Below are 125,078 nucleotides of genomic sequence, written 5' to 3'. Positions count from 1 at the left end.
TCAAAGTTTAATTTGTTAATCTAACTTGAATTAATACTTACAAAACCTGTCCTATCATCTTCATACACAACAAATCTGTTTTAACAAGTTTACAGACTGTCAGTTAATCACAAAACACGTTTAGCCCTGAGGTATTCCTTCTATAGCCACATACTGCCAGCGCTGTCCTGACAACAAGTAGTTGATTTAATAGCACGCATGTACGAAGTATGGGAAACTTTACTGATGTCTTCTTACAACATCGGTTATGTCAAGGCCGTGTAATATATTTCCTGGTAGATGTTCGCGTTCTACTAACCACGGACGTTCATTGTGTTGTTACCAAATCCTACGATAACCAAATAAATTACAACACCAGTTAAGACAAAAAAAAACACGTTTTAACACTAGGTAGCGCAAACGATTATTTGTAATCCTGATCTTTAAGTAAAGAAACATACGTAATATCATCCAATCACCATTCAATACTCATCAAAACGTGCCAACCACAACCTGCGCTAAATTAAACAAAATTCTTGCTTATAATAACACAGACGTCAGTCGCCAAAAAGAACACGCAATAAGTTATTTTTTAAATAAAAATTATCTTTCGTTACTTGTTCGTACAAAATACTTAATAAATAATATTGATGCGCCAAATAGTTTTTGTACAGAAACGGATTTTATCATGGGGTAGTTTTTCTTAGTCAGTGGTCACCTGGTAGGGTAATTCTTTGACATACCTGATGCACCAGGTGTCTCTGTACAAAAATATAAAAGAAATAATTGTTGTTTTGAATTAAGCACAAAGCTACACAACGGACTATCTGTGTTCTGCCCACCACTGGTATCGAAACCCGGTTTTTAGCGTTGCAAGTCCGCAGACATACCGCTGAGCCACTGGGAGGATGAAAAAAAACATTTTTCTTATCTAACAACTTAGAAATAATGAAAACACTGAATACATGGTGAAACCTTAGTACACAGCGTGACAATGACCGCTGCGGAAATCGAAAACCGAGTTTTAACGTCATGAGTCCATTGACTTACCGCTGAGCTCGCGAGACACATGAGAATGAAAGACCATTAAAGTATCCCACGATGTTCCAAAACAAGCATGATCAACAAAAAAAGTTTGCTTCAGAAACGTAACTAATTAACCCAGGTTTATTATTTATAATAATTATTGACTCGACAGTGTAACACTAGGCTGTGAGATTAGAAACACATCATTCAATTTTGTAAGAATAAATCAACAGATAATACGAGAAGACATAATACTATTATACGAAGTTGTTAAACGAATGCTAATGCTGGGATAATTAACTCAATTTACCAACTTAGCACGGCCTAGCGGGTTGCCGGTTAGAATTAGATCGTGAACATGCTTGACCTTTAAACTGTAGGGAGGTTTTAAGGTTACATTCAGTCCCGGTTTCGTTAGTAAAGAGAAGCTTCAGAGTTGACTGTTGGTGATGCAGACTACCCAGGTTTCCTGTACCCTATTGTTTGTTTGTTTTGGAATTTCGCACAAAGCTACTCGAGGGCTATCTGTGCTAGCCGTCCCTAATTTTGCAGTGTAAGACTAGAGGGAAGGCAGCTAGTCATCACCACCCACCGCCAACTCTTGGGCTACTCTTTTACCAACGAATAGTGGGATTGACCGTCACATTATACGCCCCCACGGCTGGGAGGGCGAGCATGTTTAGCGCGACGCGGGCGCGAACCCGCGACCCTCGGATTACGAGTCGCACGCCTTACGCACTTGGCCATGCCGGGCCCCTGTACCCTATTATTTCTAAACTAGAAGCAGCTAACGCAGTATATTACTTTTAAACTAGAGACATTTAACGAAGTATATTATAAACTAGGAACATCTAGCATAGTATATTACTTCCAAACTAAGGATATCTAACGTGGTATATTAATTCTAAACTTGGAACAACTACCGTAGTATATTACTTATAAACTAGGAACATTTAGCATATTATCTCGGTTAGCACTGGTCACTAGTGAATTACACGAAATGAACATTTGTTTGAAATTTTAAAGTTTGCTATTATACAGTTATACTATCTACATATTCTATCACATTCAATTAAAATCAGGTTACTAAAGTACGTTACTAACTTATCAGTATTTAATTTATGAATCATTTCCGTAAGATGACCCCTTTCAAACCAAATAACTATATAAATAATATGCTTTCGTTTGTCTGTCTGAACTTTTCTTACAAATTTCGCGATAAATTTGTTTGTTTGTTTTGGAATTTCGCACAAAGCTACTCGAGGGCTATCTGTGCTAGCCGTCCCTAATTTAGCAGTGTAAGACTAGAGGGAAGGCAACTAGTCATCACCACCCACCGCCAACTCTTGGGCTACTCTTTTACCAACGAATAGTGGGATTGACGGTAACATTATACACCCCCACGGCTGGGAGGGCGAGCATGTTTAGCGCGACACGGGTGCGAACCCGCGGCCATCGGATTACGAGTCGCACGCCTTACGCCCTTGGCCATGCCAGGCCATTCGCGATCAAACATTATGCATTTCATGTCGTTAGAAAAACCTTTGTCTTAGAAGCAGGGGCGTAGATTTTTTACACCCGATGGTTGGGGATGATTTTTGCAACCACTTATGAGAACTGTTCAATTTGCAACTTGGTAATGATTGGTTCATGATTACATGAACCTGAAAGTTGTAAACATGCAGTCACAGAGTAATCTTGTTGCCACGATACTTGCATTATACTTAGGCCTACTGACTGATACTTACGAACTATCGCTTAGATCGAAAAGCTTAGAAGCACGCCTATATTAAAGATGTGGGCCCGGCATGGCCAAGCGTGTTAAGGCGTGCGACTCGTAATCTGAGGGTCACGGGTTCGCATCCCCTTCGCGCCTAACATGCTAGCCCTATCAGTCGAGGGGACGTTATAATGTGACGGTCAATCCCACTATTCGTTGGTAAAAGAGTAGCCCAAGAGTTGGCGGTGGGTGGTGATGACTAGCTGCCTTCCCTCTAGTCTTACACTGCTAAATTAGGGACGGCTAGCACAGATAGCCCTCGAGTAGCTTTGTGCGAAATACAAAACAGACAAACAAACAATTGTATATACTTTTAACCTACTTCTCTCTTCACTATAGTCTCATTCTTCCTTTCATATCCTAAAACCTTGTCATACACTACAGATTAATTACTAGACTTGTACAACAATATTATATATCTGTTAGCTACATAAAACAACCAAACTTAGTAATAGTTACCAGTGGCCTTGTACAACGAAATATTATATACCTGTTAGCTACGTAAAACAACCAAACTTAGTAATAGTTACCAGTGGCCTTGAACAACAATATTATATATCTGTTAGCTACATAAAGCAACCAAACTTAGTAATAGTTACCAGTGGCCTTGAACAACAATATTATATATCTGTTAGCTACATAAAGCAACCAAACTTAGTAATAGTTACCAGTGGCCTTGAACAACACTATTATATACTTGTTAGCTACATAAAGCAACCAAACTTAGTAATAGTTACCAGTGGCCTTGAACAACACTATTATATACTTGTTAGCTACATAAAGCAACCAAACTTAGTAATAGTTACCAGTGGCCTTGAACAACAATATTATATATCTGTTAGCTACATAAAACAACCAAACTTACTAATAGTTACCAGTGGCCTTGTACAACACTATTATATACCTGTAAGCTACTTCAAACAACAAAACTTAGTAAGAGTTACCAGTGGCCTTGTACAACAATATTATATACCGGTTAGCTACATAAAACAACCAAACTTAATAATAGTTAGCTTTGTACAACAATATTATATACTTGTTAGCTACTTCAAACAACAAAACTTAATAAGAGTTACCAGTGGCCTTGTACAACACTATTATATACCTGTTAGCTACATAAAACAACCAAACTTAGTAATAGTTACCAGTGGCCTTGTACTACAATATTATATACCTGTAAGCTACTTCAAACAACAAAACTTAGTAAGAGTTACCAGTGGCCTTGTACAACAATATTTTATACTTGTTAGCTACTTCAAACAACAAAACTTAGTAAGAGTTACCAGTGGCCTTGAACAACAATATTATATACCTGTAAGCTACATAAAACAACCAAACTTAGTAAGAGTTACCAGTGGCCTTGTACAACAATATTTTATACTTGTTAGCTACTTCAAACAACAAAACTTAGTAAGAGTTACCAGTGGCCTTGTACTACAATATTATATACTTCATAGCTTCATAGCTACTTATTATATACTTCATAGCTACTTCAAACAACAAAACTTAGTAATAGTTACCAGTGGCCTTGTACAACACTATTATATACCTGTTAGCTACATAAAACAACCAAACTTAGTAATAGATACCAGTGGCCTTGTACTACAATATTATATACCTGTAAGCTACTTCAAACAACAAAACTTAGTAAGAGTTACCAGTGGCCTTGTACAACAATATTTTATACTTGTTAGCTACTTCAAACAACAAAACTTAGAAAGAGTTACCAGTGGCCTTGAACAACAATATTATATACCTGTAAGCTACTTCAAACAACAAAACTTAGTAAGAGTTACCAGTGGCCTTGTACTACAATATTATATACTTCATAGCTACTTCAAACAACAAAACTTAGTAATAGTTACCAGTGGCTTTGTACAACAATATTATATACCGGTTAGCTACATAAAACAACCAAACTTAATAATAGTTAGCTTTGTACAACAATATTATATACTCGTTAGCTACTTCAAACAACAAAACTTAGTAAGAGTTACCAGTGGCCTTGTACAACACTATTATATACCTGTTAGCTACATAAAACAACCAAACTTTGTAATAGTTACCAGTGGCCTTGTACTACAATATTATATACCTGTAAGCTACTTCAAACAAAAAAACTTAGTAAGAGTTACCAGTGGCCTTGTACAACAATATTTTATACTTGTTAGCTACTTCAAACAACAAAACTTAGTAAGAGTTACCAGTGGCCTTGTACAACAATATTTTATACTTGTTAGCTACTTCAAACAACAAAACTTAGTAAGAGTTACCAGTGGCCTTGAACAACAATATTATATACCTGTAAGCTACTTCAAACAACAAAACTTAGTAAGAGTTACCAGTGGCCTTGTACTACAATATGATATACTTCATAGCTACTTCAAACAACAAAACTTAATAATAGTTACCAGTGGCCTTGTACAACACTATTATATACCTGTTAGCTACATAAAACAACCAAACTTAGTAATAGTTACCAGTGGCTTTGTACAACAATGTTATATATTTATTAACTGCTTAAAATAATCAAACTTAGTAGCAGTTATCAGTGGCCTTGTACAACAATATTATATACTTGTTAGCTACTTAACCAAACTTCGTAACAGTTACAAGTGGCCTGGTTGAACAATATTTATATACTTGTTAGCTACTTAAAAAACCAAAACTTAGTAACATTTACCAGAGTCCATGTACAATAATATTAGATACTTGTTAACTACTTAAAACAATGAAGCTTAGTAACAGTATTCGGAGGCCTTGACGAAAAATATTATATACTTATTAACTACCTAAAACAACCAAACTTAGTAACAGTTACCAGTCGTCTTCTACAACAACACTATGCACTTGTTAATTACGTAAAACAACAAAACTTAATAATAGTTACCAGTGGCCTTGTACAACAATATTATATACTTGTTAGCTACTTCAAACAACAAAACTTAGTAAGAGTTACCAGTCTTCTTGTACAACAAAATTTCATACCTATTAGCTACTTACAACAATCAAACTTAGTAAAAATTACCAGTGGCCTCTACAACAATATTTTATAGTTGATAGCTACTTAAAAACAAAACTAAGTAACAGTTACCAGTGTTCTTGTACAACAATATTATGCACTAGTTAGCTACGCAAAACAATGAAACCTAGTAATAGTTACCAGTGGTCTTGTACAACAATATTATATACTTGTTAGCTACTTAAAACAACCAAACTTAGTAACAGTTACCAGTGGCCTTGTAAAACAATACTATACTTGTTAACTACTTGAAACAACAAAACTTAGTAATAGTTACCAGTGGCTTTGTACAACAATGTTATATATTTATTAACTGCTTAAAATAATCAAACTTAGTAGCAGTTATCAGTGGCCTTGTACAACAATATTAGATACTTGTTAGCTACTTAACCAAACTTCGTAACAGTTACAAGTGGCCTGGTTGAACAATATTTATATACTTGTTAGCTACTTAAAAAACCAAAACTTAGTAACATTTACCAGAGTCCTTGTACAATAATATTAGATACTTGTTAACTACCTAAAACAACCAAACTTAGTAACAGTTACCAGTCGTCTTCTACAACAATACTATGCACTTGTTAATTACGTAAAACAACCAAACTTAGCAACTGTTACCAGTGGCCTTGTACAACAATATTATATACTTGTTAGCTACTTAACCAAACTTAGTAATAGTTACCAGTGGCCTTGTAAAACAATATTTATATACTTGTTAGCTACTTAAAAAACAAAACTTAGTAACAGTTACCAGAGGTCTTGTACAACAATATTTGATACTTGTTAATTACTTAAAAGAATGAAACTAAGTAACAGTTATCAAAGGCCTTGAACAAGAATATTATATACTTGTTAACTACTTAAAACAATCAAACTTAGCAATAGTTATCAGCGGCCTTGCACAACAATATTATATACTTGTTAACTATTTGAAACAACAAAACTTAGTAATAGTTACTAGTGGCTTTGTACAACAATATTATATATTTATTAACTGCTTAAAATAATCAAACATAGTAGCAGTTACCAGTGGCCTTGTACAACAATATTTTGTACTTGTTAGCTAATTAAAACAACCAAACGTAGTAATAGTTACCAGTGCCCTTGTACAATAATATCCTATACCTGTGAGATACTTTAAACAACAAAACTTAGTGACATTTACCAGTGCCTTGTGCGGCAATATTATATACTTGTTAGCTACTTAAAACAACCAAACTTAGTTATAGTTACCAGTGTCCTTGTAAAATAGTTTTACATACTTTAGCTATTATCAAAAATTAATCTTAGAAGTAGTTTCTACTGGTTTTGAAGTATAATATCATTTTCATGTTAAATTTTTACAGAAAGAAACTCACCCATCTGTCCCTTACAACATAGCATGACTGTTAGGTTAATTTCAAAAATCAATTTTTAGACGGCTATCGGAACAGCATCTGAAGCAGTAATCTTGATGGAGAGTAGTAGCCCAACGTGACAAACATTGTATTATAAGATGCGTTATCATTGAAGATACATTTAAATTAACATATTTATTTATTTTCTAGTTGTCTGTTTAAACAAAATATTTATAAAAGAAATTCCGTCGGAAAATTCTTTTCTAAACTTAGTTTTAGCTTGCAGTAAGACAAAACTGTAAATATGCACGAAACTGACGACATCTCAGGCGCCACCTATCGAGATCTTTAGGTTATCTTAAACTTGGAGCAGGGTCCCTCTAGATTAGTAACGATGCACCTGTAGTTGTCATAGTAACTCAGTTTTTCTCGTAGTGATACTGCTGGCTGAGATTCTGGAGAAGTGTTAAACTGTACACTTTAGCTCCATCTTTTGCTAAACTTGGTAATGAGAAGAAATATTTTGGCGTGCAAAGAGAAAATGTGACTGATCCGTACAGTTCTACAGAAATTTTAATAAGAGAAGGGGTGGGGTAGCTAAAGTAGTGATTTAAACAATTAAAATTTTATTGAGTAAACTTTATAGTCAAGGAACGTTTAACTTATTTAAACTGCTTTATACTTCTCCATTAGATCGGCACCAAGATAGTGGTTTGAGATTCAAGAGTTTGTTTGTTTTGGAATTTCGCACAAAGCTACTCGAGGGCTATCTGTGCTAGCCGTCCCTAATTTAACAGTGTAAGACTAGAGGAAAGGCAGCTAGTCATCACCACCCACCGCCAACTCTTGGGCTACTCTTTTACCAACGAATAGTGGGATTGACCGTCACATTATACACCCCCACGGCTGAGAGGGCGAGCATATTTAGCGCGACGCGGGCGCGAACCCGCGACCCTCGGATTACGAGTCGCACGCCTTACGCACTTGGCCATGCCACGCCAGATTCAAGAGAGCTTCAATAGTACGAAGCTTGAAACATCTTCATTAACTCAAGTTAAATGGTGGAAGTTCGTAATAAACAATCCACATATTCATGAATTGGTAAAAACGCACAAAAAGAAAGAAAAAAAAACGTTAAACAAGCCTTTTAAACCTCGACTTTGCTGGACGTTTGTGAAATAAACACATAAACTTTGCTCACATTTCTAATGGAATCATTCAGCTTACTAGATCGGTAGTTATTTCAATTTTATGTTTTTAGTAAATACTTTTTCCAAAGTTGAAAATATTATTATGGTATGTATGTTACAAAACTGCATAGTGGAATATTAGTGTTGTGTTTACCAAAGTGATCGAATTTCGAATTCTAGTGTTATAAGCCAACAAGGTTATACCATTTTATTAAGCCTCTTGCCTAAATACTCAATAAACACTATATTTGTTCGCATGTTAATATAATTGTGTTTCAAATGTTTACTTGGTTAATAACTCAATATCTGTTAAACACACAGACGGGTAGACCTAGTTGACTAAAGCATTTCTCCTGTGAGTAGAAGGGGGGATTGAATCCTATTCGAATCTCAGGTTTAATTTCTTAAGAAATATCCCAGTTTTCACAGAACTCAGGACCATAAAAGCATTTTTCAGCCAGATGTTTAAACTGGCGTTAAATGGTTTGTTAGTCGATTAGCAGTGATACGACTTTTACTACACAGATATTCCGGACACGGGAGTTAAAGTGACGAATATTCTTCGAATAAAGAAAACGACCCTATGTTGGCGTTTCATGCGTGTAAAGAAGTCGACATCCACTTCATGGACACAGTCTTGCTAAACCGTTTTCTGTTAACTTATGTGCCAGTTTCAACTGTTTCGTCAAAATGCACAAAACAGAACAAAATCTATAGAAACAACGATCTACAAGCGAGTTTCAGTGATGTCGAGAAACCCACTTGTTGAGAAATTTATATGCAAAAACGGCTCGTTTGGGTTGAGAAAATATTTTACATAGAAGAGCGAACAACGTTTCGACCTTCGGTCATCGTCAGGTTCACCTGAATGTATAAATTTTACAAGCGAGTTTAATTTTACAAAAAAAAAATAAAAAATCCCAGGGCTATCTGTACCCTAATTTAGAAGTTACAAACTAGACGGAAGATGTGTAATTAATTTCACTCACCACTAACTATTTACCAACGATAACGTCACCTCGACTGGAAAAAATCTAGTATGTTCGATAATGTGATTCGATCTATCGACTCGCAAATTGCAAGAAGAGTGCCTCAGAAAGCTCTATGGCGAAATAAGCAGCCTCCCAAACCACTTGGTTCTTTATAGGATGTGGTTAACATTTCGTCCAAGGATAAACATTTCCTTAGAATTTCAGGCCTAGCTATAAAAGAGTCAACTCACTGCCTAAACGTTCTTTGGGCGATTTTCGAAAACTGACAGCGAACCACGAGCCTCCGGATTCACACTTTCATCTACGCTAACCATTAGATCATATAAAATAAGACATGCAGACATAATTAATACCTGTCGTAAATTTCTGATAAATATGAGTTCTTAAAATTTAAAATAAAATAAATCAACAATCGTATCGGTAACTTAGACCTGATTTCTTTATTAAAACGTGACTCTGGCAACCGATTACTGATTTATTTAATAATAAATCACTTCGGGTGTGTGTGTGTGTGTGTGTTATTCTTTTACGAAAGCCACATCAGACTATCTGCTGAGCCCAACGAGGAAAACTGAACCCCTCATTTTCGCGTTGTAAATTCGTAGACCAACTGCTGTACTAGCGATGGGCCTGACTTCTGTAACTGAGTGCTAGTTTATTTATTATAAAATGACTTCGGAAATTGAGTACTGATTTATTTATTATAAAATTACTTCTGTAACTGAGTGCTGATTTACTTATTATAAAATGACTTCAATAACTGAGTACTGATTTATTGATTATAAAATGACTTCGGAAACTGAGTGCTGATATATTTATTATAAAATTACTTCTGTAACTCAGTACTGATTTATTTGTTAAAAAAGTGACTTCGGTAACTGAGTACTGATTTATTTATTAAAAAACGACTTCTGTAACGGAGAACTTATTTATTTATTGAAAATTACTTCCGGGGTGTGTGTGTGTTATTCTTTTACCAAAGCCACATCAGACTATCTGCTAGCCCAACGAAGAAAATCGAACCCCTGATTTTCGCGTTGTAAATCTGTAGACTTGCCGCTGTACTAACGATGGGCATGACTTTGATAACTGAGTACTGATTTATTGATTATAAAATAACTTCGGTAACTGAGAAATGATTTATTTATTATACAATTACTTCTGTAACAAAGTGCTGATTAACTTATTATAAAATGATTTCAATAACTGAGTGCTGATTTACTTATTATAAAATGACTTCGGTACTGATTACTGACTTATTTATTAAAAAATGACTTAGGTGATTGAGAACTGATTTGTTTATTATAAAATGACTTCGGTAACTGGGTGCTGATTTATTTATTAAAAATTACTTCGGTGATTGAGAACTGATTTGTTTATTATGTAATTACTTCAGTAACCGAGTGCTGATTTATTTATTATTAAATGACTTCAATAACTGAGTACTGACATATTTATCATAAAATGACTTCGGTAACTGAGAGCTGATTTATCTATTATAAAATGACTATGGTGAGTGCTGATTTATTTATTAATAATTAAATTTACTGAATGTTAAGTAGTGTCCCCTAGCGGTTAACAGAATAATGACGTCAACAGTTTTCAAGCTTTTTGTTGTTGCATCCTTTGTTGGTTGTAGCCGATAGATCCTTCCATTGGTCGGTTTTCAGTTATTGTTTATTTTATAGCCAGTATAACTTTCCATTTTAATCACTGAAAAATTAATACGATGAGGATTATTCTTCTATTATATCAAAATGGTACTTATAACCGTGGACTTATATTTACTAACACGTATAGCTAGGTCAGATTATCAAAGTGTTACTTCTAACTCTAGGCTTATCTTTACTAACACGTATAGCTGTGTCAGATTATCAAAGTGTTACTTCTAACTCTAGGCTTATCTTTACTAACACGTATAGCTATGTCAGATTATTAAAGTGCTTCTTCTAACTGTAGGGTTCTCTTCACTAATATGTATGGTTATCAGTGTGGTACTTCTAACCGTGGACTTATACTTATTAGCACGTATAGCTATGTTAGATTATCAAAGTGGTACTTCTAACTGTGGACTTATCTTCAGTAATATGTATAGTTATCAAAGTGGTACTTCTAACCGTGGACGTTTTTTACTAACACGTATAGCTAGGTCAGATTATCAAAGTGGTACTTCTAACTGTGGACTTATCTTCACTAATATGTATAGTTATCAAAGTGGTACTTCTAATCATGGACGTTTTTTACTAACACGTATAGCTAGGTCAGATTATCAAAGTGGTATTTTTAACTATGGGCTTATCTTTACTAACATGTGTAGCTAGGTCAGATTATCAAAGTGGTACTTCTAACTGGTTCAGACACAAAAATGATCTAATGTTTGTATCTAATGTTTAATAATGGAAGACAAACGTTTAACAGGAACAAGAGACAAAGGGTTCCACTAATCAGTGCAAGACTATAAAGAAGGCAGCTGGTCATCACCACCCACCGCCAACGTTTGGGCTACTCTTTTACCAACGAATAGTGGGATTGACTGTAACCCTATAACGGCCCCAACGGCTGATAGGGTGAGTATGTTTGGTGTAACGGGAATTCGAACCCGCGACCCTCATATTGCGAGTCGAGTGTCCTAATTATATGGCCGTGCGGAATAATAAAGGAGGATCATCGGCTGGACAGGTGACAAAAGTTCGTCGAACGACACAAGCATACGTCAATCAACTAGACAATGAAATAAATATTCATATTCAGATGCAGTATACCATTTGATTTATATGGAATCAGACTGTTAAGATGGGCATTGAGAAACAATCGTTACCAAACACAAGTAATGTATCGAAATACTGTTTCTAGCGTTTAAGTCCACAAACATACCGCTATGCCACTGGGGGACAGTATGAGTGGATATGTACCGTAACGACATGGTGAGGTTACAAAATTGATGGAATATTTGTATTCACTTACATTATAACTTAAAGACATAACATACTAATAATAATTAAATCGGCTAATATAATTAACAACGACTTAAGCAGTAGCTTTTAGCTTGTTTTTTATATCGGATAGAATAAAACTATAAGCGTTAATATTGGCAACTACTGAAACAACTGCACGTGTTATAAAGGAAAGAAAAATCGCTACATGGCCTTCAGAGATGTACAAATAAATTTTAATTTAATAGCTGTATGAAATAACACTAGAGTGTGGTAACGGTAAAGTGTAGCCTGGTAACAAGTGTGAAATAAAACAGAGGTAACGGTAAAGTTTATATTAGTAGGATGTATAAAATAAAACTAGAGTGTAGTAACGGTGAAGTGTAGCCTGGTAAGATGTATAAAATAAAACAGTGGTAACGGTAAAGATTATATTAGTAGGATGTATAAAATAAAACAGTGGTAACGGTAAAGTTTATATTAGTGTAATAAAATAAAACTAGAGCGTAGTAACGGTGAAGTGTAGTCTGGTAAGATGTATGAAATAAAACAGTGGTAACGGTAAAGTTTATATTAGTAGGATGTATGAAATAACACTAGAGTGTGGTAACGATAAAGTGCAGCCTGGTAACATGTATGAAATGAAACAGTGGTAACGGTAAAGTTTATATTAGTAGGATGTATAAAATAAAACAGTGGTAATGGTAAAGTTTATATTAGTGTAATGTATAAAATAAAACTAGAGCGTAGTAACGGTGAAGTGTAGCCTAGTAAGATGTATAAAATAAAGTGGTAGCAGTAAATTTTATATTAGTATGGTGTATGAAATAAAACGAGAGTGCAGTAATGGTAATGTGTAGCCTGGTAAGATATATAAAATAAAACAGTGGTAACGGTAAAGTTCTTATTAGTAGGATGTATGAAATAAAAGTAGAGTGTGGAAACAGTAAAGTGTAGCTTGGTAAAAAGGATGTATGAAATAAAAGTAGAATGTGGTAACGATAAAGTGTAGCTTGGTAAAAAGTATAAAAAAACAGTGGTAATGGTAAAGTGTAGCCTTGTAAGATGTATGAAATAAAACTATAGTGTGATAACGGTAAAGTGTAGTTTGATAAAATGTATAAAATATAATAGTGGTAATGGTAAAGTTTATATTAGTAGGATAAATGAAATAAAACTGCAGTGTGGTTACGGTAAAGTGTGGCATCGTAAGATATATAAAATAAAACATTAGTAACGGTGAAGTTTATATTAGTAGGATGTATGAAAGGAAACTAGAGTGTAGTAACAGCAAAGTTATATTAGTAGGATATATGAAATGAAACTAAACGGTGGTAACGGTAAAGTGTAGTTTGTTAAGATATATAAAATAAAACAGTGGTAACGGTAAAGTTTATATTAGTAGGATGTACGAAATAAAACTAGAGTGTGGTAATGCTAATGTGAAACCTGGTAAGATATATAAAATAAAACAGTGGTAACGGTAAAGTGTAGCCTGGTAAGATGTATAAAATAAAACAGTGGAAACGGTAAAGTGTATATTCGTAGGATGTATGAAATAAAACTAGACTGTTGTAACGGTAAAGTGTAGCCTGGTAAGATGTATAAAATAAAACAGTTGTAACGGTAACGTTTATATTAGTTGGATGTATGAAATAAAACTAGTGTGATAAAGGTAAAGTGTAGCCTGGTACGATGTAGTAAATAAAATAGTGGTTACGGTAAAGTTTATATTGGTAGGATGTATGAAATAAAAGTAGAGTGTGGTAACAGTAAAGTGTAGCCTGGTAAGATGTAGGAAGTTAAAGTAGAGTGTGGTAAAATTAAAGTGTAGCTTGGTAAAATGTATAAAATAAAACAGTGGTAAAGGTAAAGTTTATGTTAATAGGATGTATGAAATGAAACTAGAGTGCGATAAAGGTAAAGTGTAGTTGGGTAAGATGTATGAAATAAAACAGAGGTAATGGTAAAGTTTATATTAGTTGGATGTATCAAATAAAACTAGAGTGTGGTAACAGCAAAGTTATATTAGTAGGATGTATGAAATGAAAATAGACTGTGGTAACGGTAAAGTGTAGTTTGGTAAGATATATAAAATAAAACAGTGGTAAAGGTAAAGTTCATATAAGTAGGATGTATGAAATAAAACTAGAGTGTGGTAACGGTAAAGTGTAGTTTGGTAAGATATATAAAATAAAACAGTGGTAAAGGTAAAGTTCATATAAGTAGGATGTATGAAATAAAACTAGAGTGTGGTTACGGTAAAGTGTGGCATCGTAAGATATATAAAATAAAACATTAGTAACGGTGAAGTTTATATTAGTAGGATGTATGAAAGGAAACTAGAGTGTAGTAACAGCAAAGTTATATTAGTAGGATATATGAAATGAAACTAAACGGTGGTAACGGTAAAGTGTAGTTTGTTAAGATATATAAAATAAAACAGTGGTAACGGTAAAGTTTATATTAGTAGGATGTACGAAATAAAACTAGAGTGTGGTAATGCTAATGTGAAACCTGGTAAGATATATAAAATAAAACAGTGGTAACGGTAAAGTGTAGCCTGGTAAGATGTATAAAATAAAACAGTGGAAACGGTAAAGTGTATATTCGTAGGATGTATGAAATAAAACTAGACTGTTGTAACGGTAAAGTGTAGCCTGGTAAGATGTATAAAATAAAACAGTTGTAACGGTAACGTTTATATTAGTTGGATGTATGAAATAAAACTAGTGTGATAAAGGTAAAGTGTAGCCTGGTACGATGTAGTAAATAAAATAGTGGTTACGGTAAAGTTTATATTGGTAGGATGTATGAAATAAAAGTAGAGTGTGGTAACAGTAAAGTGTAGCCTGGTAAGATGTAGGAAGTTAAAGTAGAGTGTGGTAAAATTAAAGTGTAGCTTGGTAAAATGTATAAAATAAAACAGTGGTAAAGGTAAAGTTTATGTTAATAGGATGTATGAAATGAAACTAGAGTGCGATAAAGGTAAAGTGTAGTTGGGTAAGATGTATGAAATAAAACAGAGGTAATGGTAAAGTTTATATTAGTTGGATGTATCAAATAAAACTAGAGTGTGGTAACAGCAAAGTTATATTAGTAGGATGTATGAAATGAAAATAGACTGTGGTAACGGTAAAGTGTAGTTTGGTAAGATATATAAAATAAAACAGTGGTAAAGGTAAAGTTCATATAAGTAGGATGTATGAAATAAAACTAGAGTGTGGTAACGGTAAAGTGTAGTTTGGTAAGATATATAAAATAAAACAGTGGTAAAGGTAAAGTTCATATAAGTAGGATGTATGAAATAAAACTAGAGTGTGGTTACGGTAAAGTGTGGCATCGTAAGATATATAAAATAAAACATTAGTAACGGTAGAGTTTATATTAGTAGGATGTATGAAAGGAAACTAGAATGTAGTAACAGCAAAGTTATATTAGTAGGATGTATGAAATGAAACTAGACGGTGGTAACGGTAAAGTGTAGTTTGGTAAGATGTATAAAATAAAACAGTGGTAACGGTAAAGTGTAGCCTAGTAAGATATATAAAATAAAACAGTGGTAACAGTAAAGTGTAGCCTAGTAAGATATATAAAATAAAACAGTGGTAACGGTAAAGTGTAGCCTAGTAAGATATATAAAATAAAACAGTGGTAACAGTAAAGTGTAGCCTAGTAAGATATATAAAATAAAACAGTGGTAACAGTAAAGTTTATATTAGTAGGATGTATGAAATAAAACTAGAGTGTGGTAACGATAAAGTGTAGCCTAATAAGATGTAGGAAATTAAAGTAGAGTGTGGTAAAGGTAAAGTGTAGCGTTGTAAGATGTTCGAATTAAAAGTAGAGTGTGATAACGGTAAAGTGTAGCTTGGTAAAAAGTATAAAATAAAACAGTGGTAAAGGTGAAGTTTTTATTAATATGGTGTATGAAATAAAACTGCAGTGTGGTTAGGGTAAAGTTTATATTAGTCGGATGTATCAAATAAAACTAGACTGTTGTAACGTAAAGATGTATAAAATAAAACAGTGGTAACGGTAAAGTTTATATTAATATGGTGTATGAAATAAAACTAGAGTGCAGTAATGGTAATGTGTAGCCTGGTAATATGTTTGAAATGAAAGCGGAGTGTGGTAATGAAAACGTGTAGCTTGGTAAAATGTATAAAATAAAACAGAGGTAATGGTAAAGTTTATATTAGTAGGGTGTATAAAACCAAACAGTGGTTTGTAGTTTTAGGTTTAGCAACGTGAGATGATGTGTTTTAAAACATGATCGAGAATGATCTTGACAAGTGGCAGATTTTGAAAGATTTTCTAGATACTGTGGTTAAACATAGTTAACTGATTTTTCGTATACTTTATTGAAAAAAGGCACTAAAAGTCATTTCTCACTGTGTCACATCGAGTATGTCATATTGGAACGGGGGCGCAAATCCTGTGGGTGATTGTGGGATAGATCCCCCCTTCATTTTAGGTGGGGGGTATGGTGCATACAATCATCCCCCTATGCAGTTTGGTCTGTTGAATTGTTTTATTGCATCACAGGCCTACATATTGTGTGTTTGTTCTTGTGATTCTCGTTTTCTTACCAATCAACTTGCATAATTAGGCCTAGATGTAGGCTTTTTCAGTAGCCGAAATGTACATCTTTAACATAGACGTGCTTCTAAGCTTTTCGATCTAAGCGATAGTTCGTAAGTATCAGTCAGTAGGCCTAAGTATAATGCAAGGCTTGCAAGCACTATCACAGAATCTACCTACGTCTTGTACGTAGTGTAACATTAAGTAAAATTTTAATCACAACAGATTGAACAGAGAATGAAATTCGAAAATATTACTCTCAAGCGTAAACTCCTGTGATCTAGATCTGGCAGGCCATTTGCAGCTTGTAGCTGCATCAATCTTATGCGTATGTTGTGCAGTTTTCCTACGTCATTTGTTCTTATGCATACCTAGCTGGTTTTATTGTCGAACGCCTTACTCTTCTTAGTTGCCGAAGGCGCTGACCGTAGTGTACGTCTAGTGTACAGTTAACGACAGGTTCGGGCCCCTCGAATCCAGACGCGCCTTACATCACCCCCCTCTGCTCCCTTTAGTCTGAGCCTCGATTTTACAATAGGGCTCATTAGACCTGTGTTTGTGGTCCTCATTAATCCATGAAATCTCAGATTATTACTGCCCTCTTATAAAGTTCTGGTGCTTTATTGTAAAAGAACAATATATTCTCTTATCATAGATAGTAAAAATATTGTATTTTCTTGTATAATTAGAACACAAAAGGAGCTACTGTTGTCAACGGCCTGTAGCCTCTACTCTAATTGTATTGCTAGCTTTTGTTTAGGTGTTTTTATCTAATAGACGTGCTTATAGATATTATATCACAACGTGTTTACCTTTTGATGAACTTTAACAGGAATATAATATATTTGTGATTGTTTAAGTATTTTTCGAGAAACTTGTGTTGTAACTAGCACACATTATTGTCCCAGCGATGCCCAGGCGGTCAGTCGGCTTGGTCGTCACTGTGAGGTTCGCGTATTCGACTTAAATACATTGTACAGTTCAGTCCAACTTTCATTCTGTTCTATCTTCGTTCGTTGTACGTTAGAGTTTTTCAATAAAGACTGCATTTTAGCTTGTTGAGTCATCTGGGAAACGGATTCCAATTATGACAAGCAAGCATCTGAAACTTTCTGATATTAGACAGTTCTGCAAGTCAGTTACTAGTACTACAAGTGACATTGCAGATGTAGATGATCCAACAACCTCAACAAAGAAATAGAAATATATATGTAAAAACGGCTCGTTAGGGTTGAGATTTTTTTTTTTTTTTTTTTTTACGTAGAGGAGTGAACAACGTAAGATGACCTTCTTCGGTCATCGTCAGGTTCTCAAAGAAAGAGAGAGGTAACTGACCGGAAGCTGAACACATGTTTGAAAGGGGGTTGTGTAATGAGTGTCGGAATGTAGAGGGCGGGCTTAGATGTTTGAATATACAATTTTATATTATTTATTTATTTTTATTATTATTATTTATTATATTATATTTTAATATAGATATGAAGGTGTTCCTTTGTATTGGTTTATTTTGGGCTTAAGTTGTTGTATAAGTAAGGCTTCTTTAATTTTGCGTTTATGTTTGTTTCTTTATTTAGTATTTGAGTATTTTCTATGGTTATGTTGTGTTTATTTGACTTGCAGTGTTCGAAAACGTGTGAAGGTGACATTTTATGTTCTTTAAATCTGGTTTCCATTTTTCTACTTGTTTCTCCAATATAGAAGTCGTGGCAGTTATCACATTGTATTTTATAAATAATGTTGGTGTGATGTTTGTCAGTGTAGTTTTTACATAGTTTAGACCTCAGTTTTGTGTCTGGTTTTTGAATAAATTTGGTATTAACTGGAATGTCATATTTTGTTACTAGTTTTTGTCAAATGTTGGTTATTTTTCTGCTGATGTCGGGAATATATGGTATGCAGCAGTATATGGATTCGTGATTTTTTGATTCGTGAGATATATTTACTTTTGTTGGTTGATTTTGCTTTCTGTCTAGGTGTGTGCATATAATGTTTTCTACGGTTTGTGGAGGAAACTTATTGATGTTGGTGAAGTATTGTTTTATTTTGTCTAATTCATCGTTAATTTTATCTGGTGAGCATAGTTTTATGGCTGTGTTTATTTGGTTTCTTAGTATGTTGAGTTTTTGTTTTGTTTCATGTGTTTAGTCCCAAGGAATGTATAGTCCAGTATGGGTGGTTTGTCGGTGGATTTCTGTTTTAAATTGTGTGTCGGTTCTTGTAATTTTGAGGTTAAGATATGATATTTGATTGTTTCCTCTTGTTCACGTGTGAACCCACGTGTCTTTATTAATATTGTTATTGACTTCCATACTAACTCCAACGTTATGAATCACGTGACTTAACCCATGTGTCTTTAATATTGTTATTGACTTCCATACCCACGTGTTACTAACTCCAACGTTATGAATCACGTGACTTAACCCATGTGTCTTTACTAATATTGTTATTGACTTCCATATCCACGTGTTACTTACTCCAACGTTATGAATCACATGACTTAACTCGTGTTTTTATTAATATTGTTACTGATTTCCATACCCCTAACGGTTGATTCGGCTGGTGAGATCACAATTATTAAAGATAAGCCATATTCACTTTCCTATTTCAGTAAAACAGTATTATTTATTATGCCATAGACGTCAAGCACAGGCGAGGGTCTAAGGTTTACGTCCCACTGCTTCAAAGATTCGCTGGGAATGACTTATATGGATAGCGATAAAATAAAAACAAAGGTTGATTCTGTTGACGAGGAACGGCCAGCGCAGATAACCAGTCTTTACGTATCTTTGTATAAAAGAAACAAATCAGACATAATGTTTGAAGATGGAGTTAAATGATCATTCCATCAGAATCAGTGCTGTCTCTATTATCAAAAAAATTATAACAGCCATTAGCAATCTTAGAGTTCATCCATCAGCTCTTCGGTACATAATAACATGGAGTGTGTGTTTCGTACGTTCACAGGACCCTTACACATATCTTAGAAGCGGCCTTGACATTTTACATAAAATAAAACATATTGTCGTTCCCATGGCAACCGCCTCCGGAGAGCCAGGGAGAAAGTAATACGAGTAAGTGCTACATATTACATAGAACAGATAAAGAAGCTAGTTTTATAGACACTACATGTTATACAGAAGAGATAAAGAAGTTAGTTGCATAGACACTACATATTATACAGAAGAGATAAAGAAGTTAGTCGTATAGACACTATATGTTATATAGAACAGATTAGTAGTACAGACACTACAAGTTATATAGAACAGATAAACAAGTTAGTCATATAGACATTACATGTTATATAGAACAGATTGGTAGTATAGACACTACATGTTAAATAGAACAGCTAAAGAAGTTAGTTTTACAGACACTACATGTCATACAGAAGAGATAAAGAAGTTAGTCGTATAGACACTGCATGTTATATAGAACAGATAAACAAGTTAGTCGTACAGAAACTACAAGTTACATAGAACAGATAAACAAGTTAGTCATATAGACACTACATGTTATATAGAACAGATTAGTAGTACAGACACTACATATTAAATAGAACAGATAAAGAAGTTAGTTTTATAGACATTACATGTTATACAGAAGAGATAAAGAAGTTAGTCGTATAGACACTACATGTTAAATAGAACAGATAAACAAGTTAGTCGTACAGACACTACATGTTGGATAGTAAAATAATATTTGGTAATTATGTGTTGTGTATTTACTATAATTAACACTGATGAATATATATATTTCTCTATGGACAGACTAATCACATACCACGTCAGTCAACAACGAAGTTTTTTAAAACATGTTGAGAGCTCAGTCTGCTTGCCTATTAATTAACCATAATTTTAAAACTATCCCGACAGTCACCGGGAAACGTTACCCAATGCACGAGTAACTAACCTTCAATAGAATATCTGCGTTTAGTAAAATAATGATGTGGTTTTCATTACCTCAACAATATTATTAGGTGTTTTCTTATAGCAAAGCCACATCAGGCTATCTGCCGAGTCCACAGTTGTAAATCGGTAAACTTACTGCTGTCCCAGCGGGGGACCACTGACGTAGGAAAATGTAAATTAATTTTGTCTTTTTCAATCACGGGTTTTTGAACCAAATTAAGACAATGTAAGTTTTTGAAATATCAGTTGCGGCTCGGCATGGCCAGGTGGTTCAGGCACTCGACTCGAAATATGAGGGATGCGGGTTCGAGTCCCCGTCGCACCAAACATGCTCGTCCTTTCAGCTTTGGGGACGTTATAATGTTACGATCAATCACACTATTCGTTGGTAAAAGAGTAGCCCAAGAGTTGGGAATGAGTGGTGATGACTAGCTGCTTTCCCTCTAGTCTTACACTGCTAAATTAGGAACGGCTAGCGCAGATGGCCCTTGTGTAGCTTCGAGCGAAATTCAAAACAAACCATTGACTTTGGAAGTAATATTTGATTTATACGTTTAATAATTTAATATAACTAAAACCAGTACTCTACTGAAGACATCTAAAAATAGAAAACTTATTAAGTATAATACAAGGGTAAATGTTAAGGTAAAGTTTGTGTAAACTCAACCAACTTGTGTTTACCAACAAACAGTAGGGTTGATTGCACATTATAATGACCCTGAAAAATAGAACATGAGAGGTAATGGAACTCGGTCTTGTGACCCATAAAGGTCAAGTGAAACACTCTAACCAGCAGACCTTTAATTAGATGAAACATGAGTTTCTTTTCGGGATGACCAAGAGAGAAGAGAGAAAGTTATATTGTGAAATTAAATAGCACCCACTCAGTCAACACACAACACAATAAGGTATTATACATTGAACATACATCACATTAGCATCATAATTATCTCTCATACTTAGTTCCAAGGGTTCTACTATATTGGCACGTTATCTCTCGCCTACGGTTGTCATAACAACGACAAACCAATTATGTGAAAGAACGTTTTCACTTTATATATGTACACAGGACTACATCTTTGACAAAGAATCTAAAAATCTGTTTACAGTAGAAAACCACGGAAGATCATAATTCCACACGTATCCAGAGATATGATTTTGTCGACTGAGCTAAAGAAGTTGTGTTCTAAAGAAAAGTTCTCAAAACCAGCTAAAACCAAAAACATGTAATATTTACTTCTATTTATTTAACTGTATGTTTTAAAACGAAACAGAAACTATGTGGTCTAAGTATCACCATATAAGGGACTAGAATGACTTTTAGGTTATCATATGTGATACAAGTTCCTTTGGACATGACATTCAACGATACTGACACAAAGTAACACAATACAGCAACAATTTCCTCAATATGTAAATATAAATAACAAACTTCCTCACGAAACTCTGAATCACTTTACTTTCATTCACTACTGGAAACATTGGACGGAAGGTGTTATACAAATCACAGTTATATAAATTAAATAAACATCTCTTACAAATCTACGACTGTTTGTATTTTCTCAAATATACACACATACTTAAATGTACCCTGGGCTGGATAGAATAATACAAAATAAAACTATTCTTTATCAGTTACACTGTGTCAGGTACAATGATACACAGAGATACCATTCTTTGTTAACTACATTGTTTTAGGTAAAATGATACAAAGAGATACCATTATTTCTTAGTTACACTGTGCTAGGTACAATGATACAAAGAGATACCATTATTTCTTAGTTACACTGCTCTAGGTACAATGATACAAAGAGATACCATTATTTCTTAGTTACACGGTGTTAGTAACAAAGATACAAAGTGACACCATTCTTTGTTAATTTCATTGTCTTAGGTACAATGATACAAAGAGATACCATTCTTTGTTAATTACACTATCTTAGATACAATGATACAAAGTGACACCATTCTTTGTTAATTACGCTGTGTTAGGTACAATGATACAAAGAGATACCATTCTTTGTTAATTACACTATCTTAGATACAATGATACAAAGTGACACCATTCTTTGTTAATTACGCTGTGTTAGGTACAATGATACAAAGAGATACAAATATTTCTTAGTTACACTGTGTTAGGTACAATGATACAAACTGACACCATTTTTTGTTAATTACATTGTGTAGGAACAATAATACGAAGAGATACCATTATTTCTTAGTTATATTGTGTTAAATACAATGATACAAAGTGACGCCATTCTTTGTAAATTACACTGTGTTAGGTACAATGATACAAAGAGACATTATTCTTTCTTAAAGATACAAAGATATTCTTTGATACCAATTGACACCATTCTTTGATAATTACACTGTGTTAGGTACAATGATAAAAAGTGACACCATTCTTTGTCAGTTACACTGTGTTAAGTACAATGATACAAAGAGATTACACTATTTCTTAGTTACACTGTGTTAGGTACAATGATACAGAAAGGTACCATTGTTTCTAAGTTACACTGTGTTTGGTACAATGATACAAAGAGATACCATTGTTTCTTTCTTACACTGTGTTAAGTACCTTGATACAAAGTAACATCATTCTTTGATAATTACAATGTGTTAGGTACAATGATACAAAGTGATACCATTCTTACTTAGTTACATTGTGTTAGGTACATTGATGCAAAGATACACCATTCTTTGTTATTTACACTATCTTAGGTAGAATGAAAGAAAGTGACACCATTCTTTGTGAGTTACACTGTGTTAGGTATATTGATGCACAGAGACACCACTCTTTGTCAGTTACACTGTGTTAGGTACAATGATACAAAGAGACACTATTCTTTCTTAAAGATACAAAGATATTCTTTGATACAAATTGACACCATTCTTTAATAATTACACTGTGTTAGGTACAATGATACAAAGAGACACCATTCTTTGTTATTTACACTGTGTTAGGTACAATGACGCAAAGATACACCACTATTTATCAGTTACACTGTGTTAGGTACAATGATACAAAGAGACACTATTCTATCTTAGTTACAATGTGTAAGGTACAATGACACAAAAAGACACCATTGTTTCTTAGTTACACTGTGTTAAGTACAATGATACAAAGAGATTACATTATTTCTTAGTTACACTGTGTTAGGTACAATGATACAAAGAGACACCATTTTTTGTTATTTACACTGTGTTAGGTACAATGACGCAAAGATACACCATTGTTTCTTAGTTACACTGTGTTAAGTACAATGATACAAAGAGATACCATTATTTCTTAGTTACACTGCGCTAGGTACAATGATACAAAGAGACACCATTCTTTGTTATTTACACTGTGTTAGGTACAATGACGCAAAGATACACCACTATTTATCAGTTACACTGTGTTAGGTACAATGATACAAAGAGACACTATTCTATCTTAGTTACAATGTGTAAGGTACAATGACACAAAAAGACACCATTGTTTCTTAGTTACACTGTGTTAAGTACAATGATACAAAGAGATTACATTATTTCTTAGTTACACTGTGTTAGGTACAATGATATAAAGAGACACCATTCTTTCTTAGTTACTCTGTGTTAGGTACAATGATACAAAGTGACACCATTTCTTGTTAGATTTGCTGTGCTAGGTTCACTGATACAAAGTGACACCATTTTTTTCTAGTTACACAGTTAGTTAAAATATCACAACTTGAACAAACATATATTAACTCTGTATTTCTAGAATATGATGTATGAAACATGAACAAACATGTATTAACACACTATCTGTAGAATAACATTGGTGATTTTGAGCTCTGTGTTTGAAGAATATAAGTTGTGAAATTTGAAAAACGTGTATCAACTCTGTATTTGTAATAAAATAATATCACAACCAGTACTAACGTGTATCAACTCTGTATTTGTAATAAAATAATATCACAACCAGTACTAACGTGTATCAACTCTATATTTGTAAAAAAGAATATCACAACCTGTACTAACGTGTATCAACTCTATATTTGCAAAAAACGAATACCACAGCCTGTACTAAAGTGTATCAACTCTATATTTGTAAAAAAAGAATACCACAACCAGTACTAACGTGTATCAACTCTGTATTTGTAAAAAAAGAATATCACAACCAGTACTAACGTGTATCAACTCTATATTTGTAAAAAACGAATATCACAGCCTGTACTAAAGTGTATCAACTCTATATTTGTAAAAAAAGAATACCACAGCCTGTACTAACGTGTATCAACTCTGTATTTGTAAAAAAAGAATATCAGAACTAGAACATACGTGTATTAACTCTGTATTTGTAGAAAAAGAATATTACTACTAAAACAAACATGAACTACACTTGTTGAAATTTCGGGGCAAAGAACAACTTGAACTACAATTGTGAAAATATTCGGGTAAAGAACAATCTGAACCACGACTGTTGAAATATCAGGGTAAAGAACAACTTGAACTATTTTTGTTAAAATATTCGGATAAAGAACAGCTTGAACTATACTTGTTAAAATATTCGGGTAAAGAACAACTTGAACTATACTTGTTGAAATATCGGGGTAAAGAACAACTTGAACTATAACTGTTGAAATATCGAGGTGAAGAACAACTTGAACTACAACTGTTAAGAATACCGTTGCTGATAACTCACATATTATCATTAAATGTACATACAAGAATTTATACTAGGTACTTCTGTTGAAATAGCGAAACTTTGATGAATTAGGAAAGTTAAAAATATATCTAGGTTTGGTAATTATCGTGAATTTTTAACACTAGATAAAATCACACTAAATGACTTTTATCCTAATTACTTCGTTATCAAGGCCTGGCATGGCCAAGCGCGTAAGACGTGCGACTCGTAATCCGCGGGTTCGCGCCCGCGTCGCGCTAAACATGATCGCCCTCCCAGCCGTGGGGGCGTATAATGTTACGGTCAATCCCGCTATTCGTTGGTAAAAGAGTAGCCCAAGAGTTGGCGATGGGTGGTGATGACTAGCTGCCTTCCCTCTAGTCTTACACTGCTAAATTAGGGACGGCTAGCACAGATAGCCCTCGAGTAGCTTTGTGCGAAATTCCAAAACAAACAAACTTCGTTGTCAAGTTCGAAGTTGAACTTTAGTGATTTTACTGATATCCAATAGGCCATCGTCTCCTACTGGCGGCTAAGGTATGCCACAAAGCACAATTTACAGGCGCTAATATTTTATTTTTGGAAATAACTGAAATGTTATGAAGGCAACTTTTCGTTTAAGAAGCGGATGATGCAATATTTCATCTTCTTTCTCAACGAAAGTTTTACATCAATCAATAATAACAACAGTAACTGTTTGTACTATAGATATATTGTCGGGTTTAAACGGAATAAGCGTGTTATAAATCAATCTATCAAGATAAAACTTGACTGATTATGTAATGTGTTATAAATCAGACTAATAGATAAAACTTGACTGATTATGTCATGTGTTATAAATCAGACTAACAGATCATAGTTGACTGATATAATTTGAACTGGTCGTAATCAACTGCTTAAAATGAGATATTTTGAACTGACCCAAACTAAGTATTTCACTAGGTTTTGCTAATCGTGACGTATAACCGCAGCATCGGTTCCAATTCATTTTCAGATCGTGAGGAGCATTATACCAGAGGATTATATTAAAAGATGAGTGATAACATCAGGCTAGTTGTGATACAGATCTCACCAAAGCATCATATAGAAACCTACGTGTCAAAAAAAGAAACTTAAAACTATTTGACCCAGTTCAATGCCAACCGAATTAATCAGTTTATGCGACAAGGAACAATACACTTTGTCTATCTGTTACGCCCTCCTTAAAACCGTTGTGTATGTTTGCTAATAACAGATTTTAACTTTAGTGTGAGAATTATTGCGTCTGTCGATGGTAACGTATCTTGTTAGAGATTCCCAAAACTCGATGCTAGACTAGTATGTAATGACGTAAGCGTCCCTGATCTTGGACTAAACAAATCAACAACAGTTTTCATGTCAAAAATCCTGCTCCTGACACAAGCTACTGTGCACGAGCCAGAGCCAACGTGTGCTTCTGGGACTACCACGTGCATCGCAGCAGAGAATCCCCGCACTGGTGTGTCGATCGATAAATAGGAGCTAGTAGAGATAATGTAGGTTCCCTCACGCTATGAACCCATTAGCTGTCGGAGCTTTCTTACAGTAAGAATCAGTCACGTTTACTAAAGTAAGAGTTGTCTCTATCTTGGACGTAGTCTTATCGTCTCCTCTAAAGGACCTGTTTAGTCGATTATTCTATCTTGTAACATTTAATCCATTTTATGACTACGTAAGCCTGAATTATAAAATTCCGTGCGCGTGAGCTTTCCCAGGTTAGTAGCTGGCTTTCCCCAAAAACATGGAGACCGAACGAGAAGACCTTAAACATGAGACTCTCTGCTTTCCTTACTCATAAGAGCAACAAAAAATATGGCCGATCGAAGGAAAAGGTAGGAAACTCATTTCCGTATACGTAACTTATGTTTACTCAAAAGATAATTTAAAAACGTGTTGTAGGAAGTGTGGCAGAAGGAGTTTTATTTCTTGTCACACTGGAGTTAAACACGTTATTTCAAACTGAATTATAGGGCTATGTTTCATAGAATTCAAACCGGGTTCCAATCCCGGTCGCACCAAACATGCTCGCCCTTTCAGCCGTGGGGGCGTTATAATGTGACGTTCAATCTCACTATTCGTTAGTAAAAGAGTACGCCAAGAGTTGGCGGTGGGTGGTGATGATTAGCTTCCTTCCCTCTAGTCTTACACTTCCAAATTAGGGACAGCTAGCGGAGATAGCCCTTGTGTAGCTTTGTGCGAAATTAAAAAAACAAACAAGAATTCAAACACCTAATTCTAACGATAATTTACTTTAAAATTATTGAAATAATTACATGGTTCGTATTTTATAGTGACAAAAAATATTCGTGCTTCAAATCAGGATAATAACGTAAACTGTATTTTTGTGTATACACAACACCAGCATACGTTTAAAATACTGACACGAGGTAGGCAGTGTAAAACCATACTCTGTTTAGTAGGGTTATCTCAATACATTCATTGATACATAAGGACCAACAGCCTTGTTTTATACCAGAGCTTTATATAATATTCCCATTTCACACTACTATAACTTTAAATAATATCCACACTTTCACACTATCATAGCTTTAAATAATATTCACACTTTCACACTACCATAGCTTTAAATAATATTTACACTTTCACACTACCATAGCTTTAAATAATGTTCCTACTTACACTTTCATACTACTATAACTATAAATAATGTTCCCACTTACACTTTCAAGCACAATAACTATAATAATGTTCCCACTTACACTTTCATACTACTGTATCTATAAATAATGTTCCAACTTACACTTTCAAGCACAACACTATAATAATGTTCCCACTTACACTTTCAAGCACAATAACTATAATAATGTTCCCACTTACACTTTCATACTACTATAACTATAAATAATGTTCCAACTTACACTTTCATACTACTATAACTATAAATAATGTTTCCACTTACATTTTCAAGCACAATAACTATAATAATGTTCTCACTTACACTTTCACACTACTATAACTATAAATAATGTTTCTACTTACACTTTCATACTACTATAACTATAAATAATGTTCCCACTTACACTTTCAAGCACAATAACTATAATAATGTTCCCACTTACACTTTCAAGCACAACACCATAATAATGTTCCTACTTACACTTTCATACTACTATAAGTATAAATAATATTCCAACTTACACTTTCATACTACTATAACTATAAATAATGTTCCTACTTACACTTTCATACTACTATAACTATAAATAATATTCCAACTTACACTTTCATACTACTATAACTATAAATAATGTTCCAACTTACACTTTCAAGCACAATAACTATAATAATGTTCCCACTTACACTTTCATACTACTATAACTATAAATAATGTTCCAACTTACACTTTCATACTACTATAACTATAAATAATGTTCCAACTTACACTTTCATACTACTATAACTATAAATAATGTTCCCACTTACACTTTCAAGCACAACACTATAATAATGTTTCCACTTACACTTTCATACTATTATAACTATAAATAATGTTCCTACTTACACTTTCAAGCACAATAACTATAATAATGTTCCCACTTACACTTTCAAGCACAACACTATAATAATGTTCCCACTTACACTTTCATACTACTATAACTATAAATAATGTTCCCACTTACACTTTCATACTACTATAACTATAAATAATGTTCCTACTTACACTTTCATACTACTATAACTATAAATAATGTTCCCACTTACACTTTCATACTACTATATCTATAAATAATGTTCCCACTTACACTCAAGGCACAATAACTATAATAATGTTCCCACTTACATTTTTACACTACTATAATTATAAATAATGTTCCCACTTACACTTTCATACTACTATATCTATAAATAATGTTCCCACTTACACTTTCAAGCACAATAACTATAATAATGTTCCCACTTACATTTTTACACTACTATAATTATAAATAATGTTCCCACTTACATTTTTACACTACTATAATTATAAATAATGTTCCCACTTACACTTTCAAGCACAATAACTATAATAATGTTCCCACTTACATTTTTACACTACTATAATTATAAATAATGTTCCCACTTACACTTTCATACTACTATAACTATAAATAATGTTCCCACTTACACTTTCATACTACTATAACTATAAATAATGTTCCTACTTACACTTTCATACTACTATAACTATAAATAATGTTCCCACTTACACTTTCATACTACTATATCTATAAATAATGTTCCCACTTACACTTTCAAGCACAATAACTATAATAATGTTCCCACTTACATTTTTACACTACTATAATTATAAATAATGTTCCCACTTACACTTTCATACTACTATATCTATAAATAATGTTCCCACTTACACTTTCAAGCACAATAACTATAATAATGTTCCCACTTACATTTTTACACTACTATAATTATAAATAATGTTCCCACTTACATTTTTACACTACTATAATTATAAATAATGTTCCCACTTACACTTTCATACTACTATAACTATAAATACTGTTCCCACTTTTATAGCAATCAATATATAGAATTTTATCTCGAAATATTACACTGAGAGATAATGTAACATAAGATCTGGATCTATATTTATATAACATATAGGAACGTATCTCTAAATATGACACTGAGAAATGATGTAACATAAGATCTGGATCTATATGTATATAACATAGAATAATGTACTCTCTGTTTTCTCGTGGTTTACTAAAGTTGTTATGCGAAAAACAAGTACACAAACACATATAGCTAAGAATAAGAGACATCTTGAGAAAAGGTAACCCTTTCTGAGATGGAATAAATGGTTGTACCTGTACATTAAATAGGCATGTGGGCGACATGATATAAAACAGCACACCGCCAAGTTTCTATACAAACTGTATCGTTAAACTGCATATGCGTTGATGGAAACTTAGATACTTGTTGAATTAAAAAGTGTTTGGGGGAAATACGTGAATATGCTATAAATATCTCGTATTGCTGCTAACGGTTGAATGTACACTAAGCCTGAATTTTACAATAAAACAGTAATGGCTCTTCATTGTCACGGCTCTGACATTACAAACTTTTACGTGATCCAATTTACTGGTACAGAAGTTGAGTACTGCTGTGAAACGTGACAGTTAATATCACCATGGTGCTCTTTCTTTGTGATGATAATAGTTTCACAGCGTAATTGACATTGTAAAGGAAACCGTCGGAAAGCATTTATGCTTGAAACACACCAGCTGCCTCCAGCTTTCCATAATCCGTCTAGAGTACCACAATGATGGTCTCTCACCAATCGTACACACCAAATCCCTTTAGCTTTCCATAATCCGTCTAGTGTACCATAATGATGGTCTCTCACCAATCGTACACACCAAATCCCTTTAGCTTTCCATAATCCGTCTAGTGTATCACAATGATGGTCTCTCACCAATCGTACACACCAAATCCCTTTAGCTTTCCATAATCCGTCTAGTGTACCACAATGATGGTCTCTCACCAATCGTACACACCAAATCCCTTTAGCTTTCCATAATCCGTCTAGTGTACCACAATAATGGTCTCTCACCACTCGTATACACCACATTCCTTTAGCTTTCCATAATCCGTCTGGTGCACCACAATGGTGGTCTCTCACCACTCGTATACACCAGATTCCTTTAGCTCTCCATAATCCGTCTGGTGCATCACAATGATGATCTCTCACCACTTGTACACACCAAATCCCTTTAGCTTTCCATAATCCGTCTGGTGCACCACAATGGTGGTCTCTCACCACTCGTATACACCACATTCCTTTAGCTTTCCATAATCCGTCTGGTGCACCACAATGGTGGTCTCTCACCACTCGTATACACCAGATTCCTTTAGCTCTCCATAATCCGTCTGGTGTACCACAATGGTGATCTCTCACCACTCGTACACACCAAATCCCTTTAGCTTTCCATAATCCGTCTAGTGTACCACAATGGTGGTCTCTCACCACTCGTATACACCAGATTCATTTAGCTTTCCATAATCCGTCTAGTGTACCATAACAGTGGTCTTACTGCTCGTTTCAACCAGAAGGATTTGATATTTCCACATCTGATGATCCCATAATTTTCTGATTGAGTTTTGTTTTTGTTTATGTGAAACTTTAAGTGAGCCAAATTTCATTGTTAATTTTACAGCTTTTCTTAAAAATATACAATAATTTCACTTCAGCCTAATCCACGTATCTTCATCCACTGTGCCATCTGTGAACTAGTGGAATATCTGGAAAAGATAACTTGGAGAGTATTTCCACAAATTCAGAATATCCAGCTAGCATCTCGTTTTTCTTTTTCAGTATGCTGTGAAACTATTTTGGAATTATCCTTCAGAAATGACGTTTCAACTATCATAAAGCAGACATTAATGCCAGAAAGTTGTCAAATGGAAGGTTGCCTTTTGTTTTTAAGGGTGGTTCTTTTGAATGAGCAGCAAACCCAATGAAGAGCTTGTAGATTATTTCAAATTGAGAGTGACTCTTCTTTTTAGGTTTTGGTTTCTGTCTTTTTAACCGGTCTGTTAAATTCTGTAAGTTGATGATGTAGTTAAAAGAGTACAGAAAAGTCCCACATTCATTATGTCTCATAATAGTATTTGTAACATGTGCATACCAGATGTGTTCTCATATTTCATGGTTAAAGGTGTTTCAGATTAGAAATCTTTAGCGGATACACAAAGAACTGTGTAGCTGTTTTATACATAGAGGACTGTGCAGCTGTTTTACACAGAGAGAACTGTTAGCTGTTTTACACAGAGAGGACTGTGTAGTTGTTTTATACAGAGGACTGTGTTACTGTTTTATACAGAGGACTGTGTTACTGTTTTATACAGAGAGGCCTGTGTAGCTGTTTTATACAGAGAGGACTGTGTAGCTGTTTTATACAGAGAGGCCTGTGTAGCTGTTTTATAAAGAGAGGACTGTGTTATTGTTTCACACAGAGAGGACTGTGTTACTGTTTTACACAGAGAGGACTGTGTAGTTGTTTTATACAGAGGACTGTGTAGCTGTTTTACACAGAGAGGACTGTGTTACTGTTTTATAAAGAGAGGGCCGTGTTACTGTTTTACACAGAGAGGACTGTGTAGCTGTTTTATACATAGAGGACTGTGCAGCTGTTTTACACAGAGAGAACTGTTAGCTGTTTTACACAGAGAGGACTGTTAGCTGTTTTACACAGAGAGGACTGTGTTACTGTTTTATACAGAGGACTGTGTTACTGTTTTATACAGAGAGGACTGTGTTATTGTTTCACACAGAGAGGACTGTGTAGTTGTTTTATACAGAGGACTGTGTAGCTGTTTTACACAGAGAGGACTGTGTTACTGTTTTATAAAGAGAGGGCTGTGTTACTGTTTTACACAGAGAGGACTGTGTAGCTGTTTTATACATAGAGGACTGTGCAGCTGTTTTACACAGAGAGAACTGTTAGCTGTTTTACACAGAGAGGACTGTTAGCTGTTTTACACAGAGAGGACTGTGTAGTTGTTTTATACAGAGGACTGTGTTACTGTTTTATACAGAGGACTGTGTTACTGTTTTATACAGAGAGGCCTGTGTAGCTGTTTTATACAGAGATGACTGTGTAGCTGTTTTATACAGAGAGGCCTGTGTAGCTGTTTTATAAAGAGAGGACTGTGTTATTGTTTCACACAGAGAGGACTGTGTTACTGTTTTACACAGAGAGGACTGTGTAGTTGTTTTATACAGAGGACTGTGTAGCTGTTTTACACAGAGAGGACTGTGTTACTGTTTTATAAAGAGAGAACTGTGTTACTGTTTTACACAGAGAGGACTGTGTAGTTGTTTTATACAGAGGACTGTGTAGCTGTTTTACACAGAGAGGACTGTGTTACTGTTTTATAAAGAGAGGACTGTGTTACTGTTTTACACAGAGAGGACTGTGTAGCTGTTTTATACAGAGGACTGTGTTACTGTTTTATACAGAGAGGCCTGTGTAGCTGTTTTATACAGAGGACTGTGTTGCTGTTTTACACAGAGAGGACTGTGTTACTGTTTTACACAGAGAGGACTGTGTAGTTGTTTTATACAGAGAGGACTGTGTAGCTGTTTTATACAGAGAGGACTATGTAGCTGTTTTATACAGAGAGGCCTGTGTAGCTGTTTTATACAGAGGACTGTGTAGCTGTTTTATAAAGAAAGGTCTGTGTTATTGTTTTACACAGAGAGGACTGTGTTACTGTTTTACACAGAGAGGACTGTGTAGTTGTTTTATACAGAGGACTGTGTAGCTGTTTTACACAAAGAGGACTGTGTTACTGTTTTACACAGAGAGAACTGTGTTACTGTTTTATACAGAGAACTGTGTAGCCGTTTTATACAGAGGACTTCAATCCTGTTATACACATCTGTATTTAAACCTTGTTATAAACATCTGTATTTAAACCTTGTTATAAACATCTGTATTTCAACCTTATTACATACATCTGTATTTCAACCTTCTTTATCGGATGGCAAGTTTTAACGAATACTGCTATTCATTTACTCACATAATAACTTCTTCCGTTTCGCTACTATTTTGTTGAAACGCAAACTCAAAATTTACAAGACTGGTGTAACTGACTAGACCAATAATTAAATGGTCCTGCTTTGGGCAGTCTTTTTTAGGTATTGTTGAAGTAATTTCTCAAACATAAAAACAAAATAATTCATGCATTCATTACACCATACCCAAACTTCCCCCCAACGAACAATACAACAGTCTATGTTGAAAAATACAAAACACAGTCCTCAACACACACACATATATATACATACTATTACAAATGATATTACCGCTAGGAATCGATAACAGTCAGATACGGTAGCTTTGTTGCTTATGTTTCTCGATATGCGTTTACAATTATTGTGTTGTTCTGTTTCCTCAAAACTGTTTACAATGAACTGTTGTTAACCACAAACAGACTAAGCATTGCCAACAAAAGTAAGTGATAGTTAAGAAACGTTCAACTATGACAATATGTAAAAAAGATGTTAAAAAACAGAGGAAAAACGTACTAAAATTAGCTTTGAAAATGTAACTTATGTAACACAAAGATGTAATATGTATAGTATTAATTACATCAACTACCCGAGAACATTTTAAAATAATGTCAAACTTCAACAGATTTCTGATACCAAATGTTATCAATTCTCTCTCAAAGTAAATGTCGAGATAACCGTGGTCACGCGATAGCATATGGAATACAGCGCTTACACGTGGAAGTGCGGTCACTCGTTAAATAAGCTAAGTTTGGATTACAATAACCATAAAACTGCGAGACCAAGCAGGTCGCTTAACACCTGTCTTTGTTACTAGGTGCGTGCGAGGCATACGTTGTCCGTGTATTACTGAAGAATATTTAGGAAAAAAAAATATTGTGTAAAAATGACGGACATTTAACATGATGACAAGTGTTACACGAATTGTGTGCAAAAATTAATATGAATAGATGGAGCATCTGTGTGATTCAAGGTACAACACCGTGACTGCCAAGTCAAACTATTCACAGCCAAGTTCATGCACAAATACTTCAAGCAATGTTTTAATTTCTGGGTTTCTGAATTCAAAATAAATACTGTTAATTTTAACACTGGGAAGTAAGCATTAGTTTCAAACTTACATTGTTTTTATCCTGACATTTGGAAGTACCCAATAACTTTCAGATATTACTCCAAACAAGAGGGATAAATTCAATTTAAATACAATATTATTACTATTAAAAGTCTTAGCTACAAGGTCCAATAACAACTGAATCTTTTATTAAGAAAGACCTTTGTTAAACCACAAAACAGATGTACGGTTCTAATCACCATAGCTACCGACTCTTTATTAATAGTACAGAATGTTAAGTTGTACCTATGTACAACCCTACATCATACAGTGTTAATGGTTGTTAACTATGTATAACCCTACATCATACAGTGTTAATGGTTGTTAACTATGTATAACCCTACATCATACACTGTTAATGGTTGTTAACTATGTATAACCCTACATCATACAGTGTTAATGGTCGTTAACTATGTACAACCCTACATCATACAGTGTTAATGGTCGTTAACTATGTACAACCCTACATCATACAGTGTTAATGGTTGTTAACTATGTATAACCCTACATCATACAGTGTTAATGGTTGTTAACTATGTATAACCCTACATCATACACTGTTAATGGTTGTTAACTATGTATAACCCTACATCATACAGTGTTAATGGTCGTTAACTATGTACAACCCTACATCATACAGTGTTAATGGTCGTTAACTATGTACAACCCTACATCATACAGTGTTAATGGTTGTTAACTATGTATAACCCTACATCATACACTGTTAATGGTTGTTAACTATGTACAACCCTACATCATACAGTGTTAATGGTTGATAACTATGTACAACCCTACATCATACAGTGTTAATGGTTATTAACTATGTACAACCCTACATCATACAGTGTTAATGGTTGATAACTATGTACAACCCTACATCATACAGTGTTAATGGTTGTTAACTATGTATAACCCTACATCATACAGTGTTAATGGTTGTTAACTATGTACAACCCTACATCATACAGTGTTAATGGTTGTTAACTATGTATAACCCTACATCATACAGTGTTAATGGTTGTTAACTATGTATAACCCTACATCATACAGTGTTAATGGTTGTTAACTATGTACAACCCTACATCATACAGTGTTAATGGTTGTTAACTATGTATAACCCTACATCATACAGTGTTAATGGTTGATAACTATGTACAACCCTACATCATACAGTGTTAATGGTTGATAACTATGTATAACCCTACATCATACAGTGTTAATGGTTGTTAACTATGTATAACCCTACATCATAAAGTGTTAAGGTTGTTAACTAAGTAAAACTCTACATCATACAGTGTTAATGGTTGTTAACTCGGTAAAACTCTACATCATACAGTGTTAATGGTTGTTAACTATGTATAACCCTACATCATACAGTGTTAATGGTTGTTAACTATGTATAACCCTACATCATACAGTGTTAAGGTTGTTAACTATGTATAACCCTACATCATACAGTGTTAATGGTTGTTAACTATGTATAACCCTACATCATACAGTGTTAATGGTTGTTAACTATGTATAACCCTACATCATACAGTGTTAATGGTTGTTAACTATGTATAACCCTACATCATACAGTGTTAATGGTTGTTAACTCGGTAAAACTCTACATCATACAGTGTTAATGGTTGTTAACTATGTATAACCCTACATCATACATTGTTAATGGTTGTTAACTATGTATAACCCTACATCATAAAGTGTTAAGGTTGTTAACTAAGTAAAACTCTACATCATACAGTGTTAATGGTTGTTAACTATGTATAACCCTACATCACACAGTGTTAATGGTTGATAACTATGTAAAACTCTACATCATATTATGTTAATAGTTGATATCTGTGTACAACTCTACATCATATTATGTTAATAGTTGATACCTATGTAAAACTCTACATCATATTATGTTAATAGTTGATATGTATGTACAACTCTACATCATATTATGTTAATAGTTGATACCTATGTACAACTCTACATCATACAATGTTAATGGTTGATAACTATGTATAACAGTACATTATACAGTGTTAATGGTTGTTAACTATGTAAAACTCTACATCATATTATGTTAATAGTTGATACCTATGTACAACTCTACATCATATTATGTTAATAGTTGATAACTATGTACAACTCTACATCATACAGTGTTAATGGTGGGTAACTATGTATAACACTACATTATACAGTGTTAATGGTTGTTAACTATGTAAAACTCTATATCATATTATGTTAATAGTTGATACCTATGTACAACTCTACATCATATTATGTTAATAGTTGATACCTATGTACAACTCTACATCATACAGTGTTAATGGTTGATAACTATGTATAACACTACATTATACAGTGTTAATGGTTGATAACTATGTAAAACTCTACATCATATTATGTTAATAGTTGATACCTATGTACAACTCTACATCATACAATGTTAATGGTTGTTAACTATGTAAAACTCTACATCATATTATGGTAATAGTTGATACCTATGTATAACACTATATTATACAGTGTTAATGGTTGATAACTATGTACAACCTTAAATCATACAGTATTAATTATTGTTAACTAGATAAAACCCAACATCATACAGTGTAGTGAAGTGTTTCACTAAGTACATAATGTTATTCTAACTAGGGAGGTGAAGTGTTTCACTAAGTACATAAGGTTATTTTAACTAGGGAGGTAAAGTGTTTCACTAAGTACATAAGGTTATTGTAACTAGGGAGGTGAAGTGTTTCACTAAGTACATAAGGTTATTGTAACTAGGGAGGTGAAATGTTTCACTAAGTACATAAGGTTATTGTAACTAGGAAGGTGAAGTGTTTCACTAAGTACATAATGTTGTTTTAACTAGGGAGGTGAAGTGTTTCACTACATACATAAGGTTATTCTAACTAGGGAGGTGAAGTGTTTCACTACGTACATAAGGTTATTTTAACTAGGGAGGTAAAGTGTTTCACTAAGTACATAAGGTTATTTTAACTAGAGAGGTGAAGTGTTTCACTAAGTACATAAGGTTATTCTAACTAGGGAGGTGAAGTGTTTCACTACGTACATAAGGTTATTTTAACTAGGGAGGTAACATGTTTCACTAAGTACATAAGGTTATTTTAACTAGGGAGGTAAAGTGTTTCACTAAGTACATAAGGTTATTTTAACTAGGGAGGTGAAATGTTTCACTAAGTACATAAGGTTATTTTAACTAGGAAGGTGAAGTGTTTCACTAAGTACATAAGGTTATTGTAACTAGGGAGGTGAAGTGTTTCACTAAGTACATAAGGTTATTGTAACTAGGGAGGTGAAGTGTTTCACTAAGTACATAAGGTTATTTTAACTAGGGAGGTGAAGTGTTTCACTAAGTACATAAGGTTATTTTAACTAGGGAGGTAAAGTGTTTCACTAAGTACATAATGTTATTTTAACTATGGAGGTGAAGTGTTTCACTACATACATAAGGTTATTCTAACTAGGGAGGTGAAGTGTTTCACTAAGTACATAAGGTTATTGTAACTAGGGAGGTGAAGTGTTTCACTAAGTACATAAGGTTATTTTAACTAGGGAGGTGAAATGTTTCATTAAGTACATAAGATGACCATCAGAATAAGCCAGCTGTCTTAACATCAACTGATATTCTTTACAAAACAAATAGGAAAGGAAGTAAACTAAATTGGAAAAAAAATAAGGATGAGATAAGGATGGCAACAACAAAACATACAGATATAAGGTAAGGATGGCAACAACAAAACATACAGATATAAGGTAAGGATGGCAACAACAAAACATACAGATATGAGGTAAGGATGGCAACAACAAAACATACAGATATAAGGTAAGGATGGCAACAACAAACATACAGATATAAGGTAAGGATGGCAACAACAAAACATACATATATGAGGTAAGAATGGCAACAACAAAACATACAGATATAAGGTAGGGATGGCAACAATAAAACATACAGATATAGGGTAGGGATGGCAACAATAAAACATACAGATATAAGGTAGGGATGGCAACAACAAAACATACAGATATAAGGTAGGGATGATAACAATAAAAAATACAGATATAAGGAAGGATGGCAACAATAAAACGTACAGATATAAGGTAAGAATGGCAACAACAAAACATACAGAAACAAGGTATGGATGGCAACAACAAAACGTACAGAAACAAGATAAGTATGGCAACAATAAAACATACAGATATAAGGTATGGATGGCAACAACAAAATATACAGAAACAAGATAAGTATGGCAACAATAAAACATACAGATATAAGGTAAGCATGGCAACAACAAAATATACAGAAACAAGATAGGGATGGCAACAACAAAATATACAGATATAATGTAAGTATGGCAACAACAAAACATGCAGAAACAAGGTAGGGATGGCAACAATAAACCATACAGATGTAAGGTACGCATGGTAACAACGAAATATACAGAAACAAGGTGGGGATGGCAATAATAAAACATAGATATAATGTAGGGATGGCAACAATAAAACATACAGATATATGGTAGGGATGGCAACAATAAAACATACAGATATAAGGTAGGGATGGCAACAAGAAAACACACAAATATAAGGTAGGGATAGCAGCAATAAAACGTACAGATACAAGGTAGGGATGACAACAATAAAACATACAGGTGTAATGTAAGCATGACAACAACAAAATATACAGAAACAAGGCAGTAATGGCAACAACAAAACATTCAGAAAGAAGGTTGGGATGGCAACAACAAAACATACAGAAACAAGGTAGGGATGGCAACAACAAAACATACAGATGTAAAGTAAGGATGGCAACAACAAAACATACAGATATAAAGTAAGCATGGCAACAACAAAACATACAGATATAAGGTAGGGATGGCAAAAATAAAACGTACAGATATAAGATAGGGATGACAACAACAAAACATACAGACATAAGGTAGGGTTGGTAACAATAAAACATACAGATATAAGGTAGGGTTGGTAACAATAAAACGTACAGAAAAAAGGTAAGTATGGCAACAATAATATATACAGATATAAGGTAGGGATGGCAACAATAACACGTACAAATATAAGATAGGGATGGTAACAATAACACGTACAAATATAAAGGTAAGCATGGCAACAACTAAATATACAGAAACAAGGTAGGGATGGCAACAACAAAACATACAGATATAAAGTAAGGATGGCAAAAATAAAACGTACAGATATAAGGTAGGGATGGCAACAACAGAACATACAGATATAAGGTAAGCATGGCAAGAACAACATATAGAGAAACAAAATAAGTATGGCAACAGCAAAACATACAGAAACAATGTAAGGATGGCAACAACAAAATAGACAGAAAGAAGCTAGGTATGAATAAACAAAACGATACAAGTATGACTTGCTATCAAATCAATGTTACAACCTTATGGGAATTATTCATTATAAGACTTTGTAGCATTAGTTCAGTTTAAATGGTTTTATTGAAAGGTGAATTCACGCAGAAGTAAAGATATTCTACCTTTAATTGTAGATGAATGTATACTTGGAAGGCTGTGGTTATTTATGTAGGAATTTGTGTTTGATTTTATGTATTTCTGACATACTGTTCCTACAACTTAGTTATTTTCTTCTATACATTTATGTACAAAGAGGGAATGAGAGTTGTTACACCTAGTAAGAGTGTTTGTATCAGAATGAACCTCACACGGTGTACAAACAATGCTATGGAAACATACCCCTAATGGATCTAGCGTGTTGGTCTACAGTCAGGGTTAAAATACATTATTTCAACCAAGATATAATATATGTTATGCGTGAAAATGTAAACGTTAGTACATACCAGGAAATAAGAAACAAAAAGTTTGTTTTAATGAACTTTAAAACCATGGTTTAAGCCATGTGTTTGCTATGCCAGCTGGATAGAATGTTAAAATTTTGCAGGTTTGAAAGTTGAAATTTTCGCAAGTCTCATATGACAGCAACCACCTCGTGGGGCACAGCAGGCCTCTCACGCGGCTGAACAAAACAGCTGCCATGTAATCAATTTCATAAGGTCGAATTTTTCTTATGAACATAAAAAAAAGCGAGAAAACGTGCCCGGGAGAAGAAGGCCTCGTGCGAGCACGTGCTATGTCACCTGTCCCACTTAATACAAATAAGTGTATCCCAGGCGAGCTTGTTAACTGTTGAAACATCTCGTCACCAAGGTTGAAGAATTGGTACAAAACTTGTGACATACCCATTGTGATAGCACTGGGACCAGGCCAAGTAAAGAGTCCTCGTTATTGTAATGTGGGGACAAAAAAGAAACTTTTGTCCCCGTACTGTTACTGAACTATTTGATCTGTTCCTCGCAGCTTTGAGCTACTATCAATACAGGGCAGAAACAGGCCAAAGGCCTCGTCTCGTGCTCTGTGAATAGAAACCACGTGCAAGACCCAAGCAACCATCAACAGAGAATAAGTAAAAACCTGAGTGGGACATGAAGTTAACATTGCATCGCAAGACTTGAAATATAAGTTCCAAAAGTATTCCAATAATAAATCAATTTCAAAATGGGAAATATATATATGTATATATTACCTAATTAACACATGTGACAGCTAATAACTTATACAAAATTTATTGTCTCTCTATTAGAGGGCGTTACATTAATATAAAGTAATATAACGTACGCGTTGTACTAACAAAAACTAGTTGGGACGATAAGATGGACATATTATTCTTACAGTATGTAAAAACACTCTTTAAGTCAAGGCGTGTATAGTTTAGATCCAAATCATTCAGTTCTATAATATGTTCTCTGTAGATCCAACTGATGCAGTCCTATGATACGTTGTTTGTAGATCCAACTTATTCACTCCCATAATATGTTGTCCCTAGATTCAACTGTTTGTCTTGTAATATATTATTTGCACATCCAACTGATTCAGAACTATATGTTGTCTATAGATTCAACTGATTCAGACTTGTAATATGATATATGTAGATCCAACTACTTCAGTCCTATAATGCGTTGTCTGCAGATCGAAGTAATGCACTCTCATAATATGTTGTATGTAGATCCAATTGATTCAGGCCCATAATATGTTTTCTGTAGATCTAACTAAGTAATATAAAATGTTGCCTACAAATGTAACTGATTCAGTCCTATAATATGTAGTCTATAAATACAATAGATTGAGTCCCATAAATGTTGTCTATATATCCAACTGATTCAGTCCTATAATATGTTGTCTGTAGATCCAACTGATTCAGTTCTATAATTTGTAGTCTGTAAATCCAACTGATTCACTCCCATATGTTGTCTGTAGATGTAATTGATTAAGTAATATAATACGTTGTCTGTAGATCCAATTGATTCAGTCCTAGAATATGTTGTCTGTAAATGTAACTGATTCAGTCCTATATAATGTTGTCTCTAGATGTAACTGATTCAGTCCATATTTTTAAAGTAAAATTACTCAATTGAGGTTAATTTTAACTTCAGCAGTATATACATACGAGACAATAAGCGCTCTTTAGTTGTTTCTTATCGTAGGATTAGTTCAGACCTACTAAGTCTTTCTTCTCTATGTAAAAAGTGTTATTTTTCATAACTAAGCTTCAATGGTTTTCCAGCGCGAGTATGAATAAACACAGTGACAGTTGGAGTTCTCTCCCCAAGCATACAGAAATTGCTATTCGCTGACAAGAGACGGGCATTAAACCAAGGTCACGACCACGAACGCACCTTAGCCACGCGTCTGGCACGCTCGAGTGGTTTGCCTGGGCGCAGTACATGCCAGCTGGTGCAGAGAATTTAGAACACAGTAGTGCTAGAAACGACGATTGTAAACCTAGCTTGTGTAGCCTAAAATACAAAATAAATAAAGCATGAACTGAAAGGAAAGAAACTAGGTTTGTGAAAGTAAAAAGAAGCAGACGTTTTTAAAATTTGTCAAGATTATATATATATATCATGAGAACACAAATATACCATAACTCCAGTTTCAATACTTGGAGCGGGTTCCTGGGATACAATGTTCGATTGTAACTTGTCTTATATATATATACATATGGTAACTATTCATAGTAAAATATCGTAGTATATTAGAAACGTTGGTTTGTTTGTTTGTTTTGGACTTTCGCACAAAGCTACTCGAGGGCTATCTGTGCTAGCCGTCCCTAATTTAGCAGTGTAAGACTAGAGGGAAGGCAGCTAGTCATCACCACCCACCGCCAACTCTTGGGCTACTCTTTTACCAACGAATAGTGGGATTGACCGTCACTTATACACCCCCACGGCTGGGAGGGCGAGCATGTTTAGCGCGACGCGGGCGCGAACCCGCGACCCTCGGATTACGAGTCGTACGCCTTACGCGCTTGGCCATGCCAGGCCCATATTAGAAACGAGTGGAAGGTAGCAGTTTAATAATATAAGCTCTTTAGATAAAAATATACGAAACCAGGTCCAACACCTAGAATAATGCCTGATAAAACTAGATTATTTATCATGTGTCTTTACTAATGTCTTTCTTGACATATGTTTAAAGAATACTGCACTTTTGCCTGAACGAAACCAGCCAATTTGATCAGGTCGACATTCCAAGAAAAATCTACGATCATTTTTCTAACTTTCCACATAATGACACATAAAATGACAGCTCTTACAAAATCTGTATAAGCTAAGTAAATGCATTTTTTATTAAAAGATAGTCCTGTTATTGTTAATACTGGTTTGATTATCTCCAAATTGGAGTAAACAAGCTATTATACGACATATATTCATCTGGACATCTTTTCACGTTACCTGTTTTCGACCCTCCATCTGTCGCTACTTGCGAATGATCAATCACAGCCGATAGCGTCACGCGCTGAGGGCGGGTTTAGCTGATGGTCCATACCACAAGCTCTCTGTTGGTAAGAAGACGAGAGCACTGTAAAGGTAAAACTCCCTGTTCCAGTATGTGCAGGTTAGTAACAGTGATGTTTATACAGTTCCTAAGAATTTATGGTTGTAATATTTGAAATATTGTTGAGTTAATTTTGATTGTAAGGTTAAACATAATGTTGAGGAGGAAATCCCAGATAACTAAGTACACTGGAGGGATTTGTAATGTCAGTACAGTCAGAGAAAAAACAAACAAACGAACTTTACTTTTTAGACAGTAATTTAAAAAACATTTTATTTCTGAAAGTTTCGCCACTACTGGTTCATCAGTGCTATTTCTCGTACTTAGTACTACAAGGACTAGTAAATCTGCAACAGCGAAACGCTGGCGTAAACAAGAATTGTTATTAGTTGGAAGGCAAAGGTCGCTCTTAGTAAATTTACTGACAAGAGAAATTAACTAATTATCAAACTGATTACCTATTTATTTTACATAAACAAAAGCACCAATTTATTTACAAGAGGTCGAATTCGTCACAATATCAACATTCCGAATTGTTGGTAGCAAAATACTGATATATATATATGTATATATTAATTTTAGATATTCTTAATACAATATGAATTCTGAGGAATGACGTAACACGATTACTACACGGGTACCTTAAGTTAAAATTTAAACATTCTCCATAAAATACGGTGAAAGTTAATTATTATAAAGACAAACGTTGTTCAAAGTTTGTGTTATTAGTATGTTGTTATTTCTTCATGCGATGCGACACCGGGGAGATTTAATCTCGGATTTTACCATTGTAAGTTCCTAAATTTACCGCTACCCCACCTGAAAGAGTTGTTAAAACCTTTTATGAAAACGCATCAAGTATCTGGGATACTGACTGAAAGCTTATTATAAATCAACATATTTTATTTTTTTAATTAAGATTTTCAATTAATTCAACTAAATTTGCTTGGGACTTATTGAAAAAATACAAATCCTAAAAACCTAGCACGGATGCTTAATGTAGTCCTGTTTCAATACGTATACTTTTTTTGGTTTCATCTTTATTCTGTTTTTTTTTTGTTTTTTTTCAGACTATCTATAAAGTATGATAAGACGTACTGCTATATCCTTGTTTAAAGTTATTAAACGTCAGTGAACCAACAAGATACTCATTGGATAACCTGAAGCTATCAAGTTTTTAACCATAACTAAAGATACAACTATGTGTGCAGTCTTATGATATATGTTTTGGTAAGATAAAACCAACCATTTTTATCAACAGGTTCTACAGAAGTTTATCTACACCTCGACGTTGTTCAATCTGTCAAAAGATGGTGTATTTTACATCTTTCCGGTGTAAAGATTGTGGGTAGGTTACTGTTAAAACAGTTATCACTATCAGAAGATAATGTATTTTACATCCTTCTGGTGTAAAGAATGTGAGTAGGTTACCATTAAAACAGTTATCACTATCAGAAGATGACGTATTTTACATCCTTCCGGTGTAAAGATTGTGAGTAGGTTACTATTAAAACAGTTACCACTATCAGAAGATGATGTATTTTACATCCTTCCGGTGTAAAGAATGTGAGTAGGTTACTGTTAAAACAGTTATCACTATCAGAAGACGACGTATTTTACATCCTTCCGGTGTAAAGATTGTGAGTAGGTTACTATTAAAACAGTTACCACTATCAGAAGATGATGTATTTTACATCCTTCCGGTGTAAAGATTGTGAGTAGGTTACTGTTAAAACAGTTATCACTATCAGAAGACGACGTATTTTACATCCTTCCGGTGTAAAGAATGTGAGTAGGTTACTGTTAAAACAGTTATCACTATCAGAAGATGATGTATTTTACATCCTTCCGATGTAAAGATTGTAGGTAGGTTACTGTTAAAACAGTTATCACTATCAGAAGATGATGTATTTTACATCCTTCCGGTGTAAAGATTGTGAGTAGGTTACTGTTAAAACAGTTATCACTATCAGAAGATGACGTATTTTACATCCTTCCGGTGTAAAGAATGTGAGTACGTTACTATTAAAACAGTTACCACTATCAGAAGATGATGTATTTTACATCCTTCCGGTGTAAAGAATGTGAGTAGGTTACTTTTAAAAACAATTATCACTATCAGAATATGACGTATTTTACATCCTTCTGGTGTAAAGAATGTGAGTAGGTTACTGTTAAAACAGTTATCACTATCAGAAGATGATGTATTTTACATCCTTCCGGTGTAAAGATTGTGGGTAGGTTACTGTTAGAAGTTATTACCGTTGCTAGGCTGTCATTTTACCTAAGTGAAAATTGTCCAAACTTCTTTCTACTGAAGCTGTGATTTTATTACGAAAGAAAACAATTTATAATGTGGTTAGATATGCATGTTATTTCGTGCTTAGAAATATTATAATAAAACACACAAAGTTTCTCAGTTAATCAGAACCTGTTCTAACCATCTAATTCGCTTGGGTTCTATGTGAGCGATATTTACAAACCATTTCTTTTTTTGCAATTATATTATGTGTAAAAATCAGTGCATGTTTTATGATGTGGCTAGAAGATTTAATTATAACCTTTTCACAGTTTTTTATCTATGTGATATAAAACACGGTGGAAACTTTAAACAAAAAATATTGTAACAAATAATCACCAAAACGTAATGTTTTTATGTGTGAAATTCACGTTTTAATGTTATTGTACTATAATAACCTAATACTCCATGGCAGTTTTATTTCACTGTAAATTGGGCTTAAAGACGGTCACATATATTTTTATAGAAATGTCACGCACGACTCCTGCGAAGGCAAGAGAGAACCCTGTTGCTACAGCTACACAAGTAGTCACAGAAACGGTAATCAGAAGACCCTAGCTACAGGTAAGAGGAAATGTTCACCTAACGTTGTTGGTTAATGTCCCCTGTCGACAGAGTTACGAATATTGATTTCGTAACCAATGTATTTTTTCCACAAAAGATACATTTTGTTTCGTATCTATACATACAAACAGCATTATCTTTCATAGTGTGTTGCCGTGTAGTAAGCGAGATAGACTTAGTTTGAATATTTATAAATAACATAAATCAATGTCAATATTTGTTGTCCTTGCGATGACTTAATAGCAAACTTTGATAAAGTTTTAAGACAAAGTGATGTTACGAATTACTCATTTCATGTTTTGATTTACGAACATACATCTTACAACTAAGAACATTCTGAGATTTCTGTCATTTTAACTAATTCATCACTAGGTGGCTTAGAACATTATCAATGTTTTATAATAATGTTTCTAATAAGAAACACTAAAACTATTTAAAAAAAAAGAATCAGTTGTAAACATTACAAGGAAAACTGTTAGGTTAATAACTTTGGAATAACTTTCATGTATTTACATTGTATTATATGGCCGTATAATGGTTCCACATGAATACGTAATTCTGTTCCATACCTCGGGGTCCTTTACAACCCATCTTTTTAACGTTTGAAAATAACGTTTTACTTTTATCTTGAAACTATGTATATTTTACTAAAGAAATCATATTAGACATTATTTATAACACTGCCTTGAAGAAACAGATCTCGCTTATAGTTTGTCTACTACATACATTGTTTTCTTTGTTTACAGGTAAGAGCGGTGATGTAAAATGGTACCAGGACACCGATAAACATGAAGTCTTATCTTGGGTTACAACTGAAAACAACGAGCCACTTGTACCGACCAGTTGTACTTACAACATTAAGGTAAAATCAGCACCATCTAGCGGAAAAAACAATGGTTCTTTTGCTTTATCAAGCTTACTAAAAGTAGTGCACTGGCTTGCTCAGCGACGCAGAAATCGTGAAATAAGCAAAGCAAATGCTGCCGATAAACATGTAAAAGCTAAATATGGATTGAACCAAAGTGAAAAACAAGCCCGCAAAAGGTTAAAGGCACTCTTAAAAAACTCTCCGAGGTCTAACAGTGGTGTTTTAAGTTGCTCATCCAGAGCGTGTACCTGTGGGTGGAACCATCTGTCAATCACCTCAAGTCAATCAACTATTCACACATCCCTCATCTCTCCAAATGACAGTTTGTCTTCTAGTAGCTGTCTGTCGTCCACCTCTTCAGCTGCTCAAACTCCTTCCGATACGGAATCTGAGTATCGCATTAGGGTTAACGACAGAATTCCTCTTTGGTTGGACAAAACTGACCACGAAACCCAATCTTTCGGCGTCCTGTGTTCTCCTTCTATACCAACCTCCTTGCGACCCAACAGCAAACTTCTAGGTGCCAATTGTAATCACAACCAGTGTTTCAATCCACAAGGGCAAAGTGCTAAAAGGTGGTTTACTAAAGCAAGAACTCTTAGTCTAGAGAATAAAAGGTCACCGTCACACAGGCTTTGTGCTACGTGGCCCCCTGATGACATATGTGTCAGCTTACTGGGTAAGTTTATATTTTTGAAAGAGCCAATTTACCCCACCTACACGGTTCTTTTTTCCTAACCCTTTTCCTGCATCAAACCTCATTAACTTAAATACATATCTAATCTCCCCTTAAAACTCGTTCGCATTATTCATAACGATTTCATTGGAGTCTTGTAATAATGCAAGAGAACATCTCAAACTATAGTTTACTTACTTTCTATCCATAAGTATACTAATATTATGTTGGAATACTATCAAGAAATACGTTAAATATCATTACTGTCGACAAGAAATATTTTTTGTTTAAAAACAAAACAAATCAGACCTAACGTCCAGTGGTTAACGACTCTTTACGGTTTAATCAGAAGGTAATTAAACAAAAACGTTAAGGTATCAAGTACATTTATGTAACCATTAGGTCTGACCGTTTAATTATCCAACAGTGGTGTACCTCTATACGTATACACGCATCTCGACAGCTTATTAAATTTATAAACAGGCTTACAGATTAAGACTCCATTATTAGGTTCTTTAATATTTATACATAAAATATTGATTGTAAATGTGAGATATATGATTATATTAATCTCAAATTTTATTGCATTTGAATACTTTGTTTTTGGATATAAAAATCCATGTCATACGTCTTTGCATCTCAAATTCATTATAAACTATGAAAACCCTAAAGCTCCATCTTATGTCTTTGTTATTCTGATAATTTCAGTACTCTACCATCTGGCTCATTATATTAAACTATTATGGTAAATACAGTATCATTATGCCTACAAGAAATGTTAATACATTTTATAATATTAAAATGTTATTTAATTATTCTGTTCTCCTCTAACAAACTGTTAAAGAAAAAGTAGAAAAATGTAACAAAATACGATAAAAACTACGCTGTAAGACATCACAAACACCCTCGTGTCCAGTTGCACATTACAAGAGAGTGCGCTACACTTTATGTATGGATATCACAGACGCCCGTATCATAGCAATACAAAAGTCGTCTGGAGTTTCTTCTCTACAAGCTAGATATAAATAACTACCTGATATAGTCGTGTACATGCCGATTTTTATCCACCCAGACTGTCCAAAAGTGAAAACAGGCGAATAACCCAAATCGAGATTTCTTATCATATGTCTTCAACAGGCCTAGCACCTACCCGGTTCAAGCAGTAACTATAATTTTAACATTACTCGATACAGTAAAACAACCTTTATGATATTAGACCACTTATTTTTATTGTATCCAAAGGATATAAATCTTTAGAATTCACCCTATAACCTATTAACCCTCGTACGCAAGGTGGTTAAAACGCTTCGTTCGCAATCTGATTGTTGCGGGTTCTAATTCTAGTCTCCCCCTGCAAACAAGATCAAAGTTAAATTACTAACTAAAAATAAATCTATATATATATAGTAAGGATTGGCTACTGAACTTGAAAAAAGGAAGCCAAAGATGCTAAGGATGAAGTTGGATTTAATCCGACTAATGGTCACGTAGCAAACTAAGTTATTTTGACTTTTGATGGAGACTGAAACTTCTAGCAAAACAAACAGAATCAGAATTTCCAATAGCGACATATTACTCTCCTCTAAATATTTCATAAACTAGAATTATGCAGCTAATTATTTAAAGGAAAGTTTTTATGACAAAAACTGATGTTTTGTTCACACGCCAAATTTATGATAGACAAGCTGGGGAAGCTAACTGATGTAGGGCTTTTATTCTCCATCTACAGCTAAGACGGCTTACCCTGCTATGCAACATATCCATTTCCATTCTTATCTTGTTTGGTTTCTTTTTTAAAGTTAAGTATCGCGGCAACAACAACAACAATTTACATCGTTTATACAACACAAAGAAACTGTATTCAAGTTTATGATAAAAGATAATACATAACTTTACTTTCAGTTTTATAAATCCAGTATATTTACATTCCAAATAAGATGTTTCATGCATTATATTAAGCTTCGACCTAGAACTCACAAATGTTAGTTTGTTATGTTTATAAATCGATGTTTATCAAATCTCTATCAATACAAACTTACCTCTTTAAATGTTAGGCCTAATTTCTTTAAACGCTTCCCGCTAGTGTACTTGTAGTAAAAGCCAAGTATTTCTGTCATGTAATTACATGCAATACAGGATCTGCTTTTAATTAACTCATTTACCACGATTATTATATGCTGGAAAATATTTTTAATGTATTATTGAAATGTTGATAATTTCATATAGAACAACTCGTGTCCCCTTAACATCACAATAAAAACTGTCGTCTGTAACTATTTTCTCGAAAAGGTGAAAAACGTAGTTTCAACGGTAATACTACGAAAGGTGAAAATAACACAAAAGAAATATAAATAATTTACGTTTAAGTGATTTGTTCTATGACTAATCCAGAACAACAACAAAAAACATCAACCGCCTATACTTGAGCAAAAACTAAGCTAAAAGTCTTTCCGTTCTCTTTTGTGTGTATTTAAAAGCGGGAATATATGTTTAAATTAGCTTAGAAAACCAAAAAAATACTCTTATTTAATCTATGGCCTTCGGTTTAAGAGACGGCTATTCGAATTCCAGTCTGTCAGTCGGAAAGCCTAAATAACCTTTTCTTACTTCTTGAAAACATAAAAACACTAGCATCAATAAATATACAAATTACATTCATGTATATGCTTGAAAATGCACATTTGAGTTGAATTATTAAATAACCAAGTTTCAAATTAAAATTATTTGAAGTAATTTTAAAATATTATGTTTTTGTTTTCAGAGGACCTTGTTGATGACGACTCAGAATCCGGTATCGGAGATTGTGAAGACCGGGTGGAGAACTCATCTCAGTGAGTTTTTGTTGTATTACGTCGAATTTTATTTTAAGGGGTTTGTTTTCCATAAACATTCTAAAAATAATGTGCTCACGTATTAATAAAATTATGTACTTCGTATATTTGTTTCAGGTTAAATACTATATATGTTTGCTTCTTCGTAAACTAATGCTTAAAAACGTCACTCGTAACTTTTGATTGCAATAGCGCCATCTAAAATTATCTTTATTATTGCTAATCAAAACGTAGGTATAATTTAATTTGTATAAAAAAAAAGCACTGATCGTTTGAAATTAAGTACAAAGCTATACAATGATTATATGTGCTCTGTCCACCATGGCTATCGAAACTCGCTTCTTAACGGCGCAAGTCCACAGACAAGCCGCTGTTCCACTGGAGTGCAGCGTAAAACGTCATGGGTTACTGTTTAATTTGATATTTTTTCGTTGCATATGCATCTTATATGAATATACCTACAGAAATTATATAAGCTACAAAAACCGTTTTAGATAATAGAGTGATTTTTAAAAGCAAACATTAAAAAGAACAACTTCGTGAAGGGTAAGGATCCAGCTTGGTATTAAAATAGATACTTTGTTAGTTTCATGAGGATATTTTCATGTACATTTCACGAAACAACTTTTATTCGTGCCAGTTAATGTGTAATGCTTTAACGTCGGATTAGAAAACGTATTATCAATACATATAATAAATATAATTTGTTACAATATTAAGTAAATGCCGAAAGAAACTGTCACAATTTACAGGTTATTGATCATTTACATATTTTCAAAATTATAATACTTTTGACAATAATAAAACGTAAACAAATTATTTTGTATACAGAGCTCAGAGAACAGATGCAAGAGAAACATTAGGGGAATGGTGTATACCATTTAATGATCTTCAGTTCGACCAGCGACTTAGGCAAGGGCGTCAAGGCGACATCTTTCGGTAAGTTTTGTGAAATAAATTTTATTTCCACCAAATAATGTACAAATTTGTAACTGACAAATTATAGACAGTTGTTATTAAATCATAAAATAAATACCAGGTGAAGAAAAGCAAAAAATGGATTATTTTGTTTGTCTTGAATGTCGTACAAAGCTAGATAAAGGCTATTATTTGCGTTAGCTGTCCATAATTAAGCATGGATAGATTACAGGGAAGGCAGAAAGTCAACACTTCCAACCGTCCACTCTTGAGCAACCAGCGAATAGATGGGCTTGACCAGACATTATAATGCCCACACAGCTGAAAGAGCAAGGCATGAAGATGATCCAAATCCTCAACCTTCAGACTGTCACCTTAATGCTAGGCTAAAACACGATGAAATTATTGACATCCATTCTTTTATAAAAGTTAAGAAATACTCAAATTTCAAATTTTCGTTATCGTTGTCAACAATCTAAGTATTTGGATATTTTACACATTTTACTACTCACTGCAGGTCATAACTGGTAGTTCTCATGTTTACAAAAAATTATTGTTTACAGAGGACATTGGCATGGTGAAGTATTAATCTACACTTTCAGACAACAAAGACAAAATGAACTTCGTCTGTTTTTGGATGATGTCACGCAGCTGAGCATGATACGTCACGAAAATGTAGTTCTTTTTATGGGTGCATGTATAGACCCACCTCAACTCGCCGTTATCACAAGGTTGGTGAGATGGTTATGTCTAACGTATTTGCACATGAAGTGTTACATCGCTTTAGGCTCTCACGAAAAAATGCTTTTAATAATTTTTTTTCTAATCGTAACAAAATGTCGTACTGCTGCACTGCACTCTACTTAAGTTCTCTGGCTGCAGTTTTGTTAGGCCAAATGCGCGATTATTTATTGTTTTTCTATTCTCTATTAAGAGTTTTACGGGTATTTTAAAAATAAAAACAGCCCAAATTTTTGATGGACGTTTAGGGCAAACCCCCAGTAAAGCTAGTAAACACTTACCTGTTTCAACTGATATATCTAATCGATTTTATGTTTTACAAAAAATTGATATGAACATGAATCCGTTTTGTTTGTATGTGAGGACATTAGTCACAACTATTCAAATTGAGGTTAGCAGATTATATATAACCCGAATCAACCCGGATTAAGGCATGGGCTTACCGGGCTGAAGCCCAGGACCTCACACTGATTAGGGGTTTCAAGCTATGTCTAAAATATATTGCACGTAAAGGTTCTGTCTCTAAGAGGTCTCTATAAATTGGAAAGCCTAAGGCCAATAAAACCCTTAATCCGGCCTTGATCTGAATATACAGTGTAAATCTTACATTGAAGTGAAGAAAAAGTATTTATAGTTAAATCACAATGCAAATAATGCGTATTTTAACGTATATATAATACGTTAATTTCTAAGCTTGTTAAAACTCGATAATTCTGAAGTAATTACTAACTATTGTTATTCAAACAGAAATAATAATGTCTTAGAACAGATAAGTATAAATTAATTCATCAAAGGCCATTTCATAACAACTTATATAAAACATGCTACAGAAATACATCAGCAATTTGAGCAAATAAAATTTAATATTGTTTGACGCTTCAGTGTAATGTACAGGATCTATTAAACGTTAGGCTTAATTTCTTGGAAAAGTAATCGTTCCTGTTGATGTCAGATGTTAAATTGATGTGATGTTAAATGTAGAATATTTTTTATAAACCAGCCAGTAATTCTGAAAACAAAAAACTGAAAAGATTAAACATTAATATGTTAATTTCCTTAATTAATGTAGAATTTTTATTTTTAAGCCTAAAATTTGTATATATTTCCTTGTTAGTATGAGGAAAGGACCCCTACTGTTCGAACACATCCACATCAAACATCATAGGTTGTCATTCTCCACAAAAATCAGTATAGCCCGACAAATCGCCCAGGTGAGATACTAAGTTACACAACTTTATCACAGTAATTATAATAAATAATTGCAGAATATCTGGTAAAAATGTAAGAGTAATAACAAAATATCATCCGGAAAACAAAATGTTTGTCTACATTTTAAAAGTGTACAAAGACAAGGCTAACAACTTTCATTAATTATATTATCAGGACAATATGTCGCATTTCTTTTTTATTGTGATTTATAAATCATACAATGACAAACAGCGATATTATTTAATATCACAAAACGATTTGAGATAATTGATTATGGAGTACATTTGTGCAACTCAGGGATTGGGATATCTCCACGCCAAAGGAATAATTCACAAGAAACTGAATTCCAGAAACGTGATACTCGAGAGCCGCGTGAAATTGTGTCTCATGGATCAGGGAATGCCCGACTCCAGACTGGATAGGTAAGGCTCTAGAGCTATAAGAAAATAGGTTAACATTGTCAGTTGCACAGGTATTATTCTGGACTTAGGTAATAACATTATTATTTGGACAGGTATTATTTGGATCTAATAACACTTAACTATAAATAACTCAATATTTTACACACACCATGTTTAAATACTTTTCAACTAAAATAGTGTTGTAATACACACCGGGCATGGTGGGTTCCTAATCACTACTCCGAGGCAGATTAGGCTTAAAGTTAAGCACAAAGCTACAGAACAGGCTATTTGTGTTCTGCTTACTATGGATATCGAAATCCAGTTTCTAGCGTTGTAATTCCGTAAACATAACAGTTTTCCACTACATGTGTGTGTAGGTTCTGTAGAAAAGTGCCAGAGACATGCATCAGACTAGCTAAGCGTAGTGTTAAATATTTCCTTTATCCTATTGTAAAGGCAAGTGTGGTCATGTACCCAAGTAATAGTGTTAACTTGTATACTCGAAATTAACCACTTAAGTTTTCTTTCTCATATTTAAACAACTATAAATCCTTTTATCAACTCTTACAATTTTCTCCTTAAAACATCTTGTATACAAAAGGTATTAACATGGGTATCACTGAAAGCGGGGGATATATTAAGTTGCTGAAAACGTTATTTTCATATCATTTGACTCGTTCATTTACCAGTCAGTATGAGATGTGGGCTAATAGGTAACAATTACTTTCAGGGCAGAGTATGGCTGTATTCCACGTGGTCATCTTACTTACCTCAGCCCAGAAATAATCCAAAACTTGCAGGTTGAACCTCCTCAGGTTTATTCCACCACGCCCAACACCAAAGAAATGGATATATTTGCATTTGGGTGAGTATCTATCTTTAAAGGTATATCCATGAAAACCTGGAGGGTCAACGTTTTAAACAGCACTATAAAAGTTGCAATAAACACTGTACTATCAGTACCTTGTGGTTAACATGCACCTGTTGAATATTTTTACTAGGTCCATAGTGTATGAACTACTTGCTGAGTGCTTCCCCTTCAGTCAAATACCTCCCCATGCCATTATTTGGTTAATAGCCTCTGGAAGACGCCAATGTCTCAGTAACCTAAAATATACAAATGGATTAAAGGTAGGTTTTTGTTGTGTTGTTTTAACAATGCTAGTTAACACTCTTAGAGTGTTTCTTGTAAAGCAAACCTAACCGAATATGAAAACTTAACTTACCTACATTCAACATTTGTATCTAAACTATTTTTTCTTCTTGTAGAGTTTAATCCTCGAGTGCTGGTCTCATGCCTCTTCCGACAGACCAGATGTTACATATATCATTAAAGAACTACAAGAAAGTGTAAGCCATTATTCATCAAATTCTTCTAATGTTTAGTGTGAAAACATATTAATTCCACAGTAGAAACTTGGATGACTCAAAAATAAATTATTATAAAAATAACACATGCGTAAATTTTAAAAACTCAAAGAAAATAAAAGTTGAGTTCAATGACCCAGTTTATTTACATACGATCTGTAAGTTAGTATTACATCTTTATAATGGACATTTATTGTTTTTTCTTTATTTCTTCTCAGATTTCACTGCACAAACGCCACAGTAGTTCAGAGCCTGAACGTTTACACAGGTTGGGTCGTAGTTGGAAGATAACTTGACCACAAGTGATATTTCACAACAGGTGGATAGATTTGAATCTAAGACTGTCACTGCTGAACTCTCACACGGAATCAAGCTAGGGATATTTTTGTTTAAAGGTGGTGATAATAAAGTGAACTAAACTCGGCACGTTAAGGTGAAAACTAAAGCAGTACTCTATTCTGATAGTTTTGAGGAAACTTTCTAAAGTGATAGCAGAAATTAGTTAAGAAAAAATTAGTTTCAAATATTTTAAATACAATCAAAGTAAACACTATTACATTGAGTTTGCCCTGTCTGTGATTGTAGGGTGGACATCAAACTGTTGTAGTCAGTTTCAGAGGTCTTATATATCCAGTCAACATTCTCTTATCCTGAAAACAAGACCACTATTTCCCCAATAGTTCCTATTTAATGATGTTCCACAGTGTTAGAGTCAGATTTCTGCACCAGTTTACTTTACTAGATCTAATTGTAAATAAACATCAATCTTGTCCTGGGTTTGTAACAAGTGTTCACGCTGGTACGTAACTTTATTAGCTTCTTAAATTCCCATAAAATAACACTCTGGTCAAATCGTGTATGCCTTTTATCATTGTTTTTCACAGCTGTAATTATTTTGATGATTTAAGGAAAAGAAAGTATGTTATAGGGTATTTTCTGCAGCATGTGCTACTCAGTGAATCATTGAGTGATGTAAACATTGTATTAAGGAAAATAAATAACAACCTTTATTTCTACAATGTATCTTTATTAGCTGGATGTTTCACTATTACAGTTTTGTCAAGAGCTGTCGATATGCTGCAAATTCCAGTTCAGTTTAATTGGATTAATAAACTTGTCAGATACCGAGATCTTCTGATGAAGTTGTAATAGTGAAATATTCAGCTAATAAAGATATATTCTGGAAATAAAGGTTGTTATTTATTTCCCTTAATAGAAATGTCTCATAACTAACTCTAGTTTGTATTAAACTAAAGTTAAAACAAATTGTACTGATTAATCATTTGGTTACACATTTAGAAAACTGTATTAATTAAGGAGGACGTAGGTAAATTGTTTTCCACTTAAAAGTAACGTAAGACATGCAAGTGGTGGTAACAAGATAGGTCAGAACTAAAGTTTATGGTCAATTCTAACCAGGTTGTTAGCTTCGTGCACTATAATTTGGGATCTGACCCAAATGTTCCAGTAGCATATGAAATCTTATTAACTATCCATCCTATAACAAACCAATCCATATGAGAAAATGATTGCCAAACTTAAATGAACCACTATCTTTGAGTATAATTTTCCATACAAATGTACATTACATTTTGTTAATATTCCACTGAGGTATAAACCGTAAAGTTTAGCAGTGTAGATTTTTCTAGAATATTCAATGTGTTATAAACAAGCCACTACTGGGACAGCTGACAATAAAAATCTAAATCTGTCTTCTCAAATGGTAGAGTAAGTAATCGTAGTATCTACCAACAGTACCTTCTAAATGTTAGTGCCGAGTGTTATGTTTTATAGCTGGTGGCATGTTTGTAACAGAATATAATTTCTTTAAATAATTATTTCATACATAATAAATGTTAAGGCATATATTCATATCTATGGTTTAATGTACCCCAGATTAAATGTTTTCATCTTTTTTGATCATTAAACATAAAACAAATGATCTTCCATCTTCCTGTTTCACACTGTTCATCACTGCAAATAAGAACTGGAAAAGTTATACCTTACAAATTTATATTGTATTCTGTAAATAAACTTCCATTAAAACCAATTCTTGTTACTGACTCAATGCTTTATTTAAAATACTTATCACCCAGGAACCAATTTATAAAAACCACAAATAAACAAGGACAACTTCCAACTAAGTACCTATGTGATGTTGAATAATTTATATCTCTAGAGCATGTAGCCTAAACAGTGAAAAAAAAAAAAAACAGAACAAATGTAGTGAATAACTTGTCACCTTTGGTCCATTATTTCAAAACTAATGTTACACATAGAGCTATACTAAACATTGTTATTGCAACCTATCTTATCTGTCTATCCTTACTTTTAACTATACTCAAAAGAAGAAAGTTAGAACCTTTTTTTATCAAGTTAACTGTTCAGAGAACCCCAGAATGATTTAATTCGCTTGTACTGTTTTCCAGCTATACAAAAGTTTAATTTATTTCTCCTGTACTGTTTCCACCAATAGTAAAGTCTGGTTAAATTCCCCTGTACTGTCTTTACCAACAGTAAAGTCTGGTTTAATTCCCTCGCACTGTCTCTACTAACAGTAAAGTCTGGTTTAATTCCCTTGTACTGTCTCCACCAACAATAGAGTCTGGTTTAATTCCCTTGTACTGTCTCCACCAACAGTAAAGTCTGGTTTAATTCCCTTGTACCGTCTCTTCCAACAGTAAAGTCTAGTTTAATTCACTTGTACTCTGTTCACCAACAGTAAAGTCTAGTTTAATTCACTTGTACTCTCTTCACCAACAGTAAAGTATGGTTCAATTCACTTGTACTCTGTTAGCCAACAGTAAAGTATGGTTTAATTCACTTGTACTCTGTTCACCAACAGTAAAGTCTGGTTTAATTCACTTGTACTCTGTTCACCAACAGTAAAGTCTGGTTTAATTCCCTCGTACTGTCTCTACTAACAGTAAAGTCTGGTTTAATTCACTTTTACTGTCTCTACCAAAAGTAAATTATGGTTTAATTCTCTTGTACTGTCTATACCAATAATAAAGTCTGGTTTAATTCCATTGCACAGTCTCCACCAATAGTAAGGTCTGGTTTAATTCCCTTGTACTGTCTCCACCAATAGTAAAGTCTAGTTTAATTCCCTTGTACTGTCTCTACCAACAGTAAAGTCTGGTTTTATTCATTTGTACTGTCTCTACCAGCAGTAAAGTCTGGTTTTATTCACTTGTACTGTCTCTACCAACAGTAAAGTCTAGTTTAATTCCATTGTACTGTCTCTACCCACATTAAAGTCTCGTTTAATTGCTTTGTACTGTCTCCACCAATAGTAAAGTCTAGTTTTATTCATTTGTACTGTCTCTACCAACAGTAAAGTCTGGTTCAATTCACTTGTACTCTGTTCACCAACAGTAAAGTGTGGTTTAATCCACTTGTACTCATTTCACCAACAGTAAAGTGTAGTTTAATTCATTTATACTCATTTCACCAACAATAAAGTGTAGTTTAATTCACTTGTACTCTCTTCACCAACAGTAAAATGTGGTTTAATTCACTTGGACTCTGTTCACTAACAGTAAAGTCTGGTTTAATTCACTTATACTCTGTTCACCAACAGTAAAATCTGGTTCAATTCACTTGTACTCTGTTCACCAACAGTAAAGTCTGGTTTAATTCACTTGTACCCTCTTCACCAACAGTAAAGTCTGGTTTAATTCCCTTCTACTGTCGCTACTAAAAGTAAATTATGGTTTAATTCCCTTGTGCTGTCTCTACCAACAGTAAGGTCTGGTTTAATTCCCTTGCACAGTCTCCACAAATAGTAAAGTCTAGTTTAATTCCCTTGTACTCTCTTCATCAACAGTAAAGTGTGGTTTAATTCACTAGTACTCTCTTCACCAACAGTAAAGTCTGGTTTAATTCACTTGTACGCTCTTCACCAACAGTAAAGTCTGGTTTAATTCCCTTCTACTGTCTCTACCCACATTAAATGTCTGGTTTAATTGCTTTGTACTGTCTCCACCAATAGTAAAGTCTAGTTTTATTCACTTGTACTGTCTCTACCAGCAGTAAAGTCTGGTTTTATTCACTTGTACTGTCTCTACCAACAGTAAAGTCTAGTTTAATTCCCTTGTACTGTCTCCACCATTAGTAAAGTCTAGTTTTATTCACTTGTACGGTCTCTACCAGCAGTAAAGTCTGGTTTTATTCACTTGTACTGTCTCTACCAACAGTAAAGTCTAGTTTAATTCCCTTGTACTGTCTCCACCAATAGTAAAGTCTGGTTCAATTCACTTTTACTCTCTTCACCAACAGTAAAGTGTGGTTTAATTCACTTGTACTCTCTTCACCAAAAGTAAAGTGTGGTTTAATTCACTTGGACTCTGTTCACCAACAGTAAAGTCTGGTTTAATTTACTTATACTCTGTTCACCAACAGTAAAGTCTGGTTTTATTCACTTGTACTCTGTTCACCAACAGTAAAGTCTGGTTCAATCCACTTGTACTCTCTTCACCAACAGTAAAGTCTGGTTCAATTCACTTCTACTCTGTACACCAACAATAAAGTCTGGTTTATTTGCCTTGTACTGTCTCTACCAACAGTAAAATCTGGTTCAATTCACTTGTACTCTGTTCACCAACAGTAAAGTCTGGTTTAAATCACTTGTACTCTGTTCACCAACAGTAAAGTCTAGTTTAATTCACTTCTTCTCTCTTCACCAACAGTAAAGTCTGGTTTAATTCACTTGTACCCTGTTCACAAACAGTAAAGTCTAGTTTAATTCACTTGTACTCTCTTCACCAACAGTAAAGTCTGGTTTAATTCCCTTCTACTGTCTCTACTAAAAGTAAATTATGGTTTAATTCCCTTGGACAGTCTCCACCAATAGTAAGGTCTAGTTTAATTCCCTTGTACTGTTTCTATCAACAGTAAAGTCTGGTTTAATTCCCTTGTGCTGTCTCTACCAATAGTAAGGTCTGGTTTAATTCCCTTGCACAGTCTCCACCAATAGTAAAGTCTAGTTTAATTCCCTTGTACTCTCTCTACCAACAGTAGAGTCTGGTTTTATTCACTTGTACTGTCTCTACCAACAGTAAAGTCTAGTTTAATTCCATTGTACTGTCTCTACCCACATTAAAGTCTGGTTTAATTGCTTTGTACTGTCTCCACCAATAGTAAAGTCTGGTTTTATTCACTTGTACTGTCTCTACCAACAGTAAAGTCTGGTTTTATTCACTTGTACTCTCTTCACCAATAGTAAAGTCTGGTTTAATTGTCTTGTACTGTCTCTACCAACAGTAAAGTCTGGTTTATTTGCCTTGTACTGTCTCTACCAACAGTAAAGTCTGGTTTATTTGCCTTGTACTGTCTCTACCAACAGTAAAGTCTGTTTTATTTGCCTTGTACTGTCTCTACCAACAGTAAAGTCTGGTTCAATTCACTTTTACTCTCTTCACCAACAGTAAAGTGTGGTTTAATTCACTTGTACTCTCTTCACCAAAGTAAAGTGTGGTTTAATTCACTTGGACTCTGTTCACCAACAGTAAAGTCTGGTTCAATCCACTTGTACTCTCTTCACCAACAGTAAAGTCTGGTTCAATTCACTTCTACTCTGTACACCAACAATAAAGTATGGTTTATTTGCCTTGTACTGTCTCTACCTACAGTAAAATCTGGTTCAATTCACTTGTACTCTGTTCACCAACAGTAAAGTCTGGTTTAATTCCCTTCTACTGTCGCTACTAAAAGTAAATTATGGTTTAATTCCCTTGTGCTGTCTCTACCAATAGTAAGGTCTGGTTTAATTCCCTTGCACAGTCTCCACCAATAATAAAGTCTAGTTTAATTCCCTTGTACTCTGTTCACCAACAGTAAAGTGTGGTTTAATTCACTAGTACTCTCTTCACCAACAGTAAAGTGTGGTTTAATTCACTAGTACTCTCTTCACCAACAGTAAAGTGTGGTTTAATTCACTTGTACTCTCTTCACCAACAGTAAAGTGTGGTTTAATTCACTTGTACTCTCTTCACCAACAATAAAGTGTGGTTTAATTCACTTGTACTCTCTTCACCAACATTAAAGTCTGGTTTTATTCACTTGTACTCTGTTCACCAACAGTAAAGTCTGGTTCAATCCACTTGTACTCTCTTCACCAACAGTAAAGTGTGGTTTAATTCACTTGTACTCTCTTCACCAAAAGTAAAGTGTGGTTTAATTCACTTGGACTCTGTTCACCAACAGTAAAGTCTGGTTTAGTTTACTTATACTCTGTTCACCAACAGTAAAGTCTGGTTTTATTTACTTGTACTCTGTTCACCAACAGTAATGTCTGGTTCAATCCACTTGTACTCTCTTCACCAACAGTAAAGTCTGGTTCAATTCACTTCTACTCTGTACACCAACAATAAAGTCTGGTTTATTTGCCTTGTACTGTCTCTACCAACAGTAAAATCTGGTTCAATTCACTTGTACTCTGTTCACCAACAGTAAAGTCTGGTTTAATTCACTTGTACCCTCTTCACCAACAGTAAAGTCTGGTTTAATTCCCTTCTACTGTCGCTACTAAAAGTAAATTATGGTTTAATTCCCTTGTGCTGTCTCTACCAACAGTAAGGTCTGGTTTAATTCCCTTGCACAGTCTCCACAAATAGTAAAGTCTAGTTTAATTCCCTTGTACTCTCTTCATCAACAGTAAAGTGTGGTTTAATTCACTAGTACTCTCTTCACCAACAGTAAAGTGTGGTTTAATTCACTAGTACTCTCTTCACCAACAGTAAAGTGTGGTTTAATTCACTTGTACTCTCTTAACCAACAGTAAAGTGTGGTTTAATTCACTTGTACTCTCTTCACCAACAGTAAAGTCTGGTTTAATTCACTTGTACTCTGTTCCCCAACAGTAAAGTCTGGTTTAATTCCCTTGCACAGTCTCCACCAATAGTAAAGTCTGGTTTAATTCACTTGTACTCTGTTCACCAACAGTAAAGTCTGGTTTAATTCACTTGTACTCTCCTCACCAACAGTAAAGTCTGGTTTTATTCACTTGTACTCTGTTCACCAACAGTAAAGTCTTGTTTAATTCCCTTGCACAGTCTCCACCAATAGTAAAGTCTGGTTTAATCCACTTGTACTCTCTTCACCAACAGTAAAGTATGGTTCAATTCTCTTCTACTCTGGTCACCAACAATAAAGTCTGGTTTATTTGCCTTGTACTGTCTCTACGAACAGTAAAATCTGGTTCAATTCACTTGTACCCTCTTCACCAACAGTAAAGTCTGGTTTAATTCCCTTCTACTGTCGCTACTAAAAGTAAATTATGGTTTAATTCCCTTGTGCTGTCTCTACCAATAGTAAGGTCTGGTTTAATTCCCTTGTACTCTGTTCACCAACAGTAAAGTGTGGTTTAATTCACTAGTACTCTCTTCACCAACAGTAAAGTGTGGTTTAATTCACTAGTACTCTCTTCACCAACAGTAAAGTGTGGTTTAATTCACTTGTACTCTCTTCACCAACATTAAAGTCTGGTTTTATTCACTTGTACTCTGTTCACCAACAGTAAAGTCTGGTTCAATCCACTTGTACTCTCTTCACCAACAGTAAAGTCTGGTTCAATTCACTTGTACTCTGTTCACAAACAGTAAAGTCTGGTTTAATTCACTTGCACAGTCTCCACCAATAGTAAAGTCTAGTTTAATTCCTTTGTACTATTTCTACCAACAGTAAAGTCTGGTGTAATTCCCTTGTACTGTCTCTATCAACAGTAAAGTCTGGTTTAATTCCCTTGTGCTGTCTCTATCAACAGTAAAGTCTGGTTTAATTCCCTTGTGCTGTCTCTACCAATAGTAAGGTCTGGTTTAATTCCCTTGCACAGTCTCCACCAATAGTAAAGTCTAGTTTAATTCCTTTGTACTATTTCTATCAACAGTAAAGTCTGGTTTAATTCCCTTGTACTGTCTCTACCAACAGTAAAGTCTGGTTTTATTCACTTGTACTCTGTTCACCAACAGTAAAGTGTGGTTTAATTCACTAGTACTCTCTTCACCAACAGTAAAGTGTGGTTTAATTCACTTATTCTCTCTTCACCAACAGTAAAGTCTGGTTCAATTCACTTGTACTCTGTTCACCAGCAGTAAAGTCTGGTTTAATTCACTTGTACTCTGTTCACCAACAGTAAAGTCTAGTTTAATTCCCTTGTACTGTCCCCAGCAATAGTAAAGTCTGGTTTAATTCCCTTGTACTGTCTCTACCAATAGTAAAGTCTGGTTTAATTCCTTTGTACTATTTCTATCAAAAGTAAAGTCTGGTTTAATTCCCTTGTACTGTCTCTATCAACAGTAAAGTCTGGTTTAATTCCCTTGTGCTGTCTTTACCAATAGTAAGGTCTGGTTTAATTCCCTTGCACAGTCTCCACCAATAGTAAAGTCTAGTTTAATCAGTGATGACGAGAAACCCACTTGTTGAGAAATTTATATGCAAAAACGGCTCATTTGGGCTGAGAAAACACTTTACATAGAAGAGCGAACAACGTTTCGACCTTCTTCGGTCATCGTCAGGTTCACAAAGAAAGAGGTAACATCTAATACCGCCCTCTACATTTCGACACACAGTTACACAACCCCTTTCAAACATGTGGTCAGCTTCCGGTCAGTTACCTCTTTCTTTGTGAACCTGACGATGACCGAAGAAGGTCAAACGTTGTTCGCTTCTTCTATGTAAAGTGTTTTCAGCCCAAACGAGCCGCTTTTGCATATAAAAGTCTAGTTTAATTCCCTTGTACTGTCTATACCAACAGTAAAGTCTGGTTTTATTCACTTGTACTGTCTCTACCAACAGTAAAGTCTGGTTTTATTCACTTGTACTCTGTTCACCAACAGTAAAGTCTGGTTTAATTCACTTGTATTCTGTTCACCAACAGTAAAGTCTAGTTTAATTCCCTTGTACTGTCTTCACCAATAGTAAAGTCTGGTTTAACTCCCTTGTACTGTTTTCACCAACAGTAAAGTCTGGTTTATTTGCCTTGTACTGTCTCTACCAACAGTAAAGTCTGGTTTATTTGCCTTGTACTGTCTCTACCAATGGTAAAGTCTGGTTTAATTCACTTGTACTCTGTTCACCAACAGTAAAGTCTGGTTTAATTTAGTTTTACTGTCTTTACCAACAGTAAAGTGTGGTTTAATTCACTTGTACTCTGTTCACCAACAGTAAAGTTTAGTTTAATTCACTTGTACTCTGTTCACCAACAGTAAAGTCTAGTTTAATTCACTTGTTCTCTCTTCACCAACAGTAAAGTCTGGTTCAATTCACTTGTACTCTGTTCACCAACAGTAAAGTCTGGTTTAATTCACTTGTACTCTCTTCACCAACAGTAAAGTCTGGTTTAATTCCCTTCTACTGTCGCTACTAAAAGTAAATTATGGTTTAATTCCCTTGCACAGTCTCCACCAATAGTAAAGTCTAGTTTAATTCCCTTGTACTGTCTCTACCAACAGTAAAGTCTGGTTTTATTCACTTGTACTCTGTTCACCAACAGTAAAGTGTGGTTTAATTCACTAGTACTCTCTTCACCAACAGTAAAGTGTGGTTTAATTCACTTGTTCTCTCTTCACCAACAGTAAAGTCTGGTTCAATTCACTTGTACTCTGTTCACCAGCAGTAAAGTCTGGTTTAATTCCCTTGTACTGTCCCCAGCAATAGTAAAGTCTGGTTTAATTCCCTTGTACTGTCTCTACCAATAGTAAAGTCTGGTTTAATTCCCTTCTACTGTCTCTACTAAAAGTAAATTATGGGTTAATTCCCTTGCACAGTCTCCACCAATAGTAAAGTCTAGTTTAATTCCTTTGTACTATTTCTATCAAAAGTAAAGTCTGGTTTAATTCCCTTGTACTGTCTCTATCAACAGTAAAGTCTGGTTTAATTCCCTTGTGCTGTCTCTATCAACAGTAAAGTCTGGTTTAATTCCCTTGTGCTGTCTTTACCAATAGTAAGGTCTGGTTTAATTCCCTTGCACAGTCTCCACCAATAGTAAAGTCTAGTTTAATCAGTGATGACGAGAAACCCACTTGTTGAGAAATTTATATGCAAAAACGGTTCGTTTGGGCTGAGAAAACACTTTACATAGAAGAGCGAACAACGTTTCGACCTTCTTCGGTCATCGTCAGGTTCACAAAGAAAGAGGTAACATCTAATACCGCCCTCTACATTTCGACACACAGTTACACAACCCCTTCCAAAAAATGTGGTCAGCTTCCGGTCAGTTACCTCTTTCTTTGTGAACCTGACGATGACCGAAGAAGGTCGAAACGTTGTTCGCTCTTCTATGTAAAGTGTTTTCTCAGCCCAAACGAGCCGTTTTTGCATATAAAAGTCTAGTTTAATTCCCTTGTACTGTCTCTACCAACAGTAAAGTCTGGTTTTATTCACTTGTACTCTGTTCACCAACAGTAAAGTCTGGTTTAATTCACTTGTATTCTGTTCACCAACAGTAAAGTCTAGTTTAATTCCCTTGTACTGTCTTCACCAATAGTAAAGTCTGGTTTAACTCCCTTGTACTGTTTTCACCAACAGTAAAGTCTGGTTTATTTGCCTTGTACTGTCTCTACCAACAGTAAAGTCTGGTTTATTTGCCTTGTACTGTCTCTACCAATGGTAAAGTCTGGTTTAATTCACTTGTACTCTGTTCACCAACAGTAAAGTCTGGTTTAATTTAGTTTTACTGTCTTCACCAACAGTAAAGTGTGGTTTAATTCACTTGTACTCTCTTCACCAAAGTAAAGTGTGGTTTAATTCACTTGGACTCTGTTCACCAACAGTAAAGTCTGGTTCAATCCACTTGTACTCTCTTCACCAACAGTAAAGTCTGGTTCAATTCACTTCTACTCTGTACACCAACAATAAAGTATGGTTTATTTGCCTTGTACTGTCTCTACCTACAGTAAAATCTGGTTCAATTCACTTGTACTCTGTTCACCAACAGTAAAGTCTGGTTTAATTCACTTGTACCCTCTTCACCAACAGTAAAGTCTGGTTTAATTCCCTTCTACTGTCGCTACTAAAAGTAAATTATGGTTTAATTCCCTTGTGCTGTCTCTACCAATAGTAAGGTCTGGTTTAATTCCCTTGCACAGTCTCCACCAATAATAAAGTCTACTTTAATTCCCTTGTACTCTGTTCACCAACAGTAAAGTGTGGTTTAATTCACTAGTACTCTGTTCACCAACAGTAAAGTGTGGTTTAATTCACTAGTACTCTCTTCACCAACAGTAAAGTGTGGTTTAATTCACTTGTACTCTCTTCACCAACAGTAAAGTGTGGTTTAATTCACTTGTACTCTCTTCACCAACAAAAAAGTGTGGTTTAATTCACTTGTACTCTCTTCACCAACATTAAAGTCTGGTTTTATTCACTTGTACTCTGTTCACCAACAGTAAAGTCTGGTTCAATCCACTTGTACTCTCTTCACCAACAGTAAAGTGTGGTTTAATTCACTTGTACTCTCTTCACCAAAAGTAAAGTGTGGTTTAATTCACTTGGACTCTGTTCACCAACAGTAAAGTCTGGTTTAGTTTACTTATACTCTGTTCACCAACAGTAAAGTCTGGTTTTATTCACTTGTACTCTGTTCACCAACAGTAAAGTCTGGTTCAATCCACTTGTACTCTCTTCACCAACAGTAAAGTCTGGTTCAATTCACTTCTACTCTGTACACCAACAATAAAGTCTGGTTTATTTGCCTTGTACTGTCTCTACCAACAGTAAAATCTGGTTCAATTCACTTGTACTCTGTTCACCAACAGTAAAGTCTGGTTTAATTCACTTGTACCCTCTTCACCAACAGTAAAGTCTGGTTTAATTCCCTTCTACTGTCGCTACTAAAAGTAAATTATGGTTTAATTCCCTTGTGCTGTCTCTACCAACAGTTAGGTCTGGTTTAATTCCCTTGCACAGTCTCCACAAATAGTAAAGTCTAGTTTAATTCCCTTGTACTCTCTTCATCAACAGTAAAGTGTGGTTTAATTCACTAGTACTCTCTTCACCAACAGTAAAGTGTTGTTTAATTCACTTGTACTCTCTTAACCAACAGTAAAGTGTGGTTTAATTCACTTGTACTCTCTTCACCAACAGTAAAGTCTGGTTTAATTCACTTGTACTCTGTTCCCCAACAGTAAAGTCTGGTTTAATTCCCTTGCACAGTCTCCACCAATAGTAAAGTCTGGTTTAATTCACTTGTACTCTGTTCACCAACAGTAAAGTCTGGTTTAATTCACTTGTACTCTCCTCACCAACAGTAAAATCTGGTTTTATTCACTTGTACTCTGTTCACCAACAGTAAAGTCTTGTTTAATTCCCTTGCACAGTCTCCACCAATAGTAAAGTCTGGTTTAATCCACTTGTACTCTCTTCAACAACAGTAAAGTATGGTTCAATTCTCTTCTACTCTGGTCACCAACAATAAAGTCTGGTTTATTTGCCTTGTACTGTCTCTACGAACAGTAAAATCTGGTTCAATTCACTTGTACCCTCTTCACCAACAGTAAAGTCTGGTTTAATTCCCTTCTACTGTCGCTACTAAAAGTAAATTATGGTTTAATTCCCTTGTGCTGTCTCTACCAATAGTAAGGTCTGGTTTAATTCCCTTGTACTCTGTTCACCAACAGTAAAGTGTGGTTTAATTCACTAGTACTCTCTTCACCAACAGTAAAGTGTGGTTTAATTCACTAGTACTCTCTTCACCAACAGTAAAGTGTGGTTTAATTCACTTGTACTCTCTTCACCAACATTAAAGTCTGGTTTTATTCACTTGTACTCTGTTCACCAACAGTAAAGTCTGGTTCAATCCACTTGTACTCTCTTCACCAACAGTAAAGTCTGGTTCAATTCACTTGTACTCTGTTCACAAACAGTAAAGTCTGGTTTAATTCACTTGTACTCTGTTCACCAACAGTAAAGTCTGGTTTAATTCACTTGTACTCTGTTCACCAACAGTAAAGTCTGGTTTAATTCACTTGTACTGTATCCAGCAATAGTAAAGTCTCGTTTTATTCCCTTCTACAGTCTCTACTAAAAGTAAATTATGGTGTAATTCCCTTGCACAGTCTCCACCAATAGTAAAGTCTAGTTTAATTCCTTTGTACTATTTCTACCAACAGTAAAGTCTGGTGTAATTCCCTTGTACTGTCTCTATCAACAGTAAAGTCTGGTTTAATTCCCTTGTGCTGTCTCTATCAACAGTAAAGTCTGGTTTAATTCCCTTGTGCTGTCTCTACCAATAGTAAGGTCTGGTTTAATTCCCTTGCACAGTCTCCACCAATAGTAAAGTCTAGTTTAATTCCTTTGTACTATTTCTATCAACAGTAAAGTCTGGTTTAATTCCCTTGTACTGTCTCTACCAACAGTAAAGTCTGGTTTTATTCACTTGTACTCTGTTCACCAACAGTAAAGTGTGGTTTAATTCACTAGTACTCTCTTCACCAACAGTAAAGTGTGGTTTAATTCACTTGTTCTCTCTTCACCAACAGTAAAGTCTGGTTCAATTCACTTGTACTCTGTTCACCAGCAGTAAAGTGTGGTTTAATTCACTTGTACTCTGTTCACCAACAGTAAAGTCTAGTTTAATTCCCTTGTACTGTCCCCAGCAATAGTAAAGTCTGGTTTAATTCCCTTGTACTGTCTCTACCAATAGTAAAGTCTGGTTTAATTCCTTTGTACTATTTCTATCAAAAGTAAAGTCTGGTTTAATTCCCTTGTACTGTCTCTATCAACAGTAAAGTCTGGTTTAATTCCCTTGTGCTGTCTCTATCAACAGTAAAGTCTGGTTTAATTCCCTTGTGCTGTCTTTACCAATAGTAAGGTCTGGTTTAATTCCCTTGCACAGTCTCCACCAATAGTAAAGTCTAGTTTAATCAGTGATGACGAGAAACCCACTTGTTGAGAAATTTATATGCAAAAACGGCTCATTTGGGCTGAGAAAACACTTTACATAGAAGAGCGAACAACGTTTCGACCTTCTTCGGTCATAGTCAGGTTCACAAAGAAAGAGGTAACATCTAATACCGCCCTCTACATTTCGACACACAGTTACACAACCCCTTTCAAACATGTGGTCAGCTTCCGGTCAGTTACCTCTTTCTTTGTGAACCTGACGATGACCGAAGAAGGTCGAAACGTTGTTCGCTCTTCTATGTAAAGTGTTTTCTCAGCCCAAACGAGCCGTTTTTGCATATAAAAGTCTAGTTTAATTCCCTTGTACTGTCTATACCAACAGTAAAGTCTGGTTTTATTCACTTGTACTGTCTCTACCAACAGTAAAGTCTGGTTTTATTCACTTGTACTCTGTTCACCAACAGTAAAGTCTGGTTTAATTCACTTGTATTCTGTTCACCAACAGTAAAGTCTAGTTTAATTCCCTTGTACTGTCTTCACCAATAGTAAAGTCTGGTTTAACTCCCTTGTACTGTTTTCACCAACAGTAAAGTCTGGTTTATTTGCCTTGTACTGTCTCTACCAACAGTAAAGTCTGGTTTATTTGCCTTGTACTGTCTCTACCAATGGTAAAGTCTGGTTTAATTCACTTGTACTCTGTTCACCAACAGTAAAGTCTGGTTTAATTTAGTTTTACTGTCTTTACCAACAGTAAAGTGTGGTTTAATTCACTTGTACTCTGTTCACCAACAGTAAAGTTTAGTTTAATTCACTTGTACTCTGTTCACCAACAGTAAAGTCTAGTTTAATTCACTTGTTCTCTCTTCACCAACAGTAAAGTCTGGTTTAATTCACTTGTACTCTGTTCACCAACAGTAAAGTCTGGTTCAATTCACTTCTACTCTGTACACCAACAATAAAGTCTGGTTTATTTGCCTTGTACTGTCTCTACCAACAGTAAAGTCTGGTTCAATTCACTTGTACTCTGTTCACCAACAGTAAAGTCTGGTTTAATTCACTTGTACTCTCTTCACCAACAGTAAAGTCTGGTTTAATTCCCTTCTACTGTCGCTACTAAAAGTAAATTATGGTTTAATTCCCTTGCACAGTCTCCACCAATAGTAAAGTCTAGTTTAATTCCCTTGTACTGTCTCTACCAACAGTAAAGTCTGGTTTTATTCACTTGTACTCTGTTCACCAACAGTAAAGTGTGGTTTAATTCACTAGTACTCTCTTCACCAACAGTAAAGTGTGGTTTAATTCACTTGTTCTCTCTTCACCAACAGTAAAGTCTGGTTCAATTCACTTGTACTCTGTTCACCAGCAGTAAAGTCTGGTTTAATTCACTTGTACTTTGTTCACCAACAGTAAAGTCTAGTTTAATTCCCTTGTACTGTCCCCAGCAATAGTAAAGTCTGGTTTAATTCCCTTGTACTGTCTCTACCAATAGTAAAGTCTGGTTTAATTCCCTTCTACTGTCTCTACTAAAAGTAAATTATGGGTTAATTCCCTTGCACAGTCTCCACCAATAGTAAAGTCTAGTTTAATTCCTTTGTACTATTTCTATCAAAAGTAAAGTCTGGTTTAATTCCCTTGTACTGTCTCTATCAACAGTAAAGTCTGGTTTAATTCCCTTGTGCTGTCTCTATCAACAGTAAAGTCTGGTTTAATTCCCTTGTGCTGTCTTTACCAATAGTAAGGTCTGGTTTAATTCCCTTGCACAGTCTCCACCAATAGTAAAGTCTAGTTTAATCAGTGATGACGAGAAACCCACTTGTTGAGAAATTTATATGCAAAATCGGTTCGTTTGGGCTGAGAAAACACTTTACATAGAAGAGCGAACAACGTTTCGACCTTCTTCGGTCATTGTCAGGTTCACAAAGAAAGAGGTAACATCTAATACCGCCCTCTACATTTCGACACACAGTTACACAACCCCTTTCAAAAAATGTGGTCAGCTTCCGGTCAGTTACCTCTTTCTTTGTGAACCTGACGATGACCGAAGAAGGTCGAAACGTTGTTCGCTCTTCTATGTAAAGTGTTTTCTCAGCCCAAACGAGCCGTTTTTGCATATAAAAGTCTAGTTTAATTCCCTTGTACTGTCTATACCAACAGTAAAGTCTGGTTTTATTCACTTGTACTGTCTCTACCAACAGTAAAGTCTGGTTTTATTCACTTGTACTCTGTTCACCAACAGTAAAGTCTGGTTTTATTCACTTGTACTCTGTTCACCAACAGTAAAGTCTGGTTTAATTCACTTGTACTGTCTTCACCAATAGTAAAGTCTGGTTTAACTCCCTTGTACTGTTTTCACCAACAGTAAAGTCTGGTTTATTTGCCTTGTACTGTCTCTACCAACAGTAAAGTCTGGTTTATTTGCCTTGTACTGTCTCTACCAATGGTAAAGTCTGGTTTAATTCACTTGTACTCTGTTCACCAACAGTAAAGTCTGGTTTAATTTAGTTTTACTGTCTTTACCAACAGTAAAGTGTGGTTTAATTCACTTGTACTCTGTTCACCAACAGTAAAGTTTAGTTTAATTCACTTGTACTCTGTTCACCAACAGTAAAGTCTAGTTTAATTCACTTGTTCTCTCTTCACCAACAGTAAAGTCTGGTTTAATTCACTTGTACTGTGTTCACCAACAGTAAAGTCTAGTTTAATTCCCTTGGACAGTCTCCACCAATAGTAAAGTCTAGTTTAATTCCTTTGTACTATTTTATCAACAGTAAAGTCTGGTTTAATTCCCTTGTACTGTTTCTATCAACAGTAAAGTCTGGTTTAATTCCCTTGTGCTGTCTCTACCAATAGTAAGGTCTGGTTTAATTCCCTTGCACAGTCTCCACCAATAGTAAAGTCTAGTTTAATTCCCTTGTACTGTCTCTACCCACATTAAAGTCTGGTTTAATTGCTGTGTACTGTCTCTACCAATAGTAAAGTCTGGTTTAATTGCTGTGTACTGTCTCTACCAATAGTAAAGTCTAGTTTAACTCCTTTGTACTGTCTCTACCCACATTAAAGTCTGGTTTAATTGCCTTGTACTGTCTCTACCAACAGTAAAGTCTGGTTTTATTCATGTGTACTGTCTCTACCAACAGTAAAGTCTGGTTTTATTCACTTGTACTGTCTCTACCAACAGTAAAGTCTGGTTTTATTCACTTGTACTGTTTTCACCAACAGTAAAGTCTCATTTAATTGCCTTGTACTGTCTCTACCAACAGTAAAGTCTGGTTTATTTGCCTTTACTGTCTCTACCAACAGTAAAGTCTGGTTTATTTGCCTTGTACTGTCTCTACCAATAGTAAAGTCTGGTTTAATTCACTTGTACTCTGTTCACCAACAGGAAAGTCTGGTTTAATTCACTTGTACTCTGTTCACCAACAGTAAAGTCTGATTTAATTCACTTATACTCTCTTCACCAACAGTAAAGTGTGGTTTAATTCACTTGTACTCTCTTCACCAAGAGTAAAGTCTGGTTTTATTCACTTGTACTCTGTTCACCAACAGTAAAGTTTGGTTTAATTCACTTGTACTCTGTTCACCAATAGTAAAGTCTAGTTTAATTCCCTTGTACTGTCTCCACCAATAGTAAAGTCTGGTTTAATTCACTTGTACTGTCTTCACCAACAGTAAAGTGTGTTTTAATTCACTTGTACTCTCTTCAGCAACAGTAAAGTCTGGTTTATTTGCCTTTTACTGTCTCTACCAACAGTAAAGTCTGGTTTATTTGCCTTGTACCGTCTCTACCAACAGTAAAGTCTGGTGTATTTGCCTTGTACCGTCTCTACCAACAGTAAAGTCTGGTTTATTTGCCTTGTACTGTCTCTACCAACAGTAAAGTCTGGTTTAATTTCGTCGTACTGTCTCCACCAATAGTAAAGTGTAGTTTAATTCCCTTGTAATATATATAAATAAATGGAGTTGAGTGGCTTTGTGAGGTCATTTGATACTCGAGACAATCTTTAGCATATATTTCCACATACTGTTGTGTCTATTATTTCTAGTACAATATGGATAGTACTGAAAGGTTTGAGTAAAAACATGTTTGGAATATTTTATTTTAGAAATGGTTTTACAAAATAAGGAAAGAAATAAAATTATACTTAAGTGTTGAAGAAAAACAAAGATGACACCTGGTGGATGAATGAATAGAGAGACATTAAACCAATTAATTTAAACAAGTAACAGATATTTTTCTGACAGAGATGAAATCAATGATCAATTTCTTTTTTTCTCTCCAACAGTCTTAGTTTTCCCTCTTGTTTAGAATTCATGAATATCAATAAAACTTTCTGTCAAAATTCTATTGATTTTCTGGATAAAGAAATTTACACTATTATCACTTGTATACATCTGCACTGGAAGGAAAAGAACTACAAACATTAACAGAGAGAACTGTTACAGACCTTGTTAAAAGAACTACATACTTTTACAGAGAGAAGTGTCACGGTTGTTGTTAAAAGAACTACAAACATTTACAGAGAGAACTGTTACAAACCTTGTTAAAGAAGCTACAAACATTAACAGAGAGAACTGTTACAGACCTTGTTAAAGGAACTACAAACATTTACAGAGAGAACTGTTACAAACCTTGTTAAATAAACTACAAACATTAACAGAGAGAACTGTTACAGACCTTGTTAAAGGAACTACAAACATTTACAGAGAGAACTGTTACAAACCTTGTTAAAGAAACTACAAACATTAACAGAGAGAACTGTTACAAACCTTGTTAAAGAAACTACAAACATTAACAGAGAGAACTGTTACAAACCTTGTTAAATAAACTACAAACATTAACAGAGAGAACTGTTACAGACCTTGTTAAAAGAACTACAAACATTAACAGAGAGAACTGTTACAGACCTTGTTAAAGGAACTACAAAGATTAACAGAGAGAACTGTTACAGACCTTGTTAAAAGAACTACATACTTTTACAGAGAGAAGTGTCACGGTTGTTGTTAAAAGAACTACAAACATTTACAGAGAGAACTGTTACAAACCTTGTTAAAGAAGCTACAAACATTAACAGAGAGAACTGTTACAGACCTTGTTAAAGGAACTACAAACATTTACAGAGAGAACTGTTACAAACCTTGTTAAATAAACTACAAACATTAACAGAGAGAACTGTTACAGACCTTGTTAAAGGAACTATAAACATTAACAGAGAGAACTGTTACAGACCTTGATAAGGAACTACAAACATTTACAGAGAGAACTGTTACAGACCTTGTTAAAAGAACTACAAACATTTACAGAGAGAACTGTTACAAACCTTGTTAAAGAAACTACAAACATTAACAGAGAGAACTGTTACAGACCTTGTTAAAGAAACTATAAACATTAACAGAGAGAACTGTTACAGACTTGTTAAAAGAACTACAAACATTTACAGAGAGAACTGTTACAGATCTTGTTAAAAGAACTACATACTTTTACAGAGAGAAGCGTCACGGTTGTTGTTAAAAGAACTACAAACATTTACAGAGAGAACTGTTACAGATCTTGTTAAAGAAACTATAAACATTAACAGAGAGAACTGTTACAGACCTTGTTAAGGAACTACAAACATTTACAGAGAGAACTGTTACAGACCTTGTTAAAAGAACTACAAACATTAACAGAGAGAACTGTTACAGACCTTGTTAAAGAATCTATAAACATTAACAGAGAGAACTGTTACAGACTTGTTAAAAGAACTACAAACATTTACAGAGAGAACTGTTACAGACCTTGTTAAAAGAACTACATACTTTTACAGAGAGAAGTGTCACGGTTGTTGTTAAAAGAACTACAAACATTATCAGAGAGAACTGTTACAGTCCTTGTTAAAAGAACTACAATAAATTATCACATGATTCTACAACTCAGTTTCTTATGACCATAACTGATAAACTAAAAGAACTTTTCCAAAACAATAAAGTTAAGAAAGTAATCTTTCAGTATTTCATACCTGGACAAACCTTTCAGAGTAAATTTCATCTTTTACCTAAAATACACAAACCAAACCATCCTTGCTGACCCATAATTTCTAACATACAAATGGCAACTGAAAATCTGTTGGCTCACCATCACTTGAAATGTACTCCCTACGGTCTCAATTTGCTTGTGACATAAAGGATATTACTTGTTTTCTTACTATCATGAAGATTTTAATATTAACAGATAGCCTAACAGTCTTCATTAAACAATGGATATTCCTTCTCTATATTTCACATGATGGACTGGAAACTAAACGTCCATATTAAACCTTTTTAAATGATCAACTGATCTTGTAAGTCTGGTTTCAACTCTTAACAGCTTAGAATTTATAAGGAGTATTACGTTCAGGGTATAGGCTCTAGAATAGGCACCACAATGGCTTCCAATTATGCCTACACTTTTGTAGGTCATATTGAATAAATTATAGAACTAAGAGAAAATAAACATAAACATATCAAACTATATGTAGTTTAAAATACTGGGTGCATGTGTGTATAAACATGAATACATTATAGAACTAAGAAAAAATAAACAAACATGTCAAACTATATGTAGTTTAAAATACTGGATGCATGTGTGTATAAACATAAATAAATTATAGAACTAAGAGAAAATAAACAAACATATCAAACTATATGTAGTTTAAAATACTGGGTGCATGTGTGTATAGATATGAATAAATTATAGAACTAAGAGAAAATAAACATAAATATGTCAAACTATATGTAGTTTAAAATACTGTGTGTGTGTGTGTATAAACATAAATAAATTATAAAACTGAGAGAAAATAAATATAAACATGTCAAACTATATGTAGTTTAAAATACTGGGTGTGTGCATGTATAAACATGAATATATTATAGAACTAAGAGAAAATAAACAAACATGTCAAACTATATGTAGTTTAAAATACTGTGTGTGCATGTGTGTGTGTATAAACATGAATAAATTATACAACAGAGAAAATAAACACAAACATGTCAAACTATATGTAGTTTAAAATACTGTGTATAAATATAAATAAATTATACAACTGAAAAATAAATCTAAGATGTGAAACTATTTGCAGTTTAAAATACTGAGTGTGTGTGTATGTGTATAAATATAAATAAATTATACAGCTTTTAGAAAAATAAACATAAGATTTGAAACTACATGTAGTTTAAAATATTGATTGTGTGTGTGTATAAGGATGAATAAATTATAGAACTGTCTGGTTTAAACTGTCATAGGCTAAGATGAATAACATTAGTCAATATTTTAGAATAAAACAACAACAATTGGTATCTTTAACACTCAAAATGTTAACCTTTTGTCTGGTTTAAACTGTCATAGGCTAAGGTGAATAACATTAGTCTATATTTTAATTTTATAAAACAACAACAATTGGTATCTTTAACACTCAAAATGTTATCCTTTTGTCTGGTTTAAACTGTCATAGATTAAGGTGAATAACATTAGTCTATATTTTAATATTATAAAACAACAACAATTGGTATCTTTAACACTCAAAATGTTAACCTTTTGTCTGGCTTAACCCTACTGCTACAGGTCATTTGTCAAAGACCAGGTCATTGTGTTTGTTGACTTGGATGCAAAATATTATTGAACTACTCTTTAATGAATATATGTTTGGTATCAAACTGCAGTGTATAATTTATGTTTTTAGTAATATGCATTGTCCAATTTTTTAACTGAAAAGAAAATATTACAATAACACTTAAATATCAATGCATGTTAAATGCAGCACTGGTTTAAACTAGATGATATCAATGCATGTTAAATGCAGCACTGGTTTAAACTAGATGCTTGTGACGTCAAAATACCAAGTCCGTGGTTTTATACAAATTAGGAACTGAAATTACCAATACTGACATGCTATAATATAAAACAAAAACCTCGTATATTTTTATATTGCTAAAATATGGCTTGTATACTGAATCAAAACACAATGGCCCCATTAATCTCTTTCCATGTTTGGAAATGTTCCCTTATATATACTTACTTTAATGTATGACATATTAATACCCAAACAACAGCTGGAAATGCCCTCCTAGTGGTTCTCTCAGGCGTTTTAATGAGTCAGAAGGTCACCTCGATCTATCTTTCAAACCAACTTTCAAAAAAGTTAGGTTGTATCTTTAGCTCATTAAAAATTACATATTCCCTTTAGACCCAAACAGAACATAGTTACTAAGCTTAGTTATTAATAGTGAAATTTTAAGGTATCAATATAGATATTTAGGATTTTTTGGTTATTTAACTCTGTGCATAAAACCAAAAAAAATGGAAGAGATATATAGTGTCAGTGTGCTGTAATGAATTAAACACACATAACAATTAAATAGCGTCAATGTGCTGTAATGAATTAAACACACATAACAGTTAAATAGTGTCAACGTGTTGTAATGAATTAAACACACATAACAAGTAAATAGCGTCAACGTGTTGTAATGAATTAAACACACATAACAATTAAATAGCGTCAATGTGCTGTAATGAATTAAACACACATAACAGTTAAATAGTGTCAACGTGTTGTAATGAATTAAACACAACAGTTAAATAGTATCAACGTGTTGTAATGAATTAAACACACATAACAGTTAAATAGTGTCAACGTGTTGTAATGAATTAAACACACATAACAGTTAAATAGTGTCAACGTGTTGTAATGAATTAAACACACATAACAGTTAAATAGTGTCAACGTGTTGTAATGAATTAAACACACATAACAGTTAAATAGTGTCAACGTGTTGTAATGAATTAAACACACATAACAGTTAAATAGTGTCAACGTGTTGTAATGAATTAAACACACTTAACAGTTAAAGTGTCAACGTGTTGTAATGAATTAAACACACTTAACAGTTAAATAGTGTCAACGTGTTGTAATGAAATAAACACACTTAACAGTTAAATAGTGTCAACGTGTTGTAATGAATTAAACACACATAACAGTTAACTGGTGTCAATGTGCTGTAATGAATTAAAAAGATGTAACAGTTAAATAGTGTGAATGTGCTGTAATGAATTGAACAGATGTAACAGTTAACTAGTGTCAAGGCGCTGTGATGAATTAAACAGATGTAACAGTTAACTAGTGTCAAGGTGCTGTGATGAATTAAACAGATGTAACAGTTAAATAATGTCAAGGTGCTGTGATGAATTAAACAGATGTAACAGTTAAATAGTGTCAATGTGCTGTGATGAATTAAACAGATGTAACAGTTAAATAGTGTCAATGTGCTGTGATGAATTAAACAGATGTAACAGTTAAATAGTGTCAATGTGCTGTGATGAATTAAACAGATGTAACAGTTAAATAGTGTCAATGTGCTGTAATGAATTAAATAGATGTAACAGTTAACTAATGTCAAGGTGCTGTGATGAATTAAACAGATGTAACAGTTAAATAGTGTCAATGTGCTGTAATCAATTAAACACACATAACAGTTAGTGTCAATGTGCTGTAATGAATTAAACAGAAGTAGCAGTTAACTAGTGTCAATGTGCTGTTTTGAATTAAATACATGTAGCAGTTAAATAGTGTCAATGTGCTGTTTTGAATTGAACAGAAGTAGCATTGACTGCTGTTAACTAATAAACAAATAACAAAGAGTACTGATCACAGTTAACTGGTAAACAAATAACAAATAACATTGACCACTGTTAACTTATAAACAAATAACAAATAACATTGACCACTGTTAACTAATAAACAAATAACAAAGAGCACTGACCACTATTAACTAGTAAACAAATAACATTGACCACTTTTAACTAGTAAATATAAACAAAGATATTGACCAATAGTTATGAACAAGCAAGTTGATATTATGATTAAATCACTGTCATCAAAATAAATAAAATCAGCATTACTGAATGTTCCAACTGTCCAAGAAATACAAATATTGTAATTATGATTTCTCATTGTCTTTGATTAGTTCAGACTTTTTCAGCTAAATCAATTACGGCCAGTATTTATATTAATGATAACTAATTATAAATATTTCTTGTTTGTTTCTTCTAAACATTAAAGTTAAATCCTGTTTTTTATCCATTAACTGATAAATTAGATGATGTAGTCATTATGAAGGTTTTTTTCTAAGTTAATTTAACACATTTTACCTCCCAAATCATGTATAAGTGATTTTACACAATCAGTTGTATAGTGTCCCTGACAAATCCAAACTAGTTTGAATGATCTTGTGCCCAGATTACATGAACACCATTGAAACTTAAGCCAAAAAATATTCTGTTGGCACATGACAAAAGCTTAACTGTGTGCAGTGACAATAATTGTAGAATATTTTGAATACCTCTTTTGTAAGGAATATGTGTTACATAATTTCTCTCCATCTTATGGAACTAAGCATGGTTACTACATTTCAATGCTGTACACAATCTATTTAAAGTAACACTTTTGCAAAATAAAAATGTACACTTTGTCCATAACTTCATCATACATGATAACATGTATGCTGAACAACTAATGATGTTCAAATCTTTTGAACTGGTCAACAAATCAATAAGAGCTCAGAATAATTTGTCCTTACCTCCAATGTCATATTATGAGGCACTATTAGATTGTCCTTACTTCAATTCATTACCGTAGTAAGAGTAACTCCACATATATTGTATGTATTTAAGTCCCTGTATTTTAGGGTTAAGTCCATCTGGTGCTTTGGATCCTTCTGTAGAAGGTTTTACATTCTGAGATTGTGGTATCTTGGGTTTGTCTCTAATAGCCCATGCTCTTGGTGGGCTAGTTGTACTCATTATACAGAAAACACAGAATATACAACACCTAGAAAGAAAACAATAATATAACTATTTCAATAGTATTATAACACAAAATGCATTGCACAAATTACCCTTACTTAATTACCAAGGAAAACCTAAGAAACAATTATTACTGATTCACACGTCAGTACCCTATATATATCCTTAAGACACTTGTACAAATTACCCTTACTTAATTACCAAGAAGAGCCTAAGAAACAATTATTACTGATTCACACGTCAGTGCCTTGTATATATCCTTAAAACACATTGCACAAATTACCCTTACTTAATTACCAAGGAGAACAAATTACCCTTACTTAATTACCATGAAGAGCCTAAGAAACAATTATTACTGATTCACACGTCAGTACCCTATATATATCCTTAAGACACTTGTACAAATTACCCTTACTTAATTACCAAGAAGAGCCTAAGAAACAATTATTACTGATTCACACGTCAGTGCCTTGTATATATCCTTAAAACACATTGCACAAATTACCCTTACTTAATTACCAAGGAGAACCAAAAAAACAATAACTGCTGATTCACACATGTCAGTACCTTATATATATCCTTAAAACACATTGCACAAATTACCAAGGAGAACCTAAGAAACAATAACTGCTGATTCACACATGTCAGTACCTTATATATATATCCTTAAAACACTTGCACAAATTACCAAGGAGAACCCAAGAAACAATTGTTACTGATTCACACATGTCAGTACTTTGTATATATCCTTAAAGATCCACGTGCAAAGATTCACACATACACCAAAACACCTGAGAAGTTTATCACAGAAAATACAGCTTTGTCTATGAAAATTAAATATTTAGGCTTATCACATTTAATGTCAGAATGTGAAACCTTATTTAGGGGTTTCAGTAATTATATAAATGACCATTTTAACTTTTTTAACTTGTTTCAAAACACACTGTACATTGGATATTTATGACAAGAGGGTGTCAAGTTTTATATGGTCAAGCCTACCATTCTCACCACAGTGCTTGTAATAGTTAGCACTGTAACCTAGCAACAAGCAGGGTTAAACCATTTAACTTCAACAATGACTAAAAAGTTTTAATAACATCAAAGCAGACCACATTTCTGGCAGTCTACAAACCAGCATGCAAGACATACTTCAGGTAGATCATATCACACAATTACAAGGAAGGGTGCTGGTGTCATTCACAGCAATGCTGGAAATAGCTTTGGGAAAAGGCAACTAGATGGAACAACTTATTCTGATGATTCTTTGTAGAATGTCCCTTCACAACCTAAACTTGTAGCCTTTAATTTGATTCCAATACAGTGGAACCCCTTTAAACCAGCCACCTTCGAGACTGAGACAAACTGGCCTGATTAGAGGGGTTCCACTGTATTTCCATTTCAACCAATGAAACAGCTACAAACACAACAGTATTTAACATCACACTGAAAGACAACAAACAACCTTTTGGTTCATCTAGGTATTAAATTAAATACTAAAAGACTCAAAGTTTACTGTTACCAGACAATCATTTATCAAGCTTTTCCTTAAATTACTGCCTCTACTACATCTGAAGGCAACCATCCCAATATTCGACAGCCCTGTTTCTTAATTTCAGAGAAAAACTTCTTTTGGCTATAAATAACTCCTACTCTGCAAATATACAGTATCTTTTAGTTCTACCATTCTCAACATTAAAAATGATGTATCAACATTACCAAATCCCTTTACAATCTTAAACAGTTCAATCAGAAACCCTTTCAAGAGAAAACAATTCCAGAGATCTTATCATCATATGGCAGCATCTATCATCCTTGAAGTAACCCTCTTCTGAACTTTCCAACAGTTTATTGCCCAGAGCTAACACCAAGACTGACCACACAATTCCAGATGCAGTTTAACTAATGACCTATACAATATTACATTTATAACCTTTTTAAACATGTAGTCGACATTTGACACATCTACTGCAATATTCATGTGATTCTATGCTCCTATAATCTTCAACAACAAAGCTGATATTAAAAATAAATATTTTTATGCACAAAAATTCATATATAGTATTTTGAGATATAATAATTACAAGTTTGTTTTAAAACATTAATATTGACCACCAATGTTCATAACTTTGAAATATAATGCTTTGTAATACTAGAAGTTAGAAATTAGTAATAACTTCATAAATGAATCTTCAAGTTTCAACAGGACAGTTTTATATAAACAACCTGGTTCTGTTAATTTTAGTTGTATTGTCTTGTTTAGTGTCGTTTATCAAACTATAGCTGTTACTGTTACGAATGTAAATCAATTTAAGCAAATGAAAAAACTGCTTGTTTATGTGTATAAACTTCAGGCTTAGCAATAAGAGATGAAATTATTTTCTTACTGTTAGGCTTAATACAAGTATTAAGCACGCGGTAGGATTGTTGCCTGTCGATATACTATCTGCCTCAGTAACTCTCCTAACAGTGATAACATACGATATTAAATTCATAACATAAGGTGTAACTGGTGGTGTTAAACACAAAATTCCAAACAAAGAACACTACTTCATATTACTAAATTTATTTTAAAACACATAATTTCCAATCGGCATAAAAATAAATAATAAAACAATATAAAGTACAAGTGAAAAGTGTATACAGAATTAAAAGATACAATTAACCTTAAAAATAAACTTAGTTACTTCATAGCTGAAACACTCTCTTCTCAATTTACTCGAAACTGTCGCACACATACACACACACACACAAACTAGTCACGTCATTCAGTCGTTATGCATTTTATCATGGCTGACATATGGTTAATTATTTCGTATATTTCAATTATAACATTGTTGTCAAATTTTCAATTTTTTCATTAAAGCATGAACGATTTTATAGTGTATATGATTCATATGTTTCCACATATGCATTATTCTTTTAAAAAGTTTGAGAAACTATTTGAATGTTTAAGAAAATAATCACCAAGCGAAATTTTTGATATTGTGAAAAAAATCATACTAATGTGAGTAAACTGTATACGCACATACAATTATTTATATTTCTCCGTATTATTATGTCAAACATTATCAATTACATTGGATAGTTTTCCATATTTTGAAATATATATGGTATTTTCTAAATGCAAATGTTGTAAGTAAAATTAACTTAAACAGTAAGAAATAAAAAGTCAATGTATGAAACAATCATGTACCTTTTATGAGTATAAAAGATGAAGAAATTTATAGTGTGCTGTGAAGTTTCAAAACTCATAAATGACAACTTTCTAATCTAACCGTCCCTACTTTAACAGTGTAAGATTAGAGAGAAGGCAGATAGTCATCACCACCTACCACCAATTTTTGGGATGCTCTTTTACCAACGAATAGTGAGGTTGACTGTACATCACAACTCTCCCACTGCTAAAAGGGCAAGCATATTTGATGTAACGAATCCGCGACCCTCAGATTACAAGTCAGGCGCTCTAACCACCTTCCCATGGCGGGCCTAGAACTCGTAAAGGAAAAGTGATAAGACAATAAATAGGTTAATATATATATATTAATAGGTTTCAATTAACTAAATAGCTTGTAATGATAGTCATTTCAGCATAAGTATGTATATTTGACATTCACATCCGTCTCTTTTACACTGACACATTATTTAAATCCATCTATTTTACACTGACACATTATTTCTGTGCTTTAGTCTAAAATTATTCGGGTTCTCCACATAAACTACCTTCTTTTAAAGTCAAACTTAAACCTTTTTGATAACTAACGCCTTTACATCAAGCGTATTTATGATTATTTGCAATTTGCCAAACTAGAGATACTTTTTTATTTTAAGTAGCTCAGTGTTTTTAGTTTTGATTTTTATTGTATTTAATACGTAGTTTACACAATGTGAAATAGGATAATACACTGATGGCAAGATGGTGATGTGTATATTTTTAAAGACGACACTAATTTAATTGCCCCCTAGTGGCACAGTGGTATGTCTGCGGACTTTCACTAAAAACCGGGTTTCGATACACGTGGTGGACAGAGCATAGAAAGCCCATTGTTTAGCTTTGTGCTTAATTCAAAACAAACAAACAAACCTAATTTAATTATTTATAAACTATAAGAGATAATTTCAAAAAGAGGTTTAACCTCTTATGATGCGAAAGAAAAGATAAAAAAAGAGAGAATTATCAAATAAATATCTTCAAATTTTCCATTGCTATTTCTTAAGAAATGTAGATGACACAACCGTAGCACTAAAGATGGCTGATATGAGTATGTGTGTATTTGTGTTTTCTTTACAACAAAGCCACATTGGGATATCTGCTGAGTCCACCTGACTTCAATTAAAACGAAGTACAGAGCAACGTTTCGCCCTTCTTAGGTCATCTTCAGGTTAACAACAGTTTTAGTTCAAGTGGGTTTCTCGCTATCATGAAGAATAAATTGTATATATCTCATAAAATTTCTCACTTTTTTGATTAATAAGATGAAAATTAGGTGAAATATTCAATTTAAAATAAACTTTTAGTACGTATTGTATGATAATACTGCAATATAAATCGTATCATACTTTAGTTTGTTTTGAAAATGACGTGCCTGAATCTTATTAATTAGTATTTTTATAAAGTGACAAAAATTGACCAAAACGTTTGAACATTCTTCTTTCAACAAAGTCCATAGAAAGAAAACAGACCATAAAAATATGGGAATTTTGTTTAATTAATTTTTGTGTTGTGTGAGATTAAATAAATCGTACTTAATAAACTAGTGATCTAATTTAGAGAGAATTTATAAAATACGTTAAAGAAAGGAAGCAACTGCTGTTCCAGATGCTAGTTAAGCCTAAGTCAGGAAAATCTTGTATCAAATGTTTACTTGATATATTCATATTTAGCATACAATTCTCTTCATGCTATATCTTCATATACAAATATTTTATATGCTTGCGGTTTGACAATATCTGGCAATTATATGAAGTTGACAAAGAATCACCTTATAATCAAACTTTCTTCTTGGTTTTGTGTTTTAAACATCTCATCTTCAGTTGTTACATGGAACTGTGTTTCCCCGTTTATTTATCGTTTTCTTATACATAAGTCCATATTGATTAATTAATTTTATACCACAACTTCGTCTACGATACCTTAAATTTTCTCAGTTAATAAATTAATTTTTTTCAGCTAAAAAGCTGCGTGAAATAGTTTAGGTAAAACGGATTCGCGTGATTTGTTTAAATTGAGAAAATGTTGACTATGCAGGTGATTTTTCAATACAATGCAACTACATTTACAGTTTTTATTAAGAATTATACTCGAATTTTTATTAAAGTTTTCCCAGTATCATACTCACAAGAGTTCAATTATAGTATGCTGTGAAGTGTTAACTTTTAATTAAATACGTAAAAAGCAAACCAAATTTCTATATTTTGTATATAGACAGTACGATCTGGATATAGAAATAGTTAATTCTAAGTATTCTCCATCAGGATATAAGAAATAATTAATTACCTTTTGAAATAATAGAAAACTAGCAATTTCTGTAATGGGTATACTAGAAAATAGAATATTTTTGTGCACAAACAAACTTTTCGTTTGTTCATCTTGCAATGAATGTTATAAATATGTACAGTCTAACTGTCACAGCTGTTAGGTGAATGTTAATGGAAATACATCTTTCTGAGTTTTAATAAAGTAGGAAGATCTTTTGGAGAAATTTCTATTTTTATTGATAAAACAAATTATTTATGCTGTATCTAATGGTTTATTTTTCTTAAAAAGTCATTGAATCTGTAACATGTTAGTTAAAAGTAAAGCAGTGAATTTTCAAAATAAAAAAAAAACAAGTAGAAGGTTCGAATCCTATGTTTGCCGAATTTATTTTCCATAGAGATCTTCGTAAAACTTTGTACATAACTTACTGACAAATGTCAGTAACTGTCTATGATAGCATCATAGACATCTCGCGTCAATCGTCTTTGCTAGAAAACAGTTTGATACGTGTGATACTGAATAAGACATCTACACGCATTAAATGGACAATTCACGTCAGTTCTCTTTACCTAAAACATATTGTTTGATACTTGTAGATGTCTTATTCAGTATCACAGACAACTCACGTCAGTTTACTCTATCTAAAACACTGATACGTGTAGATATCTTATTTAGTATCAAAGACAACTCACGTCTGTCTCCATCTAAAACACACTGATTGATTCCTGTAGATGTCTTATTTAGTATCAAAGACAACTCACGTCTGTTGTCTCCATCTAAAACACACTGTTTGATAGGTTTTAGGAGTTTAACCTCGTTTGATATTTTACTTTTTATCACAACTTCCTTACTGAATTACACGTTTTACAATTGTTCAGCTAAATGAGTAAAGAAATCTTTGTCTCTAAATAGTTTTTCATAATTTTAAACCAAAGTTTGATGAATACTGAAAAGTTTGGATTTTGCATTATAACCGTAAAATTTAAATTTAAAATTAAAGTAAAATAGGTTGAATTGTCGGAAATAAGTAGATAACCTTCTTAAGGTATTTAGTTTATTTATAATCAAATTTGATATCTCTGCATTTTCGATTGATTTTCACAGGTCACTCCAAGTTAATATATTTGATAAAGTTATTTTTTGTGTTTAAATGAATGCCGTTTTCAGCATTATAAAAATGATTTCAACTTTGAAAACGTTCTGATTAATTGTTGTGGATATGTGAAAATTAACAACAATTACATGTTTTTGTTAATTGGGTATCGTTTTTTCATAAGGTAAATATAAGTCAATATTTAATTGTCATGATATTTACATATATTGTCGTTTAGGTGGTGTTCAGTATTGTTGAATTTGAGTATTAATTATTGTTGAAAAATAGGTTTACATTATTAGGCCTAGCAACTTGCTAAGATAAATATAAGTTTTCAAATTAATAGAAAGAAAAGTTGGAACAGTTAAAGCGAGAAGTTATCTCTCTGTTTTCATACGAAAATGTCTCTTGTTTTTTATATAATTCTTCATCTTAGTATGTTAAATTAAACACAGGATATCTATTTTCTGAAATGTATTTAGATTCAGTAGCCAAGTAACTTTAAAAAAGCATAATTTATTACCATCTTTGAGCTTTACAGTAATATAGCGCTGTGCAATGAACACAAGGTTTGACCAACACAAATCATACAATAACATAGTTGGAGTACGTGTCACTAAAATAAAATAGCAAAAGCAAAACCTCAAGGAAACCATTATATCTGATATTTCACAGACTTTCTCTTTCACTTAGCAAAGTCTCGGCCTCTGGTGTTATACATTAAAATTTAAATTTAATATACTTTTTTTTCTGGCTTTTTGAGGACCAGTTGTAACACCCCACAGGTATAACTGATACGGTGCTAACAATATATTTTAAAGATTGATGTGATGCGAAATGGAACTTCTGGTACATAATAATGACATGTGGAAGTTGAATTTGCTAGCATTAGCACAGAAACCGGAAAAATCGCATTTGGAAGGTTCGTCGACCTTTTGTAGTGGTCCTCTACGAAGCGATGGACAAGACATGAAAGAATCGAAGAAAGGTGAGACCTAAATGTGTGATTGTCTTTATAAACTGTATGCAAGTTAAATCTATGTAAAATCCTCGCTGAAGCAACCTACGTATTTCACCTCTTCGGAGACTACTTATAATTAAGGCAATTCTATTTCTACAGCTGGACTTCTACCCAACAGAGGCGTTACAAGAGCATATGGGTTGTCCAAGTCGCTCTGCTGCCGTCTAATTCAAGATAAAAATAAAACTGGCATATTGCATGTTATATCATTCAAGAGTCAAGCACACAGAAAATATTTTTTGTTACTTTACAAGCAATTTGCACTTCTTTCCAATACACTCCATCTTTGATTTTTGAATCAATAACGTTAAATTTATTAGTCGTTTTTATTAGTCACAGGAAACCGACGAGTTTACTACAAACTGACGAATTTTTTTCTTTTCCAAAAATCAGTTTTGTTTTACGTTACGATAGATAACGTGACTTAACTTTCAGGGTAAACAAAATGTATTTCATCTTAAATATAAGTAGGTTCGTTGACGTTGTGAGCGAAAGTATAACAGGTTGTTGTTTTACCCTACAATCAACTGTTTGGCGACGAGTCGACAGTGCGGTAGCATGTGAGATCGATAATGGCGTAGAGTGATTCTACGCTAAATAACTTTCCTAAGGGTTAGTTTTGTAGGTTGTGTACCGAAACGAGACGATTCAATAAGAACTTAGTATCTTTTAGCTTCTGAAAGGAAAATTTAAAATATAAATCAGCTCCAGATGTACTAGGATTAGGGACTTGAAACTGAATTGCTTTTCGTACTAACAGCTATTTGAAGCAAGTACAACTAAGAACCAGAAGTATAAAGCCTCATTAAGAAGCAAAAAATTATACGCTAATGGAAGACAAAAACAGGAGTGTATTGGTTTCACTGTTTAAAGTTTTTAAACAACCAAAACTGTAAAATGTTTACAACAAAGGCTTAAGTTTTTGGTGTCCAAATTGTTAAAACCTGAAATGACAACCAAGAGAATAATATATATATATATTCAAACAGAAGGAAGCACGAATGTTTAGTTCAATAAAGGACGATTTTCATGGATTTATTACCTTGGGCAACATGGTTTACCTACTTATTACCTTGGGTAACATGGTTAATCTATTTATTACCTTGGGTAATATACTTAATTTATTTATTATCTTGGATGACATGGATAATCTATTTATTAATTTGGGTAACATGGTTAATCTATTTATTACTTTGGATGACATGGTCTATCTATTCATTATCTTGGGTAACATGGGTAACCTATTTATTACCTTGGGTAACATGGTTAATCTATTTATTATCTTGGATAACATGGTTAATCTATTTTGATTACAATAACAAGAAAAATTCGTCATTTGAGCAAGGCTAGTCAATGGCACTAAATATCATTTTGTTTATTTTTCCCTATTAGCACACAATAAGCTATTAAACTTACCCATTGAAAGTCCTTAACTTTCATTTACAATTCTCACACTTTAGTTTGGCTTTTCTATATTACACTCTTTCTATGAAAAGTATACCTCAGTTATTATTTACAAAATATGATAAAATATTTATTACATTGCCCTCATAACAATAACGATAACAACGCTGTGTTGTTCCTTGTTCAACACAATATTACCATGTTCACTAACAAAGGAACAAGTACATTAATATATACATACATATACATAGTAACATATTGTAATAACAACTACACATTCTAGACAAATCAGAAATGGCATAAATCAGGTAGGAAGCCACGGTAAGTTTTCGTTTATACCCTGGTATTTCATATACACACAAACAATAACCTTCTTGGTATTATACAAGGCTTTCTATCATTAAATTGTAAACTTCTACGTCACAGCTACTAAAACAAGCAAACAAACAAAAAGCACAAAGAACCAGGAAACTTCTTAACAGAACTGTTTAATATTTGACAAAACTACCAGAATGATGCTAACAAACAAAAACTATATTAAACGTTTCTATTCCCCCTTCCATAAAGTTGTTCCTGGAAGAACTTGTTATTTCTGTGTGATGTAAGTAAGACCTTTTCATCATACGACAAGCCTAAAGCTTCTTTACTACATTTCATTCAATCTTATATTTGCATCCGTTCAAAATTATTATTTATTTCAACTATTTTTACAACAGATAACTGGAATTCTCTTAATTACCTTGACAAATACTCTGTCCTTCATATTTTTTTAAAACGCTTTAAATTACGATAAACCAATCAAAATTTCGTGCCTCGTATCTTTGAGTTTCTTTTCATCATAACAGTAAGATGATGTTACCAAAAGTTAAAAAATGAACAAGATACGAGTCATCAAATTTCTATATTAAACTGGACAGTGCTTGTTAAATCACGGAAAAAGTGTGTTGAGATTAAATGTTTTCTATCTACGGTATATATGGACGTGACAAGGCATGATACTTATTATCCTTCGAAATATCGGAACTATAGAAGGAGAAAAAATTTAACAACTGACAATAGGTAGCGCTAAGTACTAAAACCTATCAGTTGTTAGTGGCGATTTTTGTTATAAGATCACAGTGACGTAGTTATTAGTAAAGATATTCATAATTCAAGATATAAGACAATTGGTAGTAACATTCAAGTCCAAACACACGATGAAGCGTGTCAAACAGTTTACTTTAAATATTTTTGCATATTTAATAAAGTTCAATTATCTATAGAGGTGTTCGAAAAAAAAATCAAGGTAATTATATCAACTCGTTCCTTCTGTAGTTTATGTTTTGTTTTTAAGTACACAGGTTCATCTTTAATTCACATTTTATATGTGTATACACATCTGTTAGCTGTTTTTGTGTATTTACCAAAGTATAGGACTATTCTTAAGAATAAACACAATGAAGAGCGACTTTTCTAATTATATGAACTACAACTAACCGTATTGAACGAACAATGGCGATATGTTAGAATACAAGTACTTTATCGTTGGAACAAATTAAGAGCATAGATGAGAGAAAATAAAAGATCTCAGGAACTAAGAAAACACATCGGGAAAGTTTAAAACTCCAAACGATAGGCTGCGCACGAGGTATCGTGATCTTGAAGGCTAATGGTACACCTGCTAGCAGATGGCGCTACTTCAATATTGTTTGCCGCCAGAACTTGTTGGTTGAGGGCAATCCAATAACCTAAAGTGTCTGTTTCATAGGTTGGAATAATAGTAACCTCTGCTTCCCTATCGTCCCACGTCTTCTTAGCTTCCAGTAAGGCAGTAAACGCTTCCTTGCTAGGATTTGTACCACTAAACACATAATAACGTGCTCGTACCTTCTTAAAAAAGTCCACGTCACAGTACTGAGGATCACCATGGTTTGGGACATACGCCATGTCCAGAAACACTGGTTCCGGTAACACTTCACTGTTCTCTACTTTGGATTTTCCCACACCCATCGTCTTCTCACTTTTTGGAGAATGTGTGGTCTTAAAAGTGACGTTAGGAGATCTCCTTCCATTTTCTAAAATCTTCTTTGATGTTGAAGTCCTCACAGTACCAGAGCTCTTCCCAGACGTCTTTGATACCGTCCTTGTAGCAACTTCTATTGGATCCGGTGGTGTTGGAAGACCCATTGGTTTATCCCAAGATTCTAATCTAAATTCTTTTGATAATTCGGCACGGGAGGACACTGTGTGAACGATAGTTGTAGTTGCAGTATGTGAGGTGCAACTAACTAACTGAATTGGTTCTGTTGAAGATTTCTCTTTTGAAACTTTCAATACTTCAAGTTTTTCCTCGTCTGCCAAAGGTAGGGACGTTTTCTGTTTGATTACAAAACTTTCATACTTTCTTCGCTGGGCAACGTCTTCTTCTGTTGGCATTTCTTTATAAATTTTATCAGTTTTCAAACTCAAACACGGATCAACAGTCAGACCAGCAAAAGATGATTTTACTTCGTCAGTTGATTTAGACTTGTCAAATGTATAATGTATTGCAAATTTTGAACTGTCTTTTTTAGTGGAACTTTTAAACATTTGTGGAAGTTCTTCAGTTTTAAATCTTTTGGTAACCACACGTAGTTCAGAAGGTTTAATATCATCTGTAAAATATGACATGCTTGTAGTTTTTCCAGACAAACTATCAACTACAAATGGGCTTTCCATAACTTTTCCTTCTACTACAAAGCTCCTAGTTGCTGTGAAACCTTTCTGATCTTCTCCTTCTGAGGAAGGCACTTCAATATCACTGCACAGTGAAAATATGTCCTTGTCTGCAGCTTTGTGAAACAGAACATCTCCCGAAATTGCCCCAATGTCTTGTTCTTCTGGCACACTGCCAGCCTTTGGCTCTAGAAAACTATCTGTTCTACAGTGTTCTAGAGATCTGGATGACAAGCTGTCCTCTGGTAGAATATTGTCACGAACTGCATTCAAGCTTTCAGTTATAAATTCTGATGTGTATGGGTCAGGTGTTTTTTTAAGATGACGGATGCTGGACTTTAACGAACCTTTATTTAGGTCAATACTAACCACTTCCTCCATACGGTCAATGCATTCGTCATCATACTGTTTCATCATTTCCTTACTAACAGTGCCTTCAAATATCTCTTGAAATTCGCATTTTTCAGACAAAGCTTTATTCCAAATAAGAGGGCTTGTTGAACTTGGAAGACCTTCAGAAACTGAGCTAATTTTCTGAGAAATACCACTTTTAACTGTGGTTCTCACGCATATTTCAGTTGGAAATGAAAAATTTTGATCATCATCAGAAGAATCTTTGTCTGGTGGAGGGTGTATGCGATATCCCAATTTTTCGTTGTCAGAAATCATTGAAAATTGTCCTGGTTCGTCTAGTCTAAGATCAACAGACTCGCATGTTTCTTTCTCTGGTTCTAGAGCTTGAATTGATTCCTTTAATGCTACATGAGATACTGATTGGGAACTCTTTACTATCTGTTTTATTTCACGGTGATCATAGGTTACTTGTACAATATCTTTTGGATATTCAACACAGTACTTAGATGTTATCCAAGTATCACCAGTCTGGCTATCTTGTCTTGTAATGTCTTCAATAGTTTTGGCTGCTCCTTCTCTTTCATATAGCTCAATACTCTTGGATTTTTCTTTAATTCTCGATTCAACAAGATAAGATAACTCTGATGACTTGTCTGAAGAAACACCTACCATCGTCTTTTGTTCAAATAAAATATCTCCTTCAGATGATTTTTTTGCACCTTTTGTTTCATCATCAGTTTTCTCAGCTCTAAAAATAGGATCTTCAGGAACTTCTTTAAGATCTGTTGTGTGTCTTATATCTTTAAATGATTGCAAATATTCAACTTTTATTTGTTTCTTTTCATCTTCCAAAGTTTTTTCTTTAATGGGCATTAGTTTTGTATCGGAATCTTCCTGTACTGACTTGCCTTTTTTAATATCTGATACTGATTCTCTTGGTTTCTGGATAACTTCTGCACGTCTTTTATCAGCTACGCTTACTATATGTGGTTTATCCTCCTTTATAGTTAAAGTTACCATAGTTTCAAGTTCATCTTCTCTTTTAGGTAAAGCTTCTTCTGTTTTTTCTTTGTCTTTTGTTAGAGCTATCTTCTTATCAGGTTTTGTTTTAAGAGTTTCTAACATCATATCTGTTTTTAATACTTCTTTACTTATAGACTCTACTTTTTTTTGCTCTTCCTCTTTACTGGAGGTAGGTATGATTTGTTTAATCTTTTTGATGACGTACACTGTGTCAGTAGGGATCTCATCTTCTTTAGAAAATAGTAATGTATCAAGTCTGTCTTCTTTCTTTATATGTACAGAGCCAGGTTTATCTTTTGAAAGAATCATTAATTTCTTTAGTTCTTCTTTGGTTGACATTGATGATTTTTCAGCTAGTTCATCTCCTTTAGTAGCAGGTAATGTTTCCGGTTTATCTACTTTACGTACAAATACTACTTTTTCAGGTTCTCCTAGAACCTTGGATGTAAATAACAAATGTTCAGGTTTCTCCTCCTTTTTAACAGAAGACATTACTTTTGATTTTTCATCTTCCTTTGTTACAAAAACTCTTCCTTTGATTTCTTTAACAGAAGGTGTTATTTCCAGTTTTTCAACTTCTTTCGTAAAAGGAATTTCTTTTTTATATTTATCCAGCTCTGTGAATAAATGTATACTGTCATGAGGTATTTCCACTTTTCTAACGACAGGCATCATTTCTGCTGTTTCTTTTCCCTCAATTATATGCACTCTCTCTTCTTGTAATTCCTTAGTTATAAAAATTGTTCCTTCACGTTTTACCTCTTCTCTATATTCTACTTCTGGTAATGTTTCTTCTTTGGTTATTAGTACTCTTTTTATAGGTTCTCCTTCAACAGAAGGTTTGATTCCTCCTTCTTTCGTTATATGTGTTCCTGATTTAGACTCCTTTTCTTCGATAGCATGCGTTATTTCTATTTTCTCCTTCATTTCTTTTATAGATGACTTTCCATTATGTTTATCATGATCCTCAAGAACAATTACTACTTTGGGTTTTTCTTCTTTCTGGATTGGTGTTATTTCTGGTTTTTCTTCTTTACCAAAGGGAACTATTTCTTCACGATCCACCATTTCTTCATGAGTGGGAATAATTTCTAATTTTTCTCTTTCACCAATAAGAATTCTTTCTTCATCTGTTTCCTTCATAATAAATGGTATTATTTCTGGAATTTCTTCAGGTTCTTCTTTCTCTTTTTCACGGGAAATTATTCCTGGTTTTTCTATATCACTAGTAATAACGACTTTTTCATGCTTTTCTTCGATAATAATAGGTGCTATTTCTGGCTTTTCTTCTTTAGCAAAAATAACTGTTTCCTCGCGACCATCTTTTTCTTTATGAGTAGGGATTAATTCTGTTTTCTCGACTTTAATACGAAGATAACTTCCTTCAAATCTTCCTTCTTTAACACTAGGTGTTATTTCTCTTTCTTTCTTACCAAAGAAAGCTTTTTCTTTACATTCTCCCTTTTCTTTTCGAGAGTGAATAATTTCTGGTTTTTCAGCTTCAGCAACAAGAACTTGTTCTTCTGGCTCTTTTTCTTTAGGAAAATATATTATTCCTGGTATTTCTTTTTCTAGAGAGGTAGGGAATATTTCTCGTTTTCCTTCCTCAACTTCTTTTGAGATAGTGATTATTCTTAAAACTTCCTCCTTCTTTGTTATTGGAATTATTTCTTTAGTTTCTTTTACTTCACGAACAGAAATAATTTCTGATTCTTTTTCTTTAGTGATAAAAACTTCTTTTTCAGGTTCTTTCTCTTCTTTAGGAGAGGCAGTAATCTCTGGTTTTTCACTTTCAGCAACAATAACAATTTCCTCAGGCTTTTCTTCTTTAGGAATAGGTGTTGTTTCTAGTATTTCCTTTCCCAGAGAGGAAGAAAATATTTCTGGTTTTTCTTTCTCAACCTCCCTAACATCTTTTGAAATAGTTATTTTTCTTGAAATTTTTTCCTCCTTAGTAATTGCAATTATTTCTTCAGTTTCTTTTACCTTAGGAATGGGAATAATTTCTGCATGTTTTTCTTTAGTAATAGGAACTTCTTCTAAAAGTTCTTTCTTTTCTTTAGGAGTGGGAATTATTTCTAGTTTTTCAGCTTCAGCAACAAAAACTCGTTTTTCTGGCTCTTTCTCTTTAGGAATAGGTGTTAATTCTGGTAGTTCCTTTTCGAGAGAGGCAGGGAATGTTTCCGGTTTCTCTTCCTGAACTTTTTTTGAGATAGTGATTATTCTTGAAACTTCCTCCTCCTTAGTAATTGGAATTATTTCTTCAGTTTCTTTTACTTCAGCAGAGGGAATAATTTCTGGTTCTTTTTCTTTAGTTATAGGAACTTCTTTTTCAGGTTCTTTCTCTATTTTAGGAATGAGAATAATCTCTGGTTTTTCAGCTTCAGCAACAAGAACTATTTCTTCAGGCTTTTCTTCTTCAACTTCCCTAACATCTTTCGAAATAGTTATTTTTCTTGAAATTTCTTCCTCCTTAGTAATTGCAATTATTTCTTCAGTTTCTTTTACTTTAGAAATGGGAATAATTTCTGGTTCTTTTTCTTTAGTGATAGGAACTTCTTCTAAAAGTTCTTTCTTTTCTTTCGGAGTGGGAATTATTTCTGGTTTTTCAGTTTCAGCAACAAAAACTCGTTCTTCTGGCTCTTTCTTTTTAGGAATAGGTGTTATTTCTGGTATTTTCTTTTCGGGAGAGGTAGGGAATATTTCCGGTTTTTCTTCCTCAACTTCTTTTGAGACAGTGATTATTCTTAAAACTTCCTCCTCCTTAGTGATTGGAATTATTTCTTCAGTTTTTTTTACTTCAGCAGAGGGAATAATTTCTGGTTCTTTTTCTTTAGTGATAGGAACTTCTTTTTCAGGTTCTTTCTCATCTTTAGGAATGGGAATAATCTCTGGTTTTTCAGCTTCAGCAACTTGAACTACTTCTTCAGGCTTTTCTTCTTTAGGAATATGTGTTATTTCTGTTATTTTCCTTTCTTCAGGGGAAGGGATTATTTTTGGTTTTTCTTCTTCAACTTCTCTAACATCTTTTGAAATAGTTATTTTTCTTGAAATTTCTTCCTCCTTAGTAATTGCAATTATTTCTTCAGTTTCTTTTACTTTAGGAATGGGAATAATTTCTGGTTCTTTTTCTTTAGCAACAGGAACTTCTTCTAAAAGTTCTTTCTTTTCTTTCGGAGTGGGAATTATTTTTAGTTTTTCAGCTTCAGCAACAAAAACTCGTTCTTCTGGCTCTTTCTCTTTAGGAATAGGTGTTATTTCTGGTATTTCCTTTTCGAGAGAAGTAGGGAATGTTTCCGGTTTTTCTTCCTCAACTTCTTTTGAGATAGTGATTATTCTTGAAACTTCCTCCTCCTTAGTAATTGTAATTATTTCTTCAGTTTTTTTTACTTCAGCAGAGGGAATAATTTCTGGTTCTTTTTCTTTAGTGATAGGAACTTCTTTTTCTGGTTCTTTATCTTCTTTAGGAATAAGAATAATCTCTGGTTTTTCAGCTTCAGCAACAAGAAGTATTTCTTCAGGCTTTTCTTCTTTAGGAATAGGTGTTATTTCTGTTATTTTCCTTTCTTCAGGGGAAGGGATTATTTTTGGTTTTTCTTCTTCAACTTCTCTAACATCTTTCGAAATAGTTATTTTTCTTGAAATTTCTTCCTCCTTAGTAATTGCAGTTATTTCTTCAGTTTCTTTTACTTTAGGAATGGGAATAATTTCTGGTTCTTTTTCTTTAGTAATAGGAACTTCTTCTAAAAGTTCTTTCTTTTCTTTTGGAGTGGGAATTATTTCTGGTTTTTCAGCTTCAGCAACAAAAACTCGTTCTTCTGGCTCTTTCTCTTTAGGAATAGGTGTTAATTCTGGTATTTCCTTTTCGAGAGAGGTAGGGAATATTTCCGGTTTTTCTTCCTGAACTTCTTTTGAGATAGTGATTATTCTTGAAACTTCCTCCTCCTTAGTAATTGGAATTATTTCTTCAGTTTCATTTATTTCAGCAGAGGGAATAATTTCTGGTTCTTTTTCTTTAGTGATAGGAACTTCTTTCTCAGGTTCTTTCTCTTTTTTAGGAATGAGAATAATCTCTGGTTTTTCAGCTTCAGCAACAAGAACTATTTCTTCAGGCTTTTCTTCTTTAGGAATAGGTGTTATTTCTGTTATTTTCCTTTCTTCAGGGGAAGGGATTATTTTTGGTTTTTCTTCTTCAACTTCCCTAACATCTTTTGAAATAGTTATTTTTCTTGAAATTTCTTCCTCCTTAGTAATTGCAATTATTTCTTCAGTATCTTTTCCTTTAGGAATGTGAATAATTTCTGGTTCTTTTTCTTTAGTGATAGGAACTTCTTCTAAAAGTTCTTTCTTTTCTATCGGAGTGGGAATTATTTCTGGTTTTTCAGTTTCAGCAACAAAAACTCGTTCTTCTGGCTCTTTCTTTTTAGGAATAGGTGTTATTTCTGGTATTTTCTTTTCGGGAGAGGTAGGGAATATTTCCGGTTTTTCTTCCTCAACTTCTTTTGAGACAGTGATTATTCTTGAAACTTCCTCCTCCTTAGTAATTGGAATTATTTCTTCAGTTTCTTTTATTTCAGCAGAGGGAATAATTTCTGGTTCTTTTTCTTTAGTGATAGGAACTTCTTTCTCAGGTTCTTTCTCTTTTTTAGGAATGAGAATAATCTCTGGTTTTTCAGCTTTAGCAACAAGAACTATTTCTTCAGGCTTTTCTTCTTTAGGAATAGGTGTTATTTCTGTTATTTTCCTTTCTTCAGGGGAAGGGATTATTTTTGGTTTTTCTTCTTCAACTTCTCTAACATCTTTCGAAATAGTTATTTTTCTTGAAATTTCTTCCTCCTTAGTAATTGCAGTTATTTCTTCAGTTTTTTTTTTTTTAGGAATGGGAATAATTTCTGGTTCTTTTTCTTTAGCAACAGGAACTTCTTCTAAAAGTTCTTTCTTTTCTTTCGGAGTGGGAATTATTTCTAGTTTTTCAGCTTCAGCAACAAAAACTCGTTCTTCTGGCTCTTTCTCTTTAGGAATAGGTGTTATTTCTGGTATTTCCTTTTCGAGAGAAGTAGGGAATGTTTCCGGTTTTTCTTCCTCAACTTCTTTTGAGATAGTGATTATTCTTGAAACTTCCTCCTCCTTAGTAATTCTAATTATTTTTTCAGTTTCTTTTACTTCAGCAGAGGGAATAATTTCTGGTTCTTTTTCTTTAGTGATAGGAACTTCTTTTTCTGGTTCTTTATCTTCTTTAGGAATAAGAATAATCTCTGGTTTTTCAGCTTCAGCAACAAGAAGTATTTCTTCAGGCTTTTCTTCTTTAGGAATAGGTGTTATTTCTGTTATTTTCCTTTCTTCAGGGGAAGGGATTATTTTTGGTTTTTCTTCTTCAACTTTTCTAACATCTTTCGAAATAGTTATTTTTCTTGAAATTTCTTCCTCCTTAGTAATTGCAATTATTTCTTCAGTTTCTTTTCCTTTAGGAATGTGAATAATTTCTGGTTCTTTTTCTTTAGTGATAGGAACTTCTTCTAAAAGTTCTTTCTTTTCTTTCGGAGTGGGAATTATTTCTGGTTTTTCAGTTTCAGCAACAAAAACTCGTTCTTCTAGCTCTTTCTTTTTAGGAATAGGTGTTATTTCTGGTATTTTCTTTTCGGGAGAGGTAGGGAATATTTCCGGTTTTTCTTCCTCAACTTCTTTTGAGACAGTGATTATTCTTGAAACTTCCTCCTCCTTAGTGATTGGAATTATTTCTTCAGTTTCTTTTACTTCAGCAGAGGGAATAATTTCAGGTTCTTTTTCTTTAGTGATAGGAACTTCTTTTTCAGGTTCTTTCTCATCTTTAGGAATGGGAATAATCTCTGGTTTTTCAGCTTCAGCAACTTGAACTATTTCTTCAGGCTTTTCTTCTTTGGGAATATGTGTTATTTCTGTTATTTTCCTTTCTTCAGGGGAAGGCATTATTTTTGGTTTTTCTTCTTCAACCTCCCTAACATCTTTTGAAATAGTTATTTTTCTTGAAATTTCTTCTTCCTTACTTATTGCAATTATTTCTTCAGTTTCTTTTACTTTAGGAATGAGAATAATTTCTGGTTCTTTTTCTTTAGTGATAGGAATTTCTTTTAAAAGTTCTTTCTTTTCTTTCGGAGTGGGAATTATTTCTAGTTTTTCAGCTTCAGCAACAAAAACTCGTTCTTCTGGCTCTTTCTCTTTAGGAATAGGTGTTATTTCTGGTATTTCCTTTTCGAGAGAAGTAGGGAATGTTTCCGGTTTTTCTTCCTCAACTTCTTTTGAGATAGTGATTATTCTTGAAACTTCCTCCTTCTCAGTAATTGGAATTATTTCTTCAGTTTCTTTTACTTTAGGAATGGGAATAATTTCTGGTTCTTTTTCTTTAGTGATAGGAACTTCTTTTTCAGGTTCTTTCTCTTTTTTAGGAATGAGAATAATCTCTGGTTTTTCAGCTTCAGCAACAAGAACTATTTCTTCAGGCTTTTCTTCTTTAGGAATAGGTGTTATTTCTGTTATTTTCGTTTCTTCAGGGGAAGGTATTATTTTTGGTTTTTCTTCTTCATCCTCCCTAACATCTTTTGAAATAGTTATTTTTCTTGAAATTTCTTCCTCCTTAGTAATTGCAATTATTTCTTCAGTTTCTTTTACTTTAGGAATGGGAATAATTTCTGGTTCTTTTTCTTTAGTGATAGGAACTTCTTTTTCAGGTTCTTTCTCTTCTTTAGGAATGGGAATTATCTCTGGTTTTTCAGCTTCAGCAACAAGAACTATTTCTTCAGGCTTTTCTTCTTTAGGAATAGGTGTTATTTCTGTTATTTTCCTTTCTTCAGGGGAAGGGATTATTGTTGGTTTTTCTTCTTCAACTTCCCTAACATTTTTTGAAATAGTTATTTTTCTTGAAATTTCTTCCTCCTTACTAATTGCAATTATTTCTTCAGTTTCTTTTACTTTAGGAATGAGAATAATTTCTGGTTCTTTTTCTTTAGTGATAGGAATTTCTTCTAAAAGTTCTTTCTTTTCTTTCGGAGTGGGAATTATTTCTAGTTTTTCAGCTTCATCAACAAAAACTCGTTCTTCTGGATCTTTCTCTTTAGGAATAGGTGTTATTTCTGGTATTTCCTTTTCGAGAGAAGTAGGGAATGTTTCCGGTTTTTCTTCCTCAACGTCTTTTGAGATAGTGATTATTCTTGAAACTTCCTTTTCCTCAGTAATTGGAATTATTTCTTCAGTTTCTTTTACTTCAGCAGAGGGAATAATTTCTGGTTCTTTTTCTTTAGTGATAGGAACTTCTTTTTCAGGTTCTTTCTCTTCTTTAGGAATGGGAATAATCTCTGGTTTTTCAGCTTCAGCAACAAGAACTATTTCTTCAGTCTTTTCTTCTTTAGGAATAGGTGTTATTTCTGTTATTTTCCTTTCTTCAGGGGAAGGCATTATTTTTGGTTTTTCTTCTTCAACCTCCCTAACATCTTTTGAAATAGTTATTTTTCTTGAAATTTCTTCCTCCTTAGTAATTGCAATTATTTCTTCAGTTTCTTTTACTTTAGGAATGGGAATAATTTCTGGTTCTTTTTCTTTAGTGATAGGAACTTCTTTTTCAGGTTCTTTCTCTTCTTTAGGAATGGGAATAATCTCTGGTTTTTCAGCTTCAGCAACAAGAACTATTTCTTCAGGCTTTTCTTCTTTAGGAATAGGTGTTATTTCTCTTATTTTCCTTTCTTCAGGGGAAGGGATTATTTTTGGTTTTTCTTCTTTAACTTCCCTAACATCTTTTGAAATAGTTATTTTTCTTGAAATTTCTTCCTCCTTAGTAATTGCAATTATTTCTTCAGTTTCTTTTACTTTAGGAATGAGAATAATTTCCGGTTCTTTTTCTTTAGTGATAGGAATTTCTTCTAAAAGTTCTTTCTTTTCTTTAGGAGTGGGAATGATTTCTGGTTTTTCAGCTTCACCAACAAAAATTCGTTCTTCTGGCTCTTTCTTTTTAGGAATAGGTGTTAATTCTGGTTTTCCCTTTTCGAGAGAGGTAGGGAATGTTTCCGGTTTTTCTTCCTCAACTTCTTTTGAGATAGTGATTATTCTTGAAACTTCCTCCTTCTCAGTAATTGGAATTATTTCTTCAGTTTCTTTTACTTTAGGAATGGGAATAATTTCTGGTTCTTTTTCTTTAGTGATAGGAACTTCTTTTTCAGGTTCTTTCTCTTTTTGAGGAATGAGAATAATCTCTGGTTTTTCAGCTTCAGCAACAAGAACTATTTCTTCAGGCTTTTCTTCTTTAGGAATAGGTGTTATTTCTGTTATTTTCGTTTCTTCAGGGGAAGGTATTATTTTTGGTTTTTCTTCTTCATCGTCCCTAACATCTTTTGAAATAGATATTTTTCTTGAAATTTCTTCCTCCTTAGTAATTGCAATTATTTCTTCAGTTTCTTTAACTTCAGGAATGGGAATAATTTGTGGTTCTTTTTCTTTAGTGATTGGAACTTCTTTTTCAGGTTGTTTCACTTCTTTAGGAATGGGAATAATCTCTGTTTTTTTAGCTTCAGCAACAAAAACTATTTCTTCAGGCTTTTCTTCTTTAGGAATAGGTGTTATTTCTGTTATTTTCCTTTCTTCAGGTGAAGGGATTATTTTTGGTTTTTCTTCTTCAACTTCCCTAACATCTTTTGAAATAGTTATTTTTCTTGAAATTTCTTCCTCCTTAGTAATTGCAATTATTTCTTCAGTTTCTTTTACTTTAGGAATGAGAATAATTTCTGGTTCTTTTTCTTTAGTGATAGGAACTTCTTTTTCAGCTTCTTTCTCTTCTTTAGGAATGGGAATAATCTCTTGTTTTTCAGCTTCAGCAACAAGAACTATTTCTTCAGGCTTTTCTTCTTTAGGAATAGGTGTTATTTCTGTTATTTTCCTTTCTTCAGGTGAAGGGATTATTTTTGGTTTTTCTTCTTCAACTTCCCTAACATCTTTTGAAATAGTTATTTTTCTTGAAATTTCTTCCTCCTTAGTAATTGCAATTATTTCTTCAGTTTCTTTTACTTTAGGAATGGGAATAATTTCTGGTTCTTTTTCTTTAGTGATAGGAATTTCTTCTAAAAGTTCTTTCTTTTCTTTCGGAGTGGGAATTATTTCTAGTTTTCAGCTTCAGCAACAAAAACTCGTTCTTCTGGCTCTTTCTCTTTAGGAATATGTGTTATTTCTGGTATTTCCTTTTTGAGAGAAGTAGGGAATGTTTCCGGTTTTTCTTCCTCAACTTCTTTTGAGATAGTGATTATTCTTGAAACTTCCTCCTCCTCAGTAATTGTAATTATTTCTTCAGTTTCTTTCACTTCAGCAGAGGGAATAATTTCTGGTTCTTTTTCTTTAGTGATAGGAACTTCTTTTCAGGTTCTTTCTCTTCTTTAGGAATGAGAATAATCTCTGGTTTTCAGCTTCAGCAACAAGAACTATTTCTTCAGGCTTTTCTTCTTTAGGAATAGGTGTTATTTCTGTTATTTTCCTTTCTTCAGGGGAAGGCATTATTTTTGGTTTTTCTTCTTCAACCTCCCTAACATCTTTTGAAATAGTTATTTTTCTTGAAATTTCTTCCTCCTTAGTAATTGCAATTATTTCTTCAGTTTCTTTTACTTTAGAAATGGGAATAATTTCTGGTTCTTTTTCTTTAGTGATAGGAACTTCTTTTTCAGGTTCTTTCTCTTCTTTAGGAATGGGAATAATCTCTGGTTTTTCAGCTTCAGCAACAAGAACTATTTCTTCAGGCTTTTCTTCTTTAGGAATAGGTGTTATTTCTGTTATTTTCCTTTCTTCAGGGGAAGGGATTATTTTTGGTTTTTCTTCTTCAACTTCTCTAACATCTTTCGAAATAGTTATTTTTCTTGAAATTTCTTCCTCCTTAGTAATTGCAGTTATTTCTTCAGTTTCTTTTACTTTAGGAATGAGAATAATTTCTGGTTCTTTTTCTTTAGTGATAGGAATTTCTTCTAAAAGTTCTTTCTTTTCTTTAGGAGTGGGAATGATTTCTGGTTTTTCAGCTTCACCAACAAAAACTCGTTCTTCTGGCTCTTTCTTTTTAGGAATAGGTGTTAATTCTGGTTTTTCCTTTTCGAGAGAGGTAGGGAATGTTTCCGGTTTTTCTTCCTGAACTTCTTTTGAGATAGTGATTATTCTTGAAACTTCCTCCTCTTTAGTAATTGCAATTATTTCTTCAGTTTCTTTTACTTTAGGAATGGGAATAATTTCTGGTTCTGTTTCTTTAGTAATATGAACTTCTTCTAAAACTTCTTTCTTTTCTTTCGGAGTGGGAATTATTTCAAGTTTTTCAGCTTCAGCAACAAAAACTCGTTCTTGTGGCTCTTTCTCTTTAGGAATAGGTGTTATTTCTGGTATTTCCTTTTCGAGAGAAGTAGGGAATGTTTCCGGTTTTTCTTCCTCAACTTCTTTTGAGATAGTGATTATTCTTGAAACTTCCTCCTTCTCAGTAATTGGAATTATTTCTTCAGTTTCTTTCACTTTAGGAATGGGAATAATTTCTAGTTCTTTTTCTTTAGTGATAGGAACTTTTTTTTCAGGTTCTTTCTCTTCTTTAGGAATGGGAATAATCTCTGGTTTTTCAGCTTCAGCAACAAGAACTATTTCTTCAGGCTTTTCTTCTTTAGGAATAGGTGTTATTTCTGTTATTTTCCTTTCTTCAGGGAAGGCATTATTTTTGGTTTTCTTCTTCAACCTCCTAACATCTTTTGAAATAGTTATTTTTCTTGAAATTTCTTCCTCCTTAGTAATTGCAATTATTTCTTCAGTTTCTTTTACTTTAGAAATGGGAATAATTTCTGGTTCTTTTTCTTTAGTGATAGGAACTTCTTTTTCAGGTTCTTTCTCTTCTTTAGGAATGGGAATAATCTCTGGTTTTTCAGCTTCAGCAACAAGAACTATTTCTTCAGGCTTTTCTTCTTTAGGAATAGGTGTTATTTCTGTTATTTTCCTTTCTTCAGGGGAAGGGATTATTTTTGGTTTTTCTTCTTCAACTTCTCTAACATCTTTCGAAATAGTTATTTTTCTTGAAATTTCTTCCTCCTTAGTAATTGCAGTTATTTCTTCAGTTTCTTTTACTTTAGGAATGGGAATAATTTCTGGTTCTTTTTCTTTAGTGATAGTAATGTCTTCTAAAAGTTCTTTCTTTTCTTTCGGAGTGGGAATAATTTCTAGTTTTTCAGCTTCAGCAACAAAAACTCGTTCTTGTGGCTCTTTCTCTTTAGGAATAGGTGTTATTTCTGGTATTTCCTTTTCGAGAGAAGTAGGGAATGTTTCCGGTTTTTCTTCCTCAACTTCTTTTGAGATAGTGATTATTCTTGAAACTTCCTCCTTCTCAGTAATTGGAATTATTTCTTCAGTTTCTTTCACTTTAGGAATGGGAATACTTTCTAGTTCTTTTTCTTTAGTGATAGGAACTTTTTTTTCAGGTTCTTTCTCTTCTTTAGGAATGGGAATAATCTCTGGTTTTTCAGCTTCAGCAACAAGAACTATTTCTTCAGGCTTTTCTTCTTTAGGAATAGGTGTTATTTCTGTTATTTTCCTTTCTTCAGGGGAAGGCATTATTTTTGGTTTTTCTTCTTCAACCTCCCTAACATCTTTTGAAATAGTTATTTTTCTTGAAATTTCTTCCTCCTTAGTAATTGCAATTATTTCTTCAGTTTCTTTTACTTTAGAAATGGGAATAATTTCTGGTTCTTTTTCTTTAGTGATAGGAACTTCTTTTTCAGGTTCTTTCTCTTCTTTAGGAATGGGAATAATCTCTGGTTTTTCAGCTTCAGCAACAAGAACTATTTCTTCAGGCTTTTCTTCTTTAGGAATAGGTGTTATTTCTGTTATTTTCCTTTCTTCAGGGGAAGGGATTATTTTTGGTTTTTCTTCTTCAACTTCTCTAACATCTTTCGAAATAGTTATTTTTCTTGAAATTTCTTCCTCCTTAGTAATTGCAGTTATTTCTTCAGTTTCTTTTACTTTAGGAATGGGAATAATTTCTGGTTCTTTTTCTTTAGTGATAGTAATGTCTTTTAAAAGTTCTTTCTTTTCTTTCGGAGTGGGAATTATTTCTAGTTTTTCAGCTTCATCAACAAAAACTCGTTCTTCTGGCTCTTTGTTTTTAGGAATAGGTGTTATTTCTGGTATTTCCTTTTCGAGAGAAGTAGGGAATGTTTCCGGTTTTTCTTCCTCCACTTTTTTTGAGATAGTGATTATTCTTGAAACTTCCTCCTCCTCAGTAATTGGAATTATTTCTTCAGTTTCTTTTACTTCAGCAGAGGGAATAATTTCTGGTTCTTTTTCTTTAGTGATAGGAACTTCTTTTTCAGGTTCTTTCTCTTCTTTAGCAATGGGAATAATCTCTGGTTTTTCAGCTTCAGCAACAAGAACTATTTCTTCAGGCTTTTCTTCTTTAGGAATAGGTGTTTTTTCTGTTATTTTCCTTTCTTCAGGGGAAGGGATTATTTTTGGTTTTTCTTCTTTAACTTCCCTAACATCTTTTGAAATAGTTATTTTTCTTGAAATTTCTTCCTCCTTAGTAATTGCAATTATTTCTTCAGTTTCTTTTACTTTAGGAATGAGAATAATTTCTGGTTCTTTTTCTTTAGTGATAGGAATTTCTTTTAAAAGTTCTTTCTTTTCTTTAGGAGTGGGAATGATTTCTGGTTTTTCAGCTTCACCAACAAAAACTCGTTCTTCTGGCTCTTTCTTTTTAGGAATAGGTGTTAATTCTGGTTTTTCCTTTTCGAGAGAGGTAGGGAATGTTTCCGGTTTTTTTTCCTGAACTTCTTTTGAGATAGTGATTATTCTTGAGACTTCCTCCTCTTTAGTAATTGCAATTATTTCTTCAGTTTCTTTTACTTTAGGAATGGGAATCATTTCTGGTTCTGTTTCTTTAGTAATAGGAACTTCTGCTAAAAGTTCTTTCTTTTCTTTCGGAGTGGGAATTATTTCTAGTTTTTCAGCTTCAGCAACAAAAACTCGTTCTTGTGGCTCTTTCTCTTTAGGAATAGGTGTTATTTCTGGTATTTTCTTTTCGAGAGAAGTAAGGAATGTTTCCGGTTTTTCTTCCTCAACTTCTTTTGAGATAGTGATTATTCTTGAAACTTCCTCCTTCTCAGTAATTGGAATTATTTCTTCAGTTTCTTTTACTTTAGGAATGGGAATAATTTCTGGTTCTTTTTCTTTAGTGATAGGAACTTCTTTTTCAGGTTGCTTCTCTTTTTTAGGAATGAGAATAATCTCTGGTTTTTCAGCTTCAGCAAGAAAAACTATTTCTTCAGGCTTTTCTTCTTTAGGAATAGGTGTTATTTCTGTTATTTTCGTTTCTTCAGGGGAAGGTATTATTTTTGGTTTTTCTTCTTCATCCTCCCTAACATCTTTTGAAATAGATATTTTTCTTGAAATTTCTTCCTCCTTAGTAATTGCAATTATTTCTTCAGTTTCTTTTACTTCAGGAATGGGAATAATTTCTGGTTCTTTTTCTTTAGTGATAGGAACTTCTTTTTCAGGTTCTTTATCTTCTTTAGGAATGGGAATAATCTCTGGTTTTTCAGCTTCAGCAACAAGAACTATTTCTTCAGTCTTTTCTTCTTTAGGAATAGGTGTTATTTCTGTTATTTTCCTTTCTTCAGGGGAAGGGATTATTTTTGGTTTTTCTTCTTCAACTTTTCTAACATCTTTCGAAATAGTTATTTTTATTGAAATTTCTTCCTCCTTAGTAATTGCAATTATTTCTTCAGTTTCTTTTACTTTAGGAATGGGAATAATTTCTGGTTCTTTTTTTTTAGCAACAGGAACTTCTTCTAAAAGTTCTTTCTTTTCTTTCGAGGTGGGAATTATTTCTAGTTTTCAGCTTCAGCAACAAAACCGTTTTTCTGGCTTTTTCTCTTTAGGAATAGGTGTTATTTCTGGTATTTCCTTTTCGAGAGAAGTAGGGAATGTTTCCGGTTTTTCTTCCTCAACTTCTTTTGAGATAGTGATTATTCTTGAAACATCCTCCTTCTCAGTAATTGGAATTATTTCTTCAGTTTCTTTTACTTCAGCAGAGGGAATAATTTCTGCTTCTTTTTCTTTAGTGATAGGAACTTCTTTTTCAGGTTTTTTCTCTTCTTTAGGAATGGGAATAATCTCTGGTTTTTCAGCTCCAGCAACAAGAACTATTTCTTCATGCTTTTCTTCTTTAGGAATAAGTGTTATTTCTGTTATTTTCCTTTCTTCAAGGGAAGGAATTATTTTTGGTTTTTCTTCTTCAACTTCCTAACATCTTTGAAATAGTTATTTTTCTTGAAATTTCTTCCTCCTTAGTAATAGCAATTAATTCTTTAGTTTCTTTTTCTTTAGGAATGGGAATAATTTCTAGTTTTTCAGCTTCAGGAACAAAAACTCGTTCTTCTGGCTCTTTCTCTTTAGGAATAGGTGTTATTTCTGGAATTTCCTTTTCGAGAGAAGTAGGGAGTGTTTCCGGTTTTTCTTCCTCAACTTCTTTTGAGATAGTGATTATTCTTGAAACTTCCTCCTCTTCAGTAATTGGAATTATTTCTTCAGTTTGTTTTACTTTAGGAATGGGAATAATTTCTGGTTCTTTCTCTTCTTTAGGAATGGGAATAATCTCTGGTTTTTCAGCTTCAGCAACAAGAACTATTTCTTCAGGCTTTTCTTCTTTAGGAATAGGTGTTATTTCTGTTATTTTCCTTTCTTCAGAGGAAGGCATTATTTTTGGTTTTTCTTCTTCAACCTCCCTAACATCTTTTGAAATAGTTATTTTTCTTGAAATTTCTTCCTCCTTAGTAATTGCAATTATTTCTTCAGTTTCTTTTACTTTAGGAATGGGAATGATTTCTTGTTCTTTTTCTTTAGTGATAGGAACTTCTTTTTCAGGTTCTTTCTCTTCTTTATGAATGGGAATAATCTCTGGTTTTTCAGCTCCAGCAACAAGAACTATTTCTTCAGGCTTTTTTTCTTTAGGAATAGGTGTTATTTCTGTTATTTTCCTTTCTTCAGGGGAAGGGATTATTTTTGGTTTTTCTTCTTCAACTTCCCTAACATCTTTTGAAATAGTTATTTTTCTTGAAATTTCTTCCTCCTTAGTAATTGCAATTATTTCTTCAGTTTCTTTTACTTTAGGAATGAGAATAATTTCTGGTTCTTTTTCTTTAGTGATAGGAATTTCTTCTAAAAGTTCTTTCTTTTCTTTCGGAGTGGGAATTATTTCTAGTTTTTCAGCTTCAGCAACAAAAACTCGTTCTTCTGGCTCTTTCTCTCTAGGAATAGGTGATAATTCTGGTATTTCCTTTTCGAGAGAGGTAGGGAATGTTTCCGGTTTTTCTTCCTGAATTTTTTTTGAGATAGTGATTATTCTTGAAACTTCCTCCTCCTTAGTAATTGGAATTATTTCTTCAGTTTCTTTTATTTCAGCAGAGGGAATAATTTCTTGTTCTTTTTCTTTAGTGATAGGAACTTCTTTTTCAGGTTCTTTCTCTTTTTTAGGAATGGGAATAATCTCTGGTTTTTCAGCTCCAGCAACAAGAACTATTTCTTCAGGCTTTTCTTCTTTAGGAATAGGTGTTATTTCTGTTATTTTCCTTTCTTCAGGGGAAGGAATTATTTTTGGTTTTTCTTCTTCAACTTCCCTAACATCTTTTGAAATAGTAATTTTTTTTGAAATTTCTTCCTCCTTAGTAATTGCAATTATTTCTTCAGTTTCTTTTTCTTTAGGAATGGGAATAATTTCTAGTTTTTCAGCTTCAGCAACAAAAACTCGTTCTTGTGGCTCTTTCTCTTTAGGAATAGGTGTTATTTCTGGTATTTCCTTTTCGAGAGAGGTAGGGAATGTTTCCGGTTTTTCTTCCTGAATTTTTTTTGAGATAGTGATTATTCTTGAAACTTCCTCCTCCTTAGTAATTGGAATTATTTCTTCAGTTTCTTTTATTTCAGCAGAGGGAATAATTTCTTGTTCTTTTTCTTTAGTGATAGGAACTTCTTTTTCAGGTTCTTTCTCTTCTTTAGCAATGGGAATAATCTCTGGTTTTTCAGCTTCAGCAACAAGAACTATTTCTTCAGGCTTTTCTTCTTTAGGAATAGGTGTTATTTCTGTTATTTTCCTTTCTTCAGGGAAGGGATTATTTTGGTTTTCTTCTTCAACTCCCTAACATCTTTGAAATAGTTATTTTTCTTGAAATTTCTTCCTCCTTAGTAATTGCAATTATTTCTTCAGTTTCTTTTACTTTAGGAATGAGAATAATTTCTGGTTCTTTTTCTTTAGTGATAGGAATTTCTTTTAAAAGTTCTTTCTTTTCTTTAGGAGTGGGAATGATTTCTGGTTTTTCAGCTTCACCAACAAAAACTCGTTCTTCTGGCTCTTTCTTTTTAGGAATAGGTGTTAATTTCTGGTTTTCCTTTTCGAGAGAGGTAGGGAATGTTTCCGGTTTTTTTTTTCCTGAACTTCTTTGAGATAGTGATTATTCTTGAGACTTCCTCCTCTTTAGTAATTGCAATTATTTCTTCAGTTTCTTTTACTTTAGGAATGGGAATAATTTCTGGTTCTTTTTCTTTAGTAATAGGAACTTCTTCTAAAAGTTCTTTCTTTTCTTTCGGAGTGGGAATTATTTCTAGTTTTTCAGCTTCAGCAACAAAAACTCGTTCTTCTGGCTCTTTCTCTTTAGGAATAGGTGTTATTTCTGGTATTTTCTTTTCGAGAGAAGTAAGGAATGTTTCCGGTTTTTCTTCCTCAACTTCTTTTGAGATAGTGATTATTCTTGAAACTTCCTCCTTCTCAGTAATTGGAATTATTTCTTCAGTTTCTTTTACTTTAGGAATGGGAATAATTTCTGGTTCTTTTTCTTTAGTGATAGGAACTTCTTTTTCAGGTTGCTTCTCTTTTTTAGGAATGAGAATAATCTCTGGTTTTTCAGCTTCAGCAAGAAAAACTATTTCTTCAGGCTTTTCTTCTTTAGGAATAGGTGTTATTTCTGTTATTTTCGTTTCTTCAGGGGAAGGTATTATTTTTGGTTTTTCTTCTTCATCCTCCCTAACATCTTTTGAAATAGATATTTTTCTTGAAATTTCTTCCTCCTTAGTAATTGCAATTATTTCTTCAGTTTCTTTTACTTTAGGAATGGGAATAATTTCTGGTTCTTTTTCTTTAGTGATAGGAACTTCTTTTTCAGGTTCTTTATCTTCTTTAGGAATGGGAATAATCTCTGGTTTTTCAGCTTCAGCAACAAGAACTATTTCTTCAGTCTTTTCTTCTTTAGGAATAGGTGTTATTTCTGTTATTTTCCTTTCTTCAGGGGAAGGGATTATTTTTGGTTTTTCTTCTTCAACTTTTCTAACATCTTTCGAAATAGTTATTTTTATTGAAATTTCTTCCTCCTTAGTAATTGCAATTATTTCTTCAGTTTCTTTTACTTTAGGAATGGGAATAATTTCTGGTTCTTTTTTTTTAGCAACAGGAACTTCTTCTAAAAGTTCTTTCTTTTCTTTCGGAGTGGGAATTATTTCTAGTTTTTCAGCTTCAGCACCAAAAACTCGTTTTTCTGGCTTTTTCTCTTTAGGAATAGGTGTTATTTCTGGTATTTCCTTTTCGAGAGAAGTAGGGAATGTTTCCGGTTTTTCTTCCTCAACTTCTTTTGAGATAGTGATTATTCTTGAAACATCCTCCTTCTCAGTAATTGGAATTATTTCTTCAGTTTCTTTTACTTCAGCAGAGGGAATAATTTCTGCTTCTTTTCTTTAGTGATAGGAACTTCTTTTCAGGTTTTTTCTCTTCTTTAGGAATGGGAATAATCTCTGGTTTTTCAGCTCCAGCAACAAGAACTATTTCTTCATGCTTTTCTTCTTTAGGAATAAGTGTTATTTCTGTTATTTTCCTTTCTTCAAGGGAAGGAATTATTTTTGGTTTTTCTTCTTCAACTTCCCTAACATCTTTTGAAATAGTTATTTTTCTTGAAATTTCTTCCTCCTTAGTAATAGCAATTAATTCTTTAGTTTCTTTTTCTTTAGGAATGGGAATAATTTCTAGTTTTTCAGCTTCAGGAACAAAAACTCGTTCTTCTGGCTCTTTCTCTTTAGGAATAGGTGTTATTTCTGGAATTTCCTTTTCGAGAGAAGTAGGGAGTGTTTCCGGTTTTTCTTCCTCAACTTCTTTTGAGATAGTGATTATTCTTGAAACTTCCTCCTCTTCAGTAATTGGAATTATTTCTTCAGTTTGTTTTACTTTAGGAATGGGAATAATTTCTGGTTCTTTCTCTTCTTTAGGAATGGGAATAATCTCTGGTTTTTCAGCTTCAGCAACAAGAACTATTTCTTCAGGCTTTTCTTCTTTAGGAATAGGTGTTATTTCTGTTATTTTCCTTTCTTCAGAGGAAGGCATTATTTTTGGTTTTTCTTCTTCAACCTCCCTAACATCTTTTGAAATAGTTATTTTTCTTGAAATTTCTTCCTCCTTAGTAATTGCAATTATTTCTTCAGTTTCTTTTACTTTAGGAATGGGAATAATTTCTTGTTCTTTTTCTTTAGTGATAGGAACTCCTTTTTCAGGTTCTTTCTCTTCTTTATGAATGGGAATAATCTCTGGTTTTTCAGCTCCAGCAACAAGAACTATTTCTTCAGGCTTTTTTTCTTTAGGAATAGGTGTTATTTCTGTTATTTTCCTTTCTTCAGGGGAAGGGATTATTTTTGGTTTTTCTTCTTCAACTTCCCTAACATCTTTTGAAATAGTTATTTTTCTTGAAATTTCTTCCTCCTTAGTAATTGCAATTATTTCTTCAGTTTCTTTTACTTTAGGAATGAGAATAATTTCTGGTTCTTTTTCTTTAGTGATAGGAATTTCTTCTAAAAGTTCTTTCTTTTCTTTCGGAGTGGGAATTATTTCTAGTTTTTCAGCTTCAGCAACAAAAACTCGTTCTTCTGGCTCTTTCTCTCTAGGAATAGGTGTTAATTCTGGTATTTCCTTTTCGAGAGAGGTAGGGAATGTTTCCGGTTTTTCTTCCTGAATTTTTTTTGAGATAGTGATTATTCTTGAAACTTCCTCCTCCTTAGTAATTGGAATTATTTCTTCAGTTTCTTTTATTTCAGCAGAGGGAATAATTTCTTGTTCTTTTTCTTTAGTGATAGGAACTTCTTTTTCAGGTTCTTTCTCTTTTTTAGGAATGGGAATAATCTCTGGTTTTTCAGCTCCAGCAACAAGAACTATTTCTTCAGGCTTTTCTTCTTTAGGAATAGGTGTTATTTCTGTTATTTTCCTTTCTTCAGGGGAAGGAATTATTTTTGGTTTTTCTTCTTCAACTTCCCTAACATCTTTTGAAATAGTAATTTTTTTTGAAATTTCTTCCTCCTTAGTAATTGCAATTATTTCTTCAGTTTCTTTTTCTTTAGGAATGGGAATAATTTCTAGTTTTTCAGCTTCAGCAACAAAAACTCGTTCTTCTGGCTCTTTCTCTTTAGGAATAGGTGTTATTTCTGGTATTTCCTTTTCGAGAGAAGTAGGTAATGTTTCCGGTTTTTCTTCCTCAACTTCTTTGAGATAGTGATTATTCTTGAAACTTCCTCCTTCTCAGTAATTGAATTATTTCTTCAGTTTCTTTCACTTTAGGAATGGGAATAATTTCTGGTTCTTTTCTTTAGTGATAGGAACTTTTTCAGGTTCTTTCTCTTCTTTAGGAATGGGAATAATCTCTGGTTTTCAGCTTCAGCAACAAGAACTATTTCTTCAGGCTTTTCTTCTTTAGGAATAGGTGTTATTTCTGTTATTTTCCTTTCTTCAGGGAAGGCATTATTTTGGTTTTCTTCTTCAACCTCCCTAACATCTTTGAAATAGTTATTTTTCTTGAAATTTCTTCCTCCTTAGTAATTGCAATTATTTCTTCAGTTTCTTTTACTTTAGGAATGGGAATAATTTCTGGTTCTTTTCTTTAGTGATAGGAACTTCTTTTCAGGTTCTTTCTCTTCTTTAGGAATGGGAATAATCTCTGGTTTTTCAGCTTCAGCAACAAGAACTATTTCTTCAGGCTTTTCTTCTTTAGGAATAGGTGTTATTTCTGTTATTTTCCTTTCTTCAGGGAAGGGATTATTTTGGTTTTTCTTCTTCAACTCCTCTAACATCTTTGAAATAGTTATTTTTCTTGAAATTTCTTCCTCCTTAGTAATTGCAATTATTTCTTCAGTTTCTTTTACTTTAGGAATGGGAATAATTTCTGGTTCTTTTTAGGAATTCTTTAGTGATAGGAATGTCTTCTAAAGTTCTTTCTTTTCTTTCGGAGTGGGAATTATTTCTAGTTTTTCAGCTTCAGCAACAAAACTCGTTCTTCTGGCTCTTTCTTTTTTAGGAATAGGTGTTATTTCTGGTATTTCCTTTTCGAGAGAAGTAGGGAATGTTTCTGGTTTTTCTTCCTCCACTTTTTTTTCGAGATAGTGATTATTCTTGAAACTTCCTCCTCCTCAGTAATTGAATTATTTCTTCAGTTTCTTTTACTTTAGCAGAGGGAATAATTTCTGGTTCTTTTCTTTAGTGATAGGAACTTCTTTTCAGGTTCTTTCTCTCTTTAGGAATGGGAATAATCTCTGGTTTTTCAGCTTCAGCAACAAGAACTATTTCTTCAGGCTTTTCTTCTTTAGGAATAGGTGTTATTTCTGTTATTTTCCTTTCTTCAGGGAAGGGATTATTTTGGTTTTCTTCTTCAACTTCCCTAACATCTTTTGAAATAGTTATTTTTCTTGAAATTTCTTCCTCCTTAGTAATTGCAATTATTTCTTCAGTTTCTTTTACTTTAGGAATGGGAATAATTTCTGGTTCTTTTCTTTAGTGATAGGAACTTCTTCTAAAGTTCTTTCTTTTCTTTCGGAGTGGGAATTATTTCTAGTTTTTCAGCTTCAGCAACAAAACTCGTTCTTCTGGCTCTTTCTCTCTAGGAATAGGTGTTATTTCTGGTATTTCCTTTTCGAGAGAGGTAGGGAATGTTTCCTGGTTTTTCTTCCTCAACTTTTTTTGAGATAGTGATTATTCTTGAAACTTCCTCCTCCTTAGTAATTGAATTATTTCTTCAGTTTCTTTTACTTCAGCAGAGGGAATAATTTCTGGTTCTTTTCTTTAGTGATAGGAACTTCTTTTCAGGTTCTTTCTTTTTAGGAATGGGAATAATCTCTGGTTTTTCAGCTCCAGCAACAAGAACTATTTCTTCAGGCTTTTCTTCTTTAGGAATAGGTGTTATTTCTGTTATTTTCCTTTCTTCAGGGGAAGGAATTATTTTTGGTTTTTCTTCTTCAACTTCCCTAACATCTTTGAAATAGTTATTTTTTTTGAAATTTCTTCCTCCTTAGTAATTGCAATTATTTCTTCAGTTTCTTTTCTTTAGGAATGGGAATAATTTCTAGTTTTTCAGCTTCAGCAACAAAACTCTTTCTTTAGTGGCTCTTTCTCTTTAGGAATAGGTGTTATTTCTGGTATTTCCTTTATCGAGAGAAGTAGGAATGTTTCCGGTTTTCTTCCTCAACTCTTTTGAGATAGTGATTATTCTTGAAACTTCCTCCTTCCTCAGTAATTGAATTATTTCTTCAGTTTCTTTTACTTTAGGAATGGGAATAATTTCTGGTTCTTTTCTTTAGTGATAGGAACTTTTTTTCAGGTTCTTTCTCTTCTTTAGGAATGGGAATAATCTCTGGTTTTTCAGCTTCAGCAACAAGAACTATTTCTTCAGGCTTTTCTTCTTTAGGAATAGGTGTTATTTCTGTTATTTTCCTTTCTTCAGGGGAAGGGATTATTTTTGGTTTTTCTTCTTCAACCTCCCTAACATCTTTTGAAATAGTTATTTTTCTTGAAATTTCTTCCTCCTTAGTAATTGCAATTATTTCTTCAGTTTCTTTTACTTTAGAAATGGGAATAATTTCTGGTTCTTTTCTTTAGTGATAGGAACTTCTTTTTCAGGTTCTTTCTCTTCTTTAGGAATGGGAATAATCTCTGGTTTTTCAGCTTCAGCAACAAGAACTATTTCTTCAGGCTTTTCTTCTTTAGGAATAGGTGTTATTTCTGTTATTTTCCTTTCTTCAGGGAAGGGATTATTTTGGTTTTTCTTCTTCAACTTCTCTAACATCTTTGAAATAGTTATTTTTCTTGAAATTTCTTCCTCCTTAGTAATTGCAATTATTTCTTCAGTTTCTTTTACTTTAGGAATGGGAATAATTTCTGGTTCTTTTCTTTAGTGATAGGAACTTCTTCTAAAAGTTCTTTCTTTTCTTTCTGAGTGGGAATTATTTCTAGTTTTCAGCTTCAGCAACAAAAACTCGTTCTTCTGGCTCTTTCTTTTAGGAATAGGTGTTATTTCTGGTATTTCCTTTCGAGAGAAGTAGGAATGTTTCCGGTTTTTCTTCCTCCACTTTTTTTGAGATAGTGATTATTCTTGAAACTTCCTCCTCCTCAGTAATTGAATTATTTCTTCAGTTTCTTTTACTTCAGCAGAGGGAATAATTTCTGGTTCTTTTCTTTAGTGATAGGAACTTCTTTTCAGGTTCTTTCTCTTCTTTAGGAATGGGAATAATCTCTGGTTTTCAGCTTCAGCAACAAGAACTATTTCTTCAGGCTTTTCTTCTTTAGGAATAGGTGTTATTTCTGTTATTTTCCTTTCTTCAGGGAAGGGATTATTTTGGTTTTTCTTCTTTAACTTCCCTAACATCTTTGAAATAGTTATTTTTCTTGAAATTTCTTCCTCCTTAGTAATTGCAATTATTTCTTCAGTTTCTTTTACTTTAGGAATGAGAATAATTTCTGGTTCTTTTCTTTAGTGATAGGAACTTCTTTTAAGTTCTCTTTCTTTTCTTTAGGAGTGGGAATGATTTCTGGTTTTTCAGCTTCAGCAACAAAAACTCGTTCTTCTGGCTCTTTCTTTTTTAGGAATAGGTGTTATTTCTGGTATTTTCCTTTTCGAGAGAAGGTAGGGAATGTTTCCGGTTTTTCTTCCTCAACTTCTTTTTGAGATAGTGATTATTCTTGAAACTTCCTCCTCCTCAGTAATTGAATTATTTCTTCAGTTTCTTTTACTTTAGGAATGGGAATAATTTCTGGTTCTTTTCTTTAGTGATAGGAACTTCTTTTCAGGTTCTTCTCTTTTTTAGGAATGAGAATAATCTCTGGTTTTTCAGCTTCAGCAAGAAAAACTATTTCTTCAGGCTTTTCTTCTTTAGGAATAGGTGTTATTTCTGTTATTTTCCTTTCTTCAGGGAAGGTATTATTTTTGGTTTTCTTCTTCATCCTCCCTAACATCTTTGAAATAGATATTTTTCTTGAAATTTCTTCCTCCTTAGTAATTGCAATTATTTCTTCAGTTTCTTTTACTTCAGGAATGGGAATAATTTCTGGTTCTTTTTCTTTAGTGATAGGAACTTCTTTTTCAGGTTCTTTATCTTCTTTAGGAATGGGAATAATCTCTGGTTTTTCAGCTTCAGCAACAAGAACTATTTCTTCAGTCTTTTCTTCTTTAGGAATAGGTGTTATTTCTGTTATTTTCCTTTCTTCAGGGGAAGGGATTATTTTTGGTTTTTCTTCTTCAACTTTTCTAACATCTTTCGAAATAGTTATTTTTCTTGAAATTTCTTCCTCCTTAGTAATTGCAATTATTTCTTCAGTTTCTTTTACTTTAGGAATGGGAATAATTTCTGGTTCTTTTTTTTTAGCAACAGGAACTTCTTCTAAAAGTTCTTTCTTTTCTTTCGGAGTGGGAATTATTTCTAGTTTTTCAGCTTCAGCACCAAAAACTCGTTTTTCTGGCTTTTTCTCTTTAGGAATAGGTGTTATTTCTGGTATTTCCTTTTCGAGAGAAGTAGGGAATGTTTCCGGTTTTTCTTCCTCAACTTCTTTTGAGATAGTGATTATTCTTGAAACATCCTCCTTCTCAGTAATTGGAATTATTTCTTCAGTTTCTTTTACTTCAGCAGAGGGAATAATTTCTGCTTCTTTTTCTTTAGTGATAGGAACTTCTTTTTCAGGTTTTTTCTCTTCTTTAGGAATGGGAATAATCTCTGGTTTTTCAGCTTCAGCAACAAGAACTATTTCTTCAGGCTTTTCTTCTTTAGGAATAGGTGTTATTTCTGTTATTTTCCTTTCTTCAAGGGAAGGAATTATTTTTGGTTTTTCTTCTTCAACTTCCCTAACATCTTTTGAAATAGTTATTTTTCTTGAAATTTCTTCCTCCTTAGTAATAGCAATTAATTCTTTAGTTTCTTTTTCTTTAGGAATGGGAATAATTTCTAGTTTTTCAGCTTCAGGAACAAAAACTCGTTCTTCTGGCTCTTTCTCTTTAGGAATAGGTGTTATTTCTGGAATTTCCTTTTCGAGAGAAGTAGGGAGTGTTTCCGGTTTTTCTTCCTCAACTTCTTTTGAGATAGTGATTATTCTTGAAACTTCCTCCTCTTCAGTAATTGGAATTATTTCTTCAGTTTGTTTTACTTTAGGAATGGGAATAATTTCTGGTTCTTTCTCTTCTTTAGGAATGGGAATAATCTCTGGTTTTTCAGCTTCAGCAACAAGAACTATTTCTTCAGGCTTTTCTTCTTTAGGAATAGGTGTTATTTCTGTTATTTTCCTTTCTTCAGAGGAAGGCATTATTTTGGTTTTTCTTCTTCAACCTCCCTAACATCTTTTGAAATAGTTATTTTCTTGAAATTTCTTCCTCCTTAGTAATTGCAATTATTTCTTCAGTTTCTTTTACTTTAGGAATGGGAATAATTTCTGGTTCTTTTCTTTAGTGATAGGAACTTTTTTTCAGGTTCTTTCTCTTCTTTATGAATGGGAATAATCTCTGGTTTTCAGCTCCAGCAACAAGAACTATTTCTTCAGGCTTTTTTTCTTTAGGAATAGGTGTTATTTCTGTTATTTTCCTTTCTTCAGGGAAGGGATTATTTTGGTTTTTCTTCTTCAACTCCCTAACATCTTTGAAATAGTTATTTTTCTTGAAATTTCTTCCTCCTTAGTAATTGCAATTATTTCTTCAGTTTCTTTTACTTTAGGAATGAGAATAATTTCTGGTTCTTTTCTTTAGTGATAGGAACTTCTTCTAAAAGTTCTTTCTTTTCTTTCGGAGTGGGAATTATTTCTGGTTTTCAGCTTCAGCAACAAAACTCTGTTCTTCTGGCTCTTTCTCTTTAGGAATAGGTGTTATTTCTGGTATTTCCTTTTCGAGAGAGGTAGGAATGTTTCCGGTTTTTCTTCCTGAATTTTTTTGAGATAGTGATTATTCTTGAAACTTCCTCCTCCTTAGTAATTGGAATTATTTCTTCAGTTTCTTTTATTTCAGCAGAGGGAATAATTTCTGGTTCTTTTCTTTAGTGATAGGAACTTCTTTTCAGGTTCTTTCTCTTTTTAGGAATGGGAATAATCTCTGGTTTTCAGCTTCAGCAACAAGAACTATTTCTTCAGGCTTTTCTTCTTTAGGAATAGGTGTTATTTCTGTTATTTTCCTTTCTTCAGGGGAAGGAATTATTTTTGGTTTTTCTTCTTCAACTTCCCTAACATCTTTTGAAATAGTAATTTTTTTTGAAATTTCTTCCTCCTTAGTAATTGCAATTATTTCTTCAGTTTCTTTTTCTTTAGGAATGGGAATAATTTCTAGTTTTTCAGCTTCAGGAACAAAAACTCGTTCTTCTGGCTCTTTCTCTTTAGGAATAGGTGTTATTTCTGGTATTTCCTTTCGAGAGAAGTAGGTAATGTTTCCGGTTTTTCTTCCTCAACTTCTTTGAGATAGTGATTATTCTTGAAACTTCCTCCCCTCAGTAATTGAATTATTTCTTCAGTTTCTTTTACTTCAGCAGAGGGAATAATTTCTGGTTCTTTTTCTTTAGTGATAGGAACTTCTTTTTGAGGTTCTTTCTCTTCTTTAGGAATGGGAATAATCTCTGGTTTTTCAGCTTCAGCAACAAGAACTATTTCTTCAGGCTTTTCTTCTTTAGGAATAGGTGTTATTTCTGTTATTTTCCTTTCTTCAGGGAAGGGATTATTTTTGGTTTTTCTTCTTCAACTTCCCTAACATCTTTGAAATAGTTATTTTTCTTGAAATTTCTTCCTCCTTAGTAATTGCAATTATTTCTTCAGTTTCTTTTACTTTAGGAATGGGAATAATTTCTGGTTCTTTTCTTTAGTAATAGGAACTTTTCTAAAAGTTCTTTCTTTCTTTAGAGTGGGAATTATTTCTAGTTTTCAGCTTCAGCAACAAAACTCTGTTCTTCTGGCTCTTTCTCTTTAGGAATAGGTGTTATTTCTGGTATTTCCTTTCGAGAGAAGTAGGGAATGTTTCCGGTTTTTCTTCCTCAACTCTTTTGAGATAGTGATTATTCTTGAAACTTCCTCCTCCTCAGTAATTGGAATTATTTCTTCAGTTTCTTTTACTTCAGCAGAGGGAATAATTTCTGGTTCTTTTCTTTAGTGATAGGAACTTCTTTTCAGGTTCTTTCTCTTCTTTAGGAATGGGAATAATCTCTGGTTTTCAGCTTCAGCAACAAGAACTATTTCTTCAGGCTTTTCTTCTTTAGGAATAGGTGTTATTTCTGTTATTTTCCTTTCTTCAGAGGAAGGCATTATTTTTGGTTTTTCTTCTTCAACCTCCCTAACATCTTTTGAAATAGTTATTTTTCTTGAAATTTCTTCCTCCTTAGTAATTGCAATTATTTCTTCAGTTTCTTTTACTTTAGGAATGGGAATAATTTCTGGTTCTTTTTCTTTAGTGATAGGAACTTCTTTTTCAGGTTCTTTCTCTTCTTTAGGAATGGGAATAATCTCTGGTTTTTCAGCTTCAGCAACAAGAACTATTTCTTCAGGCTTTTCTTCTTTAGGAATAGGTGTTATTTCTGTTATTTTCCTTTCTTCAGGGGAAGGGATTATTTTTGGTTTTTCTTCTTCAACTTCCCTAACATCTTTTGAAATAGTTATTTTTCTTGAAATTTCTTCCTCCTTAGTAATTGCAATTATTTCTTCAGTTTCTTTTACTTTAGGAATGAGAATAATTTCTGGTTCTTTTTCTTTAGTGATAGGAATTTCTTTTAAAAGTTCTTTCTTTTTTTTCGGAGTGGGAATTATTTCTAGTTTTTCAGCTTCAGCAACAAAAACTCGTTCTTCTGGCTCTTTCTCTTTAGGAATAGGTGTTATTTCTGGTATTTCCTTTTCGAGAGAAGTAGGGAATGTTTCTGGTTTTTCTTCCTCAACTTCTTTTGAGATAGTGATTATTCTTGAAACTTCCACCTCCTCAGTAATTGGAATTATTTCTTCAGTTTCTTTTACTTTAGGAATGGGAATAATTTCTGGTTCTTTTTCTTTAGTAATAGGAACTTCTTCTAAAAGTTCTTTCTTTTCTTTCGGAGTGGGAATTATTTCTAGTTTTTCAGCTTCAGCAACAAAAACTCGTTCTTCTGGCTCTTTCTCTTTCGGAATAGCTGTTATTTCTGGTATTTCCTTTTCGAGAGAAGTAGGGAATGTTTCCGGTTTTTCTTCCTCAACTTCTTTTGAGATAGTGATTATTCTTGAAACTTCCTCCTCTTCAGTAATTGGAATTATTTCTTCAGTTTGTTTTACTTTAGGAATGGGAATAATTTCTGGTTCTTTTTCTTTAGTGATAGGAACTTCTTTTTCAGGTTCTTTCTCTTCTTTAGAAATGGGAATAATCTCTGGTTTTTCAGCTCCAGCAACAAGAACTATTTCTTCAGGCTTTTCTTCTTTAGGAATAGGTGTTATTTCTGTTATTTTCCTTTCTTCAGGGGAAGGGATTATTTTTGGTTTTTCTTCTTCAACTTCCCTAACATCTTTTGAAATAGTTATTTTTCTTGAAATTTCTTCCTCCTTAGTAATTGCAATTATTTCTTCAGTTTCTTTTACTTTAGGAATGGAAATAATTTCTGGTTCTTTTCCTTTAGCAACAGGAACTTCTTCTAAAAGTTCTTTCTTTTTTTTCGCAGTGGGAATTATTTCTAGTTTTTCAGCTTCAGCAACAAAAACTCGTTCTTCTGGCTCTTTCTCTTTCGGAATAGGTGTTATTTCTGGTATTTCCTTTTCGAGAAAAGTATGGAATGTTTCCGGTTTTTCTTCCTCAACTCCTTTTGAGATAGTGATTATTCTTGAAACTTCCTCCTCCCTCAGTAATTGAATTATTTCTTCAGTTTCTTTTACTCAGCAGAGGGAATAATTTCTGGTTCTTTTCTTTAGTGATAGGAAGTTCTTTTTCAGGTTCTTTCTCTTCTGTAGGAATGGGAATAATCTCTGGTTTCTCAGCTTCAGCAACAAGAACTATTTCTTCAGGCTTTTCTTCTTTAGGAATAGGTGTTATTTCTGTTATTTTCCTTTCTTCAGGGGAAGGCATTATTTTTGGTTTTTCTTCTTCAACCTCCCTAACATCTTTTGAAATAGTTATTTTTCTTGAAATTTCTTCCTCCTTAGTAATTGCAATTATTTCTTCAGTTTCTTTTACTTTAGGAATGGGAATAATTTCTGGTTCTTTTCTTTAGTGATAGGAACTCTTCTAAAAGTTCTTTCTTTCTTTAGTGATGGGAATTATTTCTGGTTTTCAGCTTCAGCAACAAAAACTCTGTTCTTCTGGCTCTTTCTCTTTAGGAATAGGTGTTATTTCTGGTATTTCCTTCTTCGAGAGGTAGGGAATGTTTTTCTTTTCAACTTCCTGAACTCTTTGAGATAGTGATTATTCTTGAAACTTCCTCCTCCTTAGTAATTGAATTATTTCTTCAGTTTCTTTTACTTCAGCAGAGGGAATAATTTCTGGTTCTTTTTCTTTAGTGATAGGAACTTCTTTTTCAGGTTCTTTCTCTTTTTTAGGAATGAGAATAATCTCTGGTTTTTCAGCTTCAGAAACAAGAATTATTTCTTCAGGCTTTTCTTCTTTAGGAATAGGTGTTATTTCTGTTATTTTGCTTTCTTCAGGGAAGGGATTATTTTGGTTTTTCTTCTTCAACTTCCTAACATCTTTGAAATAGTTATTTTTCTTGAAATTTCTTCCTCCTTAAAAATTGCAATTATCTCTTCAGTTTCTTTTACTTTAGGAATGGGAATAATTTCTGGTTCTTTTTCTTTAGTGATAGGAACTTCTTTTTCAGGTTGTTTCTCTTTTTTAGGAATGAGAATAATCTCTGGTTTTCCAGCTTCAGCAACAAGAACTATTTCTTCATCCTTTTCTTCTTTAGGAATAGGTGTTATTTCTGTTATTTTCCTTTCTTCAGGGGAAGGGATTATTTTTGGTTTTTCTTCTTCAACCTCCCTAACATCTTTTGAAATAGTTATTTTTCTTGAAATTTCTTCCTCCTTAGTAATTGCAATTATTTCTTCAGTTTCTTTTACTTTAGGAATGAGAATAATTTCTGGTTCTTTTTCTTTAGTGATAGGAACTTCCTCTTCTGGTTCTTTTTCTTTAGTGATAGGAACTTCTTTTTCTGGTTCTTTTTCTTTAGTGATAGGAAGTTCTTTTCAGGTTCTTTCTCTTTTACTGTAGGAATGGGAATAATCTCTGGTTTTTCAGCTTCAGCAACAAGAACTATTTCTTCAGGCTTTTCTTCTTTAGGAATAGGTGTTATTTCTGTTATTTTCCTTTCTTCAGGGAAGGGATTATTTTGGTTTTTCTTCTTCAACCTCCCTAACATCTTTGAAATAGTTATTTTTCTTGAAATTTCTTCCTCCTTAGTAATTGCAATTATTTCTTCAGTTTCTTTTACTTTAGGAATGGGAATAATTTCTGGTTCTTTTCTTTAGTAATAGGAACTTCTTCTAAAGTTCTTTCTTTTCTTTCGAGTGGAATTATTTCTAGTTTTTCAGCTTCAGCAACAAAACCTGTTCTTCTGGCTCTTTCTCTTTAGGAATAGGTGTTATTTCTGGTATTTCCTTTCGAGAGAGGTAGGGAATGTTTCCGGTTTTTCTTCCTCAACTCTTTGAGATAGTGATTATTCTTGAAACTTCCTCCTCCTTAGTAATTGAATTATTTCTTCAGTTTCTTTTACTTCAGCAGAGGGAATAATTTCTGGTTCTTTTTCTTTAGTGATAGGAACTTCTTTTTCAGGTTCTTTCTCTTTTTTAGGAATGAGAATAATCTCTGGTTTTTCAGCTTCAGAAACAAGAATTATTTCTTCAGGCTTTTCTTCTTTAGGAATAGGTGTTATTTCTGTTATTTTGCTTTCTTCAGGGGAAGGGATTATTTTTGGTTTTTCTTCTTCAACTTCCTTAACATCTTTTGAAATAGTTATTTTTCTTGAAATTTCTTCCTCCTTAAAAATTGCAATTATCTCTTCAGTTTCTTTTACTTTAGGAATGGGAATAATTTCTGGTTCTTTTTCTTTAGTGATAGGAACTTCTTTTTCAGGTTGTTTCTCTTTTTTAGGAATGAGAATAATCTCTGGTTTTTCAGCTTCAGCAACAAGAACTATTTCTTCATCCTTTTCTTCTTTAGGAATAGGTGTTATTTCTGTTATTTTCCTTCTTCAGGGAAGGGATTATTTTGGTTTTTCTTCTTCAACCTCCCTAACATCTTTGAAATAGTTATTTTTCTTGAAATTTCTTCCTCCTTAGTAATTGCAATTATTTCTTCAGTTTCTTTTACTTTAGGAATGGGAATAATTTCTGGTTCTTTTCTTTAGTGATAGGAACTTCTTTTTCTGGTTCTTTTTCTTTAGTGATAGGAAGTTCTTTTTCAGGTTCTTTCTCTTCTGTAGGAATGGGAATAATCTCTGGTTTTTCAGCTTCAGCAACAAGAACTATTTCTTCAGGCTTTTCTTCCTTAGGAATAGGTGTTATTTCTGTTATTTTCCTTTCTTCAGGGGAAGGGATTATTTTTGGTTTTTCTTCTTCAACCTCCCTAACATCTTTTGAAATAGTTATTTTTCTTGAAATTTCTTCCTCCTTAGTAATTGCAATTATTTCTTCACTTTCTTTTACTTTAGGAATGGGAATAATTTCTGGTTCTTTTTCTTTAGTAATAGGAACTTCTTCTAAAAGTTCTTTCTTTTCTTTCGGAGTGGGAATTATTTCTAGTTTGTCAGCTTTAGCAACAAAACCTGTTCTTCTGGCTCTTTCTCTTTAGGAATAGGTGTTATTTCTGGTATTTCCTTTCGAGAGAAGTAGGGAATGTTTCCTGTTTTTCTTCCTCAACTTCTTTTGAGATAGTGATTATTCTTGAAACTTCCTCCTCCTCAGTAATTGGAATTATTTCTTCTGTTTCTTTTACTTCAGCAGAGGGAATATTTCCTGGTTCTTTTTCTTTACTGATAGGAACTTCTTTTTCAGGTTCTTTCTCTTTTTTAGGAATGGGAATAATCTCTGGTTTTTCAGCTTCAGCAACAAGAACTCTTTCTTCAGGCTTTTCTTCTTTAGGAATAGGTGTTATTTCTGTTATTTTCCTTTCTTCAGGGGAAGGGATTATTTTTGGTTTTTCTTCTTCAACCCCCCTAACATCTTTTGAAATAGTTATTTTTCTTGAAATTTCTTCCTCCTTAGTAATTGCAATTATTTCTTCAGTTTCTTTTA

The 125,078-nt window shown here is 33.4% G+C and overlaps 2 protein-coding genes and 1 long non-coding RNA gene across 7 annotated transcripts in view; 1 reads left to right on the top strand and 2 right to left on the bottom strand.

Annotated features, from left to right (window-relative positions):
• The first annotated feature begins 10,938 nt into the window (after positions 1 to 10,938).
• On the top strand, positions 10,939 to 57,910 carry LOC143246829 (uncharacterized). Of its 4 annotated transcripts, XM_076494017.1 has the most exons (14): positions 10,943 to 11,086; positions 11,745 to 12,250; positions 45,244 to 45,330; positions 46,748 to 46,845; positions 47,592 to 48,392; positions 51,151 to 51,220; positions 52,052 to 52,159; positions 52,702 to 52,869; positions 53,994 to 54,090; positions 54,386 to 54,510; positions 55,223 to 55,357; positions 55,494 to 55,623; positions 55,762 to 55,842; positions 56,079 to 57,910. In XM_076494017.1, exons 3-14 carry the CDS (start codon positions 45,293 to 45,295, stop codon positions 56,154 to 56,156), a joined length of 1,929 nt encoding a protein of 642 aa, XP_076350132.1. In that variant the 5' UTR covers positions 10,943 to 11,086; positions 11,745 to 12,250; positions 45,244 to 45,292; the 3' UTR covers positions 56,157 to 57,910. The 4 variants fall into 4 exon arrangements, with proteins under 4 accessions (XP_076350131.1, XP_076350132.1, XP_076350130.1 ...); XM_076494016.1 differs by having other exon boundaries at positions 10,939 to 12,250; XM_076494015.1 differs by lacking the exons at positions 10,943 to 11,086; positions 11,745 to 12,250 and adding an exon at positions 26,898 to 27,252.
• LOC143246830 (uncharacterized) lies at positions 52,161 to 83,310 on the bottom strand. Of its 2 annotated transcripts, XR_013026184.1 has the most exons (4): positions 83,200 to 83,310; positions 80,290 to 80,540; positions 55,456 to 55,599; positions 52,161 to 54,524 (listed from the first exon to the last, which is right to left on the bottom strand). It is a non-coding gene; the product is annotated as an uncharacterized LOC143246830 (long non-coding RNA). The 2 variants fall into 2 exon arrangements; XR_013026183.1 differs by lacking the exon at positions 55,456 to 55,599.
• A 4,280-nt stretch (positions 83,311 to 87,590) lies between these two features.
• Positions 87,591 to 125,078, bottom strand: part of LOC143245857 (uncharacterized) — a 51,552-nt gene continuing 14,064 nt past the window's right edge. The window contains exons 4-9 of the mRNA XM_076492112.1: positions 120,063 to 121,688; positions 117,255 to 117,464; positions 111,038 to 111,247; positions 104,303 to 107,404; positions 103,004 to 104,236; positions 87,591 to 102,703 (exon numbers count right to left, since the gene is read on the bottom strand). Coding sequence (XP_076348227.1) covers positions 91,106 to 102,703; positions 103,004 to 104,236; positions 104,303 to 107,404; positions 111,038 to 111,247; positions 117,255 to 117,464; positions 120,063 to 121,688 — 17,979 coding nt within the window. The 3' untranslated portion in view covers positions 87,591 to 91,105. The remainder of the gene's footprint in view (positions 102,704 to 103,003; positions 104,237 to 104,302; positions 107,405 to 111,037; positions 111,248 to 117,254; positions 117,465 to 120,062; positions 121,689 to 125,078) is intronic.

This window comes from Tachypleus tridentatus, chromosome 3, assembly GCF_004210375.1.
Source record: "Tachypleus tridentatus isolate NWPU-2018 chromosome 3, ASM421037v1, whole genome shotgun sequence".
Lineage (NCBI taxonomy): Eukaryota > Metazoa > Arthropoda > Merostomata > Xiphosura > Limulidae > Tachypleus > Tachypleus tridentatus.
The sequence above is the reverse complement of the archived record's forward strand: the minus strand, read 5'-3'. Positions and strand labels throughout refer to the sequence as shown.

Bases quoted from the DNA above. Each gene is read 5' to 3' on its own strand.
- LOC143246829 (XM_076494013.1), top strand. From the start codon at position 43,963: ATGGTCCATACCACAAGCTCTCTGTTGGTAAGAAGACGAGAGCACTGT. The intron at 45,331-46,747 runs GTAGGTTACTGT...ATATTTTTATAG, and splicing joins TTCCGGTGTAAAGATTGTGG to AAATGTCACGCACGACTCCT. The intron at 55,624-55,761 runs GTAGGTTTTTGT...TTCTTCTTGTAG, and splicing joins AATATACAAATGGATTAAAG to AGTTTAATCCTCGAGTGCTG.